Here is a 144179-nt window from a genome sequence, read left to right on the forward strand (position 1 = left end):
CTACTCAAGGCTATAGGAATTAAACTTGGAAGTCCAAGTGTCATGCACTGGTTTACCATCACCTCCACTGGGGCTGTAGATGTGGAAGTATGGAGCCTGAGGAGGGAATGGGAAGGCTAAATGGCTAATACATCAGGGTGAGACCCTGGATGAATCCCTCTTAGGAAGTATTGACACTTGGAATTTGTAAACACAGTGCCCTTGGACATCTTGTATTCGTCCTTTACGTGTGTAATACTGCACACTCGCCCACACCCTGACTGCCTCACCTCCCTCATTTCCCTAATACTTTAGCTCCAAGTTCTTGTGAACATCTCCGTACAGCCTGGAATCCTGAGCGAGAGAAGTGTTACTGCACATGCCTGTCCACAGAGTTGAGTTGAATTCCACATCACCACGAAATTTCGGAAAACTGGGACAAAGAGGAGATCCAATGAGTTTTCAGAGAGATGATAACAGGTTCATAAAACACTTTCAAGGAAACAGGCACAGAATGTCAGCAGGCTGTCTTCAAGCTGGGAAGCTGGAGCTGAGTACAACAGCGCCTTCTGAAGGAGAACCCTTTCCTGCCGAGAATCCTGCACTCAAACTACCGAAGAAAAGTGCGAGTCACACATCTTCACACTTCCAAACTTCTGAAAATGAACTGTCTCCCTCTATGGCCAGAAGCTGCTAAAGGATGTGCTCCACCAAAACAAGGGAGGCAACCTAGAGAGAGTGAGAGATGAGATTCAGGAAACTGGGTCAGGAGGGAAGGGGATGGGAATCACTGAGACTGTGGAAAAGGAAATTCCCAGGTGGACAGCTATGAGTCAGGCAGGAAAACAGCCTGTTCGAATGGACACTGATCAGAGACTCCAGGAAAGATTCTATCAGTAAGATGACACTGAGGGGGTTCTATTTGAAATTATAGAGTGGGGTAAACAGAACTTGGAGAGAATTAGAGGCTGGACTTGTGATAAAAAGCACAAATATAACCAAGTCAATGGGGAAGGGAGTCAATTTAAAACTTCAGTGGAACATAAAAAGCTATGGAGGAAAGGGGAACAAAGCCATGGTGACTTTAAGTGACTTCAGTTGTGAATAACATGAACACAACCATAATACTGTGAAAACAATGTTGATATAATCCAATATGGCATAACTATATTGCAAGGATGGAGGAATGGGAAGTGGGTACATGTATGAGGTGGAGATGAGGGTAGGGTGAGCAGAGCTAAATCCTGGTCTACGATATTGGAAAATCAACAGACAATGCCTAATGTGGACAAAATCAGGAAGTATCTATAGGGAAAGTGAAAGTTGCTCAGTCATGTCCCCATGACTTTGCGACCCCATGGACTGTCCGTGGAATTCTCCAGGCCAGAATACTGGAGTGGGTAGCCTATCCCTTCTCCAGCAGATCTTCCCAGCCCAGGAATTGAACCAGGGTCTCCTGCATTGCAGGTGGATTCTTTACCACCTGAGCCACAAGGGAAGCCTGGAAGTATCTATATACCCATGTTATTTAGAGCTTTGGAGATAAATGCCAAAAAATCACCTACTAATAACTGAAAGTAGTTACCTCAGAGGACCAGGAAAGCAGGGTAAGCAATGACATTTTTGATACATGACTATTTGATTTTTTAAACTATAGAAAGCTTTGGTTTAAAAAAAAAAAAAACTGTAAAATTAAAAAATGGAACAAGTTGAATGAAGATTGTGCTGCTTCTCTGAGACCCACAGGTGATGTCCAGGGGTGAGGTCAATTCCATCCTGGACTTATTATAATGTTGGAGCTAAAGTGAACAACAAACCTCCAGCCCTGGAGCTGCAGGGAAGCCCCTTCAGTTGAGCTGTCCTCCAAAACCGTGCTGGGTGTCTTCTCAGAAAAGCAGGTGTGTGGCCAGAGGCTCTGTTACCTCTGTCTGCACCTTTTCTGACCTTCCACCTGCTTCTAGTGGCTCTCAGGCTTGTAGCCTCTGTAGGGGTCTGATGCCTTCTATAACATTTATGACTCACCTGCTGCCCCAGCATCCAAAGGCCAAGCCCAGGGCTGCTTCTCCCCTGAATCCTGTGTGTCAATGAGGAGCTCTGCCAGCTCACAGTCAGCCAGACCCAAGCCCTGATAGGCACCATCACTGTGTCCACTGGTGCTGACCTCCTCACCACCTTCCCCCTGGGCACCACTCCAGTTCAGATTCTCATGGCTCCTTACCTTGATCACGCGCCGCCGCCTGCATTGTGCTTATGCCTCTCATTCCCCATCAGTCTCCGCAGGGCTCTTCACTTCTGTCCGGGCCTCTGTCCTGCCTGGAGTCCTTCAGTGGTAGCCCCTACCTTCCAGAAGGTTCTCGCTCCCTGGCTTAGCACACAGGAGGTCGTGATGCTGCTCTGGCCGCCTCTCCCATCCCCGCCCACTCCCAGCTTTCCCTCCACCTGCTGGGCCCGCTTGCAGCTCCAACAAGCACTGTAAGCTCACCATGCCTCGTGTCCTGTCTCCCTGCAGGACAAGCATCACCTCCTCCAGGAAGCCTTCCTTAGAGCCCAAGTGTGACTCAGGGGCTCCCCTCACATCCTGCCTGCCCACCTTTCTGGTAGCTCCTGTCTCACTGTAGCATGAGTGTTTATTTGCTTCTTTAAGTCCTCCATTCACCGTGGTTTCTTCAAGGTTATGAATCATTTCTTTCATATTAAACCCCCGACCTCTCAGCTTGCTGACTGGCCCCAGAAGGGACAGGAAAGTGTGACTGAAGTGACTTCTGAGAGGCAATTCCTGATATCCCCCTCGAGAGGTGTCAACATGAAAGCATACCTGGCTGTTAACCAGCCCAAGGTTGCTCTGAATTAGGTTATCATGTTCCCATTATGGCTTGCCATTGTAATTATCTTTTTTTTTGGTCTGGCTATTGATTGTGAAAATTGATAAACATCTTTCACTATTGTGATTATGAAAGGGTAGCAGGTAGGAAGGCTACCTTTTCTAATCCTGTGTTGTCATGACAACACCTGGTTCTGCCTGAACTTAACTTTTCTCAAACCTTAAGCTAACCAGTGCATTTTTCTTATGGAAATGTTTTCTTAAGCTATGCTAATGAAACTATGTATTTGCTTGGAAATGTGCCTTTTTTCAAGATTCATGTCAATTGTTTTATGGCCCGGATGACTCACCTTGTGCCAGTGCTATCAAAAATGCATCTGGTAAGAGAGGGTCCTGGTGCAACTCTCTCAGTTTTGACATGTTTCTTTCATCTGATTAGCAACTTGCTAACAGATATATAACTCCTTGCTAAACACGAGCAAGGGGGCACTCTTTCTGTCCCCTTCTGATGTTTATGTCAGAAGCTTTCTTTATCCCTTTTATACTTGAATAAAGCTGTTAGAGGAAGCACACTGACTGAAGCCACCCACCCTGGCCAGGCTCTCTAGTAACCATTTGCATGAGTTGTTTTAGGCCAGGAGGTCCTGGTAAGGAATAGAGAACTAATAAGCCACCACCAACCAGAAGACTTCGGGAAAGGTCAAAAGGGGACACCGCGTGTCCGCCCACTTCCCAGAATCTCTCTCGCTAACATCCATATTGGCTGAGCTGTGCGTGCACCACCAGGAAGGACTCTGAGTCAGAATGATTGGCCAAAGACAGCGCGGAAACTAATCCCATCACCACAAAACCTGAGACTGCGAGCCGTGGCAGAGCAGTTCTCCTGGGTTCCCTTACCCTGCTGCTCTCCACCCAGGTGCTCCTTTCCCAATAAATTCTCTTGCTTTGTCAGCACGTGTCTCCTCAGACGATTCTTTTCTGACTGTTAGACAAGAGACCTCTCTTGGGGCCCTGGAGGGGAACCCCCCTTCCTACAACAAAACTTTTGCTACACAGAATGTCCCTGGATCAAAATCCTCTCTGCTGGAGGTCATGAATCCCAGCATAGCACATGGCTTGCAGCCCCAACATTTCAATGATAAAACTATTACTCACTTAATACCATTTTATCAGGATTGGTTTTCAGAAAAATAACAGAATTTTATATTATCATTTAATAGACAAACCTGTAATCACTTTTTAAATCCAGATGCATATCAGAATTATCTTGGAGCTTTTTGAAAAATACAAATGCCTAGTTATTGCTTTTTTCCACCAGAGCTCCAGATATGTTTCTAATGAGCAGCCCTATTTAAAAATAACTGGACTCTGTGATAATCTTTTACTTTTATTTAGTTTGTTTCACTTTTTGTATTTCATACTCAGTGCTCCCATTTCATTTAGTTTATGTTTTCTGGTGTTTCTCCATCTCTTCCTTTTTTTTTTTTTTTCTTCTTGATCTTCTTTATCAAATGTAGTAGAAAAGCTCTTTTATACATATATAAATAATATGTATAATATATATATTTTAGAAACCTTATGAATTTTTGCCTAACTGAAAAAATTTATGACATTTTGATTCTACTTGTTTGACTTAGCATGAATAGAATGCTATATTTCTAATTTAAAAAAATAGACATGCAACAGCAACAAAAGTTTATTGTATAGCATACAGAATGATAGTCAATATCTTGTAATAATGTATGATGGAAAATAATTTCAAAAATAATATATATCTATTTGTATAACTGAATCACCATAAAAAGAATTCTACTTTTTGAAATTTAGGAATGTTTATCTTTTGTCAGTTTTTCTAAATGTCCTGTGGACATCTAATAACTTATAGATATAAAATTTTAAACACAGCAATATAACCAAGATGAAGAGACAGAGGAATACCCAGCAGGTAAAGGAACAGGAGAAATGCCCAGCAAACCAAACAAAAGAGGAAGAGATAAGGAATCTACCTGAGAAAGAATTCCGAATAATGATAGTGAAAATGATCCAAAATCTTGAAATCAAAATGGAATCACAGATAAATAGCCTGGAGACAAGGATTGAGAAGATGCAAGAAAGGTTTAACAAGGACCTAGAAGAAATAAAAAAGAGTCAATATATAATGAAAAATGCAATAAATGAGATCAGAAACACTCTGGAGGCAACAAATAGTAGAATAATGGAGGCAGAAGATAGGATTAGTGAAATAGAAGATAGAATGGCAGAAATAAATGAATCAGAGAGAAAAAAAGAGAAACGAATTAAAAGAAATGAGGACAATCTCAGAGACCTCCAGGACAATATGAAACGCTCCAACATTCGAATTATAGGCGTTCCAGAAGAAGAAGACAAAAAGAAAGACCATGAGAAAATACTCGAGGAGATAATAGTTGAAAACTTCCCTAAAATGGGGAAGGAAATAATCACCCAAGTCCAAGAAACCCAGAGAGTTCCATACAGGATAAACCCAAGGCGAAACACCCCAAGACACATATTAATCAAATTAACAAAGATCAAACACAAAGAACAAATATTAAAAGCAGCAAGGGAAAAACAACAAATAACACACAAGGGGATTCCCATAAGGATAACTGCAGATCTTTCAATAGAAACGCTTCAGGCCAGGAGGGAATGGCAAACATACTTAAAGTGATGAAAGAAAATAACCTACAGCCCAGATTACTGTACCCAGCAAGGATCTCATTCAAATATGAAGGAGAAATCAAAAGCTTTACAGACAAGCAAAAGGTGAGAGAATTCAGCACCACCAAACCAGCTCTCCAACAAATGCTAAAGGATCTTCTCTAAACAGCAAACACAAAAAGGGTATATAAACCCGAACCCAAAACAATAAAGTAAATGGCAACAGGATCATACTTATCAATAATTACCTTAAACGTAAATGGGTTGAATGCCCCAACCAAAAGGCAAAGACTGGCTGAATGGATACAAAAACAAGATCCCTATATATGCTGCCTACAAGAGACCCACCTTAAAACAAGGGACACATACAGACTGAAAGTGAAGGGCTGGAAAAAGATATTCCACGCTAATAGAGACCAAAAGAAAGCAGGAGTAGCAATACTCATATCCGATAAACTAGACTTTAAAACAAAGGCTGTTGAAAGAGACAAAGAAGGCCACTACATAATGATCAAAGGATCAATCCAAGAAGAAGATATAATAATTATAAATATATATGCACCCAACATAGGAGCACCGCAATATGTAAGACAAATGCTAACAAGTATGAAGGGGAAATTAACAATAACACAATAATAGTGGGAGACTTTTATACCCCATTCACACCTATAGGCAGATCAACTAGACAGAAAATTAACAAAGATACACAAACTTTAAATGATACAATAGGCCAGTTAGACCTAGTTGATATCTATAGGACATTTCACCCCAAAACAATGAATTTCACCTTTTTCTCAAGTGCTCACGGAACCTTCTCCAGGATAGATCACATTCTGGGCCATAAATCTAACCTTGATAAATTCAAAAAAATTGAAATTATTCCAAGCATCTTTTCTGACCATAATGCATTAAGATTAGATCTCAATTACAGGAGAAAAACTATTAAAAATTCCAATATATGGAGGCTGAACAACACGCTTCTGAATAACCAACAAATCACAGAATAAATCAAAAAAGAAATCAAAATATGCATAGAAATGAGTGAAAATGAAAACACAACAACCCAAAACCTGTGGGACACTATAAAAGCAGTGCTAAGAGGAAAGTTCATAGCAATACAGGCATACCTCAAGAAACAAGAAAAATGTCCAATAAATAACCTAACTCTACACCTAAAGCAAATAGAAAAGGAAGAAATGGAGAACCCCAGAGTTAGTAGAAGGAAAGAAATCTTAAAAATTAGGGCAGAAATAAATGCAAAAGAAACAAAAGAGACCATAGCAAAAATCAACAAAGCCAAAAGCTGGTTCTTTGAAAGGATAAATAAAATTGACAAACCATTAACCAGACTCATCGAGAAACAAAGGGAGGAAAATCAAATCAATAAAATTAGAAATGAAAATGGAGAGATCACAACAGACAACACAGAAATACAAAGGATCATAAGAGACTACTATCAGCAATTATATGCCAATAAAATGGACAATGTGGAAGAAATGAACAAATTCTTAGAAAAGTACAACTTTCCGAAACTGAACCAGCAAGAAATAGAAAATCTTAACAGACCCATCACAAGCACAGAAATTGAAACTGTAATCAGAAATCTTCCAGCAAACAAAAGCCCAGGTCCAGACAGCTTCACAGCTGAATTCTACCATAAATTTAGAGAAGAGCTAACACCTATCCTACTCAAACACTTCCAGAAAATTGCAGAGGAAGGTAAACTTCCAAACTCATTCTATGAGGCCACCATCACCCTAATACTAAAACCTGACAAAGATGCCACAAAAAAAGAAAACTATAGGCCAATATCACTGATGAACATAGATGCAAAAGTCCTTAACAAAATTCTAGCAATCAGAATCCAGCAACACATTAAAAAGATCATACACCATGACCAAGTGGGCTTTATCCCAGGGATGCAAGGACTCTTCAATATCCGCAAATCAATCAATGTAATTCACCACAATTAACAAATTGAAAAATAAAGCCATGTGATTATCTCAATAGATGCAGAGAAGTTCTTTGACAAAATTCAACATCCATTTATGATAAAAACTCTCCAGAAAGCAGGGATAGAAGGAACATACCTCAACATAATAAAAGCTATATATGACAAACCCACAGCAAACATTATCCTCAATGATGAAAAATTGAAAGCATTTCCGCTAAAGTCAGGAATAAGACAAGGGTGCCCACTTTCACTGCTACTATTCAACATAGTTCTGGAAGTTTTGGCCATAACAATCAGAGCAGAAAAAGAAATAAAAGGAATCCAAATTGGAAATGAAGAAGTAAAACTCTCACTGTTTGCAGATGACACGATCCTCTACATAGAAAACCCTAAAGACTCCACCAGAAAATTACTAGAGCTAATCAATGAATATAGTAAAGTTGCAGGATATAAAATCAACACACAGAAATCCCTTGCATTCCTATACACTAATAATGAGAAAGTAGAAAAAGAAGTTAAGGAAACAATTCCATTCACCATTACAACGAAAAGAATAAAATACTTAGGAATATATCTACCTAAAGAAACTAAAGACCTATATATAGAAAACTGTAAAACACTGATGAAAGAACTCAAAGAGGACACGAATAGATGGAGAAATATACCATGTTCATGGATCGGAAGAATCAGTATAGTGAAAATGAGTATACTACCCAAAGCAATCCACAGATTCAATGCAATCCCTATCAAGCCACCAGCAGTATTTTTCACAGAGCTAGAACAAATAATTTCACAATTTGTATGGAAATACAAAAAACCTCGAATAGCCAAAGCAATCTTGAGAAAGAAGAATGGAACTGGAGGAATCAACCTGCCTGACTTCAGGCTCTACTACAAAGCCACAGTCATCAAGACAGTATGGTACTGGCACGAAGACAGAAATATAGATCACTGGAACAAAATAGAAAGCCCAGAGATAAATCCACACACCTATGGGCACCTTATCTTCGACAAAGGAGGCAAGAATATACAATGGAGAAAAGACAATCTCTTTAACAAGTGGTGGTAGGAAAACTGGTCAACCACTTGTAAAAGAATGAAACTAGAACACTTTCTAACGTCATACACAAAAATAAACTCAAAATGGATTAAAGATCTAAACATAAGACCAGAAACTATAAAACTCCTAGAGGAGAACATAGGCAAAACACTCTCCGACATAAATCACAGCAGGATCCTCTATGATCCACCTCCCAGAATACTGGAAATAAAAGAAAATATAAACAAATGGGACCTAATTAAAATTAAAAGCTTCTGCACAACAAAGGAAACTATAAGCAAGGTGAAAAGCCAGCCTTCTGAATGGGAGAAAATAATAGCAAATGAAGCAACTGACAAACAACTAATCTCAAAAATATACAAGCAACTTATGCAGCTCAATTCCAGAAAAATAAACGACCTAATCAAAAAATGGGCCAAAGAACTAAACAGACATTTCCCCAAAGAAGACATACAGATGGCTAACAAACACATGAAAAGATGCTCAACATCACTCATTATCAGAGAAATGCAAATCAAGACCACAATGAGGTACCACTTCACACCAGTCAGAATGGCTGTGATCCAAAAGTCTACAAGCAATAAATGCTGCAGAGGGTGTGGAGAAAAGGGAACCCTCTTACACTGTTGGTGGGAATGCAAACTAGTACAGCCACTATGGAGAACAGTGTGGAGATTCCTTTAAAAATTGCAAATAGAACCGCTTTATGACCCAGCAATCCCACTGCTGGACATACACACCAAGGAAACCAGAATTGAAAGAGACACGTGTACTCCAATGTTCATCACAGCACTGTTTATAATAGCCAGGACATGGAAACAACCTAGATGTCCATCAGCAGACGAATGGATAAGAAAGCTGTGGTACATATACACAATGGAGTATTACTCAGCCATTAAAAAGAATACATTTGAATCAGTTCTAATGAGGTGGATGAAACTGGAGCCTATTATACAGAGTGAAGTAAGCCAGAAAGAAAAACACCAATACGGTATACTAACACATATATATGGAATTTAGAAAGATGGTAATGATAATCCTGTATGCGAGACAGCAAAAGAGACACAGATGTATAGAATGGACTTTTGGACTCTGTTGGAGAGGGAGAGGGTGGGATGATTTGGGAGAATGGCATTGAAACATGTACACTATCATGTAAGAAACGAATCACCAGTCTATGTTCAATACAGGATACAGGAGGCTTGGGGCTGGTGCACAGGGATGATCCAGAGAGATGATATGGGGTGGGAGGTGGGAGAGGGGTTGAGGATTGGGAACTCATGTACACCTGTGGCTGATTCATGTCAATGTATGGCAAAACCAATACAGTATTGTAAAGCAAAATAAAGTAAAAAATTAAAATTAAAAAAATTTTCTTAATATATTTTATAGTATATAAGGTTAATATAAATGAATATAAACAGATCTATTCTATTTAAATTATTAATGACATCATTTAAGATGCTCTGATTCTTATTTTTTATGCACTTGATAAAATATTCTCAGAGAAATGTTTATATGTCTCACTATGATTATATTTTTTCTTTTCTCTTATATTTCTTCTGATTTTTGCTTTTTGTGTCTTTGTTTATGATGTCTATCTTCTTAGTGAATTGTACCTTTTATCATTAAAAATAGTTATCTTTGTTTCATTAAAAAAAACAAAACCCAACTTCCCTCAGTCTGAATTCAGCTCCTTTGAAACAGAGGAAGTAGGGGGCCATTCTGACTCTAACCAATGGCTGGGAGGGACCTCTAACAGTCACCCACTAACAGCCATGTGCTTGCCCGGACCCTATTGCAATTGCTATCTATCAATGTCCATTCCAAAATCTTGTGGGAATAAGGGGTGATGATTGTTCTGGCTACTTCCCGCTGAACAGAGGCAATGAGGGGGTGATCAGGAAATGTAATTGATCAGCTTTGGGTCAGGAATACTCCTTCATAATTTTAGTAAGTAAAAAAATTCTCTGCAACTATTTGAACCTGATGAAGTTCCTTCTGCAAGGAAATTCTATTCTTGATACTTATCCTTTCTGAAGAGCAACCTTAAGTCTTCTAAGGGTTCACAAACACATTGCTCTCTAGGACTCTCAGGAGTTGGGTCATTTTCTGATGATGGTGAGGCTGCTTTGACCTGACTGTGATGTATCCGTGGCTTTACTCCAGTTACTCCAGCTAACCTGACAGATATGAGTGTGTGATAAGTAATACCACAGGTGGTTCTGTCCACTTTGCAGTCAGCTGGTGCTCAGGCCCTTGTTCTCCACATGTTTTAAGAGGATGCAAAGGCTGGAAAGGATGTAAGGAAGACTTGCTAGAGCAAATTCATGAGCAGAGGTTTGTATTGTGCCTAGAGTTTGAACATAATTGGCAACTGCTAAATCTTTCAAAGTATTTATACATTCTCCTTCCTGGGCAGACACATGGAATGGCCTACCATACACTATTTCAAAGAGGCTAATTTTAAGCCTCCTTCTGGAAGCCACTCTGATCCATAGTAGGGCAACTGTCAAGCCCTAACCCCAAGTTAAATTAGACTCAACATACATTAGCAATGCTATTTAATGTGGAATTCATTTTCTCTGTTATTCCTATTGAATGTGCACTCCAGAATGAATATAGCTTTCCATTAATCTGCAGTGGTTTAGACATATATTAGGTCATGCTAGAGAAAAAAGCAGGCCCGTCATCACTTTGAAGGGTGCTAGACTATCCATGGAGAAGGCGATGGCACCCACTCCAGTGCTCTCACCTGGAAAACCCCATGGATGGAGGAGCCTGGTGGGCTGCAGTCCATGGGGTCTCCAAGAGTCAGACATGACTGACCAAATTCACTTTCACTTTTCTCTTTCACGCATTGGAGAAGGCAATGGCAACTCACTCCAGTGTTCTTGCCTGGAGAATTCCAGGGACAGCAGAGCCTGGTGGGCTGCCATCTATGGGGTCCCACAGAGTCAGAAATGATTGAAGCGACTTAGAAACAGCAGCAGCAGACTATCCTAATTGGGGGAAATGTTCCACTTTGGAGCCTTTTTCAGTCCTGGTGCCTCCACCAGTTCTGAAAAAGACCACCAACACTAGCAGGAATCTGAAATTCCCTGCGGCTCAAGGCATTGAAGTCAAGTCTATTTGCCACTCCTCGGTGGTGCAGGCGCCTCTGTGTTGGGTCCCTGTCCAGGGACACCTGACAGCAGTCTTTGGGTTATTTTTAGTACGAATCAAGCAGTTTTGAGAGGTCACTGGATGGTCCTTTGTAGGCTGATGATGAAGCTCACTCACTCACTCAGTTTTGTCCAATTCTTTGTGATGTTATGGACGTTAACCCACCAGATTCCTCTGTCCATGGAACTTTTTTCTTAATATATATATTTTATTGACGTATCATTGACTTGCAATGTTTCAGGCAAACAGCAGGGTGATTCAGTTACATATATACATACACAGATAGTACATATATTATTTTCGAATTATTTCCCGTTATAGGTTATTACATGATATTGACTATAGTTCCCACTGCTATACAGTAAACCTTTGCTGCTTTTTCTGTATCTATTTTTTAAATTCAGCCTCCTCCTGGAAATCTCGCAGAGATAAGTTGTGAAGGAAAAGTGCCTGAATTATCTCCCCGCCTCCTGGTCCTCTCTCCTGCTTCCCTACTGGGCCTCCCACCCTTTCCTGCAGCCGCCTCGCCACTGCAAGGTCCAGAGTCCACGGAAGCTGCTCTGGTTCATAGTGTGCAATCCCGTCCTCTCTTCTGCGAAGGTCACTGAGAGGTGGGGGGAGACAGGGCTGGAGACGGTCTCGGGGGGGTGGTACCCACTCTTTCAGGGCTTCCTTCAACAGTGCATCTGGATCCCTGACTACATGCCTGGTTCTGGTCCAAGCACAGAGGAAGAACAGTGAACACAGTGACAAGGTCTCCAAAGTGAAGTTTACAGTCCTGTGGGGAAGACAGTCAGCAGATAAACAAGTCACAGCATCATGCAAGGCAGCAAGACGGAGGGAGGTGGCAGGCAGGGGAGGCCTCTCTGGAGAGGGGATGTTTGAGCTGAAGTGAGGAAACAAGTCATATGGACATCTGCAGCCAGTGAACCCCAGACACAGGGACTGGCAGGTGCAATGGCCCTGTGGTGGGAACACGCTTGGTACATTCAAGGCACGGCAGGGAGGTCGTGTGGCTGGAGCAGAGACTGAACAGAACAATGGAGGACAGACGGTCAGATAGGAAGGTGGGGGCCACAGTGCATGGGGTCTTGTGGGCTCTGGTGAGCTCTGGGCTGTGGTTGAGGTAAGAAGCTAGAAGAGGGTTTGAAGTGGAGGACTGATGTGGTTGACATGCACTGTAAAAGGATCACTCTGAACGGAAAGTTGCTGGAGCCACGGATTCAGCCTTCAGTTACAGTCTCCACATGGACAGACAGTAACGTCTGCAGCCTCATCTTTAAAAAGTAACCCACTGGCGTGGTAATATCGATGTCTACAGAGGACGACCTTCCACAGTGTGGAGGAGCGCCTCCTCTACCCCGAGCCCCCACCCCTCTAGCCTGTTCCCATGCCAAAGCCATCTCTGCCCCAACAAGTGACAAGACAGACCACATGGAGGATATTTTATTGCTTTAATATATCTGGTGTTACAAATAGAAAATACTAATTATGATTTCAAATAAAACAATGGTTTCAGTAAACATTTTGTTTATAAAATTAAGAGACTCAAGAGTAAACACTTTCTCTTTATGAAAAAGTAAGGCACCTTCATTTTCCACCTCCTTTCCATCCCTAACTCAGTCTTTGCACCAGAAGTGTGAACTTCTTCTTTTATGTACAGAGTACTACACACACACACACACACACACACACCAGCTGCCCTCGGGCAGTGGCCCAAGCACCCAGCACCACTTCCATGCAGGCAGCTCCCATATGCTGAGCCCGGGGCAGTGGCCACAACAAAAGAGCACAGGGTTTGTGATCACGGAGCTCAAGGCACTTGAGAAACAACCAAAATGCCTTATTTTGAGATTCTCCCCAAGCCCATGAGTAGAGCCAGACAGCAGGTAAGGCAGGAGAGGGCAGTTTGGGCTGGTTGAAAGGACATGTGCGTGTGTGCGCGCTCAGTCATGTCTGACTCTGTAACTCCATAGCCTACAGCCTGCCAGGCTCCTCTGTCCATGGGGTTCCCCAGGCAAGAATACTGGAGTGAGGTGCCATTTCCTGCTCCAGGAGATCTTCCTGACCCAGGGATCGGACCTGTGTCTCTTGAGTCTCCTGCATTGGCAGGCAGATTCTTTACCACTGGGGATACCTGAGGGCCCCTGGTTGAAAGAGAGTCCCTTTAAATTCAGAATATCTGAGAAAGAATTATTACTATCATAGAAGGGGGTGGCAAGAGGGGCTGGGGCTGCAAACACTGTCCCCACCAGAGGTGGATGCACTTACCTAACCCAGCAGACCCGAGTCCCATTCACGGGCCACCTCTCCTTCTGCCCCTTCCCCTCATCTCTCAGGGACCTTTGGAGCTCTCAGGGGGAAGGACCCAGGTGAGTTTGCAGTGAGGGTCACAGGCAGGAGAACACGAGCCCCTGAGTGGCATCTGGAGGAAGGCACGGAGGTGGCAGTGACGCACACAAGGCCCTGGGCCGCGACGTCTTCTGCAGAAAAGAGCCTTTCTGTTCCCGAATCAGGCTACCAGACTCCCCAGATTCTTAGCACCATCACATCCCAGGGAGGTCAACTCTCTGAAACTGGCTTAGTCTTCTAGGTGACAGCAATGTTTTTATCAAGTTTATTGATGTTTGGTTTGATCAGCTCTGAGGACAGAGGGTTTGCAGACATTCACAACATGAGCCGGAAGAACCTGGTCCTGGAGTCCTGAGGGGTTTGTCCTGAGGGTGTTTTCTCTCCCAGAGAATGTCAGTGGCCAGTCTGGGGGCCCAAGAAAGACCCTCATCCAGAGCAGCTGCTGCTCCTGAGAACTGGGCTCCTAAGGGTCTTTAGACACTAAAAAAGTTAATCTCCTGAATAAGATTTCTTTCTGGATAATGTGCAGGCTTTATCCCGAGGGATGGGCTGGAGCAGGAAGGTGAGGCAGCAGCCAGGACTGACTCCAGGATTCTCTCTGCCCCCGCCCACCCCCCAGCTCCCAGAACCTGCAGGGGGAGGGTGGGGCCCCAACCTGTGTTGGGGAAAGGGCTTCTCCCCCAAGGAGACAGAGACAGGGCAAGCTCTGGAGTGGCTTCCAGGAGGCAGAGCGCTGTCCTACAGACACAGATGTTCCTCCCAGTTTCCCCAGAAGCTGCTCGGGTGAAAGCCGTGGGGCTGGCAGGCAGAGCTGTGCTGGCTGGAGAGGTGGTGGCGGTCGGAGTCCCCCGAGTCGCTCCTCCGCTCTCTCTCAGAAATGCTCCTCCTGGACAGTGGTGGGGGCTTTGTTGCTCTTGCTGTCCTCCTCCTCCTCCCCGTCCTGGGGTTTCTACAAGACAGACAAGGAGACAGCCCTTGGGGTGAAGAGGCAGGGACTCCTCCTTGCTGGAGCATCTTCCTGCCCGTGCGTCTGGAATCTGGGAGGAAGACGAGAGTCCCAGGCACTCAGCATCCCCGACTGAACAAAACGAGGACAGGGGCTCCGGTCACACACAGTGCTCCCCCCCACACACACACCATCACAACAGGAGCAAAGGAGGAGCGGAAAGGTCAGCCTTCCAGGATACCACAGACTCCAGGGACCATCTCACTGTGAGTGCCACTGAGCTCTGGTCACCCTCCTCCCTTTCTGACAGCCTCGCCCCACCTGGATGGACCCCCACGTGCCTGTGCAAAGGCCCAGGTCTGCCCCCTCCTCAGGAGTGCTGACTATCCCTGGTCAGGGGCACCCCCCAGGTGAGGAATACAGTTACCACGTGTGTGGAACAGACGCACAGTGAACTGTTACGAAGACAGGATGCGGTATGGCTCACAGTATGTATATACTAATATAGCTCCCCAGAGAAGAGGAGGCTTGGCCTGTTTGCCATCAGATTTCTTGGGGACGATGGCATGGAATTAGAAGGTATTCAAGGTCACACTTGTTAGCTGGGTGGGATTAATATGCCCTGAAGATTATGCTCTGAGGCCCCTAAGTACTAACTGCCAACTTGGGTGTTTGCTGTTTTAGGAATACTTTGCTTCTTCCCTCGGGGGCTCATCTTGTTCCCAACAAGGCCTTGAGCCCGGGCCGAGCCCCACAGAGCTCTGACCATCGAGGCTGGCGGAGCACACGCAGGCCACGTCAGCTGGACAAACGGCACTTCACCCGCCACGACCCCCAGGGCAGCCCGTGGCAGAGGCAAAGCGGGAGCTCCAGTGTCCGGTTCTCCATCTTGCTAACTGTCGGCACCAGCTTGGCCTCAGCCCTGAGAAGCCCTCACTCAGGAGCCAGCAGCCGCCTTCAACCACTCACGCCACCTCCTGTCTCTGACACACTCATGCACACACACCCGCCTCCGTCAGCACGACCACCTTGAAGTCACAACCAAACAAGGCTTATGTCTCTTATGGCAGAGAATCACCAACTGGAAGAAGATGCAGACTGTCTTCCTCGGGTGACTCATGAGCCCCCAGCCAGAAGTTCTGGCTCTTTCTGCCAATGACACACCTCACTGATCAGAAAGCGCAGCTCTGGCCCGATGCGCTCCCTGCCCTGTCGTTCCCTGGCACTGAGGCTGAAGTCCTGGGACGGTCTGCAGGTCCCACTCACACCCGCCACCTCGGTGGGGAAATGACGGCTCCTTCACGACGCCCTCTGACAGCCCTGACTCCCCTGGGCCCAGCCCCGCGTGACTCTGACCCCCGTCCCACCAGCCCCCCAGGTGCATCCAGGACAGCACCGTGAGCCTGCACCCACTGGCCTCCTGGCCTGACTCGCGCTTCTTCCCACAGTCCACACGCACAGGACCGAGCCCTCACTGCCTGCTGGATAACAAGCCTGGCCCACGGGGACAAGGAACTGCCTGCGAGACAGGGAAATGTGGGACGACCTAAGTAGCAAACAGGAGGAAACGGACATGTACATGGAGACGTGGGGTTGGGGGGCAGTGGTGTAGAAAGGCTGTCAGACTCTCCTACAGAAACAAGCAGGGTAGAAAATCCAGCGTGCACAAGCACATTTCTGCATCCACAGAAAACGCTGGGAAATGACTAAAGTGTTACTAGGTTATCTCTGGGCACTAGGCCTACACGCAACCTTTACTTTCCTCTGTTTGCTTTGCCCAGGGAAACACTGATTACAGAGTAAACAGCAGAGTCTCATATCGCTTGACACAATGCATCACATTTCAAATTGAAAGCTTTTCACCAGTAATCCATCCTGTTATCATAGGCACCTTTTCATAGGCTCACAATATAGTCACCAAAGTGTCCCAAATCACGTTTCCTTGTCTATGGCTCAGGGAAAAGCCCATCTCCGCAGGGCTGATGCCACGCTTCTCACAGGCTCCTGAGGAGACCGCTCCTGTCTCAGGCATCTCCCCCTTCCCCTGCTACCTGCTGCCACCTGCCAGCTCCAGAGGACAAACAAGCGAGCAGAGATGAGCAGCCATTTCTCAGCGCACATCCGTAAAGCCCTAAACGTACCTCTTTCAGGTACCATTTTTGCCTTATATAGTTGGCAAAGATTTTCAAAATGAAAAATTCTCAGGGTTGGCCTCATACACTGCTAGAGCAATGCACATTAGGAGTACTGATAGTGCCTTCTTTCTACACGACAGTCTGCGAACACATATGAAAGTCTTAACAACAGGCACAACCACTGATCCATTTCTCAAGAAAATACAGTGCTTAAGAACATGCCCAAAGAGTCAGCTCCAGAACAGTAAACACAATATCATTTCTAACAACAATCAGAAAGACTCTTAGTGTTCCAGGACAGGAAAGTTGTCAATCAAATCATGTCTATCCATGTGCAGTTATTAGAACACTGCGACGTCAAGTACGTTGTAACAGACTAATGACCTGACAAAGCGCTTGCAGAAAGTAAAGAAGCACACAGAACAAGAAAGCTTGCCGAACAACAGAAGTGCAAGATCCTACTTTTGTTTAAAAAATACACGCATATATCGACACATATATATTATATGTGCACACAGACGTGGGAGTAAAAGCAAACATACAGGATCTCATCTCTAGGTGATGCTATTACAGGATGACTTTCAAATTTTGTACACTTTAAAACAAACAAAAAAGAAAAAAAATGTGTACACTTTGCTATATTTTAAATTTTTTCTACAAAGTATGTGTATTACCTCTGTAACAGGTTTTGGGTGTTTTTTTTTTTTAAGCAATATCCCACTGACTCCTGAGAGCTGAAACTCCTTTCATCCTGATTCAGATTTGATATCTAACACATTGGTTAAAGGATTTCCTGGTAGCTCCACCTGCAATGCGGGAGACCCCAGTTTGAGTCCTGGGTCGGGAAGATCCCCTGGAGAAGGGATAGGCTACCCACTCCAGTATTCTTGGGCTTCCCTGTTGGCTCAGATAGCAAAGAATCCTCCCACAATGCAGGAGACCTGGGTTTGATCCCTTCGTTGGGAAGATCCCCTGGAGGAGGGCATGGTGACCCACTCCAGTATCCTTGCCTGGAGACTCCCCATGGACAGAGGAGCCTGGCAGGCTACTGTCCATAGGGTCGCAAAGAGTCGGACATTTTGAAGTGACTTAGTCACAAAATGCTTAGTCACAAAGTTGGACACTTTGTGACTAAGCACAGCACAGCACGATGGTTAAGAGTTCCCGTCTTTCCCAATTAGAAAAGAAGGGAAATACTTTTCTGTTCTCGATCTAATTCCTGATCCTCTCCCCTTCCACCATGATCCACTCCTGCTTTCTGACTTGTACTTTTAGAGCCCTGCTGGCAACCCATTGGCTCTGGTCCCTCCCTGGCACCTCCTGAGGGCCTGCCACATGCCAGGAGACCCACTGCCTCGGGGCCATCACCGCTATGACAGGATGAAGGAGCCAGCCCCCCACATTTCCTCTCTGTTCATGAACCCCAGGCTGAAAGGAGAGGAGCCAGGGCCTCGGGACTTTTCTCAGGACTTCAAGGTGGGTGTTCCTCTGAAGACTGTGACACAGGGCCCAGCTCTGGGGACCAGAGCAGGGAGGCCAGGAGCAGGGAAGGAAGTGGCAGAAAAACCCAGAGAGGGCAGCAGAAAAGCGGGGCTGAGCCTCACGGAGGAAACCCTTTGTCTCCACGTGTGTGACGCTGAGCGGCTCTCACAGCCCCCAGTCCCCCGGGCGCTCCCCCCACGTCCCCCCAGTGCCACAGCCTCAGCAAAGTCTGTGCCCACATCTCGGCCCAGCAGCTCCCACATACTCACAGTCTCGGGAGTTTCTTTGTTTGCATCCTGCCTCCGGAGATCTGCCTTGATGAATGCTGAGGTTCAAGGACACAGAAGAAAGGCAACAGAAAGTTATCGAGCAGAGCAATGGTCAAGCTCATCCACGAGAGGGAGCGCTTACTCTAAGGGTCATGGGAATCCCACCTCCTTCAGACCTTCCAGGGATCTGGAGGTTCCATCAGCCAGCTTGACAGAGCCTGGGAACCACTGCTGTGCCAGACAGGAAGAAGCCAGTGATGACAGTGGCCTCCATGCATAGACCCCTGATATTTGCAGGGAGTTTGCACACAGTGCTCCAAGCTTCACAGCCATCTCCATTCTACAGATTAGGAAGGTGGGGCTCCAGAGGCTGGTCCACTTGCCCAAGGTCAAAGAGCTATGGAGGTCAGTGTCACAGTGCAGGGCTCCAACAAGGGTCTTTGGGAACCAAAACTGAAGCTCATTCCAACAAAATATGCTGCTGCCTGCCAAAGATACCTCCTCATGAGCCCTGTCGTCTGCCCTGCTGCACATGAGCCCCTTAGCTGTAGGATCAGTGAAGACATTGGGTGCCAAACTGCCAACAGCATAAACTCAGGCGCAGTCAGAGCATCACATTGTCCTGAAGCCCTGACTCACCAGTGAGCACTGCCCCAAGGGTCAGGAAGACACACAGGAAGATGTTCCCGGGCATGGTTCCATAGTTGTCGATAATCTGGCCCTGGGAGATGGTGAAGATGATCCCGAATACCTGCAAAGACACAGAGAAGACAGGAAACAGGGGCCCAGCCAAGCAGCCCACGGGGAGCTGAGCTGCCCTAATGCTGTGCCTGCACCCGCCAGGCCCAGCAGGGAACACAGACCCACGGCTCCGGTGCCACCACCCAACGAGAGGCCTACCTGGGCAGACACGTTGAGGAGGCCAGACGACATGCCTTCTGATTCCGGGTATGTCAGCTCCACGGCAAACTCAAACCCCAGTGGGAGGTAGCCAGTCATAAAGAATCTGAAGGCCAGATCACAGAAACGAGGTGATGGAGAAATTCTGGAGCAAGGAAGAAAGAGTGCCCAGCTCCTGCCCTACAACTCTTTTTTCTGTTTCTTCCCATCAGGACATGCCAGGCCCTTGAAAATCAGGCCACCCCCTAGGTGGTCATTATATACACACACGCTCACACACCCTCATGTATACCATCCATAGGAAAATAAACAAGAGGTGAAGCTGAGCAGAGATCCCTGTGGAAGGGGCGCCATTTCCTATACTTTCTCATACAACAGGTCTAGAAAATTCCAGCTCTGATCTCTTACAACTGCACCACACTTCCTGGTGCTTTCACATCTGTTAATCCTCTCCTTCTTTCCAACAACTCCACAAGGGAGGCCACTCATCTGCAATTACGGATGAAGACACTGAGCCTCAGAGTGAGTAGGCAGGTGCCTACAATCTAATAAACAGCAACAGTGAACTCAGGACCCACCCTTTCTGATCCCCAGGCCTGTGTACTTTCTGTGACCCCATGTTGTCCCAGGCAGAGCTCACAAAGACGCTAAACATTTCCTAGCCTCCCAGAGATTTATGAAGGACATAGTCCATCCCAACAGCATGGAGGGGCCTGGGTGCTCCAGGCAGCCTCTTGAGGTCTTATGAGTGAACATGACCTCTGGCCATTTCCACGTTTGCAGAAGTCAATGAGGATGTGGGTCAATGACATCCTAGGATGAATGGTGCTTTCCAGTTAAGTAGGTTTGAAGTACAACTTACCCCATTGCGCCAGCCGTGATGAACACTACCCACAGGTGTCCCAGGTTCAAGGTATATGTGTAAACCACCATGCCCACCAGAGTCATGATATAGACCACCAAAGTTGTCTCCCTACAAGCAGAGGCAATGAAGTAGAGTCATAAACTGCAGACTTTAACAGGATATTTTCCTTTCCTTTCTTCCTCCTTTCCTTCACCCCACTTCCTATCTATTGGGCAACTGCTGAGTGCTGAGCAAACCCACGTCTGTGTGCTATTTACTCTCATAGAATTTCCTGTCCATGAGGTTGATGGACACCGGACCAGTGATCACACTGTGCTCAGAGTTACAAAGGGTCAGACCAGGACAGTGTGAAGCCATCTTGTAGCACGTGTGTTCTCCTGCAGAAACCTCTCAGCGAGTAAACACTGCACCTGGACTGGCCACATCCTACCCACAAGCAGGGACACAGCCCTCTCCTTTTCTCTTTCCACCAGAAAAAAAAAGGGGGGGGGGCACACATCAGCTGTGGTCAGGTGTCAGTGGCACACAGACAACCCCAGAAGCCCATTCTGCTAGTCTGCATCCCCCCGACCCCAGGACAGTGCCTGACTATGAGAGTCTCCGTCGTCTCCTTCCTCTTGCCACCTGCACACGTGCAGCACAGCTTTCCCCGCTGAATCTGAACTCCTCCACTCCTGACAGTGCGGCTGAGAGAACATTCCCCAGCCCTGAACGAGCCCTTGACTCCAAAGCCCAAGGGAGAAAGCTGTGCCCCCTGCCGGGTGCATGTCCCTCTGCTGGTCCCTCAGAAGGCCCATCAGTGCTGGCTTCTGCTTCGGGCTCACCCTGCTCGTGCCCCTCCACGCACCTCTCCCCCAGGTTTCCCCTCAGGACTGCTGTGGCCCTGACTCCTGCACTGGGACAGGCCCCTCTCCCTGTCCTCCTGACTGAGGTCAGGGACCCACAAGGCACCTGCTTGTGCACTCTGGCCACGAGCATCAGGACTCAGACCACGAAAGCTCAGAGCCTTCTCTCACCTCTGCTGAAGCCAGAAACACGGTGGGGCCGGCTGCATATACTGTGCTTACATCAGACTGATACTGCAGTGATTGGACCCCAGAGATTCTCTTAGGCACTTTACATATATTTAGTATTTCATTTAACCCTTACAAAAGCCCTGCAGGAAAAGTATGACTAACTTAAGAAAACTGAAATCATATCAAGCATCTTTTCTAATCACAAAACTGAGGTTAGAAATTAACTATGAGAATGGCTGATTCATGTTGATGTTTGAAAGAAAACAACAAAATTCTATAAAGCAATTATCCTTCAATTAAAAAATAAGCAAATGTTTTTAATGTAAAAAGGAATTTTAAAATATTTTAAAGATCAACAATGAGAAAAAAAAAACTACAAAAAACACAAAAACATGGCGGCTAAACAATTATCTACCAAGCACCCACTAGGTCACTTAAGAAATCAAAGTAGAAATTAAAAAAAAAAAAAAAAAGAACACCTGTAAACAAATTAACGAAAAACACAATACAAACTATACTAGGTACAAGAAAAGCAGTTCCAAGAGGCAAGTTTTTATTGACAGTAGCGTATCTCAGGACACAAGAAAAATCTTTAAACCGTGTAATCCAAGGCAGTCGGCATATTCAAAGCAATTCCTGTCAGAACACTAATGGCAACTTTGCAGAATTAGAACAAATAATCCTAAATTTGTATGGAAATACAAAAGACTCCATATAGCGCCAAAGCAATCTTGAGAAAGTATAAAACTAGAGGCATCAGTTCTTCCAGATTTCAAAGTATACTCCAAAGCTATTATAATCCAACCAGTATGATATTGGCACAAATCAGACACATAGATCAATGGATCTGAATAGTGACTCAAAAATGAACCCACATTTATGTGAACAATTAACCAATGATGAAAGAGGCAAGAACATAACAATGGGAAAAAGACAGACTCTTCAATAAATGGTGTTGGGAAAATTGGACAGCTATGTATAAAAGAATCAAACTCAACTGCTCTCTCACGCTATGCAGCAAAACAAACTCAAAATGGATTAAAGACTTAAATTTAAGATTGAAACCACAAAAATTCTAGAATAAATTTGTAGGCAGTACACTGACATCAGTCTTAGTAATTTCTGGGGGGTGGGGGTGGGGGGCGGGAAATGTCTCCTCAGGCAAGGGAACCAAAAGCAAAAACAAACAAATAGGACTACATCAAACTGGAAAGCTTTAGCACAGGAAAGGAAACTACCAACAAAATTAAAACGCCATCTATTGCATGGGAGAAGATGTATCTATAAGGAGTTAATATCCAAGATATACAAAGATTTAATACAACTCAACATCAAAAGAAAAAAAAAAACAATTGAAAAGTGGGCATAGGATTTGTGCGGACATTCTTCCAAAGAAGACACACAGATGGCCGAGAAGCACACGGAAAAGGGGCAAGTGAACTGCTGGTGGGCACTGCAAATTGGCGCAGCCACTATGGAAAACAGTCTGCTGCTGCTGCTGCTGAGTCACGTCAGTCGTGTCCGACTCTGTGGCATGCCATAGACAGCAGCCCACCAGGCTCCCCCGTCCCTGGGATTCTCCAGGCAAGAACACTGGAGTGGGTTGCCATTGCCTTCTCCAACGCATGAAAGTGAAAAGTGAAAGGGAAGTCGCTCAGTCGTGTCCGACTCTTAGAGACCCCATGGACTGCAGCCCACCAGGCTCCTCCATCCATGGGATTTTCCAGGCAAGAGTACTGGAGTGGGATGCCATTGCCTTCTCTGCGATGAAAACAGTATGGAGATTTCTAAAAATAAGATTCAAAATAGAACACCCGGGGGCTTCCCTGCTGGCTCAGTGGTAAAGAATCTATGAGCGAATGCAGGAGACATGGGTTTGATCCCTGGTCTGGGAAGATCCCACATGGGGCAGAGAAAGTAGGCCTGTGCAACACATTGATGGAGCCTGAACTCTAGAACTGCAACTACTGAAGCCCAGGCACTCTAGAGACTGTGCTCCACCACAAGAGAAACCACTGCAGTGACCAGCCCATGCACCACAACTGGAGAACAACAAAAATCCAGCTCAGCCAAGAGTAAATGCAATTAGATGCATATATATGAAAAACCAGAACACTCGGATGACCCAGCGATTCCACTCCTGAGCATTTATCCCAAGAAAATGAAAACACTAATTCAAAACAGTAGATATACCCCTATGTTCATTGTAATATTATATACAAAAGCCAAGATACAGAGGCAATCTAAGTGCCCATCAAGAGATAAACGGATTAAAAAGATGTGGTATGCACACATATGTATTTCAGCCATAAAAAGGAATGAACTCTTGCCATTTGCAGTGACATGTATAGACACAAATGATCTTAGGCTAAGTGAAATAAGTTAGAGAAATACAAACACTATATGATTTCTTTGCTATGCAGAGTATAAAAAACAAAACAAACGAACAGACGTTAAGTCAGAAACAGACTCATAGATATAGAGAGCATGCAGATGGCTGCCAGAGGGAGAGGGTGGGGAGATGAAAGAAACAGGTGAAAGAGATTAAGAGGTACAAAGGTTCAGTGGGAAAACAGATGAATCAAAGGGATGAAATGCACAGGATGGGGAATACAGTCAATGAGTAATAATATCCTGGTATGTAACAGACCATAGCCAGACTTAACTTAGGGGTCATTTTGAAATTCCTAGAAAATATTGAATCATTATGTTGTGTTAAGGAACTAACCTACTAGTGTAGTAGGTCAACAATATGTCAAAAACCAAACGAGCATGCAAACTCACAGAAAAAGAGATCAGATTCATGGGTACCAAAGGTGAGGATGGGATAGGGGAAGGGAAAATAGGAAGAAGGCAGTCAAAAGGTTAAAAACTTCCAGGTGTAAAGTAAGTAAGGACTAAGTAGGTAATGTGGGCTTTCCTGGTAGCTCAGATACTAAAGAATCTGCCAGCAATGTAGGAGACCCCAGTTCCATCCCTGGGTCAAGAAGATCCCCTGGAGAAGGGAATGGCTGCCCACTCCAATATTCTTGCCTGGGGAATTTCATGGACAGACCATCCGGTCACAAAGAGTCGGACACAACTGAGCGACCGGCGCACACACACGAGTATGTAATGTACAACATGATAAACATCATCAACACGGTACATGTCATGTACACACGTTGTTAAGAAACCACTGCAGTGAGAAGCCCACACACCACGACTGCATGGAGCGGTGGCTGCGCAGGCGCAGGAGGGCCTAGAGGAGCTATCCCACGCTGAGGGTCAGGAAGGGCGATGGTGAGGAGATACCCCTCATCCAAGGTAAGGAGCAGCGGCTGTGCTTTGCTGGAACAGCCGTGAAGAGATACCCCACACCCAAGGTAAGAGAAACCCAAGTAAGATGGTAGGTGTTGCAAGAGGGCATCAGAGGGCAGACACACTGAAACCATACTCACAGAAAACTGGTCAATCTAATCACACTAGGACCACAGCCTTGTCTAACTCAATGAAACCAAGCCATGCCTGCGGGGCAACCCAAGACGGGCGGGTCATGGTGGAGAGGTCTGACAGAATGTGGTCCACTGGAGAAGGGAATGGCAAACCACTTCAGTATTCTTGCCTTGAGAACCCCATGAATAGTATGAAAAGGCAAAATGATAGGATACTGAAAGGGGAACTCCCCAGGTCAGTAGGTGCCCAGTGTGCTATTGGAGATCAGTGGAGAAATAACTCCAGAAAGAATGAAGGGATGAAGCCAAAGCAAAAACAATACCCAGTTGTGGATGTGACTGGTGATAGAAGCAAGGTCCAATGCTGTAAAGAGCAATATTGCATAGGAACCTGGAATGTTAGGTCCATGAATCAAGGCAAATTGGAAGTGGTCAAACAAGAGATGGCAAGAGTGAACGTCGACATTCTAGGAATCAGCGAACTAAAATGGACTAGAATGGGTGAATTTAACTCAGATGACCATTATATCTACTACTGCGGGCAGGAATCCCTCAGAAGAAATGGAGTAGCCATCATGGTCAACAAAAGAGTCCGAAATGCAGTACTTGGATGCAATCTCAAAAACGACAGAATGATCTCTGTTCGTCTCCAAGGCAAACCATTCAATATCACAGTTATCCAAGTCTATGCCCCAACCAGTAACACTGAAGAAGCCGAAGTTGAACGGTTTTATGAAGACCTACAAGACCTTTTAGAACTAACACCCAAAAAAGATGTCCTTTTCATTATAGGGGACTGGAATGCAAAAGTAGGAAGTCAAGAAACACCCGGAGTAACAGGCAAATTTGGCCTTGGAATGCAGAATGAAGCAGGACTAATAGAGTTTTGCCAAGAAAATGCACTGGTCATAGCAAACACTCTCTTCCAACAACACAAGAGAAGACTCTACACATGGACATCACCAGATGGTCAACACAGAAATCAGACTGATTATATTCTTTGCAGCCAGAGATGGAGAAGCTCTATACAGTCAACAAAGTCAAGACCAGGAACTGACTATAGCTCAGATCATGAACTCCTCATTACCAAATTCAGACTTAAATTGAAGAAAATAGGGAAAACCGCTAGACCATTCAGGTATGACCTCAGTCAAATCCCTTACGATTATACAGTGGAAGTGAGAAATAGATTGAAGGGCCTAGATCTGATAGATAGAGTGCCTGATGAACTATGGAATGAGGTTCATGACATCGTACAGGAGACGGGGATCAAGACCATCCCCATGGAAAAGAAATGCAAAAAAGCAAAATGGCTGTCTGGGGAGGCCTTACAAATAGCTGTGAAAAGAAGAGAGGCAAAAAGTAAAGGAGAAAAGGAAAGATATAAGCATCTGAATGCAGAGTTCCAAAGAATAGCAAGAAGAGATAAGAAAGCCTTCTTCAGCAATCAATAGCAAAGAAATAGAGGAAAAGAACAGAATGGGAAAGACTAAAGATCTCTTCAAGAAAATTAGAGATACCAAGGGAACATTTCATGCAAAGATGGGCTCGATAAAGGACAGAAATGGTATGGACCTAACAGAAGCAGAAGCTATTAAGAAGAGGTGGCAAGAATACACAGAAGAACTGTACAAAAAAGATCTTCACGACCCAGATAATCATGATAGTGTGATCACTAATCTAGAGCCAGACATCCTGGAATGTGAAGTCAAGTGGGCCTTGGAAAGCATCGCTACAAACAAAGCTAGTGGAGGTGATGGAATTCCAGTTGAGCTATTTCAGATCCTGAAAGATGATGCTGTGAAAGTGCTGCACTCAATATGCCAGCAAATTGGGAAAACTCAGCAGTGGCCACAGGACTAGAAAAGGTCAGTTTTCATTCCAGTCCCAAAGAAAGACAATGCCAAAGAATGCTCAAACTACCGCACAATTGCACTCATCTCACATGCTAGTAAAGTCATGCTCAAAATTCTCCAAGCCAGGCTTCAGCAATACATGACCGTGAACGTCCTGATGTTCAAGCTGGTTTTAGAAAAGGCAGAGGAACCAGAGATCAAATTGCCAACATCCCTGGATCGTGGAAAAAGCAAGAGAGTTCCAGAAAAACATCTATTTCTGCTTTATTGACTATGCCAAAGCCTTTGACTGTGTGGATCACAATAAACTGTGGAAAATTCTGAAAGAGATGGGAATACCAGACCACCTGACTTGCCTCTTGAGAAATCAGTATGCAGGTCAGGGAGCAGCAGTTAGAACTGGACATGGAACAACAGACTGGTTCCAAATAGGAAAAGGAGTATGTCAAGGCTGTATATTGTCATCCTGCTTATTTAACTTATATGCAGAGTACATCATGAGAAACACTGGACTGGAAGAAACACAACCTGGAATCAAGATTGCCGGGAGAAATATCAATAACCTCAGATATGCAGATGACACCACCCTTATGGCAGAAAGCGAAGAGGAACTAAAAAGCCTCTTGATGAAAGTGAAAGAGGAGAGTGAAAAAGTTGGCCTAAAGCTCAACATTCACAAAATGACGATCATGGCATCCGGTCCCATCACTTCATGGGAAATAGATGGGGAAACAGTTTAAACAGTGTCAGACTTTATTTGGGGGGGCTCCAAAATCACTGCAGATGGTGAGTGCAGCCATGAAATTAAAAGATGCTTACTCCTTGGAAGAAAAGTTATGACCAACCTAGATAGTATATTCAAAAGCAGAGACATTACTTTGCCGACTAAGTTCCGTCTAGTCAAGGCTATGGTTTTTCCTGTGGTCATGGGAGTTTCCTGTGGATGTGAGAGTTGGACTGTGAAGAAGGCTGAGCACCGAAGAATTGATGCCTTTGAACTGTGGTGTTGGAGAAGACTCTTGAGAGTCCCTTGGACTGCAAGGAGATCCAACCAGTCCATTCTGAAGGAGAATAACCCGGGGATTTCTTTGGAAGGAAGGATGCAAAAGCTGAAACTCCAGTACTTTGGCCACCTCATGCGAAGGGTTGACTCATTGGAAAAGACCCTGATGCTGGGAGGGATTGGGGGCAGGAGGAGAAGGGGACAACAGAGGATGAGATGGCTGGATAGCATCACTGACTCGATGGATGTGAGTCTGAGTGAACTCCAGGAGTTGGTGATGAACAGGGAGGCCTGGCGTGCTGCGATTCATGGGGTCGAAAAGAGTCGAACACGACTGAGCAACTGAACTGAACTGAACTGAAAGGTCCTCATCATGAAATTTTTTCTATTTCTTTAATTTTGTATCCATACATGATGATGGATGTTCACTAAACTATTTGTGATGTTGATTTCATGATGTATGTAAATTAAATCATATGCTGTACATAGATATGGTTTAAGTCCATTATATCTCAATAAAACTGGTAGGAAAAAAGAAGCATATGAACATCTCCAATCCGACAAATGTGGAAACTGAGCTCAGACCAGTCAAGTTACTTGTCCAAAGTCACCCACTAGGTAAATGCAGGATTAGAAACCCTGCTCTCTCTGCTCCCACACACAGGAATACTAACACACGATGGGGCTACCTCTTCGGAAATGAGCAACAGCCTCTGAAGGACATCCCTCCCTCCTGGGTCTTCAGAGCAGCTGCTGAGGTCAGAGGGCCTTCACCTCTTCTCGCCCTGCTCCCCGCATCCAGGCCCTCCTGCTGCAGAACCCAGTCCCATGGACACCCATCTCCCCTGCTGACCACACAAGCTCACCTTTTGCTGTATTTCTTTACACACAGCTTCTTCTTAAACCACTGCTGCTGCTAAGTCGCTTCAGTAGTGTCTGACTCTGTGCAACCCCATAGACAGCAGCCCACCAGGCTCCTCCGTCCCTGGGATTCTCCAGACAAGAACACTGGAGTGGGTTGCCATGTCCTTCTCCAATGCATGAAAGTGAAGAGTGAAAGTGAAGTCACTCAGTCGTGTCCGACTCTTAGCGACCCCATGGACTGCAGCCTATCAGGCTCCTCCACCCATGGGATTTTCCAGGCAAGAGGACTGGAGTGGGTCGCCATTGCCTTCTCCATCTTAAACCACTAGCCTGTCTGCAAAACTATCTGTAGCCTCAGCCAGACATAAATGGACCTGACCATCCAATTTCCTGTCTCCAAACCAAAGGGAACACATCTGGGAGCCTCAGGGAGAAAGAACAGGCACCAAAATGCCCAGATGACAGAGCTCCCCTACCCTTTCTCTGCCCAAGTAGTGGAGCGGAAAGAAGAATGTCCCTGCTGATTGCAGGATGCTGATCAAATGCCACTAGGAACCGTGTCAGCTAGACTCTGCAGTGTCCTGTCCTCACTACTTGAAGCAAGCAATTGGCATATGGCAGAAACGAGGCAGTAAGTAGCCCAGCTCTGCCAGCAGTAATTAGGGCCAGCCGGGCTCCTCCTTTTGTCCAGCCAGGCAGCCACATCCCCAGGAAGGGCCTCAATTGGCCTTTGATGAGGGCAGCCAGAGGGAGCCCTGGTAGGACCAGAGCCTCACAGAAGCGGGTCTGTGTGCAGAGAACAGGTCTGCTGCTGTCTGTCGCCTCCAGACACTGGGAACTTTGGAGGCCTTGACAAAGCAGCCCAGAATACTGCCCTGCCCAGCACAGGACAGCCCAGGCAGCTGCCCCACTGAGCAGCATTAACGGAGCACCCAGTGGGTGTGGAGCCTGGGACAGACACAAGTTGAGCCTCAGTTTTCAGAGCACTTTCTCCAAGGTTGGCAACTGAATCAAGGCATCTGGGTTGATTTCTAAATGCTGACTCCCCTACTGAATTGACATCCATGAGGAGTGGGGCCCAGGGATCTGTATTTTTAGTAAGCATCCTGGATTAGCCTACAATCCACTAAAATCTTAGTGGCTCTTAGAAATGCACTGGGCAATCGGGACTAAACCATATCACAATATTTACCAATGACATGGAAGCAATTGCAAGCTAATACACTGAAAATTGTTGGAAGCACAGGGCACCCTGGTTAACCCCAGGCGGTCCATGAGCAAGCCATGAGAATTTGGCAATGGAACCACCTCCTCATCCCCAGAGAAGATACATCTGAACTGCCTCCTTGACCACTCAGACCCCAGCTGCTGCAATCACACCCTTGCAGCCACGTTCCTAACGAACATGTCATTTCAAAACATGGGTCTCCAATTCAGTCCAAGCGGAAGAGTCACTTACTTGTAGGTTTTGGTCCTATCCAGCCAGATGCCTGAGATCACAGCCCCAAGCATTCCTGCAAGGATGATGGTCAGGCCGATTCTTCCAGCATTCACTTCTTCCCCCTGGGGAAACCATAGCCCCAAGGATCACTCAAGGATGGAACAAGACATCTGATGGGGCGCAGTCACCAGGAGGCAAAGGGGTAAAGGCAAGTAACTGGGGTGCCACTACAGCCAATTCTCAGAAAGTAGCAGAACAAGACAAGCTGTAAAAAGCTGCCAGTAATTCTAGGGGAGGAAATCCTAGAATAATTGCTCCTTCTAATATAATAAAATATAACCCTGGGTGTGGGTGCATGATACTGGATGCTGGGGAAAACAAATTCTATCCTTAGAAACCACTTTTAGGTAGATTTTTAAAAAATATAATCCTCATAGGAACCCTTTATCATTATTCCCATTTCACAGATGGAAAAACTGAAATATGTATATCCAACCATTTCATACTTAGGCTTTTTTTTTTTTTCCCTAGCTATCACTGTTTTAGAGGTAAGACGACATTACATATGTTTGTGTGTTTATTAAGAGCCAGACACCATGCTGAGGATTTTATATCATCATTTCATTTAATTCTCCTGATTGCCCACCAGGGGGTTAAGAATCAATATTCCCCATTTTACAGATGAAGACATCAAGGCACACTGAAATTAGTCTACTAGCTAAAGGTCATGAGGGCTTTATTAAGTGCAGAGGCAGGATTTAAACTCAGACCTGTCAACCTCCAACAATGGAACACTCACTCACCCATGGTGGCCCACCGTTCCCAAGCTGAGACCCTTGACCTTCCAAAAGAGGGTTGGGCCTGACATCCCAACTCCAGGATATTCAGTGTCCAGTTCCCAGTATTTAACCTTCCCTAGTTATGGCGACATTTGCAACCTGCGTTCCACTGAGCAACTAAGACTTTAAAATTAAATCTTGCCCATATTTCACAACTTAATTGATTTCATAAGTGATTCTGTATGTATATACATTTACCTACTAAGTTGCCAGGCACCGTGCTATTTACACATATAAATCTTATGATTTACTAATTCTAAAATCAGTCTTTTAAAAATATAAAGTTAAATTAATCTTTCAATAAATAACTAGACTTCTTTTGCAGAAAAGAGAATGAGAGCTCAGGGATGCTAACCAGCTCTCACACCGCTGAGAACCACCAGACCTGGGGCTGAGACTGCCTCCCTCCAAATCCTGGAGCTCACACCACACCACCTCCCCAGCGCCTGCCCAGACACTAGAAACCTCCTCCTCTCTGGGAGTGGTCAGCTTAGAGAACGCCCTTACCGGGTAGTGGAGGATCACCATGCGAGTCAGCAGAGTGGACAAGGCATAAAAAGCACCAGCGTTCAGACCTGAAGGAAGCAGGGGGAACAGAGCATTAGGGTCGCTGTCCTGGGGGGCCATTGCTGGCTCTCCCCCCAGTGGTGAGAGAAGAAGGACATTCTCATCCTTGTTGCCACTGAAGGTGGTGACCTCAGAGAAGAAGAAATACTCCAGAACAACCCAAGGTAGCCATTTTAACCTCTTTGTAGCCACATGCCATTGCCCTCTCATCCCTTTATCCTGTCCTAAAAACACAGGCTCCAGGAAGTACACATTACTCCTAGGTCAGATCCATCTACATCCCTCTTAAGCGCCGGCCTGGCCTAAGGGCTCAGTGAAACTACTGGACACCTTGCACCTCCTCCTGATGACCTATGCCCCCTCCAGAATGCTCCAGACCTCTGACCCCTGACAACACTCCCATTCTCACCTGTTTTCACATCTCTCCAACTTCTCTTCTCAGATTCAACACCACACAAAGTTTTACATTTGAAACCAGAAAGGACCCTAAAGAACATTTAGATGACTCTCCTACTTCATCAATTTATCCAACAAATAAATGGAATACTTAGAACATTCTGTAAGAATCAGTTTCCTTAGAGGATGAAGTCATTTTGTTCAAAGCCGTACAGTGACTTCATAGCTAATATGAGACTAAAAATGAATCCAAAGGAGAAGGATCTCCTGCCCTCCTTTCATAATAACAGTGGTGGTGGCGATGGTGGTGATGTTATGATGACGACGGTGGTGATGGTGGGAGTGTGGTGATGGCGATGGGCATGGGGACGATGGTGAAATGGTGGTGATGCCGGTGAGGCTCACACGGCCACCACTGGCACAACTGGCACTGGGTCCACTAAAAAGGACGTAAGACGGGACACGGTGCCCAGGCAGGGCAGCCTCAGGAATCGATGGTGGTGGCTGCTGGTGATGCTGCTGGCGCTGATGGCAACGGCACACTCTTCTGTGCTGGGCACTTTTCCAAACAACTTACCATCCTCATAACGATCCCAGAAAGTAGCTGACATATCCTCATTCCCATTTTATAGATAAGGAAAATGCACACACATTTAAAAAACAAATACAGAGGTCATTCTGGAAGACCCTCCAGGGACCTTTTTAACTTCAGCTCATTTTGAGGCTCACATGACTGCCAGTGGCACACCGGGCATTAGGTCCACTTAGAAGGACGTAAGACAGGACATGGTGCCCAGGGACGGCAGCCTCGGGCGCCCCTCTTCACTGGAGCCGGTCCACAGGACCCCAGGCCACAGAGCCACTCAGAAGCCATTCTCTTTCACTCCCAAACTGATGGCTCAGTGCAGGGAAACGTGGGCATGGCCCCCACCCTGCCTCAACCCCTCCCAGGAGCCGCTATTGTTTGTAACCCACGCACAGGCATAGTTGCCAGGATCTCCATAAAGGACAGGCCAGTGGAGAGAGTCGCTGTGCTCAGAGAAGGACAACGAAGGGCTTCCCAACAAGGGTGAGTAGATCGCCCAGCCCACTTGCAGTTATTTTCATCAGAAGTAAAGCCGCCTAACCGCAGTTGGCTTCCTTTCTTGATCACGTTCCCAGAGGAATGAGATACCAAGTTAAGCAAAGGTCACATTCTCCTGCAAAATGGAGGGGTTTGGTTTGCCCTCCACACCATCACATGGGTGGTAATGTTAGGTGAAGCACACTGATTGAAACTGCCCATCCTGGCCAGGCACCATAGTAACCAATTGCATGGGTTGTTTTATGACAGGAGGTCCTGGTAAGGAATACAGAACTAATAAGCCGCCAACCAGAAGAGTTCAGGAAAGGTCGAAAGGAGACACTGCGTGTCCGCCCACTTCCCAGAATCCATCTTGGCTGAGCAATGCGTGTGCCACCAGGAAAGACTCTGAATTAGAATGATTGGCCAAAGACCACCCGGAAACTAATCCCATCACGATAAAACCCGAGACTGCGAGCCATGCAGTTCTCCTGGGTTCCCTTACCCTACTGCTCTTGCCATGCAGTTCTCCTGGGTTCCCTTACCCTACTGCTCTTCACCAGGGTGCCCTTTCCCAATAAAATCTCTTGCTTTGTCAGCACATGTGTCTCCTCAGACAATTCACTTCCGAGTATTAGACAAGAGCCCGGTTTCAGACCCTGGAAGGGGTCCCCCTTCCTGCAACAGTAAGAGGCAGGGCTGCATTCGAATCCAGACTGTAGGGTGCCAGGTCTTCTATCTTAAACACTCGATTTTATATCCTTACGGAACTGATCCTCAAGGATTCCCCCAGCTCAGCTCACTGGTAGTTTCATGCCCAGACTCTCCGAGCAGGTCACATCAGGGATGCAAGAAGGCTGAGCTCAGTGCCACAGTCAGCGCCCCAGACATGTCATCAAATATCAATACAGCTGCCAAACTCAGGCTCTCAGCAACTTCTTAAATAACAAGCACACCTACACCTCACCTTCTCACCACACACCTAGCCACTTGGAAATTCCATCCCAGGTCAAGAGAACCCACAAGGAGACACATTCCTGAAATGGAGGGGGGGGGTGTGCAAGGAGGATGAAACCAGCCCCCTTCCTGCCCCTCAGTTTAACAAGGCCAGGGGGCAGGGCACACGCCAGGTCAAGTTCAGCTTGGGCCCACCTGGGCTGAACAAGGAGGGCAGAATCCCCAGGCAACTGAGAAGTTATCCAAGAGGCCTGGGAGCAAAAAACTCTAAACACCAGCACTTTTGTGACCCAAACACAGATACAGACACAGTGCAGAGGGGCTGATCCAGGAGGGCAAGCAGCTTTGTGAGGCTCAAAGGTTTAGGAAAATCTCTTCCAGATCAACAACCCCCAGAGCTCGTTAGAGATGCAAATCTTGACCCCACCCAGACCTCCTGCTGTAGAAACTGGGAGTGGGGTTTTGGGCGGTCTGTGTGAACAAGTCCTGCAGGTAATCCCGATAAAGCTCCAGTATAAGACCCACTGGCTTGGCTAGACTAGTGTGATCTACCAATAACCATCCCTGGCTCCCAGCCAGACAGGAGACGGAGTCAGGGCTAAGGCAGGGAGGGTGTGGAGGGGAGCAGGGGTTTCCCCTGGAAGGCTGCCATTATTTCCAATTCTTTCTACACTCCATTTGAGCTTCCCTGGTGGCTCAGATGGTAAATCGTCTGCCTACAATGCGGGAGACCTGGGTTCGATCCCTGGGTTGGGAAGATCTCCTGGAGAAGGAAACGGCAACCCACTCCAGTATTCTTGCTTGGAAAATCCCATGGACAGAGGAGCCTGGTAGGCTGCAGTCCATGGGGTTGCAAAGAGTCAGACACGACTGAGCAACTTCACTTTCTACACTCCAACCTTAAAGGCATTAGAAATTTCGAGTCCCTTTTGAATCTAGATGGCCCTCCCCATATTGCCAAAGGTTGCCAGATACAGTTAAATGGCACGAATCTACTCCACTGACTTCCCTGCTGGCTTAGACGGTAAAAGCTTCTGCCTGCAATCCCTGGGTTGGGAAGATCCCCTGGAGAAGGAAATGGCAACCCACTCCAGTACTCTTGCCTGGAAAATCCCATGGGTGGAGAAGCCTGGTAGGCTACAATCCACGGGGTCACAAAGGGTCGGACACGACTGAGCGACTTCACTTTCTTTCCATTCCACTGACCGAACCAAGGTGTCCGGCATCCACACTGAAGGGCAAGAATGAAATTCATGCTCTGTCCTGTGCATGACTACCTCTCACAGGAATGCGGGTGACTGTGTTATATTTGGGTGTGATTGTCCCTTAACAATGTAAGCCTGCCAGGTCAGTGAAATGTGATCGCCCCTGAAAAGCCAGGTCATGCCTGTATCAGCCACCTGGGAGAAGTACGGGTCCCTGAGGGCTGGGCTGTAGGAAAGCAGAAGGGACTCTGAGTTTCTGTCTTGTGAGAGGACTAAATTATTCAAATGGCAGTCTAGAGATCAGTGGCATTAGAAGGCCTCAGATTTTTAAAATGCAGATTTCTGAGCTCTACCCAGGACCTACTTAATCTGATTTTCCTGGATTGAAGCTAGGAATCTGCATTTTAACAACAAAAACCCCCAGGCATCTCTTAAACTCCCTGAAAAGGTGACTAAATGGCCTTGGGCACAAGAAGATCACAGAGCAGGCCCAGGCTCTGAGAGGCTGGGGTTCACATGGAGGCAGCTGGGAGGGGAAGGGGCTTTAAGACCCCAAGAATCACCACTTACACACCCACATTTGAGGTTCTCAACTCTGCTGCATGCTAGAATCTCCTAGAATGCTTGCAAAGGCAGATTCCCAGGCCCTCGCAGACTCTCTGAATCTGACTTTTCAGAAGAGAGGCAGGGAATCCAGGCACACACCACCAACAACCCAGGGGACTCTACCATCAGGCCAGAGTGGGAAACTCTGATCCCAGATCTCATCTCTGGGTTCTGGGAACTCTGTGCTCATTTCCCTTTTGTCCTCCTGAATCTGGAGTAAACTGTTGGTTTAAAGGGCCAGCCTGACCTTAGCAAAGCTCCAGGGACTCCCAGAAGGATTTGCTACCACCCAGCATCTTGCCAGCATCTTGAGGGGACACACAGCTCCTCTGAGGCCCGTGTAGGGTGGTGTAAAGGCCTTGAGAGCCCCAAGGACAAGTGTCCTTGGACACAGGTTGAGGCTGTGAGTTCAGATGCCCAACCCTGCAGATTCTTCACAAGCATAGCTTGAGTTCCAGGGAGCTCAAATGGAAAGCAAAGGTTATTCTTTTCTGAGTGGCGGTTCTTAGAGAGACAAAGGAAGAGCCCAAGATGGGTGAAGGTGGTACACTCAGTCATCAGCAGAGCTGACACCAAAAACTCAGACCTTATATCCCTTATGTACCAACTCTGAATTCACTGGCCCATCACTCAAGGCTTTTACTCCAAGACACGTGCACCCAGCTCCAGCACATTTGTCCATGAAACTCTATCAACTGCTTGATTCCCAATGACACGGTCCTAAGAGTTCATAATTCAGAGGAAAATATAAACATTGTGTATCATACGGTGATGTGTGTCCTCAGTCACTCAGTTGTGTCCAACTCTTTATGACCCCGTGGACTGTAGCCCACCAGGCTCCTCTGTCCATGGAATTTTCTGTACAAAAATACTGGAGTACATTGCCATTTCTTACCCCAGGGTACTCCAGGAGATCCTCCCGACTCCGGGATCAAATCCGAGCTTCCCGTATCTCCTGTACTGGCAGGCAGATTCTTTACCACTGAGCTACCTGGGAAGCCCTACACTAAACGGTTATACATGCATATAACTGAAGTATGAACCATGTCCCTTTTCAAAGCTTAACCTGCGGGATTCTGGGCGGTCTCACAGCATTTATTGAATGTGTAGAGGGTCTTTTTGTTTTTTTGGTTGTGTGTGCCTTTACAATTTGGAGCAAAGATTGTAGGAGAAGAAAGCCGGGATTCTCAGGCAGATTGAGCATCAAACACTGCCTTTACATGACCTGTAACCCTCAGAAAGACACATTAAGATTGAAACCTCATCATCCCCATGTCCCAAAGACGGCTGGTCAGTGAAGGCAGGTCCTGCTTCTAACCCCCAGAACTCCAGATCCTCATCTTCAAGGAAAGCAAGCCCCAGGGAAAGGGTCTGAGGACTGAATCTGAGGAAGGACAATCCATCACCACCACCCCTGTCAGACAGATCCAGAGGCCACTCAGGGAACTGAGGATGAAAACAGACCCCCAGTTCTGTCTCCAGGATGCTCCCTTCTGCATGGGGAGACAAAGTGGTGTGATTATGAAGACAGGCTTTGGTCTCAGACAGTTTATACTAAGCTCTCTTGCTTACTACTGTTTAATCACAGGCGAAGAATTAAATCAGAGCCTCAGTTTCCTTAGGTATAAAATGGAGCAGTTAAGCACCTAAGTCATGGATTTCTTTTGAAGATTAAATGAGATAATGCATATAAAGCACTTTACACGGTGCCTGACACACAGTAACAGCTCGATAACATTTTTGCCCAAATCTGTGATCAAGCCTAAGAATCATTTCCTAGTTGGCAAAGAGCCCTGTCACCAAGTCCAACTCTCTATCAAGAAAATAAGGCTTGTGTTTTTCTGCAATGTGGGAGACCTGTGTTCGATCCCTGGGTCAGGAAGTTCCCCAGGAGAAGGAAATGGCAACCCACCCAGTACTCTTGCCTGGAAAATTCCATGGACGGAGGAGCCTGGTAGGATACAGCCATGAGATCGCAAAGAGTCGGACACGACTGAATGACTTCACCCACTTTTCTGACTATAACGAAATGTGTGCAAACAACCAGATTAGATCAACTCCTTCTCACTGGGATTGCCCCAGGCTTTTGAGAAAAATGTTAAGAAATTCTATTTTTTTTTTTAAACTGGACATTTTTAATATAATGTCATCCCTACAAATGAGAGTCTTCTCCTTCCCCCAGATATGTTGCCATTGCTGTTTGGACTCATTTTGTAACATCTGTGTCCTCTGTCGTGTACAACCACTGGTTTCTGCTCTACTAACTTAGTTTAGGGCTAATGATTAGACAGAGGTTTACCGTAAGCCCATTAGTCTCCCCACTTCGCTGAGGACCTCTATGTATTCATTGGGATTCACCTGTGATACTTCAGCAGGGTGGTGCCAACTCTGCCCTAGCCTTCACTTTCCTCTTACACAGAGCTTCACGTGCAGCCAGAGGTGAGACTTCAACACTTCCCTGGGTCTTTCCTGAGAATGTGCACAACTCTGGGCATGCAGATTTCTAGACTGCTAAGAATATGTCAGAGGTTTCCAAAGCCCCCTGGTTATCTTATTCTCCAGATTTTCCTTTCAAAATCTTTGGCCAGCCTCTTGATGACCCCAACCAGTATTGCAACTTTAGACAGATGTGATGTTAAATAGTGACTGCTTTTAATAAATACCCTGGATATAGCGCTTTCCCACTGAGAAAACTTTGAGTCAAGTCAAATAGAGGCAAATCCTCTGAATGGAGCCTTTTCAGTGAAATGGAAGTCAAATAAACAGTGAGCTAGGGATGGGACTTTGTTGGGGAGGGGGGACCTCCAAAATTGTTTGGCCCCCTCCAGTGGCTGTGAGGTTGCAAGTTTTCACAGCTATCATGTCTGGGAAGCTGGTTTTCAAGGCTACCACAGAGTCTGGAGGGGAGGATTGGAATAGGACAAGTTAAAACACAAGCTTGCTACTTTACCATTATTTAGCCATTTGCCTTGAACAGCTGCTTGTTGGGTTAAGCCTTTAGTCAAGAACCCTGAAATAAGTGATGCTGATAATCTCTGCCAGTGTTTTTGTTTTCATGGAGGATCAGAAGATCTACAGTCCTCATTCCACCATCCCAGAAGTGTTAACCCATTTTTTTCTCTGTGTTATCATTTAACCAGATAGATAAGGAAGAGTATCCAGAACCACAGAATTAACACCATTCTGCCAGACTGAAGACCATAGATGCAACCTGCTGTGCAAGATGGAAGGAAAAGAAGCCGCTTTGCCCCACAGCATGGCCCAGAGCCGAGCCCATATCAAACAGCGCTGCTCCTCGTACATTTTGTTATTTCTTACTTTCACAGGTCAGTGACCTGGCCCTGCCATCAACAGCCTCTAGCACTGAAGACTGAAACCTCTGGAATGAGGCCACTGCCTGGTTAATACCACCATCACCATCCTCACTCACAGAAGATACTTATTAAGTGGTTATCTGCCCTAGAATTAATTCCACGGTAGGTCTCAAATGCCCTGTTGTCAGACACAGTAAGGTTTATAGCGGTCAAGGGCTGATGCACTCAAGATGTTTAATTCTAGGGAAAAGGGAAAACTTAGAAGCATGGAATCCTGAGTCTGGAAGGGAACCAAAAGATCATCACATTTCAGTTCAGTTCAGTTCAATTGCTCAGTCGTGTCCGACTCTTTGCAACCCCATGGCCTGCAGCACGCCAGGCCTCCCTGTCCATCACCAACTCCCAGAGTTCACCCAAACCCATGTCCATTGAATTAGTGATGCCATGCAACCATCTTATCCTCTGTCGTCCCCTTCTCCCACCTTCAATCTCTCCCAGCATCAGAGTCTTTTCTAATGAGTCAGTTCTTCACATCAGGTGGCCAAAGTTTCACTATCATGTTTCACCACCCATCTATAGGCTGATATTCCCCACAAGATCGCCACTAAGTGGTTGGTTCCACCTACACTTGAATATCTCAGTGGTGAGCAACTCCACTTTATCACCATTTTAATCACTTTATCATCATTTTTATCTTTAGTTGGCCACCCTGAGAATTAGAAACTTTGTTTTGTGAATGAATGCAGAGACACACTCAGAACCGAGCAGGTGGAGAGAGGAGGACTGGAGACCACTGACCCTGAAGACTGACATGGATTCCTGGGGCTATTCACCTAACCGATTCACATGCCTGAAAACCAGAGGTGCCTCTCTACTGATGATAACCACCTCTTAGCTAACGCCTCAGCAGGTAAACACTTTAATTCAGGTAAAGGGCATTGATAAGCTTAAAATGCTAAGTTGCTTCAGTCGTGTCCAACCCTGTGGGACCCCATAGACAGCAGCCCACCAGGCTCCCCCATCCCTGGGATTCTCCAGGCAAGAACACTGGAGTGGGTTGCCATTTCCTTCTCCAAAGCATGAGAGTGCAAAGTGAAAGTGAAGTCGCTCAGTCATGCCCAACTCTTCAAGATCCCATGGAGTGTAGCTTATCAGGCTTCTCTGTCCATGAATTTTCCAGGCAAGAGTACTGGAGTGGGTTGCCGTTCCCTGGCAAAATTCAAGGAAGGAGTACAGGGAATCATGGATCAGGCTTTGGAGTCTGACAAATCTGTGTTTGAATCCTGGCTCTGCTCTTTAAAAGCTGTGTGTTCTTGAGGTATTACTTAATCTCTCTGAGTTTGTTTCCTCATCTGTTAAAATGGGAAAAATGATACCACGTACCACACATTGGTGAAACAAAAAAATCTTGGCACATAGTAAATGTTATATTGTTGAAAGACACATGGTTTCGGAGCCTAGAGAAAACCTAAGGGTATAGCTAAGTCATTGGAAAAGACCCTGATGCTGGGAAGGAGGAGGAGAAGGGGATGACAGAGGATGAAATGGTGGGATGGCATCACCAACTCGATGGACATGAGTTTGAGCAGGCTCCAGGAGACAGTGAAGGACAGAGAAAGAAGCCTGGCGTGCTGCAGTCCATGAGGTTGCAAAGAGTTGGACACGACTGAGCGACTGAACAATAGCCAACTGGGATTTCACTAAGAGTAAGTCATGTCAAACCAATCTCACATCTTTTTTCTTCTGGTTATTGAGCATGATATACTTTCATGATTTTAATCCCACCAAACAGGAGGGTTAAATGGGCAGAGTGGATAGCAGTAGAGTTGCGTGGATCTGTAAAGACACCTTTAATGGAATGCCCTGAGGTTGTGTCCTTGCCCAGGTCTAGGACAATATCACCATTAATCATTAGAAACAACATGCTACAAACACCTTGCTGGAAAGGTGAGCCGATATGCCAGCAGAAAGATGGACTTTTATCTTACCAAAGCCAAGAAAATTACATGAAATGTGGATGTTGTCTTCCATCCAGGTAGAAAAGAAGCCAAGTTAGAAGATGAAGGATTGGCTGGGGCGTGATTCACATAGTAAGACTCATGTAAACATCCATCCATACGCTCATTCACTCACCCATCTAACAACTGTTGGAGTACCTACTCCAGGCTACAATACCTCCTACTGCTGATGAATTATACAGGTAAAAAGAATCAGAGATCGAACCTGGGTCTCCTGCGTTGCAGGCAGATGCTTTACCCTCTGAGCCACTAGGGAAGCCCCAAAAAGCTACAAGCTTCCCTTGTAGCTCAGTCGGTAAAGAATCTGCCTGCAGTGCAGGAGACCTGGGTTCGATCCCTGGATTGGGAAGATCCCCTGGAGAAGGAAATGGCAACCCACTCCAGTATCATTGCCTGGAAAATCTCATGGACAGAGAAGCCTGGTGAGCTGCAGTCCATGGGGTCGCAGAATCAGGCACAACTGAGCGACTAACACTTACTAAAAGATGTACTAAGAATAGCACAATAAACGGTCACCTGATACTGCGTTAGGCCTTCCCTGGTGGCTCAAAGGGTAAAGCGTCTGCCTGCACTGCAGAAGACCCGGGTTCGATCCCTGGGTCGGGAAGATCCCCTGGAGAAGGAAATGGCAACCCATTCGAGCACTCTTGCCTAGAAAATCCCATGGATGGAGAAGCCTGGTAGGCTATGACTGAGGCTAAGCCTGGTAGGACACAACTGAGTGACTTCACTTTCTTTCTAATACTGCTTCATAGCAGACATACTGGGATGAGAGTTGGAGGGTCAGCAGGCATGTTGCTGGGTGACTTGACAGGGATGGTTTCCCCGGTAAACTTAAAGGAACAGGGAAGCCTCTGAGGCACGGCTGGCTCTTCTGCTTAACCCTAAACGATGACTTTACATATACATTTGGGATCTGGAAACAGTAAGACGCACAGAAACCTCAGGTCTCTTGTCTCACATGCCCAGTTCCAGTACACCCTAGACACACGTGTATCATACCATAGGTGATGACTAGCAGCACAAAGTTGAGGTTTTTGAAGAGTCGGATGATGGAACTTAAGTACGAAGCATCAGTAGACGTCAAGGCGTAGCTCAGGGACTGGGCCCTGCTGGGGGGATGTTTAGGCTTCTCTTTGAACGCTGAAAGGAAAGAAACAGAGATCATTGCAAGTCCCCTGGTCCTACTCCTGCAGAGCTGCCACATGGATAAAAGCTGACTCTCTCATCTGAGAAGGGGCTCAGACTCCAAAAGGAAATATTAATTCTTTGATTAAATCCTCTAGAGTCTCCGCTCTTGAAGCTGCATCTCACTGCCTGTGGCTGAGGGGCTGGTCCTTTGATTACTTTTTCTTAATGACCTTTGGACAGCTGCGATCATTGGACTTTCCAGGCAGTGCTCAAGGATAAAGGAGTCCTGTAATAAATGGCAATACCAAATGGCAGAGCACTGAAAAATCCCATAGTAACCAGTGGACAGAAAGGAAGTGAGAGCTGAGGCTCTGGGATTAGTGGGCCCAGATGAGGACTCAGCCCCAGAGCGCCTCCCAGGGAAAGGGCTGGGCTGCCCATGCTGAGCACAGAGCCTGGCACCTGCTGCCAATAAACACTCCCTGAGTAAGGGAAGGAGCTGCTCCTATTGCAGAGACCTCAAGTCCCTCCCTAGTTTCCTAGTGTGGACCAGACTTCTGCCTCCTGAGAAACCAGAGGACTAACACATGCTCCTGCAGGACTGGGGCTCTGACAGGAAGGACCAGGAAGGGACAGTGGGGAAACCATTCTCCTTATGTTCTAGTTTCAGTATAGCTGGTACAGTCCATTTCACTGCACTGACTGCTGTTCTGTTCTCTGGGGGCCAGATCAGTTTAACCAGCTGTCTGCCTAAATTGGTCCCCCAGCTGAAGCACCATCTTCACCCCAGCCTCCATGAGAATGCTCCTGAAAGGTCAGGAGATGGTTTCCAGTTAGAGGAAGCTTTGGAAATGAGGTTTACTCTCTCGAACATCAAAGGTCTTCCCGCTCCACCCAGATAAATCTCCAGTCCAGACTTCAGAGCCTTGCTTCTTCCTTTCCGGAAATAGTCCTGGCCAACTTCCCCCACCCACTGAGAACCTCTCAATCATTGTCTGACCTGTTCACCTTCCCTTCTATCTGGGGAAAGAAATCAAGGCGAGAGTTTTTTTTTTTTAATCTTGGCAACAATAGCTGTTTACTCAAGGATTGGGCAACCACAAACCACAATTTGGATAAGATTTTTCAGTTCTTTACTCAGTGAGCAATAGTCAGTGCTTGCTAGTATAATGTAAAGCAAAGAAAGGTCCTAACTCCAGGATCTCTGCAAAGGACCAGGCCCTCACCTGCTACAAACACAAGAATTTGGAGCTGAGCACATTATAATTCGAAACTTCAAGGCTATCTGAGGATGTTCTTTCCTGTTCTCAACCACAGCTTCAAAGGAACACCTTTCTCACCTTTCCAGGAACACCAGGTTCTCCATCCAGGAGATTCTGTGAACTCTGAAAAGCCCTTCCTCTCAGTGTGGACCCCAGGGAGGGAATGACACAGTGAGATCAGTTGGGGGAGGTCCATGATCATGACAGTGTTTGACTCTGGAGGTGAGGCCGGCAGGCAGGAAAGAAACCTTTAACATGTATGGTGGAGTTTTCAAATATTAAATGAAAGCTGGTTAACCTTTAAAGACAACTGACTCACTGAAAACTTCTTCTACACTCTTTATCATAGCCCATCTGATATTACTCAGATAATAAAAGATGATATAAATTATACTAACCAAACATCTCAGTGATTACACATGTATACATGGAGTAATAGTAGTTCTCTGGGGCTGGTGCTTGGGATTAACTAATTCTAGGCTAAGTTATTGGTCATCCTTTGGTGTATGCTTTTTTGTATCTTCTAGATTTTTTCATAATGAGCATTATCCTTATACACATTTTTTCAAAACATTTGAAAAATGTGGGCCCCAGGCATTCTCAGGTGAATATACGAGAGTTTTAGTGTTTGTGGGTGAATCCTGTTTGTTTTGTTTTATTTCAGAAATGTAGATCATGGAGTTAGCATCTAGAATTCAATCTTTGCCACTTACTATCTAATCTTGAATAATTTCCTTATCTCCTCTTAAGTCACTGTTTTCTCTTGGTTAAGAGACACTGATACTAGGACCGTGCCCCCGCCCCCCCCCCCCACCAATAGGAGTCAATGAGAACAGGTACACTCAGCACAGGGCCTGTGATATCATAAGTGCTCAGCAGAGTTGCATCAAGGTGATCAAGGCTGCCCATTAATTCTAATAAAGTCATACAGAGGAACTGGTAATTAGAACTAATCTTGACTGAGCATCTAACAAAGCACACAGGACCAGTTAGTATTGTATGGGCAGCAACTACTCTGCCTAAAACATTTGAAGACCATTGGAAGCTTGGCTTCCAGTTTCTAGAGACATGTTTTATAAAATACACGACACCTAGAATGGTATTCTAGGGCCATATTCACAGGGTCCTCACCCAAGTCAGCAGGACCTCCCTGCCTCCCCACACCACATGGGTCTATCAGTGACCTTACCTATGATGACAAGGATGAAGAGCAGAGTGGCCACACCTGCGATTATGTAGAACATGACGCTGATGTGGTAGGCAAGCTTGTCCTGGTCTTTGATGTTGGGTACCAAGACGGGAGGGACCAAGAACCCAATGGCAATTCCTAGCTACAGAAGACAGAGACAATCAGGTGTAGTATCAATAGCCAAGAGGCACACATTTAAGAGACTCCCCGTAAGAAACAATCCTCAGCTTCTAGTCCTTAAAACCCAGACAGGGGTTGCTTCCCACTCAAGACACCAGAGGTCTTTCTTTTGATTGACAGGTCAACGCACACACACCCTTGACTACCGCCACTATCAATGGTGGTTTAGTTGCTAAGTTGTGTCCGACTCTTGTGATCCCATGGACTGTAGCCTGCCAGGCTCCTCTGTCCATGGGATTCTCCAAGCAAGAATCCTGGAGTGGGTTGCCTTTTCCTTCTCCAAGGGATCTTCCCAACCCAGGAATCGATCCCAGGTCTCCTGCATTGCAGGCAGATTCTTTACTGACTGAGCTACGAGGGAACCACTGAAAAAGATTGTAGTTGGGGTTCTCATTGCAGGTGACTTTTTTTTCTAACAACAAATTAATGAAGAGCAGTTTTTATACTCCCTTCTCTATGGTAAAGTAAAACAATGCTAGTTTGGCCTTAGGTTCCAGTTAAATTCTTCATTTCACTGATTGACCTGTAGGGTCATTGACCTATAGTTAACCTGTAGCTGAGAGACCAGCTGAGGGATAAATTCTATACACTCAACTCCAAGAACTTGCATTCAGTGAGACATGGAAGCCAAACATTGTGACCACACTGACAAACGTAAGTGTTTACGTTCACTCTGGAACTTGTCATTTAGAAAGCACCTGTGGTGTGAATTCACAGAACTGCAGAAACTTATATACACAGGACATAGGCATATGAAAACTGGCTATAAACACACACACATACACATACTCACACACACCAACAAACTGAAACAGCTCATATCAGCACTGCAGTTCTAACTTCAGGGACCTAACACTTGAGTATTTCTGACAGCAGAAACGCCGTGATTCAGGAGTGACCAGCTGTGATACAACGCTCCAAACCCTTCTGCCACATGAAATACCAAGGTGGAAACTGGAAAATAGCCTGAAAAGTCATGCAAGATTCAAATTCTAGAATTGAGAGAAGCTAACTGTTTTGTGTTAAGGTACCACTTCTTTGTGAATCTGAAAGCAACTGCAGGGAGAGAAGCAATTTGCTTTCAGGCCAATTACAACATCATTAACCGCCAATGCCCTCATCATCCCAGTTGGTTTTCTAGCCTGTCAATTATAGCCACTCAAGGTAGTCACTAGTGATTCTTAGCTCTGAAATAGTCTCAAAAGTCATCATCAACAGGTTCAGAGTAGCATTCTTCCAGTGCGTACTGTACACAATCAACAAGCCAAACTGATCTGTTAAGCACCTGCTTTCTGAAATGTATTCTGATAGATTTCTGAGGGAGTACAGAGATGTATATGGCAGAGTACTGCTTCAAGGAGCTTTATAATCTAGTGGGGGCAGGGAGAAGTAAAAGAAAGATACAAAAGGTAACACAAATGGAGATATTTGTGGGTTGAAATGATTGAACAATCGTTCCAGAGTTCATCATCCTCTGTTATAAACCCATTATTAGTGGACCAAATAGAGGTTTAGTGACTTGTTCAGGGTCACACAGAGTTGAGAAACCAGATCTCCTGGCACCTCTAAGACATGCCTCCTTCATGGGGCCTAGATTGCCCTTCAGGGCTAAAAGTCATGAGAAAAGTCCAAGCGAGCAGGCTCCTCCATGAGAGAAGGTATTTCATGTCCTTAGAGCTTTATCTGATCCTCACTTACATTAATCTATCAGAGTTGAGTCCCGCTTCTTAACTGCTGGTCTCCAAGATGTTGAGGGTAAAAAACAGTCAAGGATAGAGGGGCAAATGTACCCTTCACAGCTGGGAAGCTGGGCCACTGCAAGCCCTCTCTGGTTTCCTAAGCACTTTGAAGTTGCAGATCTAGCAGTCAAACAGGATGCCAGAGGGTCCCTTTGGCAAGAATGAGGGAAGATATGGGACATCACTCAAGGTTCTGGGATTCTCTCATTCTCAAAAGGACCTTGATGGAGGGGGACCTAATGCCCAGTAATCTTCTGCCTCAAGAGGGAGGTCCTCCCAGCTGGGTCCCCGCTGCACACTTGAGCCCTCAGAGGCTCCACTCCATCCTCTGTCCAAACTCTATCCACACTCTAAGCCTGAATGAGTGCTTTTCCAGCCTCAGGATGGGGCAGTCAGCTTAAGGGCCTGAGGCAGCCCTGGCCAGGTGGCAAGGCTGTCCCACAGGGACCTTTCTCCAGGAAGATGTCAGCTTTGGCGGTACTTTCATGCCCAGTGTGAAAATTCAGACACAGGGATTGCACTGCAAGCTTGCCGCCTCTTCTGCTTTTCAGAACATTTTTTTTTCCCTGCTTCTTGAAAGCCGTGCTCAGTGAGTGTGCAGAGCCCTATACCCAGCTCCTAGATCCAGCATCTGTGCCTTAGCAGGAACTCAGTCATGTTGGCTGGCTGGGTGGATGGACAGATGGATACTGGTAGAAGGTCTTATCTACATAAAGCTGGTAGAATCACACAGGTCTGCCCACTAATGACCATGTTCTTTCTACAAACCATGCTGTACTTCCAGTGGTAACAGAAGAAAATGGGTGTGGGGGTGTGGGCGGGAAGAGGGTAGGATCCTGACTAGCTTTTGAGCATCTACTAGGCCCTGGGCATGTAACACCGCTTATTTTTTTCACTTAGCCCATGAAGTCTTACAACAAAGACAAAAATGAGAAACACTGGTCAGTGCGCAGCCAGCATCACACCGGCTGGTAGCATAAGAGCCAGGCTCCCAAACCAGCTCTGTCCGACTCTGGGCCCAGCTCACCTCCCGCCTCCCAGGAACTGTCGCTGCTGTGGCATCAGTCAGCCTAGAAGCCTGTGTCTTCACTCCTTTGGGTTCTGTCACCCGCTCGACAGGACACCCACCAGGGCGAAAACCAGAGACCTGCGGCCCAAGTGAGGCCGAGAAAAAGTGAAGAACTGAGAGAATGCTGCTCCCAGGGGTAGGAGCCTCATCTTTTCCATGCTCACAAAGAAAGCAAAGACCCACACCATGAGTGTAAAGGATTAAAAATCACTGCTTAAAAAAAAAAAAATCACTGCTAACTGGTTCTGGCTTGCCCTTTGCCCCAGCATTTGTTCTAGTTTTATCCTCCGCAAATAGTCCTGGGCAAAGTACACAACTCACAGACAAACCCAGTCAGTCTCCACCCTTCAGAGCCTAGGAGCCTAATCACAATGGTGCACTTTGCCCCAAAGGAAGACGTTTAATCCAAACGGGGTGAATGAAGGATGGAGATGCAGACTGCGAAGATACTCTATTTTTATCTTTGATTTGATTTCGCCCTTTCTGCAAATGCAAGGGTGACATCTAAACCCTGTTGCAGAAGCTGCAATCATGAGCACTTGCAGAGCAAATGTCCCAGTTGAAAACACGCCTGTGCAGCCCGAGGGCTTCGGGTGACAGGAGGAAGCCATACTTGCATCATGCATCACTTGTCATTCCGGCTCAGGCACTTGGCAGAGCAAAAATTAATCCAGAAACCACGAGGCTGCCTCTGGGGCAAGACGTCCACACTTAAGCCACTACACAGCACAGCACATGTGTTATGTTTGCTCTGAGACCCACAGAACCACCGTCCCCATCACCATCCACATGGGGCGCTCAGAAAAGCCCAAGTCAGACTGAGTCAGAACCCAGGCCCAAAGCTGCCCCCAGAGCCGCCTCGTCATGGACATGCCCAGACCATCCAAGGGAGACCCTGGGGCTTTTGCAAAAGGCAGGGAGCTCTGTGTCAACACCACGGTGAGAGCTCAGTCCTACCAGAACCGGGACAGACCGCTGGTCCCCATCTGAACCCTCTGCCAGGGTCGCAGGCATCTCATCCTCCAGACCCAGGTATTGGCCAGGAGGGTGCCGCTCCTCTTGGTAGGAGGCAACCACATCAGCAAGCAGGTTCTCTCACCCACCGAACCTCATTCCTCCTCGGCCCTTTCCTCCCCCAGGCAGACCAGCTGATCAGAGAAAGGCGGGCCCGCTCTCAGCCCCACGACTAGGCCCCCGCTGCCTCATTCCTCCCCTTTGGCCACAGTCACCAGATCAGGACAACATATCTCTTGGATTTCAGGGCTCCCAAGAGCCAGCTCCCTGGGACCAAGGATCAGAAATGTCCCCTTACTGGGTCAGCAGTTTCCCTGCAGCAGAAGCCCCGGGCTTGATGGCTCCCTTCCAGCTTGGTTGCCTTATGTCTTCACCAGGAATCAGCTTGCTCCCCAAGGAGCTCACACTCATGAGGTTCATTTTAAAAGGGAACGTTGTTCATTTCAAAGCAAACCTCTCCCCCTTCCTCCTTTCTACCCCAATGTCCCTCTGACTTGTCATCACTCTATACAGCGGTGAAGGGCTTAGGCTCCAGGGTCAGAAAGGTCTGAGTTCACAGCCCAGCTCTGCCAGTCACTAGAAGGCTGACGTTGACCTAGTATTTCCCTTCATTTCGCCTATTTCTTAGCCCACAGGAAGGTACTGTACTGCCTAGTTCACACCCCCTAGCTCAGGGGGTTGCTCTGAGGACTAGTGGGCCCCTCTGAATGGACTTCCCAGCAGGATGCTCTATGTCAGGAGGGTTCACTCCCTCCCACCCGCCACGCTCTCCCACAGTGACAGGCCTGGGAGGAGAGGCCACCTGGACAAACAAGACGTGCTCAGTTGACTGACGCAGCCGCTCAGCCACCTACCCTGGTTCTCCTCCTCATCCTTCTCTGCTCCTTCTCTCTGGCTCTCTCATCTCCCGGTGGCCCTGGCCTCTGCCTTCTCACTTCCACGCTGTCTGGACCCTCCCTGGCCTCCTGGGATGCCCACTTTGCCTCTGTGTCCCTTTCAGGTGGTGTGACCTCTCCCCCAGCAGCTTGCACAGTGTGTTCAGAAGCGCCTTCCTCAGCACTGTTCTGACCACAGGGTCCAGCTCGAGGACCCTCAAGGAGCCAGCCCTCTCCCAGGGAGGACCGCGTCCACACCCCTCAGCCTGACATTCCTGTCTTCACCTCCAGTCTCACCTCCATCTGCTTCTCTGGATGTCCCCAGATGGGATGATTCACAAGTCCAACGCTTCATCATCTCTGTCCCAGCAGATTCCTTGCTGGCAAAGGTCTCCCTCCTCAAACCTTTTAGAGCCCAGCTCACCCTCAGTTCCTTCTCAGAGTCCTTGATTATTTCAGGGAGGCCTGGCTTCCTTGACCCAACCCCTTGAATCCTTTAAATTTCACCCCTTCTTCTGACATTAGTCTGCTGCATGGTAAACAGGACAGGGGGTTATTCGATAAATGGGCATTAAATGAAAGGGCTGCAGTTTACTGGCACATCACTTCCTTTCCAGACTAGCTGTGAACCCAGACCTGGGGAATGATGTGGTTGGAAACTTAAAACTGACTAGACAAGGCTCTTAGAAAAAGTGTGATTTTTAAAATAACATAAGTGAAGGTTCCTTTTAAATTAGCACCACATGAGAGATAAATCTGGGTTCAATCTAGATTGCCATACACCAGGTTTGCTTAAAGCTGATCAACCCCCATGAGCAATCTTAAAGTGCACAGCACGATGCCACCCCCACAAGGCTGCTTTTATGCGATGGGTGATCACAAACAGGTGTGTATCTACACACGTCTGTACACATTAGCGATGATCTTCATGATCTATTAATCATTACAGATTAATCAGAAACTAGAGGTCACGGAGAACAACAGTTGAGAAGAATAAACATAGACAAACATATGAAAGTGTTCTTTCTTAAAGGGTCATTTAAGTCCATATACAGTTTACGGGCACTAAAGTGAAAGTGTTAGCTGTTCAGTTGTATCCAACTCTTTGCCACCCTATGGACAGTAGCCCATCAGATTCCTCTATCCATGGAATTTTCCGGGCGAGAATACTGGAGTGGGCTGCCATTTCCTTCTCCAGGAAATCTTTCTTACCCAAGGATCGAACCCGGGCCTCCCACACTGCAGGCAGATTCTTTACCGTCTGAGCCACCAGGGAAGCACCAAAAGGTGCTACAAAAAGCAGTATGTCAACTTTCCATCCCGTACACACAAACCCACCCACTCCTGGGCTGCAAGTCTGGACTCTGGTACCTCAGACGTGGACAGCAGGGCCACCCGCAGCGAGGCCGCCAGCACACCCTGTGGACAAAACCCAGAAGTGACTTCAGCACTCAAGGGCCATCCCTACACACTGCTGTGCGCATTTAAACACCACAAAGTGGTGCTGCTGAGGCAAGTCGGCACTCTCAATACAAAATTCCGCTACCGCTCTCCCGCTTGGCCAGGGGCACTCAGACCATTGTTTATACCTTAGTGAAAACACTACACCTCAGCGATCAAGGCATAACCATCTGGGCAAAATGACGCACAGAAAAGGCTCCAGGCCCCCAGGGCAGGGTGGGAGACTGCAGAAAAGCCCCCTTAGAGAACCAGCAGGCTCAGAGGGTGGTCCTGGGACTGAGTCTTGGATGCCCCAGAAAGGAGCGAGGCAGCTGCTGGGCACAGCAACACTGAACTCGAACAACAGTTTACTCATGAGGACGGGCCACCCAGGACCACCTGGCAGCTCCCAGGAACACATCACAGTCAGCAATAATGTGCAGGCAGAGTCTGCTCACATGACTGTATTTTTTAAATTCCCAAATCCAAGCCCCTGGCTTCTTCTGAAAAAGCCAACTCGGGATTAAGGATGGAGCAGACCTTCAGGAACAAAAGCAGTCTCATTGATTTGGGGACAAATCGCCCATGAAAGAGGTTTATGGATTTAAAAGGCTAAGCTTAGGTCCCTAAGAACTTGAGAAGCAGTGTCACAGCTGGTCAGACTCTAGACTCCCTTAGAATCCCCTCCCCTAATCACAGGGTTTGTCCTCAAATCTGTGATTGCGCTGGTGGCTTACATAACCTCGACGCTCTTCGATTTCCTCAGTCCTTCAGGTGGCGCTAGTGATAAAGAACCCGCCTGCCAACGCAGGACACATAAGAGCTATGGGTTTGATATCTGGGTCAGGAAGATCCCCTGGAGGAGGGCATGGTAACCTACTCCAGTATTCTTGTCTGGAGAATCCCATGGACAGAGGAGCCTAGCAGGCCAAGAGTCGGACACGACTGAAGCAACTTAGCAGGCACTTGAGGAAAAGAGGTGAGGTAAAGGCAGGAGGAGCACCAGGGAAACCAGGATGGCCTGGAAGACTTGCCTCCCAGGGAAGGTCAGAAACTCCATCAAGGCTGGCTGACTGTGCTCGGCACGCCACAGCTGCCGGCCTGCTGCTGCTGCTGCTAAGTCACTTCAGTCGTGCCTGACTCTGTGCGACCCCGGAGATGGCAGCCCGCCAGGCTCTGCTACTAAATGCTGTACCTACGTGCCCACACACCCTCTTTTAATCCCTATTTGTTGTTGTTGTTTTGCTTTTGATGCTGTTTTGGCTGTGCTGGGTTTTCCTTGAGGCGTGTAGGCTTGGTTGCCCAGTGTTATATGGGATCCTAGTTCCCTGACCAGCGGTCGAACGTGTTCCTTGCATTGGAAGGCGGATGCTTAACCACTAGACCACCAAGGAAGTCCCCAAGTCTCTATTTTAAAATTGAGAAAACTAGCATTTAAGTAGCTTGTCCAAGGTCAAAGAACAGCAAGTGTTCTATGCTAGGCTTCAAGTTCAGGCCATGAGTACTAGAGTCCGTAGCCTTAACCATTTGGCCAGACATTCCAGTCCTAGCTGTTTTTCAAAGCAGAAGGAAGGAAATGAATACATAATGAGCACCCACTGTGTGCTAGGCAGTTGCTAAATGATTTTTCACTCTATTTCCTTTAATGCCTTACAACAACTCCCTAAAGTCGACAAGATTATCTCTGGTTTGGTTTTTATAGAGGAGAAAACTATAACTTGCCCAAGGTCACCCAGCTTCTAATGGCAGAACTGAGATGTGAGCCCATGGCAATCTGATTCCAAGTCCCTTGACAAACTGGGCAAATTTCATGGAAGCAACTGCCTCAGAGACCTGATAACATCTCCAGTCTTACAGGTGCGATACTGCCTCCCATGAGTCTAGCTACTGGAGGAAGCAATCAGCAGATGTGGTTCCAGCTATAGTCTGACTGTTGCCCACTTAGTCAGCCCCTATGGGGTTTCCTGTTCTTATATGCTTGACTTCTGATTGTCTTCATGTAGGCTATTTGTCATCTCTCCAGCTAGATTTTAGCACCATGAGGACAGGGACATTGACAAACCTTTCCTTGTGTGACCCTTCCCCATGCCACATCAGTACTCTGCCAAGAACAGAGATGAGGCTCAGGAAATACCTTCTGAACAGAGAAGACTTTCAGAACTCCACAGCTCAAACCTAAATCAAGTATTGCCGGTCTCTGCTACAGCAAAGAAGCTGGGAAGAGTAGCAATTTGCTGAACTGCAAGAGTTGACCACCAAAAGAAAGCAGATGCAAGGTGGAATGACGTAAAGAAGACCCCCAATTTGGAGCTCCCCAAGATCAGACATGGGGGTCACTGGAATGTAGGCTGATCAACCACCCACCCTCAAACCTACACTTAAGATTTACTGAACACCCACTGTTATGAAGCACCACACTAAAAGGTAGGGGAGGAGATAAATGCAAGACGAAGAGCATTACCAAGCTTCCAAGCAGCCAACATGCTTTGATCTTGACGTACAGCCTTGGGGATGGGTTTCCTCCTCATTATTGAGAGGGTGCAGGCAGCAGAGGTACCCTGGGCTCTAAGCAGAGAAGGTGCTAAGTTTAGGGGAGAGGTCTGAGTTCTACAGGGAAATTTTGATTAATTGTTTTCACAAAGGGCTTGCTTTTTTTTTTTTTTTTTTTAGCTCAGCTTCATATTTGTGCTGCTTTCAGTCATCATCTCAGAGGCTCCTGGTGCACACATGCCTCCTTTTAAGGGTGGCTGTTGCTCCTGAAATTGTGCCTGTGCTGGCATCAGCAAAGGCTCAGTCCTGGTCTAGGTGAGAGCAGCCTCTGCTCCCCTTTCCCCAAGTGCCTGACTCATGGCCGACTTCTCCACCCAAAGGTCCCCTCGTGACAGAGCGGACAGCCGATGACCACAGGCTCCCAGAACTTCCCCAGTGACTGAGTTGGGGAAGAGGAAAGAAAGGGCCATCTTTCTAACCTCCAGGCCAGGAAAGGGGCGGATGCAGACCTCACTTTCTCCAACTCTTGGAGAAAATAAAAAGCTCCATTGAGGTGCTTTGGCACTTTCACCAACCCCCAAGCAGATGCCAGCCCATGGCAGCCAACAGTTGAACTCACACATCTCGAGTGCTGTTCCCATGCTCAACCTCACCGCTCCCTGCCTGGTGACAGATGGCGAAATAGCCCAAAGCAGAAGAACTGTTTCCTTTGTCTGACATGTCATATGCTGTCATTCCTGGAAGCAGTTCATGTGACCATGTGTGCACGCTTAGTCGCTCAGTCATGTCTGACTCTGTGACCCCATTAGCCTGCCAGGCTCCTCTGTCTATGGAGTTCTCCTGGCAAGAATACTGAGGTGGGTTGCCATGCCCTCCTCCAGGGGGTTGCCATGCCCTCCTCCAGGGGATCTTCCCAACCCAGGGATTGAACCCAGGTTTTCTGCATTGCAGACAGATTCTTTACCAGCTGAGCTACCAGGGAAGCCCCTCATGTGACCACACATGTTTCTAATACTCCCAAGTTTTCGTCTGAGTCTTATTGGGCTTTCTTGGTTGAAAGACCCCCACTTCTGACTTTCAGAAGTGAAACTCAGAACAGAGGGCTTACTCACAGGCAGGCCCTGGAAGACTGGTTTCTTAACAGGCTGCCACGAGCCAGACCCAGTTCCTCCCACTTCAGGGTGAGCCTCCAAAAAGAGACAGGCTGGGCCCTAGGTAGTTTTTCCTAAGATGCCAACTTCATAAGGTAACTAGCCCTGCCTCTTGGTCCCAGAGAGATCTGGAAAGAAAAAGAAATCTAAACCTTGCACCAGAAAAACTATTAAAATTAGCCATATCTACCACCATCCCGGAAAGTAATACCATGAACTCTGGCCTGGGATTTAGGGAGTTACTCAGGACCTACTCACATGAGGTCAGCTCCCCTCCTACTTGGCCCGACTCTTCCACCATTAGTCACTCCATCAGCCTTAGAGTCTAATTCTTCTTCTCTTAGATGTGAATTCAGGAACTTTTCTTTTCTATTGCTAAAGTCCATGGGGTCTCAAAGAGTCCGACATGACTGAGCAACTGAACAACTCTTTTCTCAGAGCTCAGAATGTCGGTTGGCACGGAGTAGATATTCAAGAAATATTTGTTCAGTCAGTAAATAAAGGCTGTGGTGCATTGTCTCAAAGAAACCATAGCTCCCAAGAACTGACATAAAGGTCAGAGTGCTTGGCCCTATAAATGGAGAGTATAGCCCTTAATGGGTTTCCTGGGTGGCCTGCTAATGCAGGAGATGTAAGAGATGTGGGTTCGATCCCTGGGTCAGGAAGATCCCCTGGAGGAAGGCATGGCAATTCATTCCAGTATTCTTGCCTGGAGAATCCCATAGACAGAAGAGCCTGGTGGGCTACGATCCACAGGGTTGCAAGGAGTCAGACACCACCGAAGAGACTTAGCACACACACACATAGGTCTTACTGGCTTCCCAGGTGGCTCAGGGGTAAAGAAGCCACCTGCCAAGCTGGATTCAATCCCTAGGTTGGGAAGATCTCCTGGAAAAGGAAATGGCAACCCGTTCCAGTATTCCTGCTTGGGAAATTCCATGGATGGAGGTGCCTGGCATGCCACAGTCCATAGGGTCACAAAGAGTCAGACATAATGACAAACCAACCAGCCAATGAAACCCTTAATCCAAGGTTGTACCACGTGAGATAGACAGCCAAGAGGGTTAGAGCCTTCATTCACTGACTCTCATTTGTCACATTACATGTGGTCTGTCAACTGGGGAAACACCCAGAGGCTGGCCGGAATGCATGCAATCCAGCATCAACAGAATTCACAGAGAAACAAAGACTGATGGCCTGGGGCCCATGTCCGGGTACTTGCAAGGGACAGAGATCCGGCCACAGTGGGGACACCCTGGTGAAGGACATAGATTTTTGTGGAGCAGCATGAGAACACAAGGCGAGCACTCCAGGGGCAGATAATGGGGTCCTCTCTTCCCCAAGGAGAGACAGAAGAATTCTGGAGAGAGAAAAGTCAGTTATCACAGCCACATGGATGGTCAGAGCCCCACCAGTCCCCGCTTGTTACCGTGGATCAGCATCACCCTTAGGTGGCTGTTGGTGGTGGTTTAGTAGCTCAGTCGTGTCCGACTCTTTGCGATCCCATGGACTGTAGTCCACCAGGCTGCTCTGTCCATGGGATTTCCTAGGCAAGAATACCAGAGTAGGTTGCCATTTCCTTTTCCAGGGGATCTTCCTGACCCAGGGATCAAACTCAGGTCTTCTGCATTGCAGGCAGATTCTTTACCAACTGAGCCACCAGGAAAGCCCAACTGTAAGGGGCCTGGGAGAAAATGTGGTAACACCAGGACCACTAGGCCCTGAGGAGAGGATTTCTTACTCCCAGGACCCATCTCCTGACAGTGAGGACTAAGTCAGTTCTGTGTTCTGCCACCAAGGCTCCTGCCTACATCGAAGACTGGAACCATCCAGGGCATACAGAGATTGGAAAGCTGCTTTGTGCCAACCCCTGGCAAAAGGCCCTTCTTGGAATCAAAAAGGAGTTAGAAAGGTCCATAGGACCTCAGGAACTGCATCATGGCTCAAGTCAAAAAGACCAAATCAGCAGGGATATTCTGGAACCCAGGAGCTCTGGGAGAGGCCCCCGACAACCAGAATAACTGGAACTTTTTCTGAAATCAACAGCTGACTCTAAAATCAAGAATGGCAAGCCCTGTAAACCAAGGGCATGGCCCCTAATCCAGGGTGGCTCTTTACCAGGTGGCCAGGACCTGATCTATATACAGGGAGCCTTTTACTTTCTGAGTGTCTTGGGCAAGTCTACAGACATTTTTTTCAGGGCACTTAAGGGGCTTCCCTGATAGCTCAGTTGGTAAAGAATCCGCCTACAATGCAGGGGATACCGGTTCAATTCCTGGGTCAGGAACATGCCCTGGAGAAGGGAAAGGCTACCCACTCCACTATTCTGGGGCTTCCCTTGTGGCTCAGTTGGTAAAGAATCCACCTCCAATTTGGGAGATCTGGGTTTGATCCCTAGGTTGGGAAGATTCCCTGAAGAAGGGAAAGGCTACCCTCTCCAGTATTCTGGCCTGGAGAATTCCATGGACTGTATAAGTCCACGGGATCACAAAAAGAGCGGGCACAAATGAGCGACTTTCATTTTCACTTTCAAAAGCCCACATTTGCACAGAATTTCACAGTTTTCAAGGCACCTGCACTTCCAGCATACAAACAGCATCAAAACCATCCAGTGAGGTGAACAGCAGGAAGCCCATGGCACAGATGAGACACAGAGCCTGGGAGGGGCCCATCCTTCTAGCCCTTTCATAACTGAGTTGGCTCAACTTGCTGAAGTCACAGAGCTGATCAGTAGTGAGGTAACATCAGACTTCTGTTGGTCCACTCCCAGCCCTGCTGTCTTCCCACAGAGCCTTGCTGAGCCAGGATTCAAGCAGCCACACAGCCCAGGAACACGTGGTCTGAGACCCAAGATGAGCCAGGGATCAATGGGGTCCTTTGCAATGGGGTTTGCTACATAACTAAGGAATGTGTTTGGGCCATTATAGAATGGCTAACAATTACTCTGGACCTCTTATCAACATTCTTTCTAGGGGTGTCCCTGGTGGTCCAGTGGCTAAGAGCCCATGTTCCCAATGTAGGGGGGCCTGGGTTCAATCCCTGGTCAGGGAACTAGATGCCACATGCCCCAACTAAGACTTGAAACAGCCAAGTAAATAAATAACTTTCTTCTTAAAGTTCTTTCTGGACAGTGAGTCAGAGGCAGTACAGTAACTGGAGAAAATGTCAATATCTGTGGGTGTCTCTGAACAAAATTACAGTGGTGGTCTGATCCCTGCAAACACAACTTCCTTTCCCTCACAGTAGCCTTGAGAGAACCAGACATTTCCAAGGAGGACTGTCATTATCGTTGTATAGTTGCTCCCTCTTTTGCAATCCCACAGACTGTAACCCGCCAGGCCCCTCTGTCCCTGGAATTCTCTGGGCAAGAATACTGGAGTGGGTTGCCATTCCCTGCTCCAGGGGATCTTCCTGACCCAGGGATCAAACCCGCATCTCCTGCTTGGCAGGCAGATTCTTTACCTCTGAGACACCAGGGAAGCCCTAGGGCTATCTTTACTCCACAAATAAAGCAAGGCATTATCAAGAGGGCTGTCCCAAGGCTAGAGGCTGAGAATGTCTCTTGGCAGCCAGGTCTTCCCAGGGTCCCACCCCCCAAGTCAGCCAGTCTCAGAGGAGGAGCTTCCCCACCTGCCACTCTTCCTAGGACCAGCTTCCAAGGCTGCTTAGGAAGCAGGTGGAGGGGATTTTTTCAGGAGGCCCACTGACACATAAAAAGTGGAAAAGACTAGTAGGAGGGCTGGGCCAAGCTGCATTTTTCCTCCACCCACCAGTCCCATGCTCCCGAGGCCCTGGGTGACATGTTATTCAATGGCAAATATATGCTCTGGAATCTCCCTTCAGCAATGAGAAGACAATGCCCCAAAGATAAAGGGTAAAACCAGAACACCAGTCATCCATCTTTCCATCTGCACGTTCTCAGTCCCCACCGTGTGTCCACCAGGGCCTCTTCTGGCCTGTTTTCTATAAACAAGGTCTTTTGGGGGGTGACCGATTTCTAGAAGGTTGGTGATGCCAGTACCAACCTAGCGCATCGGTGGAGGGAGTGGACAGGCAGGTCTGCTTAAGCTCCTTCCTGACCTATGGCGTCAGGGAGGAGGATGGGTGAGTGGTATTCCTGGGACAGCAGCTAAGATGAAAGAAAGGCCTAAATCCAGAGACACCTGAAGGAGTGCTGTGAACTTGAGTTTGGTGGGGAGGGAAAAGACGGATGTGCACTCAATGAATGTCCGTAGAGGCTCCTCCTGGTTCAGCTTTCACACCTCGTTTAACGTGGGTGTCCACCTGTGAGGCTGGCTTTCTCATTACAGATAAGGAGGCTGATGCCCCAAGAGGGCAGGTGTCCAACCAGAGGCCCCAAAGACAGGGCTGGCAGAGCTGGGTCAGGGTCCCACGGCTCCCGTATCAGGTCAGTTCAGTCGCTCAGTCGTGTCCGACTCTTTGCGACCCCATGAATCGCAGCACGCCAGGCCTCCCTGTCCATCACCAACTCCCAGAGTTCACTCAGACTCAAGTCCATTGAGTCCGTGATGCCATCCAGCCATCTCATCCTCTGTCGTCCCCATCTCCTCCTGCCCCCAATCCCTCCCAGCATCAGAGTCTTTTCCAATGAGTTAACTCTTCGCATGAGGTGGCCAAATAACTAGTGCTTCAGCTTTAGCATCATTCCTCCCAAAGAAATCCCAGGGTTGATCTCCTTCTGAATGGACTGGTTGGATCTCCTCACAGTCCAAGGGACTCTCAATAGTCTTCTCCAACACCACAGTTCAAAAGCATCAATTCTTTGGCACTCAGCCTTCTTCACAGTCCAACTCTCACATCCATACATGACCACAGGAAAAACCATAGGGCTTCCGTATCACGAGTTCTCAAATTTCAGTATCACAGTCCCCGGTGGAGAATCAAAACCACAGATTCTAAAGTCCCACCCCGGAGAGGGTAATTCCTTGGATCTGGCCCCCTAGGCCTGGCAATCTGCATATCTCACAAACAACACTCCCCCCTTCCCCATCCCCTGCCCAGGTGGTGCTGATGCTGGAGATTCCTGGAGCTCACTTAGAAACATGGCCCTTCACTGCCCCGAGGACTGCCCAGGTGGCGCTAGTGGTAAAGAACCTGCCTGCCAGTACAGGAGACACCGGAGATGAGGGTTCGATCCCTGGGTCGGGAAGATCTCCTGGAGAAGGGCATGGCAACCCGCTCCTGTATTCTTGCCTGGGAAATCCCATGGACACAGGAGCTCGATGGGCTACGGCCCATAGAGTTGCACAGAGTCGGACGTGACTGAAGTGACTTAGCACCCCACCAAGGACAGAAATCAAGAGCTAATTCTCAGCTGCTGCCTCCCTGGGAGTCCCAGGGAGGGGTGGATGGTGGGACCACGGTGTGCTCCTGCCTAGCTCCTTGACAGAGAAGAATCGGGCCTCTGAGTTCATTGAGTGGCTCCACAAACAGGAAGCCCAGTCAAAGGTCTGAGGAGGCGAGGACTGCTCAAGGGGGAGCCGCCACCCCAAAGAGCTGTTTGCGATGTTCTCCGCTTTAAGGCCATGACTCATGGCACCCCACTTCCTACATTTCTGAGTTGGTGGGCACAGCAAATGGCCCTGAGCAGAAACAGCTGCGTCCAGAGCCAGCTGGGCAGACGCAGCCATGCCAACACAGCAACGTAGGGGTAGAGATCAGGAATGTCCAGGGGAGGGGAAGAGGAAGAAAAATAACCCCCAGCCTTGCTCCAGCTCCTGTCCCCTTCCTTCTTGGAGTCAGCAGAGTTGTCCAAGCAAGACTGATCTGGTACCAAAACGGTTTGTGTTCACCTCCTCTCTCAAGAAAGAGTCGGAGGGAGCCAAAGCAAATACCACTCCACTCGCGGTTCAGGGACACTCTGTCTAATCCCGAGAAGTTGATGAGCAAGGGAAAGCCAGTCCTACCTCCCAATACCCTCCTGCAAACACACAGTGCCCTGGTACTCTCTGTCCTCATGCTGGGGCAAGGCCTCATTTCCAACCGTGTGGGGCTCAGAGGTCAAGCTACAGATTTCACCAGCAGAGAAAAGGAGAGATGCTTGCAAAAGGGGGAAGAGGCAGAAGAGTCCGGATGGGCCCCCAGGACATGCAGGATACCTCCCACCCCTGAATAACTCAGCAAAGACAAAGGCCGTTAGTCCTGAAGAACCAAGAGAAGGGAGATGCTCCCTTGGGTTAAGTTTGGGATGGTGCTAGACAGAAGTCAAGAGATAGAGAAGAAAGAAAGAAGAGCAAACACCCACCTGCACCCTAACCCTATAGCTCTTTATCATCTCTGATAGTGTTAGCCACTGAGTTGTGTCCGACTCTTGGTGACCCCCTGGACTGTATAGCCTACCAGGCTCCTCTCTGTGGAATTCTCCAGGCAAGAATACTGGAGTGGGTTTTCATTTCCTTCTCCAGGGGGGTCTTCCCAACCCAGAGATTGAACCCGGGTCTCCTGCTTTGCAGGCAGATACTGTCTGAGCCACTGGGGGAAAAGCCCTGATAGGGATCTCTGATAGGTATCCAACCAATTAACACAGCGCCCTTTGATGTGGGGCTGGGGGGGTGGGGGGGAGGTGAAGGCAAGGGAAGGACATCCTGTTAACAGCTTTGTTGGATAAACATCAAGAATCAGGCAGTGGAAAACGGCTGTGTCCATCTGATAAGCCTGGGCGCCATGCCTCCTTCAGTAGGGTCTTAGGTTTGTAAGCCTGAAGTCTGATGTGTAGGAGCTGGCCCAGTACCTGTATCATCCCCGAGAACCTGAAATCTTCAACACAGATGCCAGGTTCCATCAACCACACACTGGGAAGGTAACACCGTCTCCCAGCACCAGACAGCTTTTAGTCGGAGCAGTTCTCAAGAGGAACAAGTCTCCATCAGGAGACTGCCTGGAAACTTCTAGAAAGGCCCACTCTTCCCTGCTGACCCAATTCCCGGTCACTTCATTCATGGAGAATCGGCTCATAACCATCACCTCCTTGGGGCTGCTGTCCGGCTGGGTCCCCCGGACATTCACTCTGGAGCATGTCCTCCCACAGAGTGAGCCCTGAATGTCCTGTACACATGGACCCTTAAGCCTGCCACACAGTGGTATAATGAGCATTTAAGTGTTGGTCTCTCTTTCCAGATCAGCAGCCAATTATCTGTGCTGAGGATATAGTAGTGACAGCACCTGTTCTTCATTTAGCTGATAAACTCTGCTCACTAAAGGCCCTCGTTACTCCTCTCAGCCACCTTTTGCAGCTGCCGTTCAGGTGCCAGTTGTGTCTGACTCTTTGTGACCCCATGAACTACAGCACTCCAGGCCTCCCCCGTTCCTCACCGTCTCCCCAAGTTTTCCCAAGTTCATGTCCATTAGCTAATATTATCTCCTGTGGGCTCCCAGATGGCTCAGATGGTAAAGAATCTGCCTGCAATGTAGGAGACCTGGGTTCGATCCCTGGGTTGGGGAGATCCCCAGAGAAGAGAATGGCAACCCAGTCCAGTATTCTTGCCTGGAGAATTCCATGGACAGAGCTTGGTGGGCTACAGTCCACGGAGTAACAAAGAGTCGGATACAACTGAGTAACTAATGCTTTCCTCCAATATTATCTCCATCTTACAAAAGAAGATGCCAAAAGTTAGAAAAGTTAAGGTCTTGTCCAAGAGTACACAGCAGGACTAAAGACGGTGTTCTAACCGTCATGGGCCCAGCAGAGTTCAAGGTGCCCTGTAAGGACTGAATAGATTTTTCCACTGAAGGAATAAGATTGAATCATGTCAGGAAGACAATCCAGGCATGAGAGTCCCTTTTGACAACCACCTGAGCTCTCAGCTACCTGAGTGGTCACCTTACTTCCCCTCAGGAAAGGAATACTTGTTTACTAACAAGTCTGACCGACTGGTCACAAGCTCCTGTTATGCCCAGAGCCCTGAGACATGGGAGAGATGTATTAGTCAAGGCTCCAGTCCTTTGGCAAGTTTCCCATTTAGAGGAGGTGGAGGAACAGGAGAAGAGGACAGGAGAAAAGTTGAGGAGGCAGGGAAACACAAACCATAGGGAAACACAAACCATGGGGAAACAAAGGCCAGTATCCATGGAAGCTCAGCAGTTACACAGAAGGGCAAGGGCCACCTTCTGCCGGCACAGAGACTGAGGGGCGGCAGGGGGGAGCAGGTATCGGGACCCCAACCACAGGAGCCACCTCCCAAGCAGTGTGTGTCCTGTTTCTTTGGTAGAAGAGCACACTCGCGCGCGCGCGCACACACACACACACACACACACACAATATGGCCTAAGCTTCATTATTTTCATTGTTTCTAACTGTGCAGTTCAGTGGCATTAAGTGCATTCTATTACTGTGCAACCATGACCTCCATCCATTGCCACTTTTCAGCTTTCCAAGCTGAATCTCTGTATCCATTAAACATGAGCTCCTGCCACCCTCCTGCCCCAGCCCCCCAAACCACCATTTTACATTTTGCCTGTATGAATTTGATTACTCACAGTACCTGTAGTATAATATAAATTTATTTAGTCTTTCTCTCTGGTTCCTGGCACAGAGCTCTAAACCCTGAGCTTTTCTGAGTGATAGGAGTATCCTTTGTGATTCATAGGGATCCTGTTTCTATCACACCAGAGCTTATGCTATGAGGTGACTCAGACTGGGGCCCCTCTAGAGCCTTGGGATGGAGCTGGTCTCCAGAAGCTCAAGTGATTAGAGTTTGGGAACTTTCAGCAAACCCTTGGAGAAGGCAATGGCAGCCCACTCCAGTACTCTTGCCTGGGAAATCCCATGGACAGAGGAGCCTGGTAGGCTGCAGTCCATGGGTCAAGAAGTCAGACACAACTGAATGACTTCACTTTCACTTTTCACTTTCGAGAGCTGGAGAAGAAAATGACAAACCACTCCAGTACTCTTGCCTGGAGAATCCCAGGGACGGGGGAGCCTAGTGGGCTGCCATCTATAGGGTCGCACAGAGTCAGACAGGACGGATGCGATGCAGCAGCAGCAGCAGCAAACTCCCCTCCCCCTCCTTGAGGAGGGCAGCAGGGAATTGAGCTCTAGAAAAACCCTTGAACCAGGAAAGTTCCCTGAGGCTGGTAAATACATGACATCAAAGTGGTAAGAGGGCGGCACCCCACAGAGGCTCTGAAATCTCCTCCACTTGGCTTTTCCTGACTTGTACCCTTTATAATAAACCAGGAAAAACAGTTAAGTAAACTCTTTGTCTGAGTTCCCTGAGCCATTTTAGCAAATTACAGATCCTGAGCAGGGCTCATAGGAACCCCACCTTATAGCTAGTCAGTCAGAAATATAGGAGGTCCCTAGGACTTGCAAATGGAGACAGTCTTGTGGGTCCAAGCCCTTAACTTCTGGGGTCTGCACTAACTCCAAGGAGTTAGTGTCCGAGTTGAACTGAATTGCAGAACATCCAGTTGGTATTGGAGAAAGTCAGAATTGGTTGGTGTCAGAAAAAAAAGACAGCTCAATACCTCACATAAGTAGCCTTCCAGAATATCTATTTTTGTGACTACCATATTTAACTCAGCCACAACGTCTTTAAGGTCCATCCATGGGTAGCATGTCAGAATTTCCTTTCTTTCTAAGAATGAACAATATTTCATCATGTGTATATTTCATATTTTAACAATCAGCCATAGATGAACACTTGGGTTGCTTCCACCTTTTAGCAATTGTGAAGAATGATGCCATAAACATGGGTACAAATATCTGTTCAAGTTCCTGCTTTGAATTCTTTTGGGTATATACTCGGAAGTAGCATTGCTAAATCCTATGGTAATTCTATTCTTAATTTTTTGAGGAAGTGCCATGCTGTCTTCCATGTGACTGCACCATTTTACATTTCCACCAGCAATGCACAGGGGTTCCAATTTCGCCACATTTTGGCCTACGTTTATTACTTTTTTCTTTTGGGCAATCATCTTAAGGGGTAATGAAGTGGCATCTCATTGCAGTTTTGATTTGTATTTCCCTAATGTTGAGCTTTTTTTCATATACTTATTGACCATCCATGCATCTTTCTGGGGAGAGAAATTTCTATTCAAGTCTTCGGCTCATTTTTAATCGGGTTGTGTGTTTGATGTTGTTCAGCTGCAGGAGTTCTCTATGCCTGCTGGCTATGAACTGCATATCAGATACATGATTTGCAGATATCTTCTTCCATTCCACGGCTTGCCTTTTCATTCTGTTGAGAGAGTCCTTTTTACATGAAAGTTTTCCACTTTGATGTGGTCCAGCTTATGCTATTGTTGTTATAGATGCTTCCAGGGTTACATCCAAGAAATCACTGCCATCATTACCAAATCCAGGATGACGAAGATTTCCCCCTACGTTTTGTTCTGAGAGTTTTATGGCTTTGCACAATACCATCTGTTGAAAAGACTGGTGGTGCTCATGTGTCCTTGTAGGTTCATCAGCTGTAACCCATGCACCGCTCTGGTGGGGGTGGTTGACAGTGTGAGGCTACACAAGAAGCACATGTGGGGAATATTTGGGAAATCTCCACCTTCCCCTCGACTTTGCTGTGACCCTAAAAAAAAAAAAAAGGCTGTCCTTTTCTTCTTAAATGGTCTTGACACTCTTGTTGAAAATCATTTGACCATATAAAGTGGTCATGCATGGATGTGAGAGCTGGACTGTGAAGAAAGCTGAGCTCTGAAGAATTGATGCTTTTGAACTGTGGTGTTGGGGAAGACTCTTGAGAGTCCCTTGGACTGCGAGGAGATCCAACCAGTCCATTCTAAAGGAGATCAGTCCTGGGTGTTCATTGGAAGGACTGATGATAAAGCTGAAACTCCAATACTTTGGCTACCTCATGCGAAGAGTTGACTCATTGGAAAAGACTCTGATGCTGGGAGGGATTGGGGGCAGGAGGAGAAGGGGACGACCGAGGATGAGATGGCTGGATGGCATCACCGACTCAATGGACGTGAGTCTGAGTGAACTCTGGGAGTTGGTGATGGACAGGGAGGCCTGGCGTGCTGCGATTCATGGGGTCGAAAAGAGTCGGACGCGACTGAGCGACTGAACTGAACTGAACTGATGTGAGGGTTTATTTCTGGACTCTGTACTCCTTTGGTCTGTAAGTCTGTCTTTACGCTGATCCTACACTGTCACGATTGCTATAGCTTTGTTATTAGTTTTGTTAGTTTTATTAGACACATTAAGAAGTGTCAGATCTCCAACTCTGTGATTCTTTTCCAAGACTGCTTTCACTACTCAGTGTCCCTTAAACTTCTGCATAGGAATTTTAGGATGCCTTTTTTTCCCCTTCATCTGGGGAAAAGATGAAGGACAAGAAGAAGGAAAAGATTTTTTTACTTCATCTTTTTTTTTTCCTTAAAAAAAATCAGGATTTTGACAGTGATTGTGCTGAATTTATAGAGTTATACAAATGCTTTGTGTCATATTGACATCTTAACAATATTAAGGTCTTCCAATCCATGAACACAGGATGTTTTTACATTTATTTATGACTTCTTTAATTTTTTTCAGTAACATTTTACAGTTTTCAGTGCAGAAGTCTTTCATTTTGTTGGTTAAATGACTCAAGTGTTTTCTTCAATGCTACAGTAATTGGAATTGTTTTACTTTCCTTTGGGGATTGTTCATTGTTAGTGTATAGAAACAACTGATGTAAAATGTTGCAAGTTTGGTCTGCTTTGTGCTCTCAGGTTTGCAGGGAGGCCCAGGAGAAGGGAGAGGGGAGAGGCAAACTTGGGCAAAATGGCCATGAAACTGTCTACCATTTTGAATGTGACTTTTTCTTCAGTTGGGTGTTTCCTTGGTTGCTGTAGATCTTTGATGTACAGAAATCCCGTAGGGAAGGTTATTTTAGCCAGTTTCTCATTTATTTAATGTTTCTGTGGGAGAAGAAGCAGGTGGAGCTTCCTGGTCCTCCATCTACTGATGTTACTCTCCAAGGCTTTAGGTTTAATCTCTAAGCAATGTATCTTCAAGGACAGAACTAAGAAGCCAAACTGGTCAGAGCAGGGGAAAAACTGGGAGGGAACAAGAGACAGGCTAGCCAGGAAAGGCAAGGAAGGAGGGGCCCTGGATGCTAAACTCAAGATGTAGACTTGATCCCACAGAATCATCAGACCCTCAAGACTGCCTGCCAAGAAAACACGGCCAAGTCAGGAGTCAGGCCAGGCCACCAGAGCCTCCTCCCCTGCAGTGCACTGAGCTGAAGGTCAAAGAAGCAGGATTAGGAGCTTCTGCTATGGTTCCACCTCACAGGCCTGCAGGACCTCCCCATCCCCTCAAACCCCCAGGGCTTTGTTTATTTTCAGAACTTTAAGTGAATCAGAATTATGAGCCCCACACAAGCCCACCCTCCCATCTCACTCTGGAGAGTGACTGAGATCCCAGCTCCTCCACCTGGGAACTGGACCCATCTACAGCAGCACAGACACATCAGCCCTGACAGGAAGCCTGCTCCAGGCCGGAGGGTGCCTTTCCAAGGCACTGTGCTTCTCTCTCCTGGTGAGTTCACGTCTGATCACAAACCTCGCCTGGGAAGCCAGGTGGAAACACAAGCACCTGGCCTCTTCCCTGGGGGATCTGATTGGGAAGTCCAGGTGAGGGCCCAGGCATCTGTAGTCTGTCCTGGACCCACAGGTGAGGTAAATGGGCACCATTTGAGGGAGCACTGGTCTAGTTTCCTTCCCGGAGTGGCCAGCCTCTGAGCTCACCCACCTGCCTGTATCTTTGGTGAGGGCTTTGCATGAAGGAGAAACCAGAACTGGCATTCAGTTCTTCTTTACCTTCCCTAGAAGTCTCACCCTAGAAGTCTTATATGACCCACAATCTCAAAACATGGACAGTAACAACAACAGCATAATTTTTGAGTTTTATCAGAATTAAAAAAAAAAAAACAGATTTCATAAGCCAGACTCCAAAGACAAAATATTGCATGATTTTGGTTATATGCAGGACCTAGAATAGGCAACTTAACGGAGACAGAAAGTGGAATAGAGTAGCAATAGAACAGAGATGCAGAGGAGTTACTGTTTAATGAGTACAGAATTGTTGGGAATAATTAAAAAGAAAAATTGGGTATAGATACTAGTAATTCTTAAACAACATTGTGAAACTATTTAAATGGTTAAAATTATGAATGTGTTATAATTTTAGCACAATTTAACATTTTTTAAGTAAAAATCTGGTTTCTGGCTTCTTTAAAGGCACCAACAAATGAGATGGTCTGATAACATGAGATGGTCATGCTGTGTATATGAATGGTTGGCAGAGGCTGAAGCAGCTGCCAGTTCAGCTGGGACGCGTGCTCTCACAATGCTGTGACCCCCATCCTGTGTCATTTTTCCTTGCATGACCTGGCTGCCCCTATGAGCATTAGAGGGTTTGTCCTGGCCCCACCCCTTCTCATGCCAGTCTCCACCAGCCTTGCCCTGGCTCTCCCAGTCCCTGCCTGGTCCTCTCTCCCAACCAGAAGGGGAGGTCAGCAAGTAGCCAGCCACGGGGGCAGGTGCTTCATGCGCCTTGACAATGACCACAAGCAAAAGCACACGGGCGCTGGCCTTCACCTCCCCCCCAGACATCCATCACTCAGACCTTGAGAGCTTCTCTGACGTGGCAACAGCCAGACTGATAAGCCTGAACTTTCACCGACCCACATGCTCGGGAGTCTGGAACAAGACGAGGCCAGCCAGCCACCTCTCCTGACCTTGACTCCTGAGTCAGCCTCAGGAACACCCAGTCTCCCTGGGCAACAGAGGACCAGCCAGTCCAGCGAACACCACCTCCTCAAGACGGGACTGCCTTTCCTAGAGCCCGCATTTATCCATGAGAGCCTGATTTCCAAATGCTTGAAATATGATGAGATTCAGGACCCAATGCCCCTGAATTTGGGACCCTGGCATAGTGAATATTTTAAGCTGAAGGAGTTTGAGAACTTCAAAGCAGGAAGGTCACTCTGACCTCCTCCCCTCTCCTCCCCATTTTTCGCCCAAACAAGCCTTAAAACACTCCTGTGGGAGGTACCTTCCTGGCACCCAGAGGAAGGGAGCATCCTTGTCTCTGAAGATAAAGGGACACAGCAGAAAAGAATCCTGACAAACAGGCCTTGACAGTGCTCCCGATCTACAATGATCTCAGACCTATCCTATCACACTCCTCTGAGTGTCCACTCTTATCAAACCTGGCACAGAAGTGCACAAGTCTGCACTTCCCTTGTGACTCAGTGGTAAAGAATTAGCCTGCCAGTGCAGGAGACAATCCCTGATCCAGAAAGATCCCACATATGGCAGAGCAAATAAGCCCGTGCGCCACAACTGCTCAGCCTGTGCTCTAGAGCCTGGGAGCCACAGCTGCTGAAGCCCCCACACCCGAGAGCACGTGCTCTGCAATAAGGGAAACCTCCGCAGTGAGAAGCCCGCACACAAATAGAGAGCAGTCCCTGCTTGCGGCAACTAGAGAAGAGTCCATGCAACAACAAAGACCCAGCACAACCAAAAATAAAGAAAATCATTTTTCCTAAAAAAAAAAGAAGTGCATAGGTCCAACTATTGCTTCATTTCCTCACAAACACTCCCGTGTCACCTAATATTTATAATACATCATTATGCATAATTTGCTTTTATTAATCTTGACTTTGTCCATTTAATTTTTAGCTGGGGACTCTAAGACAGTTAAGGAAAACTTTTTCCTCCCCTACAATTAGCATCATCATCCCAGACATAGTGGAAAATGTTGCTAGTCTGTAGGTCTAAAATACACGCCAACTTCTAAAGACTCACTATGGAAAAAGAATGTAAAACAGCCTCTCGGTAATTTTATTACATTGATTACATGTCAAAATACTATGTTGGATATGCCGAGTTAAATAAAATATCGTTCTAAACCTAATTTCACTGTTCTGTTTACTTTTGTAAACAAATTTACATTTTACCTTTCTTCAAGTGGCTCCTAGAAAATTTGGTCATGCATGTGGCTTGTGTTTGTGGCTTTCATTATATTTCTATTGGACAGGGCTATTCTCCATAGCCCACAGCCAAGGCTGCTGTAGAACTCTAAGGTGACTGTATTTTCTTCACGTTGAAAAGCAAACTGATTCTCTCTAGTCTTTTTCTGGGTGGTGCTATGCTGGGAGCTGCCCTGGGGCCCTGGAGGAAATCCCTTCTGGTCTCAGCGCTGGAGGCTCCCTCATCGGGGCTGGGGCCGCCTTGAAGATCTAATCCTGAGCCCACATCTCCCTCGCCCCCATGCCACCAAGGGGTCACCAGATCTCACACAAGGCTTTCCTCCCTGCCTGGCTCAATAACAATGTGTCCACATCACTCAAAACCCGACACAGATGGTTCTCCCTGGAAACAATGGAACCAGTGTTGGGAGCCCTGTGGGACTGCTACCACCTGTGTGAGGGTCACAGGCAAGTGCCTCAGCTGCGGGCCACGTCTCCTTGTCCACTCTCACCCCAGCTCAGAACCACTGGTTTCTTCGCCCTGGAGCCTGGAGCCCCAGCTTCCTGAGGCTCAGGGAGGCAGGAACAGCCCCTCCGCAGGCAGCAGGTGAAGTGTGCCTGCTCAGTCACGCCCAGCTCTTTGCGATTGCAGCCCGCTGGGCTCCTCTGTCCATGGAATCCCCCAAGCAAGAATACTGGAGTGGGTTGCCATTTCCTCTTCCGGGGATCTTCCTGACCCAGGGACTGAACCCACATCTCCTGTGTCTCCTGCTTTGGCAGGTGGATTCTTTTACACTGAGCCGCCTGGGAAATCCGTCAGGTGAGGAGGCAATGCTAATGCCTGGAGTGTCAGAACAGAAGGCAGGGGCTGGCTCACAAACTCCAGATAAGCTGCTAGACACGGTGCCACCACCAACACGCCTCGAGATGCAGGCCCAGAGCCTGAGACTCAGAATCTTGCCTTTTAATTTCTAAATCTATGGTTTGTCCCCATGAAGACCCAATAATGGCCCACTGACAGGGGCTGTGGAAGTGGAACTGACTTCAAACCTCCTTTTTATCATTCAGGGCCTGTAGGACCCTGGAAAAGGTTGCTCCATTTATCTGCATCTGAAGTTTCTCACCTATAACAACAGAGACAATGCCACCCACCTCAGAGGCTAAAACAAAAAAAGCATATGGATGAAAAAGTGCCTTGTATTATCATAGGTGTTGATAGATATTAGCTTCTTTCTCCTTCAATCTTCCCTTAGCAATGACAAGATAGTAAAAACCTCGCAAAGAACTGAAAACAAATCCTCTATACTCTCATCTGGTTGCTTGTGTGTTTTTTAAAAAGTCTGGATGTTCGTGCCTGGTACAGTTTAAAAGCCTGGGAGGAGAACTCTGAAGGCAAGGGAGTCTCTGTGTAGCCCCAGCACAGCACCTGCCAAGGCATCTATTTCTGTGCTAATACACCAACCCTGGTGGTAATGGTTTGTTTAGTCGCTAAGTCGATTCCAATACTCTTGCGACCCCAGGGACTGTAGCCCGCCAGGCTCCTCTGTCCTTGGGATTTCCTAGGCAATGATACTGGAGTGGGTCACCATTTCCTCTTCCAGGGGGTCTTCCCCACCCAGGGACCAAAGGCGGGTCTCCTGCATTGCAGGCAGATTCTCTACCACTGAGCCACTGCAGCTTCTGGGTAAATGCCTATTGAGTCAAGGAACGAATGAGGTCAGAATTTCCAGGGAGCAGGAGTCTGGCTTATCAGTGTGACGTCTGCGGCCACGAAGAGTAACTCTCTGAAAAGACACTTATAGTCTGTTTAGGCAGCTTCATGGAATCTTTTTTTTTTTTTTCCCTAAAAAAAGAGCTCAAGGTGTTCTATTAATATTTCTCCACCATTCCATCATGCTTTACTTAGCAAAAAAGGTTAAAACACATGCCAAGAGCCAAACAAGGTCACCTCTACATGAGGAAGCATAAGCATTTCAGCTTTTCATAATTTTTTTTTAACTTAGCACGGTGGGTTAAGGCTAAACGGTTAAGGCTAAATTGATGGCTCCATGACAAGAATATCTGCTGTTAGGGTGTCTTTCAATGTGAAATTCTTAGCATTTTCTGACCTTGGTGGGGAGTAGGGGTAGGAAATGGTTAACTATTTTTACTAAATTTTAAAGATATATTTGGCTTTAAGTTTGGGCTTCCCTGGTGGCTCAGATGGTAAAGAATCTGCCTGCAATGCAGGAGACCTGGGTTTGATCCCTGGGTCTGGATGACCCTCTGGAGAAGGGAATGGCTACGCACTCCAGTATTTCTGCCTAGAGAATCCCATGGAGAGAGGAGCCTGGTAGGCTACAGTCCATGGGGTTGCAGAGTCAGACACGACTGAGTGACTAACACTTATTAAACTTTTCCCGCACAGGTGTGTGTGGAGAAATCTGAAAAGCAATTAGCTTTTGCTCCATGGTTAACAAAAAAAGTGTTCGGTTCTCTGATCGCCCCAGGCCACCTGAGGGTGCATCTCTCTCCTGCCCTCCCCAAACAATGGGTTTGGGACTGCAGTGACCTTGTCTGAATCCCATTGGGGCTGTAAATAGACAGCTTTAACCCTCTGGAGACACAAAAGATCCTGCCCCCCGACTCCCCAGCTTCACCCTCGGATAAAGAAAACATCCAGTAACGTCAACCCCACCAACAATGCTGCAATGGAGATGTCCAAATCTGCGGTCACACCACCTTTGTGCATATCACCCTCAGTACCTATTTTTTAATTGCCCTGAACAAAATGATCCAACTGGTTTCTTCCCCAGCCCTCAAATCCGTTCAGTCTTCTGAATGGTCAAACCCACAGGTTAAAGAAAACTGGGTAGAGGCTTTTCTGTTCCTGCTTGTGCTGAGAAGGCCCGTCTGTTGCTTCCACTGATTGCTTACACTATTACTCAAGTGGCAGGACTTACTGGCCTGAAAAAATTCAGCTCAAGTTACCTTTCTGGTGGTAAAAATGAGCTGAATGACAATTTACCTTTAGAGAAGTTTGAAAATTTCTGACCCAAGTAAGAACTTTCTAAATGAAAGCTTAAACATTTTAAATCAGCAGTTCCCAACCTTTTGGCACCAAGGACAGGTTTCGTGAAAGACAATTTTTGCACAGACTGGGAAGGGGTGGATGGTTTGGGGATGATTCAAGCACATTACACTTACTGTGCACTTTATTTCTCATCTAATGCCACCGCTGATCTGACAGGAGGTACCTGTCCATGGTCCAAAACTTGGGACCCCTGTTCTAAATGTAATCAACAGGTAAGAGAAAACAAGCTTTCAAGAACCAAGGGCTCCTGGTCATTTGTCAGATGAGTAGCCACAACTGCATGTGCTTTGGAAGTGAGACGGACCCCCCACCCCAGGCAGTGGTCCAGATAAAGAAGGACCCCGTAAATAGCTGCCTCAACCTTTTGGACACAGTGATCAGACTCACATAGGCCCACCTTTCTGGGCCATATCCAGACTGAGATGCAAAGAACTTGATATTCTCCTTCCCCTAAGGAGGAAAGACAAAGGATTAAGATATGAACTTTCCAGGCCCTCCCATGGCTTCTAGGCCTTGGAAATTCAGAGCAAGAACTCGATTCCCTCAGGGTAGGTGTTTGACACCAAGCACTGCTCCCACTGTCCTGGCTCCCACTGTGTATAAAGAAGGTGAGCGCAGCGCCAACACTGCTCTGCCTCTCCACGTGGCCCAGGAGATGCTGCACTCTGGGAAAGCTGGTTGGACAGGCAAAAAACACCCGCCAACCTCCAGTGGGGCTTCCCTGGTGGCTCAGAGGTTAAAGCGTCTGCCTGGAATGCAGGAGACCCGGGTTCAATCCCTGGGTCGGGAAGATCCCCTGGAGAAGGAAATGGTAACCCACTTCAGTACTCTTGCCTGGAGAATCCCATGGAGGGAGGAGCCTGGTAGGCTACAGTCCATGGGGTCACAAAGAGTCGGACACGACTGAGTGACTTAACTTTAACTAACTTAACCTCCAGTGACACAGAATAGTCTGACGGCCAGGGGCTATTCCCTGACAAAGAAGAGCTATCCTGTTCAAGCTGGTGAAGGAAGTTCAGGAATGAGATCATAAAGACAACATGTGTTCCAGAAGCACGCTTTCTGCTGGAGGAAGAGGAACTGCGGGTGACGGCAAAGGCCCTTCCTTTCGTTTCCCCACTTCTCCTACACACCAACTCAGTCACAATCATCCACTCACTCAATCACACCCAGCCACGGTCAGCCAGGGTCACAAACACTGCTGAAGTCAGAAAGCTAGGCTTCACGCAGTGAAGCAGTTTAGTACAATGAACACCCTCAGTCCCACAGTGAACGCCACCCACTCCTCTACCCACCTGATTGCCAAAGACAGCTATGGAGCAGGCGGTTGACACCTCATTAGCCCCAAACCAGACGGAAGCAATGCGGGAGGGCATACCCAGGATGAAGACCTGGGCCACGGAGCAGATGACCTGGCCCAGCACGGTGACTGGGAAGAGATGTGGCTGCAGGCTGCCCAGCTTCACCCAGGCCCCCAGGCAGTTGAGAGCGGAGCCGGTGAGGGCGATGGTCCGCAGGCCGAACTTCTCCAAGAGCCAGGCCACCGGCAGGAGCAGAGGGATGTAGGCCAGCATGTAGCACATGGACAGCCAGTCGATGGCAAAGGAACTGACCCCGTAGAAGTTCATGAAGATGTTACTGATGGAGCCGTACTGGATCCACTGGAAGGCGTTGCACATGGAGTAGCAGCTGAACACCAGGACCACCGCCCACCGGCGCTTGCTCACCTTGATCACGCTAAGATCTTCAGGGCCCGAGCTACTGGGTTGGATCAAGCCACTGGGTTGAGCCAAGGTACTTGGGTGGGCCGAACTACTAGGGTATACAGAGACACTGGGGTGGATCGAGACGCTGGGGTGGGCCGAGACGCTGGGCTGGATCGAGACGCTGGGGTGGATCGAGACGCTGGGGTGGGCCGAGACGCTGGGGTGGGCCGAGACGCTGGGGTGGACTGAGAGATTGGGGTGCTCCTGGAGCGCCGAAGTTTGCAAAGGGGTGCCATCGTGGTCCTGCTGGTTAGGGTCTTCATTCACCATGACCGCAGCCTCTCCTGGCGCCCTAAGCAGGTGCTGACAACTCGAGTCGACTTAAAGGACAGTGGTGTCGGCTGGTCAGCTAGAGCTGACGTGGCACTTGCCCAACCTGCCCCGGAGGAATAAACTGAGTCCCCAGCCTCCGTAAAAGCCAGCGAGTGGGGCTCTTCCGCTCAGCCCCAAGCTTCGGCTCTCACTTTTCCTTGGCGTCCTCCGTCCCTGACAGCTGTCCCCCAGACCAGCTGCAGGCCGGCCTGAGCCAGGTCCTGGCCGCTGGAGCCTTGAGTGCCTCGGAGGCGTCCTGCTCACCTTCAGCCCCTCGGTCCTGGTCACAGTTTTCTCCCGGCGGCGCAGCCACTCGGCTGGGACTCGGATTGCTCCTCTGGCAGCTTGCGGCCTCGCCCCCTCCGCACACGTGACCGCCCCCGCCCCCGCCGTGCGCGGCTTCCACCCCCCCACGAACCCCCCACCCCGACTCCCACCCCACCCCACCCACCCCGCCCCACTGCCTCCAGCCTTCTCTAGCCGCTGGCCGGACAGTACAGTTGTTTCGCCACCGCTTGCGGGTGCATTCCTCCCCCCCACGCCCCAGGCACCATGGAAACCGCCCGGTTAATCCCCCCACCCTGGCACTGCTTTCTCAAATTCATTTGCCCCCTCCCGGGGCACTCTGCAAGAAAATGCCCTCCGCCTTTGCGAAGGTAATCCTCTAAAGAGAGTCTCCTCCCTGTCAGTCCGCATTCCCTGCGCGCCCACACGGATGCCCGGCGCCTCCAAACGGCTATGTAGTATCCAAGAGGGATTCTCGACTTTTGCCCACTTGGCTGAGCTCCTCAGCCCTTGTTGGACTTTCGGAATAAAGACAGATTTGTAGATTTCCCGGGCTGGTTGCGCTCCTGGGGTAAAGGCGAGAAGCGCACTTCCTCTCTTTGCTTTCCCTGCGAACTTGGTCTTACATTGGGGAACTCAGATTTGAACCTGTTCGGTAGGACTCTTCTTTCTTCTTGGATCCCTGGGCGGCCTCCTAGGCGACAACTTGAGGGCGGAAAAGAGAGGGGAGTTCTAAAACGCTGAAGACCCAGCGCGGGTTTTGTGGTGAGGTGCCCACCACAGCGCACGATAAGTGGCCTCTGCAGGCATGTAACCCTATGCTGCCCCCTGCTGGTACACACCCCATTCTGCAGAGAAGCCCTCAAGTCAGGGCCTCTAGGTCAGGCCTGCGGTGATTGCAGCCCTGGAGAGGAATAAGGGCCCAGATCTTCCCTGGGTTCAAACACCGACTTAGCTGCTCCCAGGCCTGCTTAGTAAACTAAGATACCCCACCTCTCTGTGCCTCAGTAGCTTGGAAAATCAGTAAAACAGGGATGATGAAATAATAGTACCTACCTCACAGTGTTATTTTGAGGCTTGGATGAGTTAAGGCTTGAAAATACTTGAAACATTCCTGGCAGATGATAAGCCTTCCCGGAGTGTCAGATATCCTAACAATTAAAAATTGAACATTTCTATTGTGCTACAAATGTATACTTAGTTACCTCATTTAAGCATCCAAGAATTCTGTGGTGTAAGTGCTACTGCTTGTCCGGGTTTTATAGATCAGAAAACTGACCCTCATAGAAATAAAGACTCAGCTGACCTAAAGAGCCATAATTCTCATCTCATATTCATCCAAGGTGCAGCCTGGCTCCTCAGGCAGAGTCTGGGGACAGTGTGTGGGCATGCCCTGGGAGCTTATTAAAAGCCCAGGCTCACCCTGGACCAACTGAACTAGAGGCTGCATTTTAAAAGACATCTAGGTGACTTGTTTGCACATTAAACAGTCATTGGGTGCCTGTGCTTCCTTTTTTTCTCTTTTAATCTTCACCCCCAAAATGAAGAATTCAAAGCTCTGGGGCTGAGATTCTCAGCTTGGTCTGCACATTAAAATCCCATGGGGAACTCTCCACATTCCCAAAGCCTGAACCACATCTCAGATTAGGATCTGTGCTGCTGCTGCTGCTAAGTCACTTCAGTCGTGTCCGACTCTGTGTGACCCCATAGATGGCAGCCCACCAGGCTCCTCTGTCCCTGGGATTCTCCAGGCAAAAATACTGGAGTGGGTTGCCATTTCCTTCTCCAGTGCATGCGTGCATGCTAAGTCGCTTCAGTCGTGTCCAACTCTGTGCAATGCTATAGACAGCAGCCCACCAGGCTCCTCTGTCCACAGGATTCTCTAGGCAAGAATACTGGAATGGGTTGCCATTTCCTTCTCCATAGGATCTTTGAGAGGGAACCTAAGCATCCGTATGATTGAAGATGCCCAGGTGATCTCAATGTGCAGCCAAGTTCGAGCACCCTTGTGGTTTTAGAACCACTGGTTCTCATTGGAGGCACCCAATTTTGGGGGTAGAAATCATGGAGTCTTGGATTACAATGGAGTATTTGAAAGAAGAACTCATACCCATTTAAGAATTTGTATTAATACATTAAACTCACTTTCACTATTCTCAGCTTTCCAATAGTGTTTCCCATCTTTCTCCAGGGAACACAGATCTTCTGTTCTCTTGGAAACCCTTCTGAGATCTCTGTTCCTTGCCCTAGGTTATCATGGTCCTCTCCCCAAACTCCACAGATACATTCTTAACTTCATTTAACAGATCTGGAAACTGAAGCCCAGAGTCAGAAAGTTATCACAGTCCCACAGCTGATTAGCATCAGAACTAGTAATAACGAGATAGGTTTCCTGTGTTCATTTCCACATGTCTCTCCCACATGCTCCTTGGGGCAATGCTTCAGTTTGCTGAGAATTCCCAGGGGCTCTCACCCGGGATTCAAGTGATATTTGGGGTTGTTTTTTGTGTGGAAGAAGTCAGATCTACTGTGAGCTCTGGATTCAGTGTACTCAATATTTATTCTGCATTATGAGCTTTAAAAGATGCTTGCTTCTTGGAAGAAAAGCTATGACCAACCTAGACAACATATTAAAAAGAAGAGACATTACTTTTCAATAAAGGTCTGTATAGTCAAAGCTATGTTATTTCCAATAGTCACACATGGATGTGAATGTTGGATCACAAAAAAGTCTGAGTGCCAAAGAATCAATGCTTTTGAACTGTGGTGTTAGAGAGTAACAACTTGAGAGTTGCTATTATCAAGTTACTTTTGAGAGTCCCTTGGACTGCAAGGAGATCAAACCAGTCAATCCGAAATGAAATCAACCCTGAATACTCATTGGAAGGACTGATGCTGAAGTGAAACATGCAAAGAGCCAGCTCATTAGAAAAGATCCTGATGCTGGGAAAGACTGAAGGCAGGAGGAGCTGGGGACAGCAAGAGGACGAGATGGCTAGATGGCATCACCAATTAAATGGACATGAGTCTGAACAAGCTCTGGGAGATGGTGAAGGACAGGGAAGCCTGGCGTGCCACAGCTCTTGGGGTCGCAAAGAATCGGACACGACTGAGTGACTGAATAACAACAATGAGCTTTGGGATCCTGGGCAAGTTATTTTACCTCTTTAGCCTTAAGTGTCTGAATGTGTAAAATAAGGATTAAAACTACTTGCCTCATAGGGTTGTTATGAGATTTAATTAAGATAGTATATCAATGGTTTTCAATAATGATGTTCTGGCAGCCTCCAGGGTAGTGCTGTCTCTTGGCTGATTCCCACCAGGGAGGGGACAGGTAGATTTTACATTGAACTACTGTGTGTGTATCCATTGGGGTGACATTTACTGAGCAGCTTACCATACGTTCTATCTAGTTATCAGTATATCTACCTATCAGTATCAATAGGTACACCTTCAGGGTGAAGGAGAAGTACATTTTAGGGACTGCTTCCTGAAAAGGGGCCTGGTTCCTGGTTCTATTTCAGCTGACACCCCTGGGAGCTTTGGGACCCACTGACCTGGAACTCAAGCCTTCCTGGCTCTCTACGGAAAATTAGCAATGTCTGATCCCTCTGCGTGCATGCTAAGTCACTTCAGTTGTATCCAACTCTTTGCAACCCCATGAACTGTAGCCCACCCAGGCAAAAATAGTGAAGTGGGTTGCCATGCCCTTCTCCAGGGGATCTTCTCGACCCAGGAATCGAACCCAGGCCTCCTGCATGCAGGCAGATTTTTTACCACTGTGCCACAAGGGCAAAGTCGACCCTGGATGAGTCTCCCTTAAAAAGTACTGACACGTGGAATTTCTAAAATGTTCCCCTTACACGTCTTGTATGAGTAATGTATGAGTGTAACACAGCACACTCAGCCACACCCTGTCTGCCTCACCTCTCTCACTTCCCATATATTCCAGCTCTAAACTCTTGGGCACATCTCTGTTCAGCCTGAAACCCTGAGTGAAGGAAGTTCCACCGCACAGGACTGTCTTGATATCTATGTGTGGAGTTGAGTTAAATTCCACATCACCACAGAATTTCAGAAAACTGGGACAAAGAGGAGATCCAAGGAGTTTTCAGAGCAAGAAGAACAGATTGCTTAAAACATTTTAAAGAAAACAGGTATAGAATGTCATCAGGTTATTCTCAAGCCTGGAAAACTAGAGGTCAGTAGGACAATGCCTTCTGGAGAATCATTTCCAGCCTAGAATCCTATACTCAAAACTATCAAAAAAGAACTATTGGAAAAAAATCAAACATTTTCATACATGAATAGTTTTTTAAAAGGTAGTTGCATATCCTCTTTCTCAGCTCAGTTCAGTTCAGTCGCTCAGTCGTGTCCGACTCTTTGCAACCCCATGAATTGCAGCACACCAGCCTCCCCGTCCATCACCAACTCCCGGAGTTCACTCAAATTCACGTCCATCAGGTCGGTGATCCCATCAAGCCATCTCATCCTCTGTCATCCCCTTTTCCTCCTGCTCCCAACCCCTCCCAGCATCAGTCTTTTCCAATGAGTCAACTCTTCACATGAGGTGGCCAAAGTACTGGAGTTTCAGCTTTAGCATCATTCCTTCCAATGAACACCCAGGACTGATCTCCTTCAGAATGGACTGGTTGGATCTCCTTGCAGTCCAAGGGACTCTCAAGAGTCTTCTCCAACACCACATTTCAAAATCATCAACTCTTTGGCGCTCAGCCTTCTTCCTCAGGAAGCTGCTAAGGGAAGTGCTCCACCAAAACAAGAGAGTAAACCTAGAGAGTAAGACATAAGATCCAGGAAACTGGGACATGATGGCAAGTGATGGGATTCACCAAGATTGTGGTGAAGGAACATCCCAGGTGGACAGCTATGAGCCAGGCAGAGAAACAGCCTGTTCTGATGGAAGCTGATCAAAGACTCCAGGAAAGATTGGTCCTAAAGATGACATTGATAGGACTGTGTCTGAAAACACTGAGAAGGGTTTACATAATTGGGAGAGAACTGGAGGACTGGAGTAGTGATAAGCACAAATTAAGTGCCACAGTTTTGAACTCTGGTGGAATATAAAAAGCTACGGAGGAAAGGGGAATAAAAGCATGGTTACTTGAAGTGACTCAGTTGTGAACAGCATGAACACAACCATCATAATGTAAAGACTGAAAATTGATATAACCAAATTGACAACTGTATTGGGAGGATGGAGGAACGGGAAGAGGGCAAACATATGTGGTGGAGGTGAGGGCTGGGTGCGCAGAGCTGAATCCCTGTGCGCCGTATCGGAAAGTCAATGGATGATGCCTACTGTGGACAAAACCAGGAAGTATCTATACACCCATGTTGTTTAGAGCTAGGCAGGTAAATACCAAACAAAAAAAAAAAAATCATCTGCTAATGGCTGAAAATAGTTGACTCAGAGGACCAGGAAAGCAGGGTAAGCAGTGATATTTTTGATACATAACTAATTTTTAAACCATGTATATATAATAAAAAAACTACAGAATTTTAAAATAGAACCAAATTAAATAGAGATTGAGCTGTTTCACTGAGGCCCACAGGTGTGTCCAGGGGTGAGGTCAATTCCATCCTGGACTTTATCATGTTGGAGCTAAAATGAATACCTAGGCCGCAGCCCTGGAGACTCAGGGAAGCCTGTGCTGGGTGTCTCGTCAGAAAAGCAGGTGTGTGTTCAGAGGCCCTGTTACCTGCACTCAAGTCTTCACCCTTCTCTGCCTTCAGTCTGCTTCTAGTAGCTCTCAGGCTTGTAGCCTCTGTGGGGGTCTGATGCCTTCTATAATATTTGTGACTCACCTGCTGCCCCAGCATCCAAAGGCCGACCCAGGGCTGCTTCTCCCCTGAATCCTTGTGTCAGTGAGGAGCTCTGCCAGCTCGCAGTCAGCCAGACCCAAGCCCTGAGAGGCACCATCACTGTGTCCACTGGTGCTGACCTCCTCACCTTCTTAGTTCAGATCTCATAGCTTCTCACCTTGGTCCTGTGATGCCCTCCTCATTGTTCTTATGCCTCCCAGTCCCCATCCCGCAGTTCCACAGGGCTCTCCACTTCTCTCCAGGCCTCTGCCCTGCCTCGGGTCTGCTTTGAGTCCTCCAGTGGCTGCCCCTAGCTTGCAGAAGGTTCTCACTCCTTGGCTTAGCACACAGGTCTTGTGATGTCGCTCTGGCCACCTCGCCCACCACCACCCACTCCCACCTTTCGCTCCAAGAGGGTGGGCCCACTTGTAGCTCCCAGTGAGCATTATGAACTCATCATGCCTAGCATGTGACTTGCCTCACTGCAGGACAAACATCACCTCCTCCAGGAAGCCTTCCTCAGCGCCCAAGTATGATTTAGAGGCTTCCCTTACATTCTGTATGTTCCCCTTTATGATAGCTCCTGTCTTACTGTAGCATGAATGTTTATTTTCTTCAGTAATTCACCCACTTACGTGAGTCCCTCAAGTCCCTCAATAAGATTCTTGCCTATTCACGTTCAAACCGCAACCTCTGGCTTGCTGTCCTGACCTAAAAGGGGCGTGATGGCGTAACTGAAGTGATTTCTGAGCAGCAGTTCCTGATGAATCTCCCTCCAGAGGCCTTGGCATGAATGAAAGCAGGTCCAGGGGTTCTGAATCATCCCATCTCTGTTCGCTTCATTTGCTCATTTCTTTCCTAAAGTGCCTCCCCCATGGGTGTTGTCCATCCTGCGCCCCCGACCCCCAAACTCATGGAGCCCATGGTCAGGATGATCGGGGGGCACGCCTACGCCGAGGGGAATCTGAATTCCTTCCCCTCTTCCTTCCCTTCAGAGAGTCTCCAAGTCCATCCTCCAAGGGGGTGTAGGCAGAGCCTGCTGAGGCCCCAGGCAGGAGGGAGAGGCCTTCTCCTTAGACGAGGGGGGCTTGAGAGCCTCGTGTCTGCATGTGGAGATAGCAGGCTCTGCCCGGGGCGCAAGGTTTGAAATCGATTTTTCAGTTCCTTGGAAACACAAGCCTGCAAATAGAGGGGCTGCAAATGGTATCAGCCCTTCTTTAAGGGAAGGCCCTTGCGCCCATTTTATATTCAGCTGTACCAACTGGGTTGTGTCCATGGGCATTCACTCTGTTGTTCTTCATACCTCTTTATGTCTTGAGTGCTTCTTAATAATTAGAAAACCAAAAAAAAAAAAAAAAAGTTACTCCACAAACATGGAAAGCCCTAACTAAAAACCACGAGTCAAAGAGGAAGGAGATATTAAAATGGCTTCTTTTTTTTTGCATAATCTATAGAAAGCCCAGAGGTGTGAAGCTTTCTTTGCATAATGAGATAGAGGAACTGCATTAGCAGTGAGAGTTGTTGCTGCCTGGCAACAGTTAATAGCCCGAGGGGACAAAGCAGAGGGGTGCTGACCCGGCAGGGTTATGTGATGTTGGAACCGCAGTGTAGCGAGAGATAGAATCATCTGGTCCAGCCCCGTGCTGTATAGAGATCCTCTCTGGCTTGTGGAGCTGTCTTCACAGTCATTCATTCATTTTCACAGTCATCACCACAGACCCAGTGCTGTGCTGGGTGTCAGGGAAACCGACACAACAAAGACCATGGTTCTAGGGGACTTCCCAGGGGGCCCAGTGGTTAAGACTTCGCCTTCTAATGCAGGGGGTGCGGGTTCAATCCCTGGTCAGGGAGTGAAGATCCCATATGCCTCACAGCCAAGAAACTAAAACCTAAAGCAGAAGCAATATGGTAATAAATTCAATAAAGACTTTAAAAGTGATGATTATATCGCTCAATCGTGTCTGACTCTTTGCGACCCTCCAGGCCAGAATACCAGAGTGGATAATCTTTCCCTTCTCCAGGGGATCTTCCCAACCTAGGGATCAAACCCAGGTCTCCTGCATTGCAGATGAATTCTTTACCAGCTGAGCCACAAGGGAAGCCCAAGAATACTGGAGTGGGTAGCCTATCCCTTCTCCAGGGTTGGGAAGGTCTGCTGGAGAAGGGAGAAATCTACCCACTCCAGTATTCTGGCCTGGAGAACTCCATGGACTATACAGTCCATGGGGTTGAAAAGAGTCGGACAGGACTTTAAAAATGGTTCTCATCAAAAAAAAGTCTTTAAAGAAAACAAAACAAATGAACAACAACAAAAAGACTGTAGTAGTTACCCTCTGGGAATCCACAGACTCACGAGACAAATCTGAGAACCCATCATTGCAGGGCAATGCAGTGAATATGTGGTGGAGATCCATGCTGGTTCACAGTTGGCAAAGCAGGGAGCCAGAAGGGGGCTTCTCGGAGAGATGTTCCAACAGAATCACAAGGGGCAGGTAGGACTTGGCCGGACTCTGTAGCAGAGTTGGGGTTCAGTAATGAGCAAAACACATGTGTTCCCTCCCTCCCTGCACAGAGTTGACAGTCTAGTTGGGAGGACAGCCATCAGTCAAACAGTCACACCTGTAAGTATAACTAGGATAAGTACTATGAGGGTTATTTGTAAGAATTTATAAAGAATGGATGAGCTAGACCTTAAGGCAGGTCTTAAGAAAGAGTGAGGACTAAATAAGAGAAAGAGAGAGGAAAGGCATTCCAGGCAGAGGGAACAGTACATGCAGAGGCCCTAAGGCAGGAAGGAGCAGGGCCTTTCAAGGAGTTACACAAAGTCTGTGAGTCTGGAGCAGAGAGAGGGTGAAGATAAGGCTGGAGAGAGAGGCAGCAGCTCATGGTGCAGGAGCCATCACAGGCTTTTCATTTTATCCTGAGAGCAGAGGGGAGCCACCGAGAGGATTCAAGCAGAGGAGGGTCAGATTTGTCACTGGGAGAGGCTGCTCTGTCTGCTTCCTGGAGAAGTCAGTTGGAGTGTGGGGGGGTGAGCAAAGGGACAGAGAGACAGCTCATGAGGCCGCTGTGTCACCCAGGTGAGAATGGAGTTTGTGAACTGAGCACAGGCAATGGCAGGAGGGTGGGGAGCAGTGGGCAGTGAGAGCGAGGGCTGGACGGGATTGGATGGGGAAGGGGAGGCACAGGCAGGACTCAGGATGATGCCCTTGGAGGCAGGGGAACGGCCTCCTCCTGGAAATCTTGCAGAGACAAGTTGTACAGGAAAAACGCCTGCATTATACCCCGCCTGCCCCACCCCAACCCCGGCCTCCTGTTTCTCCTGCTTCCCTACTGGGCCTCCCACCTCTTTCTGCAGCTGCTCTAAGTTCAGGGTATAATTCCCATGAAAAGCCAATAATCAAATTTTATGGAAAGTAAATCCTCTCCGTTTTCACTCTTTAGCGTCACACACCCTTCAAGGCTCCAGAGTGGGACGCTTGGCTCAGGTTCACTTTAATTCTGTGAGTAGATGAATAATTAGAAACAATCAAGTCCAAGATGAAACCCAAGGATTTATGGATTCCCCGCTGTTCTCCCAAGTTGGTAGCTGGGTGAGGTCCCTGCAGTTGATGCCATCAGCTGCTCTGAGCTCCGAACAGCCTTGAAAGTGCCTCCTAGTGTTTCAAGAGCAGAGACCAAGAATGCTGACTGCACCTCACTTTTTCCAATCACCCTTTTCTCTTACTGTTACATTGACTGCAAGTGACAAACGCCCAACTTGAACCAGCTTAGGCCCAAGGAGAACGTGTTTCAGCTGTAGTAGGGGAGATCACAGACTTCAAGGAGGAGGTGACCAGGCCAGTGGCAGAAAGGTCAGACCTGCTGATACCCTGGGAACTGCCCCAGCCAGGGCTGGACGGCACTCAGGACTCTTTCCTTCTGTCCGTCTCCCTGTGTCTCAGTCCCTCGGAGCTGCTGTAACCTAAATACCTTACACATGGCAGAAACTTATTTCTCACAGTTAGTTCTACAGGCTGGAAGGTCCCAGGTTTTAGGTGCCAGCAGAATCGATGTCTGGTGAGGCCTAATTCCTGTTCCTAGAAGGCTTCTCTTGCTGTGTCTCTGGGGTCTTTTTTTTTTTTTTTTTTTTTAATAAGGGCACCAATCCCATTACTGGGGGTGCCACCCTCATGTCATAGTTACCCACTAAAGGACCCAGCCCCCACCACCATCACATTCTGGTTTAGGTTTCAGCATGTACATTTGGGAAACACAAAGTTCACAGCATCCTGCACATGGGCTTTCTCTGTCTCTCTTCCTGAAGACTAGTTTTCTGCATTGTGCTGTTTCACCCCTTAACCTCTTCAGCTGCCTGAGAAAGGCTGCCCTGGTCTTCTGGCTAAATACAAACTCCAGAGTAATGACCAGGACCACAACCACATTGGGGGCTGCCTGTGTCAATATCTCACGCACGATACCTTGTGGATACTGCAGATGCCTCCAGAGTCCAAGCACAGCCCCATGTCTCTGCTGTTACAGATGTCCCTGTGACAACTCACCTCCCTGGTCCCTCCCCTTCTCCTTTCTCACTCCTTAACGTGCATCTTAGTCCCCAGTGCTCCCCAGATCTCCTTTATCTGCCCAGGGGAAGAGCCCAAACGGCTTTCTGGCCCACAAACTCGCTGACTGGTCTCCTTTAAAATGAAAGTAAAAGTAGAGTCGCTCAGTCCTGTCCGACTCTTTGCAACCCCATGGACCGTAGCCTACCAGGCTCCCCATCCATGGGATTTTCCAGGCAAGACTACTGGAGTGGGTTGCCATTTCCTTCTCCAGGGGATCTTCCCGACCCAGGGATTGAACCCAGGTCTCCCGCACTGCGGGCAGATTCTTTACTGTCTGAGCCACCGGGGGAGGGACAACAGGAGCCGTGTGCCAACGGTGAGTGAGCCCATTTCAGACACGAGCAACACAGGGCAGCCACCCAGTCGAGGACAGCACGCGCCCTGTCCAGTCCCAGGAGGACAGCCAGGCCCATCGGGAAGGGGGACGTCCAGCCCCGTTTCTCCCCATCACTGCCCTTCCTTCAGCTCCTTTTCTGGCCTGCCTCACTGGGATCCCTTACCCGCAGCTTGCTCCTCTGCGTTCCTCCCTTAACTCGTAGGGCCGCCCACACTGTGCCCCCTCCCCGCAGCCCCTTCTTCTGCCTGCTCTTGTCTCAGACTCCCCACTGCCTCCCCCACCCCAACACCCTGCCGAGTGGCCCCCGCAGCCCCCACCCTGTCTCCCACTCACATCTTACCCCCCAACCCCACAGGCACAGCACCTCAATGTCAGCCCCCACCTCCCTGCCCCTCAGCTTCCCCGGGCAGCCTCCTCAGCCCAGCTCCCAGTCCCAGGCCTCCCCTTCTCCTGCCCCTCCTCCCAGGGTCCCAGGCCCCTCCCCTTCCAGCTCCTCCCCACTCTGCTCAGCCCCTGGGACCTGCCCCCCAGCCCCTCCCTGCCTGCCCTGCCAAGGCCCCTCTGCCTCCACTGGGCAGACAGCTCGGCAGGCTGCTCCCACCTTTCCTGTTGGTCTCCCTTGTCTGCGAGTTTCCTTTTCAGATCCGTGGATTCAAGGAAAGAAAGTGGATTTAAAAAGGGAAGTCACAGTGCAGAGAGTTTATGGATGCTGCAGAAATGGGGTGCTGCTCATGGTGCCTGGGTGATTGCAGTGTGGGGAATAGCGAGGGAGAGGAATGGGCACAGACTCAGATGGCAAGCATCCGGGGGACTCACACAGTGACAGCGCCGCATCGTGTCGTTTCCGTGCTGGCACACCTCCCCTCTGTGAATCAGGTAGCCACACGTGAACCGACTGATGCACCCTGCTTCCATCCCCCACGACCTTCATGGTACATGAGCCAGGACTCAGCGTCCCCTCAGAGCCTGGCACCCAGCCAGGGTCCTGGGAAAGTCTGAGACATCACAAGGACTCTGTGGCGTCTAGAGATCCAGCGATCTTTTCCTCTCCTTCGTGAAAGTCAGTGAGAGGTGGGAGGAGGCAGGGATGGAGGGTGGTCTGGGGCTGGTGATATCCACTCATTCATGTCTTCCTTCAACAAGTGTCTTTAGAACCCTGACTACATGCCACGCACTGGTCCAAGCACAGAGGACGAGATGGTGAACACACTGACAAGTTCTTCAAACTGCTGAGGCTTACAGTCCTGTGGGGAAGACACTCAGTGGGTAAACAATGAGTATAACACCACAGAAGACAGCAAGACAGAGTGAAGTGGCGGGTAGGGAAGGCCTGTCTGAGGAGGTGATGTTTCAGCAGAAGTGAGGAAACAAGCCACAAGCTCGATATCTGTCTCGAGCAAACTCAGACACAGGAATTGGCAGGTGCAAAGGCCCTGTGGTGGGAACTGGGTTGGTACATTCAAGGCACAGCAAGGAGGTCGTGTGGCTGAAGCAGAGAGAGAGAGAAAAGAGAGAGTGGGGGACAGATGTTCATGTAGGCAGGGGCTGCCTTGTATGGGGTCTTGTGGGCTCTGGTGAGGTCTTGGGCTTTGGTTGAGCTAAGAAGCTAGAGAGGGTTTTAAGTGGAGGAGCGATGTGGTTGACCTGCACTGTAAAAGGATCATTCTGGCTGCAGTGTTGAGTAGTCAGGGGACCAAAAGTAGAAGCAAGGGAGCAGCGGGGAATGCTGGCAAGGGGTAAAGGAGGCAGGTAGATATATGTGCTTTGGGGTAAGAGGTATTGATGGTGGGCTGGGTGGGTCATGGCACCAACTGTCAAAATGGGGAATCCCTCTGTGAAAATGTAACTCAGCACAGAAGAGTCATGTCTTCAGCTACTTGGGTGTCTCAAGCCACAAACACACACACATATACACACACAGATATATACACACACATAAACATATATAGACACACACAGAGACACACACATGTATACTCACACATACACACAGCAGTAACCGCAGAGTCTCTCGTTATGAAGCCTATAGATACACTGATAATATAAAATCTCCACTCAGGACATTTACTCAAATTGAAGCAAAAACAGAAACTAATATTTAGATGGCCACAATTTGCTCTTGAGGCAAATGATTCAATCAACTCAATCTTCAGAGCAACAGTTGAAGCCAGAATCAATCCTGATAGGTAGCGTGGCATGCTGAATTTGGTTTCAACGCCTCTAGCACCTGCCATAACCCATCCTCCAATCTCTAGTATTCTTATCCCTCCCTACCCTCTTGTCAATCAAAAAAGACCTTCAGAGAAGGAAGAGGCAAAAATTCTGTCTACAGTGTAAATGACTGATAAGACAAAGTGTTGCTCATACTGGGAACATTTGCACTTTGGATATAATAAATGACTGAAGCCACAGGAACAAAGTCTGGTGTTCGTCTGCCTTTGTGGTTATATTCTATCAACAGCCACCTGTCTCACAAAAATTGTCCTAATCTTTCATTCACCATAGTTGGAAGATACTTGACATGATTGTTTAAGCACAAGAGCATTTTGTCAAAGGGATAATTTTTTTTCCAAAAGGATATATTTTTATATATTACTTTAAAACCCATTAAGCTTCTAACTGCTTTAAAATTCTCACGTTAAAAACTTAATGTGCATCTTCATTGCATCCTTGAACCTCTTCCCATCCTCATCCCCCATTCTTTCCTTCAGTCCATTTGTGATCCATTGTATCAGATTTGCCAGGTCAAAATGGCCCTTGAGTCAAACATTCTGCTTTACTTCAGGCTGGCTGACTTGCAAGTAAGAGGCTCACTACATAGTGATGACTGATGAGAACTTGTGACTGCCAATGGGATGCTCTCTGCCCTTGACCACCTGTCTACCAGTAGCTGTTTCTTGAGGCTTGGGTACTTGCTATGTCAACTGGTGAGTTGTTTTTACCTTGGAGAGGGTCTACAAATAGGTTTCAAGAGTCTGTGAAATCATATAATCTAGATTTGCTGAGTACATAAATACAAAGGGAGGCAAAGCAATCCAATGGCCACCAAATGTGAGAAATTAGCAGACAGATGGGCCCACGGGATGGACAGCTGGTGTTTGTCAAGTGGAGTAAAACTGAAGTTTGTTCGCATCCAGACACTCCACCAAGGACAAAGCTAGTGCCAGAAGCTGAGCTCTGTTGAAGTAAAGAGATAAGGTGCCCACTCCTGAAGTCAAGGAAGACTTCCCTGTCTGCACATGTGCAGGAAGGCTCCTTGGGGGTCAGCAAAGGAGGGGTGCCAAGGCATAATAAGTGCAGACATACCCTCACAGGCCTCAATGGTGGGATCCATCTTAGCAAGAAGTTGAATATGCGTCTTGGGGAGGGTCCTAGGAACAGTCAAGAGTGAAAAAAGAAATAAGATAACTGGCTGAAGGTAAATGAAGCCCCAGAAGAGCTGTCCTATAATATAAGTGATTTAAATCACCTCTTTATTACCCACCTCCTTATTAGAGAGGGGCACCCAGACCCTTTCTCTCAGGGTATATATTTCTGCTTTGCTTCTGTCTTAAATAAACAAACTGCTTCTCTGTGTGCTCTCCCTCAGGTTATGCTGGATCTCTAGCAGTAAACTTTGTATCTGTTTTTACAGTGTTTGCCTCCTTGAAACATTCTTGCTTTCCCTGGAGGTAAGGGTCATGGGAAATTTGCTTCTAGACTCTAGCCCCTGCTGGTCTAGTAGCTAGGATTCCTGATTTTCATCCAAGCTACCCAGATTCATACTGTTCATGGGGTTCTCAAAGCAAGCATACTGAAGTGGTTTGCCATTCCCATCATCCAGGATGAGATGGTTGGATGACATCACCGACTTGATGGACATGAGTTTGAGCAAGCTCCGGGAGTTGGTGAAGGACAGGGAAGCCTGGTGTGCTGCAGTCCATGGGGTTGCAAAGAGTCGGGCATGACAGTGACTGAACTAACTGACTGACCCAGATTCAATTCCTGGGCAGGGAACTAAGATCTCTCTTTAGGACCGTTCACCGTTGTCTCTCTGAGATCAAAATCACCAGTTTAGATGGGTACTCAGATATTTCAGGTAAAAAAACAAAAACAGTCAACTTTTGAGTATGCCACCTAATATCTGCCCTCACTAGATACACCGTGTTCAGGCCTCATCCTTCTGTTACATTTTTTTCGTCGCTATAGGCAACCAGATCATGTAGCCCAAATATTAAGTGAATTTCTTAACACAAATGATGTACTTTGGAGGTAACCTTTGAGGACTAAACAGAGAAGGACTAAGCTGGATTAATTCTGGGCAGGGTGAAGCACATGTTTCGTGAAGCCATTCCTGCCTTCTAGAAGGTGACCCTTTTATTCTCGCTCCACTTTGCACCAAGATTCCAAGAACCAGGTCTAAAAGGAGAATGTGGATTCTGGCTTCCATGTTTCAGGTGACTTTGGGTTTGGGAGAAGACCCAGAAAGAGCCATGGGAAGTGCAGGAAGTGGGAACTGCTCCTGCTTACCTACCCAGCTAAGATGTCCTACTACGGTTAAGACTGAAATCGCTCAGCAGCCACACGTTTCAAATTGAGGTAACTCCCCACTACCTTAAAGGTCAGGACAGCCGCGGTGCTGACAGAGGCCTCCTCCCCCGGCAGTCTACCCCACAGCTCTTGAGTCATCACATCTGGATGACTAGGCTGACAAAAACAAGGTTTCAGGGGCTGAGTCGAATTGGTGGGAAGCAGGGCGATAGGGCAGAGTGATGGAGCAGGAAAGCACTGCCCTTGTGTTGCAGGAAGGTGGACCCCTTCCAGGGCCCGAAACTGGGCTCTTGCCTAACACTCCGAAATGAATTGTCCAAGGAGACACATCTGCTGACAAAGCAAGAGATTTTATTAGGAAAGGGCACCCGGGTGGAGAGCAGTAGGGTAAGGGAACCCAGGAGAACTGCTCTGCCGCGTGGCTCGCAGTCTCGGGTTTTATGGTGATGGGATTAGTTTCAGGGTGGTCTCTGGCCAATCATTCTAATTCACACTTTCCTGGTGGCGCACGCATCGCTCAGCCAAGATGATGCTAGCGAGAGGGATTCTGGGAAATGGACGGTTTCTCCTTTAGACCTTTCCCGAACTCTTCCGGTTGGTGGTGGCTTATTAGTTCCGTATTCCTTATCGGGATCTCCTGTCATAAAACAACTCATGCAAATGGTTACTATGGTGCCTGGCCAGGGTGGGTGGTTTCAATCAGTGTGCTTCCCCTAACACTTGGAGTCCAAGGATCTGGGCTCCAGCCCCTGCCCTGTGAGCTTGGGTGGGCCAGCCACGTTGATCTCTTTGGCTGTAGGATGCAATTAGATAACACAAGACAGACGGTGAATGAACTTCCCAGGAAGTGGAAGGTGCTCAGTGAGATGGATTGTGCAGGACCTCACTGAGGCAGAATTCTTGGCCCTAGACCAGGCTATGATCCTCCTGGTTCCTCACAGGAGTGTCTTCATAGCTTGTCTTATGGAAACCAGGTTGGTCGCCTGATCTGCTGAGATTTGCATCCTTAACCATTCATTTATTCTACAGATGTTTCCACAGAGCTATGCTGAAGCCCAATGAGGCACCAGCTTGCATCTAGAGATCACTTCTGCATATCCCGGGAACACAGAAATGGTTGGCTGCCAGAGGTAGAATGCAAACTGTCTGGGTCTCTCCTAAGCTGGGAAGTGGGGATGGATCCAGGACAGGGAAGGAAGTGGGGGGGAGGGTGGTGGGGGAAGGGTGGTGGGGGGGGTTGTCGCCACAGTTCTCTGTCTTGTCACTAGGTGGCAGCACCAACACAGGACTGCTGCCCCCATCCCAAAACATGGGACTTGAGAAATTCCAGCTTGAGACAACTCAAGCTTGGTAAACAGCTCCAGCTTTGGAGGCTACAAGGGCAAGTTTGAGTCCCATATCTGCCCTTATCTGTGTGACTTTGAGCAAACCATTTAACCTCTTTTGAGTCTGTTTCTTTATCTGTAATAATAACCCCTACAATAAGGTAAATGTTTGATAAGTGGCAGACACTGATGTCCCTGCCCTCGTCAGAAGGTTAAACAGCATAGTTCCCTTATTCTTTTATCACTCTTATTTTGTGCTTTTTTTCTCCCTCTTTCAAGAGCACCCCTGCCGCTTATTTCAAATGAGCATGTAGATAAACATTGGGCTGGGGGAAGACAGGGCAAGGTCCACTGTGACTTTCCTAGAACAGACTCAGCTTTTCCCCTTCCTTCCCCCTACCCCTTCTCTTTATTATATTTCTTCTACCTTGGGATTTTTATATTTTACTTACAAATGTATGTTAACCACTTGCTCTGGGCAACTGTAAAGCCCTGGGCTAGGTGGGACAGGTATGGGTGGGGTGTGTAAAGAGAGCAGAGAGGACAATTTTTTTTTTTTTTTTTTTTGACTACTTCTCAAAGCATGCAGCATCTTAGTTCCCTGACTGGGGATCAAACCCTTGTCCCCCTGCCATGGAAGCATGGAGTCCTAGCCACTGGATAGCCAGGCCAGTCCCGGATGGGAGCAGAATTACATACACTGAAGACAGTCCTCCTTCAGAAGAGTTCCCAGTCCTGTAGGTGCTGAACCAATTGCTAGGTGGTGGGCACCCAGCGCAGCTGAACTAAGTATTAAAATGTTTACATCGTTGCAAGTCAGTAATCCCTGCCCTAGTGCTGTTCCTTGCTGCAGTGCAGAGAAGGCTCCACTCTGCTCCAGCACCAACATCCACGCTGATTGGCCAGTGCCTGGCCTGAATTTTGAATATTGCCCCTGAGCACTTTGGTTGGACTCCACATAGAATGAACTACGGAGGATGGAGAATGCAGCCTGAAGGCTGAGCTGCCAAGTCCCATCCCAGTGACAGTTTCAAAATCAGAGCCTGGGGCTCTCACCGGAGGCAGCGATGGGTCTGAATTAGGTCAGGCACACTAGAGGCTGGTGCGGTGCTGGCTGAACGCCCATTTCTCATGGAGCACGGGGCATCCCAGAACCCTCTCAGAAAACAATCTATTCCTACTGGCCCCTGAGAATTAGGATCCAGTACCTGCTGCCTTCCTGGGAAACCCAGGTATGAGACATCATTCCTGAGTTTAGGGTTTCTTAATAGAAGCTGACTTTAGCTGATTTAGGGGCTTGGATGATAAAGAATTCACCTGCAGTTCAGGAGACCTGGGTTTGATTCCTGGGTGGGAAAGACTCCCTAGAGGAGGGTATGGCTACCCACTCCTGTATTCTTACCTGGAGAATCCCATAGACAGAGGAGCCTGGTGGGCTACAGTCCATAGGGTCACAAAAGAGTCAGGCACAGCTGAAGCGACTTAGCATGCATGCACCAGCTGATTTTTAGGAGAAAGTGAATTTGTTGAAAGGAGATTGTGTGGCTCATAAAATCCAAAGGAAGACTGAAGAAAAGACTCAGAATAAGGCAGGATTCAGGTCAGTTCTCCAACACAGAATTCTCTAGTCAGGGTTCACAGTGGAAGTGGAGAGCTAACCACTCACTATCTTTTGGGTCGTCTTCCCTGGTGGCTCAGAGGTTAAAGCGTCTGCCTGCAATGCAGGAGACCTGGGTTCAATCCCTGGGTCGGGAAGATCCCCTGGAGAAGGAAACGGCAACCCACTCCAGTATTCTTGCCTGGAGAATCCCATGGACAGAGGAGCCCGGTGGGCTACAGTCCACGGGGTCTCAAAGAGTCACAACTGAGCGACTTCACTTTCACTTTCTTTCACTTTTGCTCTACTCAAAAGTCATTCCCAGGACACAGTCTGATTGGTCCAGCCTGGGTCACACCATTGCACCTTGGCCAAATAAGGCAAGGCGCCTGACTGATAGCTCTACACATGGGAAAGAAGCTATGCTTTAAAAGGAAATTAGGGTAATTTACCAAAGGAAGGAGGCATGGATTCTGGGTGGTGAAAAATGATCCTGCTAATCACCTGCATCTCAATTCTATGTCACAGTTCAAGTGACACCCTGTCTTCAGCTCCCAGGGGTTAGATCCAGGCAGAACTAGATCCCCATACTAATGGTACTTTAAACTTCCTAGAGGCCACCAGATCAAGCCAGTCAGCCTGGGTTCCTACAGCCTTGTTCTTCCTACCCCCCTGGGGATAAACAATAGGCCAGCATCTGAGGGGGCCATAAGGAATTTTTACCAACTCCTTCCTTCCTTCCCTCCTTCCTTTTTCCCTTCCTTCATTTATCAAACAAATAATAAGGGTCTCCTGTGCTGGGTACTAGGGACATGGAAAAAACTAGGACAGACATTCTTTGCTTTTGCTTATGAGCTCTGAATGGCCTATGCAGACAGCCATTCACCTGTCCACCATTAGTCACCACTGGTGGCCTTGTCCATGATATGGGCTTGTCTTTATCATTATCTCTCAGGAGACACCGGCGTGGCTATCATGTTTGAGGCCCCAATGGAAGATGCTGCCTAGGAATGTGTCCTCTTTCTTTCTGTCAGAGGACTAGTTTATAGAGAGGGTGTGTGTGTGTGTGTGTGTGTGTGTGTGTGTGTGTCTGTGTGTGTGTCTGTGTGTGTCTGTGTGTGTCTGTGTGTGTCTGTGTAGGGGGTTGAGGGCATGGAGAGCCAGCTGAGCAGGGAGGCAGGCCGACTTCCACGGTATATTATCATGGACTTTGAGGAGCAAAACAGAAACTAAGGAGGGTCGACAGGGGCAAATGTCCTTTTAGAGAGTCCTGCTCAGGAGGCCAGCTTGCTTTTGCTTTGATCTTGGTCCTTGGCTCTGTCTGACGGATGACATCTAAATACAAGACTGAGAGCTAGACGGTGGTGTGCCTCAAGAGACACAGCTCACCTATGCTTCCTGTGGCCCCGTCTGGGGCTCCTGTCCCCAGTTTCTACCGACTCTAAAGGAATGAGTCCCTTCTCTTGATTCTTTTTCTTTAAAGGTCTGACTTGTGCTCAGTCTCCATATGTTGGTTGAATGGACTTTTGTTGCTTGCATTCTATTGTCAGACTAAGAATTGTCTTGGACTCAGTTCAGTTCAGTCACTCACTCGTGTCCAACTCTTTGTGACCCCATGGACTGCAGCACACCAGGACTCCCTGTCCATCACCAACTCCCGGAGCTTACTCAAACTCATGTCCATCTAGTTGGTGATGCCATTCAACCATCTCATCCTTTGTCATCCCCTTCTCCTTCTGCCTTCAATGTCTTAGATTATACACTCCTAAAAGGCAGGCACTGTGTGAGCTGAGGGGTAGAGGATGTAAGGTGTCCAGGGTCACATCAAAGATTTGAGTCTTCACCTTAATAGTTATCTGGAATAACTTTTACCCTCTAATCAAGCCCTGTGCCAGTAGGCAGTTGATAAGCAATTTATATGAATAATGCTGACTTCACTCAGAGAAGAGGCACCAATAGGGATGGGGAGGACCTGCTGCTGATGAGACAACCTAATTTCACTGTTCCAACAGCACAGCTCTGAACAGCCAGTCTCCAAAGCTGATTGCTGACTGCACGTAGCAAGGTGGTTCGGAAAGTTTAGTGTCAGTATCTTAATATGCCTCGAGATGGGGAAATGAGATATGTTGCTTTTCACTTTTCAGACTTGGATGTGTCTCTAGCGAAAGTAGAAAGGGAAAATTTCAGAAATGCTACTGGGCTTCTAAACTTTAGTATTTATACTATATATTTGCTGGTTTTGAAATTTTAAATCTATTGACTTTATATCAATATATATATTCAGTTTTGGCCAGCATAGAAGTTTTATTCATCTCTCTCTTACCCCTTTATTCTTGTGTTCAATGCATATTAAAAAGCGACAACATAGAAAACAGAGCAAATATTTATTAATACATAACACGTCCATAACAATACATCCCAACCTTCCTGGTGGCTCAGACAGTAAAGGGTCTGCCTGCAATGCAGGAGACCTGGATTCAATCCCCGGGTTGGGAAGATCCCCTGGAGAAGGAAATGGATTCCAGTACTCTTGCCTGGAAAATCCTATGGGCAGAGGAACCTGGTGGGCTACAGTCCATGGTTCACAAAGAGTCGGACACAACTGAGCAACATCACAACATGTACATTAATGAGTCGTGATTCTTAATCGACTGTAGTTTTTAGCATATTTCTTTAGATCATTTCACTTTTTATGAAAGTATATTAATTTGTAAAGGAAGATGTAGATCATCACAAAAAATGGAAAACCACTAAATTTATTGAAATAAATATACACTGACTAAATAAGTTCTATTTGAGTATCATCTAAAATCATCCTGCATTCTAGGCAGGCACTGTAGCAATTGAGTGGAACTTTGAAAAATGGACAGAATTTTAAAAAACTAAGGTGGCGTAATAAAGTGAGGCATCTATGCCCTTTAGATCAGATTCACCTCATGCTACTTAAATCAGAAATGACAGGGAATCTTATTAAAAATGAGGATTCCTGGGTCCCACTTCCAGACTTACTGAAGAGATACCAGCTAGATGAGCAAAGGCTTGATGAAAGGGAAGTTTGAGATGTGGTCAAGGACTGTGAACAGCCTGGCCGGTTCACAGGATTTGCTTCCAAGAGACGAGAAGTGGACACGAGTTCCAGGGCGGGTTAGTAGGCCATCCTGGACAGAACGAGGGTTCTGCATTTAGGTGAAAGGGTAGAATGGCCTTGAGAGGCCAATCATGAGTCTCTGCCACTGTTCCTAACCTTGGTCTTTCATCAGGAATCCTCCAGAAGAAGCCAGACAAACCTCCTAAGCATCAGTGAAATCTGTCTCTGTAAATTTCTCCTCTCAAGAGGGGGCTCTTTAGCTCTGCCTGCTGGTAGATTCTTTAAACCAGAATCAACTTTTTATTCCATTTTCCTGGAAGTAGGTTAACTCAAATCACATATCAAGCAGTTGAGAAACAACATTTTCAGGAGGAAGGGATTTCTCTGGCAGTCCATTGGTTAAGACTTTGCCTTCCGAAGCAGAGAGTGAGGGTTCAATCCCTGGTCAGGGGGCTAAGATCCCACAAGCCTCGCAGCCACAAAAAAACAAAACAGAAGCAATACAGTAACAAATTCAATAAAGACTTTAAAAACAGTCCACATCAAAAATATATTAAAAAAAAAAAAAGATTTTCAAGAGGAATATGTCTCTATTCCTTTCCAGCCCCCAAGTCCCCTGGTCTGCACAATAGTAGCCAGTCATCCACACAGTGAGGATTCCATTACATACACACTGGCCACCACGTGTAAAATGCACCACTGGGCATCGTTCCCTCAGGCCAGGAAACTTGGGGGCCTCTTAAAATGCTAATCCCCAGTGACAGAGGCAAAGCTGATTTCGCCTGTCCCACCTTAGTGTTGGTCTTAGTTCACGTAGCCATCGTTTTCCCCTTGGAATACCTGGGCCACTTGGGAGCACCGACTCCGGTCAGGCAGAAGGAGGCCAGGGCAGCACAGAGAGCCGGCCTGTCTGTCCCAGAGAGAAATGGTGTCCTCAGCCGGCTGGGGAAGCTGCATGCGAAGCTGCAGCTGCAGCTGGGACATTGACTGGAGGTATGAAAAACACTGCTGGGAAGTTTGGGTCCAGCAGATGGCAACCCCGTGACCTCTGAGCTGACTTTACCTCCCTCTCTCTCCCCACCCACGCTTCTCAGCCCGAAGACCAAAATTCTGGCTTTCCTGTAATTTGTTTTGACACTATCTCAGGGAAGAATGCTGCAAGCGAGAGGCAAGCACTGAGGACAACCGGAGCCCCTGTCAGACTGAGAGATGACGATGCGCCCGTTTCTTGCTGCACAGGGCGTTCACCTCGCCGGGGCGTTCCATGGAGACATGGCTAACCCAGATCAGAATGACACATTGGCAGTCCTCTGCAGGGCCACCCTCAGACCTGGGCAAAAGAGGTCCCTGCTCTGGACTCCCCTCCATTGTGGGAACTCCCCTCCTCCTGCTATACCCCTTCTCATGGAGCCCTGAGTCCTGGGGACTGAAGGGATGTGCCTACCCAGAGCCCTCTGTCCCTTTAGACCACGCTCCGTATTCCCAGCACACTGGAATCCCCCGTCAGTGTCCCTAGCTCTCTTCCAGCAGCTGTAACCTTCTTCCCCGGATAACTCTTCACCAGAGTAGGTCAGACCCTGGGAGTGGCGCCCCTAGACCTGAGGGAGTGGCCCAGGGATGGCTTCTGTGGAGGAGGGGTGTGGGTGGACTGGTCTTGTAGGCTGGTTATGTCCACTGACATCCGCGTGAGGCCTCTGTGGAGGAGCTGGAGGAGAGACAAGAAGAGGACAGGTCGCAGTCTCAGGGCTATTTCTCCCTGCGCTGCCTTGTGCTAATATGAAGTTCTAAAGCATCGCAGGACTTTATATTCAAACCCCACCTTCCAGGTTGTGAGGAAAGTCTATTTATCAAGGCAAGAGAAAAGAGCATATTTTGTCTAACACAGTTAACATATTTTATAAGTTTGATATGAGTAAATATTTAGCCATAGGGTACATGGCCTCTGGACTCTTGCTACAAGCCCTGCAAATATGAGAGGCAAACCTCCTCCACACACACATTTTGTTTGGTGTGCAGAGGGTTTTGAAAACTGGAGGAATTCATGTAGAAATTCTGATCTGGGGCTTTTCTTGGAAAATTGGAAGCTCTGGCCACACTGGTCCTGAATTCCAGGGCAGCGTGGAATGGGACCGAGGGGCAGCTCTTTGCTTTCAGCAGGTAAGCGCTCATTGTTCAGTTTCCCACATTCCCAGCCACTCCCAATTGTCCTGCGTCCAGTGAGTTTCATGTATTTACAGTGCCTTCCTGGGCCCTGGAGGGATTTATACGTGACTGGTCCACCCACCTGAGGGACTATCTCTGTGATGGGTAGGAGGCTGAGACAGAGCCTGGATGGTGGGACATCCGAAGTCGGGGCACTGGAAGTTGAGACCTCTCTGTAGCTGCCCCTCCAATTTCCCTATGTGGCAATGAAGTCAGCTTTGACACTCACCCTAGCCTTCTGCGGTCTCTGTCAGACTGATCAGAAAGGAGAAGTGGAACTTCCCAGGCTCATTAGAAAGTAGCGAATGAAAGGGGAAGAGAAGTCCTTGCCAAGAGACAGGAGCGGCGCACGTGAGCCCTGAACTCCTGGTTATGGCTCTGGGTGTCATTCGGAAGGTGCCTGGCACTGGTCATGTGCCTTCTGCCGGGGGTTTCTGGGGGGAAATCACAGAGCTAGAGCAGGGGTGGGGACAACATCTCTGATTGGAGGGAGGCCCAAGAGAGGTCTGGTCCAGGAAGGGCTAGCTGGAAAGTTCTGCTTCCTGAGGCTGAGAGAGAAAAATCAAATTCTAGTCAACGCAGGCCATATCTCAAGGGGCCATTGGCGGCTTTGCTTTGCCTGTTAACACAGGTGTGGGAAGGAGCTACCCAGAGCATCAGCTACCAGAAACCAGGCCCTGAAGGAAATGGAGGAGAGCTCCTTCTTGCCATAGCCCCTCATCCCAGGCTACACCAGGTTCATGCACTGGAAAGGGAGTCTCATTTACCGAGTTCTGTTGGGACACCAAAGGTTAAAATGCAGGATTCTGCAAGCAATGCTGATCCTTGGAAGAGGTCTTCCGGCCTGTCTCCAACAAGCTCCGAGCTCCCTTCCCACACGCTGGGCCTCCACGGGGAATCGACTTCAGGGATGAGAGCTCTATGGTGGCAATGCGCCTTCAGAGGCCCTTGGGCTGCACAACTCCCATAGTTAGGCCACAGGGAGGTCAGGTGGCCATGTGCTGGGATGCAGCACTTCCGGGCCTCTGCAGAGTTCAGTAGTCACACTAGTCCAGCACTGCCATAATCCCAGGGGGTAGGAGAGACTTGGGCAGGCGGTCCCTGAAACCTTGCCTCAAGTCAACCAGAGCCGTCAGCAGGCAGGCCCAGGAGATGCTGGCAAAGGGGAGCAAGCTTGTTCCTCCCTTCCCCCCATGCTTGCTGCATCCCAAGGTGGCCACCAGCAGGGCGGCCACAGGCAGTGGCTCTGAAGGACCACGGGGTGGGCTGCAGAGGCTGCTAAGGGGCTGCATCTGACACCTTCCATGCCGGTCCCTGTGTATGTCCTGGGGGGGGTGGTGGTGGAGACAGGCCCTGCCATGGCTCTTGGGCAGTGGTGTGGGTAAGGCCAGAGGGCGCTTGGCCTGGGGATTTCCGAGGAGCAGGTGGACATCCAAGCAGGAAAACCAGAGCACACTGGTTTCAGCTCTGCCAAAATTTGTGGGTTCGAAGCCCTGAAGATAATCCTATGTTATCTGAGCCACGTAACAGGACTGATGCTGAAGCTGAAGCTCCAATACTTTGGCCAACTGATACGAAGAACCAACTCATTGGAAAACACCCTGATGCTAGGAAAGATCGAAGGCGGGAGGAGAAGGGGATGACAAAGGACGCGTTGGTTGGATGGCATCACCGACTCGATGGACACGAGTTTGAGTGAGTTCTGGGAGTTGGTGATGGGCAGGGAAGCCTGGCATGCTGCAGTCCATGGGGCCGCAAAGAGTTGGACATGACTGAGTGACTGAACTGATCTGAGCCACTGCTGCCCTCAAACTGTGGAGCCTTGAGGAGACAGCGAAGCTGCGTGTGCGCTCTCCCGGCTTCCCAGGGGAGGTGGAGTCCTCAGCAGGACACTGGTGCCTGTCTCTGAACCCGGGTTGCCCCACCAGAGAGGAAAGCCTTGCCTTCACGTGAGGTGCTCCTTGAGTTACTGGTGCTCCTGGCGTGGGGCCAGGCATGCAGCAGCCCCCAGGGCTGGCCGTCTGGACGGGGCTGAGTCAGCGCAGTCCTGTGAGAGGTGAGTACCAGCCTGAATGATCATCCCACTCTACTGCACCAGCCCCTCTCTCCTGCAGAGAATGACCCTAGAACCGTCTCGAGCTGACAATCTAGAAAGCATCACGCAATGAGGCATGGAAAGTGGGAGGTCACATAGAGGCAATGTGGGGAGGGAAATGATGGAGATGCCTAGAGGAAGAACTGAAGATGCTTTGAGAAAACCCAGCTTCCCAAGTAGATGAACAAGCCGTGGGAAAGAGCCGTATGAGCAGAGTCGCCAGACCTTTAAGGGCTCCCGAGCCCAAGGACCAAAAAAATGACCCCAACCCCACAGAACTTTAGGTTTCAACCCCTTGCCAGATTGGTTTCTTTTAAGACATTTATTTAGAAAAATAAGCCTGCCCTACCCTCTTCCCTCTGGGTCACTGAACTTGGGCATCATGCTTGACCTAGCTCTGGGTCAGGCCTCCCACCCAGCTGAAGGTCCAGGCCCCCGGAGGCGGACGGCCAGGCTGCGGGCGGCTGCACACACTTCCAGTTGCCGCGAGTTCCCGTCCCCGGGCTCTCGATCCTGGAGTCCGGCCTCAGCCTCTGGCTCTCTGGGTGGGGAGAGGGCGCTGACGGAGGAGGGCTGCCGGGCTACAGTCTGTGCGCCCCTCCCGAGGCCCCAGGAGCAGCTGGAGACGGAGGCTCTGCTCTCTGCTCGCCCTCGCTCGGGGGAGCTCAGGGCTGGAAGCGCGGGGAGCTGACGTGAGTCTGGTGGAAGGCATGGGCGCTGTACACCACCTCGGGGGGCGAGGGCGCGCCGGGGGCCAGCACAGAGCACAGTGGCTCGTGGCTGCTCAGCACCGACGTGAAGTACTTCATCTCTTCCGTGAGCTGCTTGATCTCCTTCCGCAGCGCCGCGTTCTGCTTCTCCAAGTCTTCACTCTCCTGTAAGCGAAAAGGATGGACACTGCAGGTTACTATCAGGGCGCAGGGGAAGCTTGCGGGGCGTGGAGGAGGCAGTGGGAGTTCCGCATTAGATTTCCACTAGCACGGCCAGGCGGAGAAGGCAATGGCAGCCCACTCCAGTACTCTTGCCTGGAAAATCCATGGACGGGGGAGCCTGGTGGGCTGCAGTCCATGAGGTCGCGAAGAGTCGGACACGACTGAGCGACTTCACTTTCACTTTTCACTTTCCTGCATTGGAGAAGGAAATGGCTGCCCACTCCGGTGTTCTTGCCTGGAGAATCCCAGGGAAGGGGGAGCCTGGTGGGCTGCCGTCTTGGGGTCGCACAGAGTCGGACACGACTGAAGTGACTTAGCAGCAGCAGCACGGCCAGGCAGGGCATCGGTGACTTTTTCTGCACATGCGAGCGTGTGCACGCGTGCGTGTGTATTTGTACGTGTCATGTGTGTGGATGGGTGCGGTGCTGTGTTCTGTGCTTAGTCCTGTGCTGTGCTCAGTCGCACCCGACTCTTGGCGACCCATGGACTGCAGCCCGTCAGGCTCCTCTGTCCATGGAGATTCTCTAGGCGAGAACACTGGAGTGGGTAACCATGCCCTGCTCCAGGGGATCTTCCCAACCCAGGGATCGAACCCAGGTCTCCCGTGTTGCAGGCAGATTCTTTACCATCTGAGCCACCAGGGAAGCCCGTGCATCTGCATAAATACATGTATATTTGAACATGTATATGCATAGCTGTTTAGGTCAAACCATATGAAATTGCTGATATTTATTTTGACCTCGGAAAATGGCAGTTGCATTCGGTCCCAACTAACAGAGATATGTGTGTGTGAAGGCATGTGTGAATTGCATGAGTGTGCTCCTTTGCGTGCAGGTATATGCATAGGTCTCCATCAGTGTATATGAGAGTTGAGAGTGCCAAGTGCATGTCCAGGCCAGTGCATGACCAGCCAGAGCTGCAAAAATGGAATAGAGTTTGTGAGACTGACTTATACTAATTTCACTCGTTTCTGCTCTGTTACACTGGTGTGTTCGCCTAACATTCCCAGCATTGTCTTATGAATGGAATCCTTGGTTAACTGTCTACGTCACCCAGATTCTAGAACATTTGGGGTCTTCTAAATGATAAATGGTCAAACTCCAGCAGAGTTCTCTCTCCCAGCAGCTTGTCCTGTAGAACTCCGGGTGTGGCCCAGCACCTGTGCTTTCTTTTTTTCCAGAAACACCTTTACCCCTTGCTTCAGGGAACCATCAGATACATGCTAATCAGAAAACCTCAGGACATCCCTGGTGGTCCAGTGGTTAAGAATCCACCTTCCAATACAGGGGATGTGAATTCAGTCCCTGGTTGGAAAACTAAGATGCTGCAGAACCCTGAGTCTGCATGCCACAACCAGAGAAGCCTGTGTGCTACAACTAGAGAGGAGCGCACATGTGCCAAAACAAAGACTCAGCGCAGCCAAAGAAATTTTAAAAAGAAAGACTCAGGGTAATGCGCTCTGACTACCGATCACATCATTAATCAATCAACAATTACACCCTGGTAATTAGCATTTACTGGAAAACAATCCCACCTTCAGAAAACCAGGGGAATTGCATTTCCAATGTGATTTTAATGTTCACATTCCTTGACTCAGATAGACCATCTTTGCTAATCATTGGTACCCACAGAAGAAGAAAAAAATGGCACTGGAGATGCAAATAAATTACATTTCTGTTCAAAAAGTGACCTAATATTTGGATTCCAGGTCTTATTTTTCTTGTTCTGTTTCACTTAGGTTAATGTTTTCCAAGCTTGCCGTGACATTAGAACTAATCTGAGGGCCTGATAAAAATATAGTTCCAGGTACTTCCTGAAATCTAGAGGTTTGAACTCAGTGAGTTTGGAATTTGAGATTTGAATTCTGGGAATCTGAATTTTTAACAAATGCCCCAGATTATTCTAATCACCAGACAAGTTTGAAAACAATAGCTAGTAATGTTAAATGTGATAATAAATGTGTTCTAACTATCCAACCACTTATTAAGTGCCTGGCATGGAGTATGAACTCAAGTGCTTGTTGATGACATCAACCGATGGATCAGAAGTTGACTCAGAATTACAGTAGGCAGTGAGCATATGTGTGATAACTTGACATTTAAAATTTGCTTTAGAAAACCAGCTTCAGGTTAATGAGAGAGTTAGTTACACTGCCGACTGCCCTAACCCCTGCAAATGGGAGTTCTTTTGAAGTGGTAAGGAGAACGTGGCCTTATCCATCAAGGCAGCTTCCGGCAGTATGTACAGGACAGAGGCTAGCGTGCTCAACCTCAGCCTGGCATTTCCTGTGTGTGGCCCGGGGCTAGAAAATGTGTCCAGGTCGATACAAAGGAAAACTCCATCTCTAAAACAGGATGGGGAGTTGGGATACCAAGACCCACGATGGTAGAGACAGGGGCACTGGCTGCTGCTTCTGCAAGGTGTGACCAGCTCATTCATCTCACCATTTGATTATTTCCGGGCACATCCCAGAGAGAGGGCATCCCCTCTCTTTACCAAAAGGTAAGATAAAGCAACAAATGAGACTGGGGGGCGTTGGCAAGACGGGAACTGGGGGCCGGGAGTCCTGGCCCCTTCCTCTAGCCCTTTTCCTCGCCCCCTCTGAGAGTTTCCACTGGTGACAACATTTACTGTAAGTTCTGTGCTCCGAAGAGCCTGGGCAAACCCCGAGGCAGAAGGGAGGGGCGGGTAGGCGGGCCGCAGGGACCAACCGCTCTGACCTTCTCTCCGCCCAGAGGCCGGCCAGCTTTCGGGAAGTGACAGCGGGCTCTTCCTCCCTAAGCCAGCCCTGCTGAGCTCCAGCTTTGTCCTCTCCTTCTCCCTGCCCCTGGGAGATCCCGGAGCTCTAGGGGAGTGTTCAAAACCACCGTGGCCTCTAACTAGAAAACAACCAGCTGCGACAAGAAACTTGTCTTTACCTTGGGAAGCAAGACTGCTTCCTGCCAGGGCCCCAGAGAAACCTGCACTGCCAGCCCAGGGGCCCTGCAGCCAGCCAGACGCTTTGCAGAGGAAGAGCCTGACTTCCCTCGCAGAAGCAAGCGGCTGATCTAGGGCTCTCATCCCAACCTGCCCCTGCCCAGCCTAGGTCCACTCTGACCCTCCCTGGGGCCCAGCATGCCCTGCAAAGGGTTCACACAGGGACACCTGGCTTAGGGACACCTGGGAGCAGCTCTCTACCCAGAAGTACCATGATCACAGCCCCTCTAACTTCCCCCTGAATTCCCAATAGGGCCTGGAAACTGAGAACTCAGCAAGGGAAAAGGAAAGTAACATTTAGAAAGTAAATTTTAGCTTCTAATGTATGTGTCTTCTCCTAAGGTGGGGGGCGGGGGGAGCGGGGCTGCCCTTGGGCTTCCACATAACCTGCTTTTTACTTTTGGGGATTCATGCAGATCCTTTAGGCTCCTTGCAATAACCCTCTGAGGTGGCTATGTACGGCCAGCCCTTATCATTGTCTCCATTTTACAGATGAGGCCAACTGAGACCCTGGGAGAAACCTATTGCGCAAACCCCCAACTCCCATCCCTAAAGGAGTACAGGCTGGTGGCAGCAGCTGCTGAAACAAAGAGCTATAGATTCACCTAGAGACACTTATTTTCTAACTATCTCTTCCCCCACCCAACCCCCAACCCCCCACACCCATAAATTCGTTCTCAAAGTCTGTGAATCTGTTTCTGTTTGTAAATAAGTTCATTCGTATCATCAACGTGCACACACTGCTATATTTAAAATGGATAACCAACAAGACCCTACCATATAGCACAAGGAACTCTGCTCAGTGTTATGAGGCAGCCTGGACGGGAGGGGAGTTTGGGGGAGAATGGATACATGTGTATGTATGGCTGAGTCCCTTTGCTGTCCACCTGAAACTATCAACTAAATTATTTATCAGCTCTAGGCCAATACAAACTAAAAAGTAAAAAAAAAAATAAATAAAAAGACACATTTTCTCGGAGGTCCAGAAAGTTTGAGTGGGTGACTGATCCAAAGGCCCAGAACCAGGTAGATACAGAGCAGGGCTGGGCTCTCAGCTTCTCCATCTTCAGTCCTGTGCTCCTTTTAGCCCACCCACTGCTTCTGTTGAGAGATTTGACTACTCAGGGTCTCTGGAGTCACTAAGATCACTAGCCTTCTAAGAGAAAACTGGGTCTTGGTTTGGTGATCCTCCAAGACAACACAAGAACCCTGAGTTGGTCATACTCTTCCAGTGAGTTACTCTTGGTCATACTCTTCCAACAGAGCTAATCATCACCTCCTGCCCTGAGCTGGGATGGAGTCTAATGTGCAGCTACTCTGTGAGAGGGTTGACTTGGGGCCAGACCATCCCCAGACCACAGTGTGGTCTGGAATACATGGCAGCGGGGGTGTGGGGGTGGTGGGCTCCATCAGGTAACAGTGGACAGGGGTCTTAGTCCTGGCTCTGGCTGGGTGACCCTCGGTGACATCCTTTTCCTCTCTGAGCTGCCGTTGCCTCACTTTAAACCAGGAAGACTGGACCAACACATTGATTCTCAACCTTGGTCACACACTAGGATCAGTGGGATCCCTGGAAAGTTTTACTGATGCCTGATTCTGATTTAATCAGGCTGCGGTGCACCTGGGCATTGAGTTGTTAAGGGCTCCCCAGGGAAGTCTAATGTGCAGTGAATGTTGAAAACCACAGGATTAGAAGTCTAAGCCCTCTCTAACTCTCACATATTTCAGATTTTAAATGAACTACCTGTATGTATTAGCCAACTAGAGCCTCTAACTGTTTGGAAAGGGTAGTTGTGTGTTGGAAGCAGAGGTATGTAGACTCAATGTATACGAGATAGATAGTAGAAACCAAAAATTTAAACAAATAATCCAGTTTGAATTAATAATGACTAACATTTCTTGGGTGATACCATGTGCCAAGTACATTACAGTTACCATTACACTTAATCTTTGCAAGAACCCTATGGGGTAGATAATATTACTAGCCCCATTGTAGAGAAGAGGAAAATCTAAGGTAGAGAGAAGTTAAGTAACTTGTTCAAGGTCACACAGCTTGTCAGTTGTAGCACCAGTACTTGAACTAAGACTGTCTGCCTTCAGAGCCTGTGCCCACCATCTTCTCTTGCCTTTGAAGTCTGCTTAAATCTTATGATAGCTGGTAATTATCTCCTCTGGGGCCTCAGCCTGGTTGACTTTCCTATTTCATCTTCCCTCTCTTCCCGCCTCATGCAAATTGAGATGCTAATGTTCACAATTCACCCTCACCTGTGAGGTTACTTGGTGCCGCCCTTACCATGAACCACAAGCAGTTTGGGGGTGGCTAAGAAGGAGGTTTCTTGGGGGTGTGGGAACATTCTGGGAAATTCCCTAGTGGAGGGGCCAAGCAGGGGGTCACTGTAGAGCGCTTGAATGATGGGGAATCCCCAGGCAGGTCCCCTCCCCAGAGGGAAGCCAGTTGGGACCGAGGCTAAGGACAAACTCTAACCCAAGGCTCTAGTGGGGACTCTCCAGGCCTCCTTTGCAGGGCTTGGAGCGTCTTCCTGCCAGGTCTGGTTTAATGCCTTGACCTTCTCCTTGAGTTTTCTAATCACACTTTCCAGAAGGGTGAAAATAGTCCCTGTGTTTTTCTCCTCAACAGAATCTGCAGTTATTGGTAGGGTGACCTTTCAGCTCCCACCCACACTTCAATACGAGAGTGGTGTGTGAAGCTCACACCCAGCTCTTGGTTCAATTCCCAGCAGTCTGCAACACACCCCCCCACCTCCCTGCCCTCCCAGGCAGAACGAGGCTGGAGCCCACCATTCCCGGAGAAGTCTGTGAACCGAGAGGTAGGGCACGTCCCAAGCCATGGTGGGATCTATGCTATGTCCCCCACCAATCCTGGGGAAATAGCCCCACTCCTGTTCCTCACCTGAGGAGGAGAGAAGAATCACTAAACCACAGGTCTTTGCACTGAATTCTGGAGAAATCACTTCTGAGCCTTAAAGCTGAAGCTCCAGGACAGTCAGCACCTGGTCATTCGCTGACACTTAACTGCATCAGCCACACCCCTACGGCCCTGCCTGGGGTCCTCTTTTCTGTTCCTTGGCTTTCAGGACCAGGACTGCATTGACCTCACATATGAGAAACACTGTAAGATCGCTCACTCAACGTCTATCCTGAACTCCTTACCCCTGCTTTCCTCTAGAAAGGCTAGGAAAAGAATTCCTCAATTACCCAGCTTCCCCTGCAGCTAGATAGGACCATGTGACAGATTCTGACCAATGAGACATAAGCAGAAATACAGGGAGGGAGAGGATGAAGCTTCGCTTCCCTGAGGATAAAAGGGAAAGCCTCACCAGACAAAGGCTACCCTCTCTGGACACAGATTGATGCCTGGAGATTCAGGAGCCATCTTGCAGCCTTGAGGATGAAACCCCCCATCCTGAGAATGACTGCCCAAAAGAGAGAAGGAGCTTGGTTCTTTGATGACTTTCTTGTACTATCCCTGGTCTGTCTACTTCTAAACTTCTTATTTGAGAAAAATCTAAAATACAAAAGGTGACTTGTTGATGCCTCTGTTGGATAGTTTTTCTATAACTCCTGACTGATACCTCAAGTTAGAAAGGATATCGTCCAGTTTTGAAAAACAAACTAATAATTTCCATCAACATCAAGGTCTGAACTGTTTTCTTTGGTTTTGTTTTAAGCTCCAAGTCTCTGGAACAGAGTGTCTGGGTATCTACTCACAAAATTGCCCCAATTCACTCCACACATTGTATCACATGCATCGGACAGACTTCTAAATGTCACAACTCCCCAATTCTCAGCCCTAGCTGCACACTGCAGTTTCCTGAAGAGCTTTTTTAAAAAAAAAAAAAACCTTGATTCTGGATTTTACTACTGAAATGTTCCAATTTAATTGTTCCAGACTGGGTTCAGGCATGAAGATTAAAAAAGTACTTGCCAGGTGAGCTTAATGAACACCAGCTTGAGAAGTATGTTCATAGTAGATTCTTCTTGAAAATAATAAAACAATATAAATATATAGTTTGATTTTATTAAATTTATGATATCATATTTATATATTTACTTATATTTTGTTTTATTAAATGTATTTATTGTGTAACATAGTATAAATAATATAAATATAAAGAACTTTAAAGAAGGAAGAGGATATTTCTAAGTCAAAATTTCTTCTAAAATAAATGGCTATTTAAGGCAAAGAGTCTTATAGTTGGTGAAAATTTCAAGTGGCCCAGAATAGTTCACTCTTACAGAAAGGCAAGAGGTAGAGGACTTATCGGAATCTCTTTAATGATAACTTCATCAAATTATTTGTCCTATGGATTGTTAAGCTCAGTGAGGACAGGAGCCATCCTTGTCTTCACTGTTTCATCCTCAGTGAAGGACAAAACACAGTCTGGAGTGAAAGAGAGTGCTTTATCCTGGGACTATGCCTGGCACACAGTGAAGAGATCAGTAAAATCATGTTTCTTGATTGCCAACTTGGAGTCTGTAATAATTTACCAAAATCTGAGACCTGCATTTGAAGAGTCTGCTAAATTTGTGATATCCATGAAATTTCTCAGGGAGTGTTTAACCAAGCATTTAAGTACATTTATTGCTTCTACTTTTAACTCTAGAAGAGTTAGTTACAAATGAGTGTTTGGTGGTGGTTTAGTCGCTGAGTTATTTCTGACTCTTGTGACCCATGGACTATAGCTCGCCAGGCTCCTCTGTCCATTGGATTTCCCAGGCAAGAATGCTGGAGTGGATTGCCATTTCCTTCTCCAGGGAATCTTCCCGACCCAGGGATCGAACTCTGGTATCCTGCATTGCAGGTGGATTCTTTATCAACTGAGCCATCAGGGAAGCCCACAAACGAGTGTGAGAGATTTTTTTTTTTTTAAGGCCTGCTTAGCAACATTTTTGTTCCCCAGACTGAAGCTGTGGAGTGGAGGCAGCTGAATTACAGCACTGTCAGAACCCTGCATGCAATTTCCCTGGCCTCAACTTAAACTGTCCCAACCAAACGAAGCAAAGGAGACCTGCCCAACTGTAGTGAAAAACCCAGCCAGGGAAACAGTGTTCTTAAAGTTTGTATAAGCAACTGGAAAGAAGGGCATACATTTTCATATATGATAATACTTCTGATATCTTCATGTGATTGATTTATAGGAAAATACTGGCCTCTCTGCATTAAACAAATAAAATCTTCTCTCCAATGCAAAACTGACAAATGCCCTATTGCTTTCTTTTGACATTTGCTCTCGAATTATTTTGCAAACAGCCCAGTGAGGTGTAATTGCTTTACATTTTGTAGATCAGAATTTAGGTTCAGATATCTGCCCTCTCCCCTGTCCCCACTGGATTTGAATTCATTTTACTGAGGCCCCCACCCCCACCCCCTCTGGTTCCGGGTCCCGGGGGCGGAGGGGCCAGTCCCACCACTCCCCCCCCCGCCGAGTTCCTCTTCTTGAGCTCACAGTCCTGGGCCCCACAAGGCATCTTTCTGACCCTTGACAGGCCCTACAGAGTTTGGCCTGAAGGCTCTGCAGATAGCACTCTCTCCCGAGATCTTCCCAGGCTCCTTCCCATGACTCTTATTGGATTTCAGATGTCAGGCCCTCAGAAGGACCTTCCTTGACACCATTCCCAGCCCTGTCCTTAAGTCACTGTTAACACTGCACCATTTGGTTTCCTTTGAAGCCCTCCTCACTTTGTGTGATTAGTGAAATGCTGCTGCTAAGTCACTTCAGTCATGTCCAACTCTGTGCGACCCCATAGACGGCAGCCCACCAGGCTGCGTCCCTGGGATTCTCCAGGCAAGAACACTGGAGTGGGTTGCCATTTCCTTAGTAAATAACAATTGGTCAGTTGATTTTCCAGTGTGACTTCTGATTGAATGTAAGTCCCTGAAATCAGGGACTTAGTCTGTCTTGTCCCTGCTGAACTCTCAGCACCTAGGGAAAAAAAAAAAAAATGCCCATAGGAGGCATTTCATGTATACTCGTACAGCAGAAAGAATCATTTCTGTCGACATGAGCTCCAGTACTCGGAATATGGCCTTTGCTTTTGTCATTTTCTGGACTACCGCACCCTCTTAGCAATAGGCATATTTTTGTGTCAGCTGAGTAACTGGAAAATATTTTAGTAACAGGGTCATCTCGTGCAGGAAATTGCCTTCTAGCACCAGGAATCTAGCCCCCTCTAGTTGGCTCTGAACTTAAATCTTTACTCGTGAGTTTCCTAAGAGCCTTAGGTCATCCTCCTTGGTTCCCCTCAATCTAGTGTGACCAGATGTTTACTGGGACACTCCCAGTTCATAGTATGGTCCTCGTGTAATTTTTCACTAGCGCCTCTTTTCACTCTCAAAAATGTCCCTGTTTGGAAGATAAATTATGAGATCTCCTACCAAAGCCTTTCTCCTAAATTCTGACTCAGGGATGCCCTTGCTGTTCTCATCCTCAGGGTCCACCAGAATTCACTCAGGGTCTATTTGACCATTTTCTTATTTTTTTTAATAAAAAAATACAACATAAATACATTAAAGATATATTTTTAAAAAGTATACCCACCCATGATTCTAGTCCTCTAAACACAACCCTTTTCATTTGTACATGTTGCCATCTTGTCCTTTTTAACAAATAATAGCAACCAAAATGTCCAGCATTAGAAAGCCATGTAAGGCAAACAGTTAATCATCTGTTTGTTGATACAACCATTACAATAATAATTATGGTGATTTTTGTAAGTGTGACAAAATTATGACAGAAAAGAAAATACAAATTTGTATATATACTTAGAGTATACTTACAAAATCACCATATAATTATTATTTTAATGGCTACATCAACAAACGGATGAGCCACAGTTTACCTTAAGTGGCTTTCTAATGCTGAACATTTTGGTTACTGTTATAAATAATGGTATAGTGAACATCTTGCAGTCCTTGGTTAGTATTTTTATAAAAGGTTGTGTAAGATATATAGTGTCATTGGCCATGAATGTATATATTAATTATTACAACAACCTTGTCGGGATTTAGGTGTTATAATTTTAGGTGATTTTTTTTTTTTTTTTTTTTTTTGCCTTTCTGTATGGCACTGGGGATCTTAGTTCCCCAATCAGGGATCAAACCCATACCCCCTGGACAGTGAAAGGTCAGAGTCTTAACCACTGGACTACCAAGAAAGTCCCAAGTGTTGTAATTTTAAATAACTTATTTTGCTAACAAACTTTTGGAAAGTTTCTTAATTTCATTTTAATGTTACAAGTTATTGATTACTAAGAAGAAATGAATTTCTATAAATGTATTCCCTAGAATAGCATTCTCAACCAAGGACAATTTTGACCCCCCAGGGAACATTTGGGAAGATTTAGAAATATTTCTGATTTTCATAACCAGACAGGTGAGGTGGTACTACTGGCATCTAGTGGGTAGATTTTAGATTTTACAAAGCTGGAGACCAACCCCCTCCCACACACACAACAAAGAATTGTCCAACTCAAAATGTCAATATTGCCGAGGCTGGGAAACCCATGGTGTGTACTGTTTTCACAATCAGAATAGAAAATTGGGTTATATTCATTTCAGTAGGAAAAAAATGTTACGTAAGCTTTCTGTTCATAGCCTTTGCCCACTTACCTATTGGCATCTTGAGGTTTTTCTTAAAAAGGCTGTTCTTTCTATACTGTAAGTATTAAATCTGAGTTTATTTAATTTGACAGAAATATTCCCCTAGTATGTCATTGTCCTTTTGATTTCGGATTACACCTTTAAGATTTTTTTTAAATAAAGGAACTTTGACTTCCCTTGTGGTCGAGTGGCTAAGACTCCAAGCTCCCAATGCAGGAGACCGGTGTCCAGTCCCTGGTCAGGGAACTAGATCCCTAAGACCCAGCACAGCCAAATAAATAAATAAAGGAACTTTTAAATTTAGCCCCTTTCAACCTGGGACTCTCTGCCTTTCTGGTCTCTTACTATGTGCTTGGGCTCTGTTGCCGAACAGTGTCTGGACTATTCACATGTCCTGGTTAATGGCCTACTTCTTAACTCACCCTTTGCAAAAGGACATGTGAGAGCAACACCATCTGCAGAGCAAAGTGCTGCTCAGCAAAGGGGCACAAAAAAGCAAGTGGTGGGAAGGCAAGAGGTTTCGTTTCTTGGGTGTCCTTGAGGAAGACAGCAGCATCCTCACCAGTAATACATACAGCAGGGTGGCCTGGAGCATCTCTGAGTTTCTTTTTAATTCTGCAATTCCATCAAGAAGGGGGCATGACCACAGTTATAGTTAGTCCCTCTACGAACTCCCGTATGGACCCATGGCAGGGTCCCCTACAGGTACTCCGCAGTCTGAAGGGGACTTTGTCCTGTGGAACCAATCTATGGAATCCCCCTAGGACTCGGGGGGCCTGACTGAGTCCTACAGAGGAAACTGAGAATACCCCAGAGCAGCCTGGCGTTTGGTGAGACTCCCTCATCCTTTCCAAGAGAAAGTAGTCTGGTAGCCACTGAAAACAGCTTCATGAAGACTTCAGTTGAGTGGGTGCCACCAATCTCTGACCGGGACATGTAATCGAATTCAGACAGAAATTCCTTATACTGCCGAATATGCCTGCTGACCGTAACCACACTGACCCCTCATTAGTAGGACAAGCATTTGCGGGTGGGGTGGGGTAGGTGAACTCCTCTGTGTGTTTTTCCTTCCCAAATGAGAATCATCAAATTTTTATTCTGATTTTTAAAACGGTACACATTTATTATAATAAAAAGAATTACAGAAAAGTACCAGGAGTAAGGTGACTTATTCAAATCTCAACCACATAGAAGTAGCCACAGTTAGCATTTTGAAGACTGTTCTTCCAGACATCTCTTATACATGCAAACATGCCCCCAGACCACAAAGTTTACATCAAGAGGATTATACTCTGCATATTCTTTGTCACTTAATGCCATGTCATTAGCATCTTTCTGTGTTGATAAATACGGATCCACTTACTCATTTTTAGTGATAGCATAGAATTCTAGTGTATGAATGTGTCATAATATACTTATCTCCATAGCTGGGCATATGTCCAATTTTAGAGTATTGATAAAGTGTATGCTGCTGCTACTGCTAAGTCGCTTCAGTTGTGTCCGACTCTGTGCGACCACAAGACGGCAACCCACCAGGCTTCCCCGTCCCTGGGATTCTCCAGGCAAGAACACTGGAGTGGGTTGCCATTTCCTTCTCCAATGCATGAAAGTGAAAAGTGAAAGTGAAGTCACTCAGTCGTGTCTGACCCTCAGTGACCCCACGGACGGCGGCCCATCAGGCTGCTCCGTCCATGGGATTTTCCAGGCAAGAGTGCTGGAGTGGGGTGCCATCGCCTTCTCCGGATAAAGTGTATACTGTTCACAAATAATGAATTGGCCATCTTTGTGTATCATTTTTTCTTCAAACTCCTGTAGGTGGAATTGCTCCACCAAAGAGCAGGATGTTAATATTTATTGCTACACAACTTTCTTTAAAAATGGTCTCAATTTTCTCAGCTAGGCCTAATGGAGAGAAAGTGTCAATTTTGAAGGATGCTGCTTAAAGAACAAAAGAAAAAAAATTCAGGAAGGGGTTCAAGGAGGATGAGTCTTCACGAGAGTCCAAAGGATGAGGCTGTGTTGCCTAGTGGTTAGGAAGATGGGTTCTGAAGTCAGATAGACCTAGTTACAAAATGTGTGACCTTGGACAAGTTACTTAACCTAATACAAGAATGACAAAATAAGGTTTTTGTGCAGATTAAACAAGATAACTGCAGGTAGAGCACACAACACACAGTGCCTGGTATATAGTTGTGTGTTCAATGAATGTTTTTAATAAAAAGAAGTTCAGGGCAGCAGAGGCACAAGAGAAATGTCCTTTCCATGGATAGTTCGCTGATTTTACACTGAACTTCTTTAGGCTGGAACTAGTAAGAACATTCATTCTTTCTGTGGTTTTCATTTTGCTTTATTTTTTTTTACCTATGACTTCTCTATACCAATAAAACTTATGGTATACTTTCCTAGAGGGAGGAAAAAAAAACCTGATAGAATGAGAAAGAACCGTAAACAATCTTCTTGCCCAGGCCTTACCAGAAGACCAAGAACAACACTCTCCTTCTAAGGGGGCCTGAGAAGTGAGCATCTTTGCTGAGCTTTGCTTCTTCCATTACTTAATTTTCCTCCAGTTATAAAAACTTTATTTCTCACAGCATCAGCTTAATTTCAGACATAATTTACCCTCCTGATATTTGCTATATATGACATTAAAGATCTACCCTGAACCTTTAAATCTTTCTCTCTTTTTTTAAAATTAGTATGAGATCTTTCACACTAGAGGCGGCCCCAGGCAAACACACATCCCTCCTCCAATCTAAGTATCTGAAGTTCCAGCTTCCAGATCTGACCCTGTAACTCTGCTTTGCTTCCAGTTCCATCCTCAAGGCCAGATCTGACTTGTCAACATCATAGCTCTGGGCTAATATTACTGCCTTTCCATTGCCTCCTCCACTTTTAGCCTTTTCATGAACACAGCTTCTCAATCGATCTCAGTTCTCTTTCCCACTGACCTGGGACACAGACTGAAAATCCTTCCTGCTACAAGGCACCAAAGTATCCTACAATTACCAAGATAACCACACAAATGAAACTGATTCGCTGTCCCTTACAGTGGCTTGTTTAGTGCTGGAGACCTTAAGATTACTCATTAGAAATCCCAACTGACTGTTGTCCCAAAGGACTGAGATATTTATGCACGATGTTCAAGGGATAAAACAGTGGAAGACTATTCAATGTTTGAGATCAAATTAGAAAAGAAATCATTCTAATGCACATGTAATAATGATCTATATTGGGAATTTAATATCCATATTATATAAATAAAAGCACATAATAAAAGCATCCAAACTATATTAAAAAGTACAAAAATGCAAAGTATCTCTCTTCTGCGTTAGACCTTTTGTCCTACTTTCAGAAATATGTATCATTAGCAACTTGGGGGGAAAACCTACTTGAAAATTTTTAAGCTTATATGCATATGCACATATGTGTTTTTATTTTCGTTAAAGATACGCATGGAAGAAAACTATACTCCAGACTCATACTTATTCACTTAAGAGTATAGAAGCTTGATAATCTTTTCAGAGTAGCACATTCAGATTTAACTTGTTATTTTAATACCTTCGTGGTATTCCACTGAATAAACCAACTCTAGTTTATTGAATGAGTCTCTTACTGATGACCATTTGCTTGTTTCCTGTCTTTGCTATGACAAGCAATGCAGAGAGGATTATATCTACATATACATAATTGTGTAATCTGTGAATATGTTTGTAAACAGATTCCTAGATGTAAAATTGCCAAGTTACCGTGTATGCGCACTGGTAACTTTGGACATGGTCAAATTGCTCCCTAATGGAGTTGCACCAAATTATACTTCCAGTAGTAGGTGGTGGTACCTGCTTCACCATCATCTTGGCAACATGGTCTTTTAGCAACATTTTCTGTCTTTGTCAGTCTGGCAGAGAATGTAACTGTTGCTTTAACTGTCATTTTCCTAACTGAGGTCTAGCAGCTTTTCTGTATTTATTTGCCATTTATTTTTCTCTTTCTATAAATTGCCTATTCTTATTATTATTCATTTTTTCTTTTGTTTGTAGATCATTTTCTTATTCATAAGGGCTCTTGTATATTAAGCTAATATGCCCTTTTTTGGTCATATATGTTGCAGGTATTTTTCCCAGTCTTCACTTGCTTTTGATTTTACATATTAGGTACTTTGAACTGTATAGACATTTCCACTTATGTATAAAATATGGTTTTTATTGATAAATGTGTATCAATCTTTCCCTTTATGGCTTCAGGGTTTTTCATTTTATCTGGAAGACTTCATTCCAAGATAAATGTTTTTAATGCTAATTTTTCAAATGTCTTTAATTTTTTCTGTATTTAATCTATATGCATTGTAAAAGAAGTGAAGACTCTAGCTTTTTTTTTTTTCAGATGACCAACCAGTTTTCCCAACACAATTTATTGAGTACTTCATTTTTTTCTTGTTTCAAATGCCATCTTAGACATTTTGCATTTTTACTTGTGTCTTAGGAACTAACACAAATTTGAGTCTATTTGTTTTTGAGTCTATTTGTATTTGAGTCTCAAATTTGAGTTTGTTTGGAGGTCTACTTCTATGTTCTATTCTGTCCAATATTCTTGTTCTATTCTGTCCAATATTCTATCTTTTCCACATTTTTTTGATTTCTATATTTATAATTCACTTTAATATCTTATTCAGCGAATTGTCTCTAATTACCCTCTTTTTTAATAATTTTCCTAGAAATTCTCACATGGTTATTTTTCACAAGGTATTTAGAATATCTAATTTAATTTCCTCCAATACCCAGAAAATCCTTTTTTATTGAGATCACATTAAATTAGATAAATTTCTAAATTAATTTAAGGAAAATTGCTATCTTTATATAAGACATATTTTTTCAATTATTTGAAATTTAAAAAATCACCTAGAATAATTTTGAAGCTTAAAACAATTAAACCTTGTATTTTTTTTGTTAAATTTATTCCTTCTTTTCATTTGCTGTTCTTGGTATTGTAAATAGAATCTTTCTTCCTATTAAATTTTTAAATCTAGTTTGCATAAGAAAAGTTATTACTTTTTGTGTTAACTTTGAAAGCTGACTGGGTTCTTATTATTTTTAATAGTTTTTAGCTGATTATCTTGGATTCACTTATTAGTGACTTTTTGAAAGTGAATGGCTCAAAATATGACTTTCTCCTTTTTAATCAATACCTTTACTACGCCTAACGGACTCTACACTTGACTGCGGGAGAAAATGAACTGAGTGTGCTGAGTGCTGTGTGAGACACCAAACAAATGAGAATTAAAAAACAGAATGTGGGGGAATTCCTTGGTGGTCCAGGGGTTAGAACTCTGAGCTTCCACTGCAGGGGGCACAGGTTCGATCCCTGGTCAGGGAACTAGAATCCCACATGCCACAAGGTGCGGCAAAACAGACTGAATGTGGACACTGTTGATATTACGATTATGAAAAGGAGCTCCTCCTGATTTGGTTAATGTGAGTGGTAGTCAAGGCCAGAGATGTTATCACATTGGCATGAGGTTAAACCACTTGTTGAAAGTACCAGCTTCCCTACTCTGCTATAAAAGCAATCTACATACAGAGTGTTGATGCAAATCACTTATAGGATAGATACTGAAAATGATAAATAATAGGTATTCCTCTCTCTCACTGGAGAAACAGAATAATTTTTTTGCTATTTTAAGAGAAATAATAGTGACAAAGTTGAAACCGAGAAATCAGTTGTTACCCCAGCATCTAAGAGGCTAGCATACACAAAGGTGGTCCTTATTTAGGACCACAGTACTTTCTAAACCCTGGTCTTTTACATATTGTTAGGTGAGTCCTACGGCTGTGTCTTTGGGCCAGAGAATGGTTCCAGAGCCTCAACATGTGGAGACAAGCATGGAAAGGAATCAAGGGCACACCAAGCACCCAACCCTAAGAATGCTGGTGGTAAATAGAAGGCCTTCTACCTGAATCACAAACATGATTAAGAGGATAATGGATACAGAAGATAGGTGATTATTGTCTGAGAGGAAATGAACATTTCAGATCACAATCAAGCTCTCTGTTTGATGGTGGCAGATTTGTATGTTGCCGCCAAATTTCAGATCACAGCCAAACCCTCTGCTTGATGGTGGCAGATTTATATGTTGCTACCAAAAGCTTCTACCCAAAGTCAAGAAACATAAGTCACATTGGTTGCAACACACAGGCTTGCTGTATAAACTCTGAGGTGTCCTACTCACTGGTCGAAAAGTGAAGGTGAATGCCATGGTGCTCAGAAGAAAGGAGTGGGGAGGAGTCTGTGTCCAGGTATGGCAAAGACGAGAACATTCTAGAGACTGAGGCCAGGGGTTTGAGTGTGGACATGGTGACTACCTGACTTGGGTCTCCATGGACCTCCCAAACCCCAGAGCGTATCTTGGTATAGTCTTGACTAGTATAATCAGATGGGCTACATCTTCTGGCTCAAACTCTTTTCTTGCAAAGAGAGGCAGCAGAGTCAGTGTTGAAAACCTTGCCTTAGCAAGGAAGCATGCATGTCATCCTCACTGATATGTCCCCATGAGTTGAAGAAAGACCAGGGGGTTGAGTTCTCAGGGAGACAGAGGCACAGCTTGAGTTAGGAAAGACTCCTCTGCTCCTACTGGGAGGCAGGAGGCTCTCCATCACTAGGCGTGATAGGCATACTTTGGGGATCATGTCCAGAGAGTGTTGTAGAGATTCTTGAGCATCAAAAGTGTGTCTGAACTTTCCAGCCTTTAAGAAATCTTTCAGCCCTGAGATCCTGTGATTTATATATAAATATAAATTCAGATGCATAAAACCTTAGTTGTAGTCGTCTTATTTCTTATAATGATAACTATCTTTAATATTACTCTTATTATATTTAAAATTTTTGAACAGTTATGCTATGCCTAGGAAGACTGAGCTTGAGCTGTTTATATGCACTCTATCTATGAGGTACTCATTGTCCCATTTTCCTGATAAGGGAACTACAACTAAGGGAGGTAAAGAACATCTCTACAGTCTAAGGTGGGTCATACAGACAGTGAATGGCAGAACTGGGACTCACACCATGTCCTTATGATGGTGGCACTGCTGAGCAATACATAATTTCCTTTTTTAAAAATATTTCAAACTTATAAAGCCTATAGCAGATTTCCAGTTTCAGAACATTGTCTACTTATACCAAAAGATAGACCTTATCCTTACTAATTTTATTTATTTGCTTCTTCTAAAGAATGCTGAATAAGAATCAGATGCTGATGGAGGCAAAGTGAGCAATCATAGATTTTTCAAGCCTAAAAGAGTAAATTGGAGTGTCGTGAGCCCCTAAGCCATGGTGAAATCATGGAAAACTTATCAGCAGCAGGGCCACCACCAGCTTAACATTTACACTACTGATCACAATTACCAAAGAGAACAGACTTAGTGTTCATCCATTCTTTCTTTCAACAAATATTCATGAGTATAAAACTACATTAGTATGCATTGGAAGACATGTTGAATACATTTCAAATAAAACATGAGCAACCAATCAGAGATCTTCACACTATCTGCTCTCTGCTTCCTTACAAAGTTAAAAACGGTATCTTTTTACCTAAAACTGCATCTTACTTTTCCTTGATGGGATTAACACAGTTATTCTTTAACTGACCAGTTACCAGGCTAATCTTTCAAGTAAATATAAGTATATTCATTTTTTATGCCAATTCCCCTTTTTATCATTGGAATGAATTCCTGAGATGCTAGGGGTCTGGGAATGGTTCGGAGTTGGGGGCAGCGTGGGGAAGGATGAGAAAGGACAGTGTTGCTAGAGGAAGGGCTGAAGGGATAGAAGAGAAAGGAGCTAGTGGAATAAGGGTTGATTGAAAAGGAGCAAATTAAAGGGCAGGGTGAAGAGAGTAAGGTGGTAAGGTGAGGGAGATGAGGAGAAGACTTTTCTGTAACAAGCACACAGCCACGATTTGTAAACACTGACCAGGATCTTGCGCTGCTGGAGAAATCCAGTTCTGATCGCCCAAGGCCCCTGCTCAAGCCAGGGGTCAGGGCTTCCCTAGAAAGTGCAAGACTGGAGGCAACTCAGTCAGGATGATGACTGTGCCAGATACATGCACTTGCAACTGTATCATTCACAGACCATCTTGGGATATCATCAAAATAGAAATTTTGAAATCAAACCTTAATAATGTTCAGAAAAGAAGTTGTGGGGTGCAGCACCCTGTGGACCTCATTGTCCCAAATGCAGGGTCGGGAGTGGCCGCCCCGCTGGCCTCCCAGGGGATGGGACTATACACGTGTTCCTAGCACTGTGAGATGACAGACTCCCCCAAAGCACATAACACCTTCTGAATTGCTCCCAAAGGCAGTCGTGACTTCTGCTGTCTGGGTCCATGCAGGATGGAGCTTTCTGAGGTTGTCCCATCCCTGAGCAAGTGGATCTGCCTTCCACCAGACTCTGGGCTGCCCACACTCAGCTCCTTTCCTCCACATGCCATCCTGGGGGCCATTTCTCTTTCAGCCTCCTGGCCCATTTCCTGCGACAGAATCTTCTCCATGCACCCACTCCACCTGCATCCCTCACCCTCCACTGACACCCCCACATACACATCTCCACACAGGCAGACTCAAGGCTCCGTCCCAGCGTCCACAGGTTGGTGGGGAGTAAAGCCTACAGTCCAAGAGGATGAAGAGAGGTCTGAACACTCACCAGGTGGAGGGTGTCGGCTTTCTGTGTCTGCCTCTGCCGGCTCTTCTGGGCGGCGATGCGATTTTTCTCCCTTCTCTGAACTTTTCTCACATCATCAGACGAGTCCTGGAGAGCAGAGACGATGAGAATTAGGGGAGTCTATTCCTCTCTTCTGAGCTGAAGCCGCCTCTCATGGTGTTTGGTATCCTGCCGTCCACCCTTCCATTTCTTCATCGTTATTTGCCTGTCCACACCCTGGTGACCAAAAGGCTGAACCCAAAAGGGAACCCTTCCCCACACTCTGTGAAACTCTCTTGTGTCTCTGTAGCTTTGGCCAGAAGGTACAGGAAGACTGCAAAAGAGCTTGAGGTCTCAGGAGGGCTGAATTTGGAAAAAGATGGTTAAGGCGATGAAGTATGTTTCATCACCTCTCCTGTTCAGGGCTGCTCCACCCTTACCCTGTTACTTCTGGCCTAGACCTTCTTTTTTTTTTTTTTTTTTTTCTGAAACGTTGTTGAGCACTCACTATGTGCTTGCTTCTGTGCAAGTGTTTTTCCTGAGGTGCTCTCGTTGAACCCCCTGGTTTGATGAAGTTGATGTGAGTATTTGCATCTTACATGGGGGAACAAAGGCTCAAAGAGCTTGCCCAGGAGCTCACAGTACTCTGGCAAGTTGCATTCTCCAGTGCTGAGTCTGATGCCTCTCCAAGCCACTCCCTCACCCACTACCAACTACTTCTTCCCTGGTGTGACCCCTTGGGGCTTCGGTTGCCTATACCCCAGCCCTGCCCCAGTCTGAGGTCCCCATCCCAGATCTGCCTCTTTGTCCCCTGCATTCCCTTCCTTACGCTCAGTGACCCTGACATCCCCCAGGGCACCCTGAGCACAAGGCTTAGTACAAAGTGGAGACCAGGAACAGTTTTAACGACGGAGATGACCTGGCCCTGGCAGGTAGGAGACGGGTGCTTAGGAGGACCCGGGGACCTTTGGTGTCATCTGAGTGCCTCCCACAGATGGGTGTGTGCTAGGTTAGCTCTGGCTTTGCCCAGATGCTACAGGGTAAGTGTAGAAGTTTGACCGAAACCCTCCTACACCCCCAGCTGTGTGCCATCTCACATCCCTGCAGGCTGGAGGGACACAGTTCCCAGGACAAGAGTCTGCCCTCCCAAGCATATGTCTCACCAACGGGCCCAGTACTTCCAGGCCATTGCAGTCAGAGGGCAGTGGGTTAGATAGGAAGGAAGTGCTCTTCCTCTCAGGAGGCTGGGGAGCCGGGTTAGCACGAAAGCCATGAGTAATTTCCTTCCTAAGAAAAGCGCAGACGTCCAGGCGATCTGAACAGCTCGATGCGGCCTCGAGCCGAGGGCTGCAGTGTCTGTCCTCTAGAGGCCTCCACTAGGACTCCTTCCTAACCTGCCTCTCTTCTGTCAGGTATTGATGACAGAAGCTATAGTATATGTTTGTATACTTTTATTCGAGCTGCAGCGTTTTCAAGACCCTCTTGAACACCCGTGCGAAGGAAAGAAGGCAGTTTTTAAACCCCGAGTTGGAGAAGACATTGTCCTCCACCATTGTACTGGAGGAGCAGAGAGAGGGCTTCCTGTGGAGAGGGCTGTCAAGGAATGTGATGAGGAGAAAGCCCCGGGAGATGGGAAGCAGCCAGTATGCTCGTAGTGTTTTTTTGTTTTTGTTTTTTTCTTTTCTTTTCTTTTAGCAACCCTCAAGCTGAAATTTTTTGAGTTGGAAGTTACAATCTTAGACACCCAGAATCTCCACCCTCACCTCTCTAGTTTCCCTGGAGCTGAGCTACAAGGGAATAATTTCAAGTGCCCAGAACCATCTCCTGATTCATTTCCTTCCTCCTCCAGGCCCCTTCGCCCCTCCTGTGCCAGCAACAGGTTCTGTGCTAGGAGGTAAGATAGATCCTTCGGAGCTGGACTGGGGTCCTCCTCCTTCTAACTTGCCTCCCCCCACCCCATCCCTTTCCTCTCCTCTTCTGCTGGCTGTCTCCTGGGCAACCAGGTAGCTTTCAGGGCGTGCGTGCCCTCAGCCCGCATCAACGCTCCTCCCCACTCACTCTGCTACCACCTCGAGGAAAGGTAGACTCTCTCTTCTGAGAGACCAGAGTTATTTGGTTCCCATTCCCCTCTCGGCTTCCTAGAAAGCTTCCGGGGATGGGATCCCAGGTGAGGTGAAGGCGATGGGTACCATCAGGGGACGCGGAGAGCATCCTCTGGCAGGAGGGCCGGAAGGATGAGGGTCTCCGTCCTAGATGCACGGCTTCCCTGCAGCCCTTGAGTCTAACAGGATGCTCCGGCCATCTCCTGGCCCCTCAGCGTCCCTGGGCAGAGGCCCAGGAAGCCCGGCCCTCTTCCTGCTGCCCCGGAGAATCAGGAGGGAGGAGGAGGGAAAGGCAGGACCCTACCTGTTTGCCGGGGGGTGGAGAGCGGCTGAAGCTGGAGTCGCTGCTGTCGGAGCTGTGAGGCATGGCCACGGTCTTCCGGGCTCTCCACGCAGCCCCAGGCGCCTCGGGGCTCCCCTGTCACCAGCCGGCCTCCCTTCCTGACTGCTCCCCCCGGGCCAGCAGCCCACCCCCCTCCGCAGGGCCCTCCTCTGCCCGCCTTGCCACCGCCCCTGACCCCTGCGTCCTCCTCGCTCCGGGGTGCAGAGGCTCTGCTCCCCACAGGGACATGTCGCTTGCCTTGGGGCTCGCGCCCTCTCTCTCTCTTGTGGTTTCTGGTAACTCGCGCTGGAAGTCACATGGGCGGAAATTTAAGTTAGAAGTTAAATTGAGAGAAAATACATATCTGGGAAAAGACTCACCGAATTATGTGAAAGAAAGAAAAGAAAAAAAAAGATACACAAAACCCCAGAGGCCTTCCGACAGTTTGAAAGGCAGAACAGCTCACTTCAATTGATGAAGATAAAAAGAGAAAAACAGCCCAGGGAGGGAAAAACCCCAGCCAGAATTAGCAAGTCCATCTTCTGTCAACACGGGCAGAAAGAAGAGGACAGCAAGGAAAGAATTTCCATTGTCAGCCGACTTGATTTTTAAACCGAAATGAAAGCAATGGGCTGGGATTTCTTTCTGGTTTTTCACCAAAGCGGCTGCCTGTCCTGTCTTATGGGGGGGCCTTCTCTGTCTCTCCTGCCTTGGGGTGGGCTGGGGTGAAGGGACCCAAGGGCTCAGACCTTTCCAGACAGACAGAAGGGGTGGTGGTAGGTCTGAAAGCCACAGGGGCTAGCCTGGAATCAATGTTCTAAGCATTTATTCATCGCCTATGCCTCTTGGCAGGTGCTCTCTCTAGAGGAAAGATGCTTCCTGTGTTGAAAATCTTTCAGGGGATCCGGGTCAGCCTGGAATCATAATGATTCATGAAGGTCCCAAGGTCAGAGCCCAGAGTGTAGGAACAGTTGAACACACACAGACACAGAAATGAGCACTGTACTTGGAGTTGAAATAATCAGGATTTGAAATCTCCCTCTATCCCTTGGTCTGTCTGTGGCCTTGGATAGCTCACTCATTTATCTGTAAATGAAGGGTGATAAAATCTTCTCTGCCTACCTCTCAGGGCTGTTTCAAGAAGCAAATAAAAGTGGATTACAAAGCCCCAGCAGACTGTAAATTATGCCATGAAGACAATCGTTAGTTGTAGTGCCACTTGTCCTATTACATGCATGTTTGATAAGTTCTCAGTAAGCAATCCCCCACACACCTAGGCATTCGGGCTTTCAAAAAATGTCTTGTCTTATTCCCCATTTGGCTCCAAGCTAAGTATTTGCCTTGCTTAGTCCTCACTGAAAGGAAGTACGGCCCCTGAGGGATGTTTTGTCCACTGGCTGAATTTCTGCCCTAAGACAATACTGTCCTAGAGGTAAATTGAGCAAAACAAAATCCCTTCCCCCGTGGAAGTTGTATTTGAGTGGGAGAAGCAGACAGTAAACAAAAGAGTTAATATTTAACACAGCAGAAGGTGACAAGGGGCAGGGAAGAAAATAAAGCGGGCAAGGGGTGGGGAATTCTGGGGGTCAGTGGGTTGCTGTTTTTGCAGGGTGGTTGGAAAAGGCCTTCCCGAAAGGGAGACAAGTGAGCAGAGCCCTGAAGGGAAAGACGGAGTGAATGGTGTGGGTGTCTAGGGGAAGAACATTCCAGCAAGGACCTGAGGTGGGAGAGGAACAGCAGGGAGGCCAGCGGAGCTGGAGTGAAAAGCTGTGAGTGGCAGGAGGTGAAGTCAGCGAGGTACCAGGCGTTTACATCAGCCTCGGAGGCCACTGTAAGGATTTTGGTTTTTGTTCTGAAAGAGATGGGGAGTTCCCAGAGGACCTGCCCTCCCGCTTGGATGCTGTGATTCTCTACCTCAGCCACTGTCTGTTCCCAGCACTCATCTAACTGAGTAATTATTTACTTTGTTTCTCCGGGTGTTCCCTCTTTGGAAGGTGAGCGCTATTTGTGAGTTTTATTCAGCAAGTGTTTATCGAGCACCTACGTTGTCCCCAGTTCTAAGTAAGGATATAGTTAGTATTTTGACTGTTTCTCTGAATGAGGTGATGAATCCGTTTGTTTTGCTGCATGACAAACCACAAAAAAAAAAAAAAAAAACAAAGAAAGAAAGAAAGAAATCTCAGTGGCTTAAAACAACAGCCATTTAGTCAGCTTTCGAGTGAGAGGATCATCTGGAATATTCCCCCCGGGAGCTGGGGGTCTCAGCAGGACCTTGTCATGCATCCTCATATACCTGTAGGTTGGCTGATCATTGGCTGGTCTAGGACCATCTTGCCCAGGACAGTTCCATGTCCTGTGCCCTCATATACCCAGTAGGTTGGCTGATCATTGGCTGGTCTAGGACAAACTTGTCCAGGACAGTTCTGCTCCACGTGGCTTCTCATCCCTCAACAGGCTATCCCAGGCTTGTGAACACAGCCGTTCAGATTCCAAGAGGAAGGCTAGAAGCATTCAAATCCTCCCGGGGCCCAGATTTCCCACCATGGTCCTTCTGCCACACTCTACTGGACAAAGACAGTTACAAGGCCAGGTCAGATGCTCTGGGTTGAGAAAGAGACTTCATCTCTTGATGGGAAGAATTTAAAGAATTGTGGCCATGTCTGTGGTCTCCCACAGATGAGGTTTTAGAGCAGGAGTGATAAGTTCTAATTTAGGGTTTTTAGGTTTTTTTTTTAATTTATTTATTTAGTTCTGGCTGTATTGGGTCTTCGTTGCTACACACGGGCTTCCTCTAATTGTAGCTTGTGGGCTGTAGCGTGTAGGCTCAGTAGTTGTGACACACGGGATTAGTTGCCCCAAGGCATGTGGGATCTTCCCAGACCAGGGATTGAACCCGTGACCTCTGCATTAGCAGATGGATTCTTAGCCACTGAGCCACCAAGGAAGTCTCTAATTTGAGTTTTAACAGGATTTCTCTGGAAGCAGTTGAGATTTAGTGTAGAGAAACAAACGGAAGTAGAGAGGCCAGGTAGGATGCCAGCATTGGATTAATGCAAGAAACCAAATAAAGAATATTGGTGAAGTGACCAGTGAAGTAGTGATGAAGGTGGTGAGAAGTGGGCCAAGTAATAACCGAGGACTGCGTCACTCTTATTTACAATTATATACCCAGGGTGCCACTGGGTCAGTCTTGTCCAACTCTTTCGTGACCCCACGGACTGTAGCCCACCAGGCTCCTCTGTCCTTGGGGTTTCCCAGCAAGAATACAAGAGTGGGTTGCTATTTCCTTCTCCAGGGGATCTTCCCAACTCAGGGATTGAACCCACGTCTCCTGCATTGGCAAATGGATTCTTTACCATTGTGCTAACTGGGAAGCCCATACCCAGGGCACAGTAGATGCCTAAGAAATAGCTGTCAATGAAATTAATGTCTGAATAAATTCCCAGAGAACTTTGCCTATAACTTCTGGCGCTTATCATGACCACCTTGTCCTGTATCTTTTCTCATTGTTAGTGTACTGAAAGCTCTGTAAGGATAAAAGCTGTCATGTTTGTGTTTCATTCAGTTTAATTTAACATTGATTAATGCCACGTATGGGGCTTTCCTGGTGACTCAGATGGTAAAGACTCTGCCTGCAATGCAGGAGACCAGGGTTCTTCCCTGGGTTTAGAAGATCCCCTGGAAGAAGGCACAGCAACCCACTCCAGTATTCTTGAATGGAGAATCCCCATTGATAGAGCAGCCTGGTGGACTACAGTCCATGGGGTCGCAGAGTCAGACATGACTGAGTGACTAAGCACACACACAGTGCCTATTATATGGCAGAAATTGGAAGTCTGAGTAAGGCAGATACCCCCAGCCCCACAGTAAGAAGGAAAAGTCCAATAACCAAAAAGGCTATCAGAAGTGTAATAATAATGTAATAACTGTAATAATGTTCAGGTGAAGTTCTTAACTCTTTAAACTTTCTACCATTCAACAGTAAACACTTGTTATATAAATGACTGCTTTATTCTGTGGTTCCGAATCAATATATTGCTTTGATATTCAACAGAGATTAATGAGGACAGAAATGAAAAATTAGCTCTCATGTAGAAAGATGGTCTCCTTCAATAGTAATGATTATTAATTATTTTTAAATATTTAAGATTAAGGAATAATAAATACTTGATATCCACCATTAAGCTTAATAATAAATAAGATGAACAGAACTGAAGGCCCCTATAAATCCTTCCCTAACCCTGTTCCCTCTCCACCCAGGTAACGGTTATCCAGAATGTTGTTTTATCATTCTTACATGTTTCTCTTTATTTGAACCATATCTCTATGTATACCTAAGTAATACATAGTGCTGCCATGCATTATTTTTAACTTCTTACATTGTCAATATTTTTACATTTAATTTCTAGTTTTTATTACACAGTATCTGAATGGTCACAGCAAGACTTGGAATATTGGCATTCCCACTGAGGTTATTCTGGAGAACACTACAAAGCCACCAAGTGACTGATGTAAAACAGCTCAGTCAACATCAGCCCAGAGCCTAAGGATAATGCTAAAAGGTAGCTTTCTTGCTGGCTCAGTGGTAAAGAATCTGCCTGCAATGCAGGAGACGCGGGTTCAATCCCTGGGTTGGGATGACCCACTGAAGAAGGAAATGGCAACCCGCTCCAGTATTTTGCCTGAGAAATCCTATGGACAGAGAGGCTTGGCAGGCTACAGTCCATGGGGTCACAAAAGAGCTGGACATGACTTAGTGACTGAACAGCAACAAAGCATTCGCAAGGCACTTAAATCCCTTTTGCTGACAACTAACGTCTGTCAGTCAGAACATTTGCTGGTTCTTTCATGGTCCTGGTACAAATTAGAAAACAGTGCCACCTCTTGGTAGGCAATCCCAAGCCAAAAGGCGTGGACTGGTGAACCCCTGTTTGACTTACCGTCAGGGCTCTTGAGCAGTAAACAGTCCATACCCTTGCTGTGTCTCACTTCCTATGTGTTGGGCACATAAAATGACTCATTTAATCCTCACAACAGACACAGAAGCTAAGTAGAGTTGACCTTTGAACAACTCAGGGGTTAGGGGTGCTGACCCCTGCATAGTCAAAAATCCACATATAACTTTCAACTCTCCGAAATCTTTGACTTAATAGCCTACTGTTGACTGGAAAACTTACTGATAATCTAAACAAATGATTAACACATATTTTGTATGTAATATGTATTATATACTGTATTCTTATAATAAAGTAAGCTAGAAGAAAGAAAATGTTATTAAGACAATCATAAGGAAGAGAAAATTCATTTATAGGACTATATTTCATTTATCAATACTGTAAGTTTACATCATCTGTTTATAAGATGAATCGTCTGTCAGTACCTACCTCAATATTGCTTTATGTGATACAAAGATGTTATACATGTAACTAATACTAGACATCAAAAATGCAAAGACCATGTGAAAAAGAAATTCATGTTTATTACAGGTATAATGATTCATGCACAGATAACGAACAAACAAGCAATATGACTGTTTTATGGTAGCCTAGCTTATAGCAGCAGCTTATACTCTAATGAGTGAGTGAATTGTTACAAAACTTTTAAGGTATACTGTATTACAGTTATATTTATAATGCAGTATGAGAGACATTGTTACTTTTTAAAACCTATGTTGATAGGCTGATTGGCCACTTCTCCAGTTACTTCAGAGAGAGAGGCATACTATGCTGCTGCTGCTGCTAAGTCGCTTCAGTCGTGTCTGGCTCTGTGCAACCCCATAGACAGCAGCCCACCAGGCTCCCCCATCCCTGGGATTCTCCAGGCAAGAACACTGGAGTGGGTTGCCATTTCCTTCTCCAATGCATGAAAGTGAAAAGTGAAAGTGAAGTTGCTCAGTCGTGTCCGACTCCTAGCGAATCCATGGACTGCAGCCTACCAGGCTCCTCCATCCATGGGATTTTCCAGGCAAGAGTACTGGATAATATAAAGTAGTATAACTTTTGAAAGCAAATAACTTTTGAGTAGTGGGATCACAGAGGTGGGAGAGGGAGTGGTGCTGAGGGAGGGGATGGGAGAAGTGGGAAAAGAGGTAACTCTGAGAATTTAGGGCAGCAGCCATTTGCCAATATATATTTATTTCAGTGTGTAAATAACTAGAATCATAACGCATGTGCCTATCAGATGAGCCTTGTTTAAAATTAGCAGGATATGTTGTAAGCAAATGGGCTTCTTACGGTAATTGAAAATCGATATTTTTTAAGTGCCATAAGCTTGCTATATGCACACCAGTCTACTTCTATTCCTTTGCTGTTTCCAGTGCCAGCACAAATATAGACTTCAGCTCAACTCCTACTGAATCAGTTCATTTCCAAGACCCCTGTTTTACGAAAGCTGAGATGCTCTGACCAAATTGTTGAGAAAATGGGTTGAAACTGTGGAACCTAGCAAAGCAGAAACTTCCTGAGTGTTGGTGGTGTGCCCCCAGGGGTTAGGGGTGGGAGTCAGGGGCTGAACAAAGAACTAGGTACTTTTCCTTCAGGATAGTCATTTCAGTAATCAAGCTTCCCTACCTGGGAGGAGGTACAAAATCTCCCAAAGTCGAAAAAAAGGAAGGAAATACTTGCTTGGGACCTCCCTCGGTTATTCTGATATAACTGGTCCAAGCTTGGGTAATTTTTAAAAAGCTCCCCAGGTGGTTCTAACATGAAGCCACTGGATGGAGGGGAAATTGTAGAGCCCATTTCTCCAGGAGGGGTTCCATCATGGCCTCAGAGTCCAGTTAAGCTTCTCCACCCAGTTCTTTGATCTCTATTCATCCTCTCTCACCTGCCCTGGACACAAAGGCCTCCACGCCCTGGGGTTAATCGGCTCCAAATCTATTTTCCTCATCTGATTTGAGCTGACACAGGGCCTGTATGTGTGAGCCCCAGGGTCCGGTCCACCGAAGCAGGTTATGCAGAAGGGTTGAGGGGGCGGGCGTCATTGGCCCTAGAGGGGGATGAAAGTCAGGGATGGTTAGGAGAAAGCAGGTGCTCAAGAGGCATCAGTGCACTTTCAAGCCCCTGTGCCTTTTCCTCAGAGAGGAGTTTCACATTCCTAGAGCTCTCTGCCTCTTGTTCCCTGATAGCCCCCTGTCTAGTTAGTAAAGACGAAACCCAGGAAGAGGAGAGAAGACTCTTCTGCGAGTGCAGGCAAATGTCCGCCAGGTCCCCAAGGGCTCCTCACTGGTGGCGGTTAGGCGGGAGGTCTTCTCGTCAGCTGCTGCCCACCCTTGCAGGCCACCCCGACCCAGGTCAGAATTCCTGAGTTATCACCCCTCCCATCTAGGCCATGAACACACTGACACCAAAAACCCACTCTTTTTTTCCGAGCTCTCTCTGAGCACCTTGCTGGATGTACCATCTTTGAAATCTTAAGAGCTGACGGCTGCTTGTTAGCTATTTGAGTAAAAATAATAAAAATCCCCTAGCTGCCTTATTAAAAAAAAAATTTTTTTTTTTTTTGATGGTAAAGCACAAAGCACAGTATGGTGCATCTTCAATGCTCACAAGATGGCTAAAGGGGATTTTTCTCAAAGTTTCCCAAACAAGCAGGGAAAATATTTACCTGAAGGCAGAGCACTCCAGCAAAGGGGCCAGAGTGGGTGGCCAGGTGATGGTAGGGAAATTCCCCCTGAAGGCATGGGCAGGGCCTGTAGTCCAACCCTCTTCTTATCTGGGCTTTGTAGGAAGCCTCTTAGGAGGCAGTGGCCGCCCTGAATGTGTCGGCCCCAAAGGGTTAAATCGGATTTCTTAACATTTTGACATTTGGACAGATTAATCTTTTCTGTAGGGGCTATTGTAGGCTGTTTAGCTGCATCTATCTCTGATCCCTGTGCATTAGATGCCAGTAAAATTCCCCAGTTACGAAAACCGAAAATGTTTCCAGATCTTGCTTCAGTTGGGTTCAGTTCAGTTCAGTCGCTCAGTCATGTCTGACTCTCTGCGACCCCGTGAACCACAGCACACCAGGCCTCCCTGCCCATCACCAAATCCCGGAGTCCACAGCACACCAGGCCTCCCTGCCCATCACCAAATCCCAGAGTCCACCCAAACCCATGTCCATTGAGTCGGTGATGCCGTCCAGCCATCTCATCCTCTGTTGTCCCCTTCTCCTCCTGCCCTCAATCTTTCCCATCATCAGGGTCTTTTCAAATGAGTCAGCTCTCCCCATCAGGTGGCCAGAGTATTTGATTTTCAGCTTCAACATCAGTCCCTCCAATGAACACCCAGAACTGATCTCCTTTAGGATGGACTGGTTGGATTTCCTTGCAGTCCAAGGGACTCTCAAGTCTTCTCCAACACCACAGTTCAAAATCATCAATTCTTCTGCACTCAGCTTCTTTATAGTCCAACTCTCACATCCATACATGACTACTGGAAAAACCATAGCCTTGACTAAACAGACCTTTGTTGGCAAAGAAATGTCTCTGCTTTTTAATATGCTGTCTAGGTTAGTCATAACTTTCCTTCCAAGGAGCAAGTGTCTTTTAATTTCATGGCTGCAATCACTATCTGCAGTGATTTTGGAGCCCAGAAGAATAAAGTCAGCCATTGTTTCCACTGTTTCCCCATCTATTTGCCATGAAGTGATGGGACCGGATGCCATGATCTTCGTTTTCTGAATGTTGAGCTTTAAGCCAACTTTGTCACTCTCCTCTTTCACTTTCATCAAAAGGCTCTTTAGTTCTTCTTCACTTTCTGCCATAGGGGTGGTATCATCTGCATATCTGAGGTTATTGATATTTCCCCTGACAATCTTGATTCCAGCTTGTGCTTCTTCCAGTCCAGCGTTTCTCATGATGTACTCTGCATATAAGTTAAATAAGCCGGGTAACAATATACAGCCTTGACAGACTCCTTTTCCTATTTGGAACCAGTCTGTTGTTCCATACCCAGTTCTAACTGTTGCTTCCTGACCTGCATACAGGTTTCTCAAAAGGCAGGTCAGGTGGTCTGGTATTCCCATCTCTTTCAGAATTTTCCACAGTTTATTGTGATCCACACAGTCGAAGGCTTTGGCAAAGTCAATAAAGCAAAACTAGATGTTTTTTCTGGAACTCTCTTGCTTTTTCGATGATCCAGTGGATGTTGGCAATTTGACCTCTGGTTCCTCTGCCTTTTCTAAAACCAGCTTGAACATCTGGAAGTTCACAGTTCACATATTTCTGAAGCCTGGCTTGGAGAATTTTGAGCATTACTTTACTAGCATGTGAGATGAGTGCAATTGTGCGGTAGTTTGAGCATTCTTTGGCATTGCCTTTTTTGGGGATTGGGATGAAAACTGACATTTTCCAGTCCTGTGGCTACTGCTGAGTTTTCCAAATTTGCTGGCAGATCTTGCTAAGCAGATGTAAACTATTATATGTTCAGTCGTCCAGTCATGTCTGACTCTTTGCGACCCCATGGACTGCAGCATGCTAGGCCTCCCTGTCCCTCACCATCTCCTGAAGTTTGCCCAAGTTCATGTCCATTGCATTGGTGATTCCATCCAGCCATCTCATCCTTTGACACCCTCTTCTCCTTCTGCCCTCTATCTTTCCCAGCATCAGGGACTTTTCCAATGAGTCAGCTGTTTGCATCAGGTAACCAAAATACTGGAGCTTCAACATCAGTCATTCCATTGAGTATTCAGGGTTGATTTCCCTTAAGATTGACTTGTTTGATCTCCTTGCTATCCAAGGGACTCTCAGGAGTCCTCTCCAGCACAGTTCGAAGGCATCAATTTTTTGGTGCTCTGCCTTCTTTATGGTCCAGGTCTCACAACCGTATGTGACCACTGGGAAGACCATAGCCTTGACTATATGGACCTTTGTTGGCAGAGTAATGTCTTTGCTTTTCAACACAGTGTCTATGTTTGCTACAACTTTCCTGCAGAGAAGCAGTCACCTTCTGATTTCACTGTAGTCACCATCTGCAGTGATTTCAGAGCCCAAGAAGAGGAAATCTGTCACTACTTCCACCTTTTCTCCTTTTATTTGTCATGAAGTAATGGGACTGGATGCCATGATCTTAGTTTTTTTTATATTTAGTTTTAAGCTGGCTCTTTCACTCTCCTCCTTCACCCTCATCAAGAGACTCTTTAGTTCCTCTTCACTTTCTGCCATTAGAGTGGTATCATTGGCATATCTGGGGCTTCCCTTGTGGCTCAGCTGGTAAAGAATCTGCCTGCAATAAAGGGGACCTGGGTTCGATCCCTGGGTTGGGAAGATCCCCTGGAGAAGGGAAAGGCTACCCACTCCAGTATTCTGGCCTGGAGAATTCCATGGACTATATACAGTTCATGGGCTTGAAAAGAGTACAGGCACGACTGAGCAACTTTCACTTCACCTCACTTCACATCCACATATCTGAGATTGTTGATGTTTCTCCTATCTTGATTCCAGCTTGTAACTCATCCAGTACTGCATTTTTCATGATGTGCTCAGCGTATAGGTTAAATAAACAGGGTGACAGCAGACAGCTCTGTCATACTCCTTTCTCAGTCCTGAATCAATCAGTTGTTCCATACTGTTCTGTTCTTATTCTAACTGTTGTTTGTTGGCCCACCTACAGGTTTCTCAGGGGACAGGTAAGACGGTCTGGTATTCCGATCTCTTTAAGAGCTTTCCACAGTTTGTTATGATCCACACAGTCAAAGGCTTTAGCATAGCCGATGAAACAGAGATAGATGTTTTTCTGGAATTCCCTTGCCTTCTCTATAATCCAACGAATGTTGGCAATTTGATCTCTGGTTCCTCTGCCCTTTCTAAACCCAGCTTGGATTTCTGGAAGTTCTTGGTTTGTATAAGGCTGAAACCTATCATACAAGATTTTAAGCATGCTCTTACTAGCATGGGAGATGAGTGCAATTGCCTAATGGTTAGAACATTCTTTAGTACTACCATTCTTGGGAATTGGGATGAGGATTGACCTTTTCTAGTCCTGTGGCCACTGCTGGGGTCTTCCAGATTTGCTGACCTATTGAGTGCAACACTTTGATAGCATCATCCTTCAGGGTTTTGAATAGCTCTACGGGAATTCCATTGCATCCACTAGCTTTATTAACAGCATATACAGAATGGATATATAACAAGATCCTACTGAATAGCACAGGGAACTATATTCAATTTTTTGTGAAAACCACAACAGAAAAGAATATGAAAAAGGATATATATATAAATGTATAACTGAATCACTTTGCTATACAGCAGAAATGAACACATTGTAAATCAACTATACTTCAATAAAATAAAATTTTAAAACAATGTTTTTTGGCCTTGCTAATTAACTTATGGGATTTTTAGTTCCCCAACAGGGATTAAACCTGGGCGTGAGAGTTCAGAATCCTAATCTCTGGAGTGCCAGGGAATTCCCTCAATAAAATAAAATTTTTAAAAAAGTTTCCAGACCTTGCCAGATGTCCCCTGGGAGGAGGAGCAAAACTGCCCCAGATAAGAACCCCTGAATTAAAGACCATGCACCTTAATGTGGCAATGATTCCCCGCATCAGTCTGGACCTGAAGACCTCCTTACAAACCCTTCAAAGTTCAGGAAACCTCTAGACAGATGTGCTCTGTTCCATGCAGCTTCTCAGTCCCCAGGTTTTGGAACTCCTTCAGCCAGTGGGTGTAGCCATACTGACTTCAGAGCCTCGGGGAGCTGAGCATCAGAGCTGCTCCAGGAAGGCTCCCCTCTTTCCTGCCCCTTGCAAACAAGTGAAAAAGGATCATGGCCTCTCAAGATCAAGAGAGAGGCCATTCCATTTTTTAGTTGGTGACTAGATTTAAAAATACAGTTATATCAGGATAAGATAACAAAAATGTGCTGCTGCTTTTTTTTTTTTTTTTTTTAAGTATTTGGCTGCAAAATCTTTCATTGTGGCCCACGGACTCTCCAGTTGTGGCATGTGGACTCCAGAGTGCACAAGCTTAGTTGCTCTGTGGCATATGGGATCTTAGTTCCCTGAAAGAAAGAAGGAAAATGAAGTCACTCAGTTGTGTCCGACTCTTCGCGAGCCTATGGACTGTAGCCTGCTATGCTCTTCCATCCATGGGATTTTCCAGACAAGAATACTGGAGTGGGTTGCCATTTCCTTTTCCAGGGGAACTTCCCAACCTAGGGATTGAACCCAGGTCTCCTGCATTGCAGGCAGACGCTTTACTGTCTGAGCCACCAGGGAAGCCCATAGTTCCCTAAGCAGGGATCAAACCTGCACCCAATGCACTGCAAGGCAGACTCTTAACCACCAGGGAAGTCCCAATAATGCTGTATTTTTAAAGCAACATGTTTGCACTAAAATCAGATAATTATGGAGCTTATACACTATTAGTTCATGGCTCCCTGGAGGTGGTACTGACAAACAGTGGGAAGTAACTTCAACGATGGGTGGATCCCTTGTTCTCTGGCCTGGCTGAGTCTTTCTGTCTGGATATATGAGTTCAGTTGGACATAAGGTGCTCTGAGAACGTGAGATCCATCAGATCACTTTTCAGCACCACCCCCTCCATCCACTGAATCCTGAAAGGGTGTGGAGAGAGTTCCTTGGAAGAAGATGAGAAAAGGGAAACGCTACTTAGCTTTGAATTTGAATATACAATCAAATGCTCTGACTCTGTTGCTTAGTAACCATGTGATCTTGGGGCACGGCACTTAAAACTCTGTGCCTCAGTTTCCTCATCTACGTAATGGGAATTACAGTACCCACCTCTTAATGGGCTTCCCTGGTGGCTTAAATAGTAAAGAATCTGCCTGCAATGCAGGAGACCAGGGCTCAGTTTCTAGGTTGGGAAGATCCCCTGGAGAAGGAAACAGCTACCCACTCCAGTATTCTGGCCCAGAGAATTCCATGGACTATAAAGAGTTGGACATGACTGAATGACTTTCACATAATAGTGAACATATTTAAATAACTTAGCACAGTGATTGTGCCTAGTAAGCATTTTGTGCTATTACTGTCGTTACACTCATTTTATAGAGCCCCCAGTAGATCTGGTCTTATTTTGGAACAGTCTCATCCAAAAGAAGTATTAAGAAGAGGAAAGCACATCACGTATCAGCTTTCTGAAGTCTTCTTGACACAGTTTCTCCCCAAAGTCACCCTCCTCAAAGCTATTGTGCCAGGCTCACCTTTCTTTTCTGAGGTTTCTACTCAAATCTCACATGCTTTCTGTGACCTTCACTCTTCTCTTGCTAAGCAACTCTCCTCTCTACCTCTCAACCAAGTGTTCTTTGATTCTGGACTAGACATCTCCAGGCCAGGTCAGTATCACTTACCTTTTCACCCCATTGTCTTCCTCTCCACTCTCTCCTGGATCCATAGGGCAAAGGTTCAGTAGCCACTGGCCCCTGAACAAAAATATCTCCTCCATGGGCAGTCTGTTATTTATTCACCTGCTGTTGGACATTTGAGCTGTCTTCAAGTTTTGACTATTATGAGTAAAATGTCTCTGCATATTAATATACATATGAATGGTGGGAGTATACTTTCATTTTTCTTGGGTGACTACATAAATGAGGATACTTGAAACCTTGCTATAGTCACTTATTCATTCAAGTAGATTTTATGTAGATTTCTTAGGCTTTTCTTAGATGATTATGATTTTTGTGATACAGTTTTACATTTTCCTTTCCAACCCATTTGCTTTTTTTTGTTTGTTTTGCTTTATTGCTTGTGTCTTTGTGTAAAATAAAAGTATTGAGAGTTGACATTCTTGCCTTGTTTCTAACCTGAAGAGATAAACATTCAGTCTATTATCATCAAGTAGAAAGTAAGCTATAGGGTTTTATATTATATAGATTTTCTTTTATCAGGTTGAGGAAATTCTCTTCTATTTCTAGTCTGTTGAGAGCCTTCATCTTGAATTTCTGTTTCTTGAATTTTGCTTTTTCTTAATCTATTGATATAATTCCATGATCTGTCCCCATTATTTCATTTTATAATATTTACATTATATGATTTTTTCAATGTTAAGCCAACCTTGCATTCCTGGGATATACTTTATTTGCTCATACTTCTTAGCATATTTATTTATTTATTTTAACTTTGTGACCACACCCTGTGCACGTGGGATCTTAGTTCCCTGGGATTGAACTTGCACCCCCTGCATTGGAGAGTAGAGTCTTAACCACTGGACTGCCAGGGAATTTCCTTAGCATATTTTAAAATTGAGATATAATTTACACAGCATGAAATTTACCCTTTTGAAGTGCAAAATTCATTGTATTCATAGAGTCGTGCAACTATTACCATTATCTAATTTCAGAACATTTTCCTCACCTCAAAAAGAAACTTTGTACCTATTAGAGGTCACTGTCCATTCCCTCCTGCCCCACCCCTTTTCTAGCAATCACTAATATACTTTCTATCTCTGTGGATTTTGCCTGTTCTGGACATTTTGTATAAATAGAGCTGTACAATATGCAGCCTTTCTGACTGGCTTCTTTCATTTGGCATCATCTCTTCACGGTTCATCCATGTTGCAGCGTGTATTGGCATTTCATTCCTTTCTACGACCCAATAAGATCCCATTGTGTAGATAAGCTACATGTTGTTTGTCCATTCCTCATTCATGTTGATGGACATGTGGACTGTTTCTGTATTTTGGCTTTTATAAACAATGTGGCTAGGAACATCTGTGTACAAGGTTTTGTGTGGACAGGTATGTTCAAGTCTCTTGGAAGGGGACTGCTGAGCCATATGCTACTTTTCACTTTTGAGAAACTGCTGTACTGTTTTCCACAACAGCTCCCCATTTTACATTCTCCAGCCACATATGAAGGCTTCAGTTTCTCTACATTTCCATCAACACTCATTTAATCATCTTCTTTATTATAGTCATCCTAATGGGTGTGAAGTGGTGTCTCAGTGTGGTTTTGATTTGTATTTGCCTGTGACTGATGATGTCAACCTTCTTTTCATATACTTACTGAATATTTACATACTTTCTTTGGAGAAGTGCCCATTTTAATCCTTTACTCATTTAAGAAATGGATTAAAAAAATATTTACAAGTGAAAGTTCTTTATATATTCCAGGTACTAGATCTTTCTTAGGTATGTGATTTGCAATTATTTTTGTGAGTTGTCTTTCATTTTCTTTTTAAAATTTATGTTATATGTTATCTTCTTACAAATTTGGGTATAGAAGACCTGCCCAGTTTATGTTCTATAATCCAGACTGGATTTTTAGTGAGGTTTTGGGAGTTCTTGAATAGAACATAATCTTTTTATGTTAGCTGGGACAAGATTATGGAACACTTTGGAATGAGTGGTTTTGTTCACATATCTGTAGAAAGATAAATTGAACTTGTCTCCCAAATTTAATTACAACTACTACTGTGTTTTTGTTGAAATTAAAGCTGAACCTGGATGATGACTTACTTTTCTATTGAATTAATGTCTTTTACTTTCTTGACAGGGTCTTTTTAAGCACAAAAATTTTACTGAAGTCCAAGTTCTGCCTTTTTTTTTTCCTTTTAGTTGCTTGTGCTTTTGGTGTCATATCTAAGAAACTATTCCCTAAACCAAGGTCAAAAAGATTTACACATACATTTTCTTGTTAAGAGTTTTATAGTTGTAGATTTTACATTCAAGTCTTTGATCCATTTTGAGTTAATTTTTACATGTCTCTTTGATGCAACTAAAGGTAGAATTTTCTTAATTTTATTTTTGTATCATTCATTGCTGGTGTGTAGCAATATAACTGATATAACTGATTTTTATAAATTGATTTTGTATCCTGCAGCCTTGCTGAACTCAATTATTAGCTCTAACAATTTTGTATCTGTTTGTGAATTCCTTAGAATTTTCTATATACATGATCATGTCTTTTGTAGACATGTTTGTTTTTTTTTTTTTTCCTTCCAATCTGAATGTCCTTTATTTCTCTTTTGAGCCTAATTTCACTGCTAGAAATTCCAATGTTGAATAGTAATGGTAAGAGTAGATGTCTTTTTCTTGCTCCTGATCTTAGTGGGAAAGCATTCCGTCAGTCTTTCACCATTAAACATAATATTAGCTATGGGTTTTTAACAGATATCTTTTATCATGTTGGGAAAGTTCTACTCTTAGCTTGTTGAGTTTATCATAGAGAGCTGTTGGATTTTGTCAAATGCTTTCTCTGCATCTACTGAGATGATCTTGTGGGTTTTGTTCTTTATTCTAATAACCATGCTGGTGCTCATTTGCTAAGTCACGTCTGACTTAGCGACCCCATAGAACGTAGACCACCAAGTTCGTTTGTCTATGAGATTTCCCAGGCAAGAATACTGGAGTGGGGTGTCATTTCCTTCTCTGGGGATCTTCCCGATCTGGGGATTGAACCCCCGTCTCCTGTACTGGTAGGCATTCTTTACCATTGAGTCACCAGGGCAGCCCATATCCTAATATGATGTGTTATATTAATTAATTTTTATAAGCGGAACAAGTCTTGCATTCCTGAACTAAATTCTACTTGGTCATGGTGTATAATTCTTTTCATATGTTGTTCTAATTTTTGGAAGGTTTTGAAAAGGATTGATATTAAGTCCCTTTAAACGTTTGATTGTATTGTATTCACCAGTGAAACCTAAGTCCTAGGCTTTTCTGGGTGGCAAGTACTTGACTACTAATTCAATCTCTTTATTTGCTTTCATTCTATTCAGATTTTAAAAATTTCCTCTTGATTAAGTTTCAGTAGTTTATATCTTTCTAGAAATTTTCTATTTTATCTAGATTATCTAATTTGTTTTTATAAAAAATATTTTAGTATTCTCTTGAAACCTTTTTATTTTTGTGAGATCAATAGTTGGATAGTTGGATGGCATCATCAACTCAATGAACATGAGTTTGAGCGAGCTCTGGGAGTTGGTGATGAACAGGGAAGCCTGGCGTGCTATAGTCCATGGGGTTGCAAAGAGCTGGACCCGATTGAGCAGCTGAACTGAACAGAACTGAACTGAAGATCAGTAATGCCCCTTTCATCTCTGATTTTAGTAATTTGAGTCTTCTCTCTCTTTTTTCTTGGTCAGACCAGTTAAAAGTTATACAACTATGCTGATCTTTTCAAAGGACCAACTTTTGCTTTCTTGAATTTTTCTATTATTTTCTATTCTCTGCACAGTTTACTTCTGCCCTGTTGCTGTTGTTTTCGCTCAGTCGTGTCTGACTCTTTGTAACCCCATGGACTGCAGCACACCAGGCTTCCCTGTCCTTCACCGTCTCCCAGAGTCCACACAAACTCATGTCCATTGAGTTGGCGATGCCATCCAACCATCTCATCCTCTGTCATCCTCTTCTCCTCCTGCCTTCAATCTTTCTCAGCATCGGGGTCTTTTCCAATGGGGTGGCTCTTTGCATCAGGTGGACAAAGTATGCTTCAGCATAAGTCCTTCCAATGAATAATTCAGGACTGATTTCCTTTACTATTGACTGTTTTGCTATCCTTGCTGTCCAAGGGGCTCTCAAGAGTCTTTTCCAATACCACAGTTCGAAGGCATCAATTCTTCGGCACTCAGCCTTTTTTAGTGTCCAGCTCTCACATCCGTACATGACTACTGGAAATATCATAGCTTTGACGAGACAGATCTTTGTCAGCAAAGCAATGTCTCTGCTTTTTAATATGCTGTCTAGGTTGGTCATAGCTTTTCTTCCAAGGAGCAAGCATCTTTTAATTTCATGGCTGCAGTCACCATCTGCAGTGATTTTGGAGCCCAAAAAAATAAAGTCTGACACTGTTTCCACTGTTTCCCCATCTATTTGCCATGAAGTGATGGAACCGTATGCCATGATCTTAGTTTTCTGAATGTTGAGTTTTAAGCCAACTTTTTCACTCTCCTCTTTCACTTTCATCAAGAGGCTCTTTAGTTCTTCGCTTTCTGTCATAAGGATGGTGTCATCTGTATATCTAAGGTTACTTATATTTCTCCCGGCAATCTTGATTCCAGCTTGTGCTTCATCCAGCCTGGCATTTCACATGATGTACTCTGCATATAAGTTAAATAAGCAGGGTGACAATATATAATCTTGTCCTACTCCTTTTCCTGTTTGGAACCAGTCTGTTGTTCCATTTCCAGTTCTTACCAGCTATTGTTACTTGCCCACAGTAGTAGACATAATGGTCATCTGAATTATATTTGCCCATTCTTGTCCATTTTTAGTTCCTAAAATGTCAATATTCACTCTTGCCATCTCCTGTTTGACCACTCCCAATTTACCTTGATTCATGGACCTAATATTCCAGGTTTCTATGCAATATTGTTCTTTACAGCATTGGACTTTTCTTTCATCACCAGTCACTTCCACAGCTGGGCATTATTTCCACTTTGGCTCCGTCTGTTCATTCCTTCCGGAGCTATTTCTCTGCTCTTCTCCAGCAGCATTTTGGAGACCTTCTGCTCTGTACTGTGTGTGCTTAATTGCTCAGTTTTGGCTGACTCTTTGTGACCCATGGACTGTAGCTTGCCAGGCTTCTCTGTCCATGGGGATTCTTCAGGCAAGAATACTGAAGTAGGTTGCCATGCCCTCCTCCAGGGGATCTTCCTAACCCAGGGATTGAACCAAGGTCTCCCACATTGCAGACAGATTCTTTACCGTCTGAGCCACCAGGGAAGCTCAAGAATACTGGAATGGACAGATTCTTGACCAGCTGCACTACCAGGGAAGCCCAATATAGATGTTATACAGCTAGAAAATTCCCTCTAAGTAATGATTTAGCTGCATCCAGTAAGTTTTGGTATGTTGTGCTTTTGTTTTCATTCATCTTAAATTAGCTTTCAGTTTCCCTTGTGATTTCTTCTTTGATCTAAACACTTCTAGGAGTGTGTTATTTAGTATCAACATGAATGTGAATTTCCCCCTTTTTCTTTTACATATTTCTGAGTTCATCCATTGCAGTTGGAGAACATACTTTGTATGCTTTCAGTCCTTATAGCTTTACTGAGACTTGTTTTATGGTCTAATAAATGGTCTACTCTGGAGAACACTCCATGGTGCACTTGAGAGAACGCACGTCTGCTTTTGGGTGGAATTTTCTGTCAATGTCTGGCTTACTTGGTTTAGAACAGTATTCAGATTTTCTGTTTCCTTGCTAATCTTATGTCTGGTTGATCTATCTGTTAATGAAAGGGGGGTGTTAGAGTCTTCAACTATTATCGTTGAATCGTCTATTTTTCCCCTTCAATTCTGTCAGTTTTGCTTCATGTATTTTAAGGAGTATGTTGTTAGTGCATAGATGTTTATAATTGGTTTGTCTTCTTGAGGGATTGATCCTATTATTATTATAAAATATCCTGCTTTGTTTGCCTCTGTGCTAATATTTGTCTTAAGTTCAATTTTTTTTAATTTTTCTTCTGATATTAGCACAACTACTCTGGCTTTCTTTTGGTATTATTTACATGGCATACATTTACCCATCTTTTTACATACAATCAATTTATTTCTTTGAATCTAAAGTGAATTTCTTAGAAACCACACGCAGCTGGATCACATTTTTAAAAATCCGTTCTGCCAATTGCTGCCTTTTGATTGCAGTGTTTAATCCATTTGCATTTAACGGAATTGCCAAGTAGAATTCATGTCTACTATTTTGCAACTTGTCTTCTACATATCTTACATTCTTCTGTCTATTTTGTGCCTCTGTTCCCTTATTCTTTCCTGCTTTGGGGTTAGATAGATATTTTCTAACATACCATTTTAATTTCCTTTTTCTTTTAACCTATGTAGTTACCATTACTAGTGTTCTTTATTTTCTTCATGTGGATTCCAGGCACTCTCTCGCATCCTTTCAGTTCACCCTGAAGGACTCACTTTAGTATTTCTTGTAGGGTAGGTGTGCCAATCATAAGTTGTGTCAGCGTTTGTTTATCTGTAACTATCTTAATTTTGCCATTATATTTTAACTGCTTTATTGAGATGTAGTTTACATTCCCTGATAGCTTAGTAGGTAAAGAATCTGCCTGCAATGCAGGAGACCCTTGTTCAATTCCTGGGTCAGGAAGAGTCCATGGAAAAGGGCTAGGCTATCCACTCCAGAATTGTTGGACTCCCCTTGAGGATCAACTGGTAAAGAATCCGCCTGCAATGTGGGAGACCTAGGTTTGATCCCTGGATTGGGAAGATCCCCTGGAAAAGGGAAAGGCTACCCACTCCAGTATTCTGGCCTGGAGAATTCCATGGACTATACAGTCCATGGGATCGCAATGAGTCGGACACAACTGAGCCAGTTTCACTTTCACTTTACATACTGTACAATCCACCCATTTAAAATGTACAGTAAATTATGTTTACCATACTCACAGAGCTGTGCATCTACCACCATAGTAAATTTTAGAATATTTTCCTTACTCCAAAAAGAAACTTTGTATCCTTGATCCATCACTCCCCAAATCTCTCATCTGTCTCCATCACTTTAAGGCCAAGCAACCACTAGCCTATTTTCTCTACAGATGTCCCTATTTGTTGATCTATTTGGTCTTTTAAAAGAATAATATTTTAACTTTATTGATTTTCTCTATTCTTTGTCCATGTTCTCTGTTTATTTGTCTGTTGAGTGTAGTTGTAGTTTGCTCCTTCTAACTGATGTTGCTATTCCAATGGACGTATATCATTAATTTATTTATCCATTGATTCTTGATGGCATTTTGGATTGTTATGCATATCTTCAATGTTATATGTTTAGCATTCCAATCCTATTCAATTATTTATATTTCCCTCTTTATAACAGAATATCCACTGGACTGATTTACATTAACTGGGTAAAGACTTGCTGCTCTCAACACGCTCAGTGATTTTCACTTTTTAATTTCAGTTACTGTAAGTTAGGTTTACATTTCTTGTGATTAGTAC

General features: G+C 46.4%; 2 protein-coding genes and 1 non-coding gene across 3 annotated transcripts; 1 reads left to right on the forward strand and 2 right to left on the reverse strand.

Annotated features, from left to right (window-relative positions):
- Window positions 1–13088: 13088 nt before the first annotated feature.
- Window positions 13089–75165, reverse strand: LOC120852695 (feline leukemia virus subgroup C receptor-related protein 2). Its single transcript, XM_040226057.1, has 10 exons — window positions 74031–75165; window positions 44769–44910; window positions 42189–42329; window positions 31568–31635; window positions 30240–30343; window positions 20605–20715; window positions 19743–19848; window positions 19482–19593; window positions 18843–18898; window positions 13089–14959 (listed from the first exon to the last, which is right to left on the reverse strand). The coding sequence occupies exons 1-10, from the start codon at window positions 74769–74771 to the stop codon at window positions 14882–14884; spliced, it is 1659 nt and encodes a 552-aa protein (XP_040081991.1). The 5' UTR covers window positions 74772–75165; the 3' UTR covers window positions 13089–14881.
- On the forward strand, window positions 73454–73525 carry TRNAS-GGA. The gene has a single exon. It is a non-coding gene; the product is annotated as a tRNA-Ser (tRNA).
- Window positions 75166–100981: 25816 nt separating the features above from the next.
- BATF (basic leucine zipper ATF-like transcription factor) lies at window positions 100982–123817 on the reverse strand. The gene is made up of 3 exons (XM_040226059.1): window positions 123323–123817; window positions 120920–121024; window positions 100982–101574 (listed from the first exon to the last, which is right to left on the reverse strand). Exons 1-3 carry the CDS (start codon window positions 123383–123385, stop codon window positions 101365–101367), a joined length of 378 nt encoding a protein of 125 aa, XP_040081993.1. The 5' UTR covers window positions 123386–123817; the 3' UTR covers window positions 100982–101364.
- Window positions 123818–144179: the final 20362 nt, after the last annotated feature.

This window comes from Oryx dammah, unplaced genomic scaffold, assembly GCF_014754425.2.
Source record: "Oryx dammah isolate SB20612 unplaced genomic scaffold, SCBI_Odam_1.1 HiC_scaffold_26, whole genome shotgun sequence".
Taxonomy (NCBI): Eukaryota; Metazoa; Chordata; class Mammalia; order Artiodactyla; family Bovidae; genus Oryx; species Oryx dammah.

Bases quoted from the DNA above. Each gene is read 5' to 3' on its own strand.
- BATF (XM_040226059.1), bottom strand. From the start codon at position 123,385: ATGCCTCACAGCTCCGACAGCAGCGACTCCAGCTTCAGCCGCTCTCCA. The intron at 121,025-123,322 runs GTAGGGTCCTGC...TCTGCTCTCCAG, and splicing joins CTCCACCCCCCGGCAAACAG to GACTCGTCTGATGATGTGAG. The intron at 101,575-120,919 runs GTGAGTGTTCAG...TTTCGCTTACAG, and splicing joins AAGCCGACACCCTCCACCTG to GAGAGTGAAGACTTGGAGAA.
- LOC120852695 (XM_040226057.1), bottom strand. From the start codon at position 74,771: ATGGTGAATGAAGACCCTAACCAGCAGGACCACGATGGCACCCCTTTG. The intron at 44,911-74,030 runs GTGGGTAGAGGA...TGTCTTCTGTAG, and splicing joins TAGCTGTCTTTGGCAATCAG to CTAGGAATTGCCATTGGGTT. The intron at 30,344-31,567 runs GTAAGGGCGTTC...TGGTTTCCCCAG, and splicing joins TGGTGATCCTCCACTACCCG to GGGGAAGAAGTGAATGCTGG.